The sequence below is a fragment of the Ammospiza caudacuta genome, chromosome 36 (genome assembly GCF_027887145.1).
Source record: "Ammospiza caudacuta isolate bAmmCau1 chromosome 36, bAmmCau1.pri, whole genome shotgun sequence".
Lineage (NCBI taxonomy): Eukaryota > Metazoa > Chordata > Aves > Passeriformes > Passerellidae > Ammospiza > Ammospiza caudacuta.
Genome location: NC_080628.1, coordinates 294,863 through 428,574, shown reverse-complemented (window position 1 = coordinate 428,574; position 133,712 = coordinate 294,863). Strand labels below are relative to the sequence as shown.

Here is a 133,712-nt window from a genome sequence, read left to right as displayed (position 1 = left end):
AATTCTGCAAAAACTCCCCCCCCGAAATGCCCCAAAACCACCGAAAAATTCCCTAAAAAATTCCCCCCAAAAAATCAAAGAAAATGCCCCAAAAACAATTCTCCAAAAAAATCCCCAGAACTCGCAAAAAATCCCCCGAAAAAATTTAAAAAAAAAAAAAAAATCCCAAATAAAATCCCAAAATCCCCCAAAATCAAATCCCAAAAAAATCCCCCCCAAAAATTCCCCCCGGAATTCCCAACAGCCCCCGGAAACTCCCCCAAAAAATCCCCCCAAAAATTCCTAAAAAACACCAAAATCCCCCCAAAAACTCCTCAAAAACACCAAAATCCCCCCAGAAATTCCTAGAAAACACCAAAATACCCCCAAAAATTCCTCAAAAACACCAAAATTCCCCCCAAAAATTGCTCCAAAGAAATAAAAAAAAAAAAAAAAATAAAAATAAAACCCGCAAAAAATTCCTGAAAAAGCCCAAAATTCCTCAAAAGGCCCCCCAAAAAAAAAAAAAATCCCAAAATTCCCCCAAAAAATTCCTCAAAAAAACACCAAAAATAAAAACAAAAAAAAAAAAAATAAAAAACCCCAAAAAATTCCTGAAGAAACCCAAAATTCCTCAAAAGGCCCCCAAAAAATTCCCAAAATTCCCCCCAAAAATTCCTCAAAAAAACCCCAAAAAACCCCCGGAAGCTCCCGGGCATTCCCGGCTTTCTCCGGCCGGTGCCGGTGCCGCTCCCGTTCGTCCCGATCCGCTCCCGTTATCCCGTTCCGCTCCCGCTCCCGTTATCCCGATCCGCTCCCGTTATCCCGATCCGCTCCCGTTATCCCGTTCCGTTCCCGCTCCCGTTCCCCTCGCTCCGTTCCCGTTATCCCGTCCCGCTCCCGTTATCCCGTTCTGTTCCCGCTCCCGTTATCCCGTTCCGTTCCCGCTCCCGTTATCCCGTTCCGTTCCCGCTCCCGTTATCCCGTTCCGTTCCCGCTCCCGTTATCCCGTTCCGTTCCCGCTCCCGTTATCCCGTTCCGTTCCCGCTCCCGTTATCCCGTTCCGTTCCCGCTCCCGTTCCCCTCGCTCCGTTCCCGTTATCCCGTTCTGTTCCCGCTCCCGTTCGTCCCGATCCTCTCCCGTTCCCGTTATCCCGTTCCGCTCCCGCTCCCGTTCATCCCGATCCTCTCCCGCTCCCGTTCCCGTTATCCCGTTCCGCTCCCGCTATCCCCGCTCAATTCCCGGTTTCGCTCCCGCTCCGTTCCCGTTAACTCCGCTCTTTCCTCGTTATCCCCGCTCCGTCCTCGTTCCGTTCCCGTTAACCCCGCTCGGTCCCCGTTCCGTTCCCGTTAACCCCGCTCCATTCCCCTTCCCGGTGCCGCTCCGTCCCCGTTCCGTTCCCGTTAACCCCGCTCGGTCCCCGTTAAGCCCCGGTTCCCTGCCCGGTTCCGCTGCCGGTACTCACGGTGCGGACCTGCCTCCTCAGCAGGTAAAGCACGAAACTCCAGAGTTTAGCGGCGAAGGCCACGAAGGAGCGGAGGCCGAGCAGGCACTGGCTCCGCATCATCCCGGTACCGGCCCCGGTACCGGCGCCGGGCGCGGCTCGGCCCAGCTCCGCCAGCTTCGCCGCGGCCCCGCCGCCGCCGCCGCCGCCTCGCGCGGCCCCTCCCGGTGCGGGAGGCGCTGCCGGGGCCGGGCCCGGGCGGGTTCGGGGGCTCCGGGGCCGGGCCCGGGCGGGTTCGGGGGCTCCGCGCCCTCACCGGGGCTCGGCCGGGGCCGCCGCCAGCGCCGCCATCGCCGCCATCGCCCGGGGGCGCTTCCGGCAGCAGCGCTTCCGGGGCACGCACAAAGGGGCGGGGCTACGCGCGATGGGCGGGGTTAACGCTGTATAAATCTCAATTGAGGAGGCGTGGCTTACACAGAGGGGCGGCGCTTCTGGGAACGAGAGTTAGTTGAAGGGGCGTGGATGCGGGGCGGGGTTATGTAAATCAGCGGCGCGGTCTCGTTGCTATGGCGATTGGTCAGTGATCGACAGCGACTTTATGTAAATGAGAGGCGTGGTTTCCGCCGTTGGGATCGGTGCAGACGGAAATGATTGGCAGGCTGTATGTAAATGAAGGGGCGCGGTTTCAAACGTTAGCATAAAACCGTGCTAAAGTGATTGGCAGCTTATATGTAAATTAGGGGCGTGGTTACCACTGTTGGGATCGTGTTACACGTAAATGATTGGCAGCTTGTATGTAAATGAAGGGGCGTGGTTTCCACCACTAGAATACATTCAGGCTGAAATTACGGCCAGTGTGCATGCAAATGAAGGGGCGTGGTTTCTGCTATCTGAATAAATGCCTGTGGAGGAATTCAGGCTCATTTATGTAAATTAAGGGGCGTGGCTTTTGCTCTTAGGGATAATCCATAAATAAATTATTGAAATAAATTTATATAAATTAAGGGGCATAGTTTTAGGAATTAGGGTAATTACTAAATGACTGAGAAAATGTTATGTAAATTAAGAGGCGTGGCCTGCCAAGGGGCACAGCCAACTTTGCATTTTATGCAAATTTATGTAAAATAAGGGGGGGAACTGTGTGTGGTTAACATCTCACTTATGCAAATTAGTAGGCGTGGTCTCCAAGTAAAAGTGTAGTGCTTATATTTAAATGAGGGGCGTGGTCTCATTTTGAAGCCCCTCCCACCACACAAACCCCTGAAATTTTACCCCAAAAAAATTGGGGATTTTTTTTTCCCAAAATATTGGAATTTTCACCCTTCAAATTGGGATTATTTTCCCCTAAAACTGGGACTTTTTTCATCCTTAACATTGGAATTTTTCACCCAAAATTTGGCATTTTCACCTCTCAAAATCTGGGATTTTCCCCCCTTAAGATTGGGATTTTCACCTCTGAAAACGCAAAAATATTCCCCCTAAAATTTGGGATTTTTCATTCCTAAAATTGGGAAAATTCTTTCCCCAATATTTGGGATTCTCCCCTCTAAAAATGGGAAATTTTCCCCCTAAAGTTTTGGATTTTCACCTCAAAAATTGAGATTTTTTTATCCCCCTAACACCGGGATTTTTCCCCCAAAATTTGGGATTTCGACCCCTAAAACAGGGATTTTTCCCATTAAAATTTGGGATTTTTTTTTCACCCCTAAAAATTGAGATTTTTTTTTTTTTTTCCCCAAATCTTTGGGATTCTTTCCCAAAGCAGCAGGGCAGGGTGGGGGAGGGGCGGCTCCTTTATTGGGCTCCCGTTTTTGGGGATTTTCCCCCCAAATTTGGGGGTCCCGGGGGGGGTCACAGCTCCAGGTCCTCGTCGGGGTCCTCGGGGTCCTCGGGGGGCGCCTCGGGCTCGGCCCTGCGGGGTTTGGGGCGAAAATCAGAGATTTTGGGAAAATTGGGAATTTGGGGGGAAATTTAGGAAATTATTGGGAAATTTTGGGGAAAATTTGGGGAAAATTTGGGAGACTTTGAGGGAAATTTGGGGAATTTATGGGGAAAAGTTTGGGGAAATTTGGGCAGTTTGGGGGGAAAGTTTTTGGAAACGATTTAGGGAAATTTGGGGGAGAATTTTGGGGGGAAATTTGGGGGAAAATATTGGGAATTTGGGAGAAACTGGGGCAGTTTGGAGGGGAAATTTTGGGGGAAGTTTGGAGAGAAATTTTGGGGATTTGGGGAGAAATTTGGGGAATTTTGGGGTTTGGTGACAACTTAGGAGGATTTGGGGGAGAATTTAGGAAGATTTTGGGGTTAAATTTTGAGGGAAAATTTGGGGAATTTTGTGAGAAAAATTTGGGGAAAAATTTGGGGTAAATTTTGGAGAAAAAATTTGGGAAAAGCAGGGCAGTTTTGCAGGGGAATTTTGGGGGAAATTTGACGGGAATTTTCAGGTATTTTGGGAAGAATTTTAGGATTTTTAGTGCATTTTTTGGGGCCTTTTAAGCAAATTTTTTGGGAGTTTTGGGGGAAATCAGGGAGGAGTTTTGGGGGGATTTTGGGAGGAATTTCAGGGGTTTTTTGTGGATTTTTGTGGTGATTTCAGGAGGATTTTGGGAGAAATTTTGGGAAGATTTTGGGGAAAATTTCAGGACATTTTTAGCGGATTTTTGGGGTGATTTTAGGTGGATTTGAGAGGAATTTTAGGAGGATTTTGGGAGGAATTTCAGGGGTTTTTTGGTGGATTTTTGGGGTGATTTTAGGGGGATTTTGGGAGGAATTTTGGGAAGAATTTGAGGGGTTTTTGGTGGATTTTTGGGGTGATTTTAGGGGGATTTTTGGGGCGATTTTAGGGGGATTTGGGGAGGAATTTGAGGGGTTTTTTTGTAGATTTTTTGGGGTGGTTTCAGGAGGATTTGGGGTCCCAGACTCACCTGGGCAGGTAGGGGAGGGTCAGGGCCGCCCTCGCCCCCCGCTCGGCCCCCGACAGCCCCAGGCGAAAGGTCAGGGGGGTCATTTTGGGGCATTTTGGGGCATTTTGGGGCTTTTTGGGGTCCCCCCAATTGGGGGAGGGGCCGGGCGGGGGGGGCCCCCCCAAGGAGCCGTCGGGGAGGAGGGTGAGGGTCTCCTGGGGGGAGGGGAGAGCACGAAATCACCCAGAATCACCCCAAATTCACCCCAATTCAGCTCAAAAACCAACCCAAAATCAACCCTAAAATTCAGCCCAAATTACCCCCAAACCACCCCAAGAATGCCCCAAAAGTCAGCCCAAATCCGCCTCGAATTCACCCCAAAATTCAGCCCAAAATCACCCAGAATTCAACGCAAATCGCTCCAAAATTCACCCCAAAATCACCCCAAAGTTCTTCCCAAACCCATCTCAAATTCACCCCAAAGTCACTCCAAATTCATCAGAAATTAAACCCAAAATTCACCCCAAATTTGCGTCACAATTCTCCCCAAATCCACCCCAAAACCACTCTCAATTCACCCAAAATTAACACCAAAAGTCGTCCCAAAATCCCTCCCAATTCACCCCAAAATCCCTCCAAATTCACCCAAAATTAACACCAAAAGTCACCCCAAAATCCCTCCCAATTCACCCCAAATTCACCCAAAATTAACACCAAAATTAACACCCCAAAATCCCTCCTGATCCATCCAAAATTCACCCCAAAATCACTCCAAATTCAGCTCAACAGTCACCCCAAAATTCTCCCAAAATGCCCCAAATTCTGCCCAAATCCATCTCAAACCCCCAAAATTCACTCCAAACCTTTCCAGGACCCCCCAAAATCCCCCAAAATCCCCCCAGGACCCCCCAAACCCCCCAAAACCCCCCAGGACCCCCCAAAATCCCCCCGGGACCCCCCAAAACCCCCCCAAACCCCCCCAGGACCCCCCAAAATCCCCCCGGGACCCCCCAAAACCCCCCCAGGACCCCCCAAACCCCCCCAGGACCCCCCAAACCCCCCAAAACCCCCCCAGGACCCCCCAAAATCCCCCGGGACCCCCCAAACCCCCCCAGGACCCCCCAAAATCCGCCCAGGACCCCCCAAAACCCCCCCAGGACCCCCCAAACCCCCCAAAACCCCCCCAGGACCCCCCAAACCCCCCATTCCCCCCACCTGGAGGGGTCCCCCCCCTTTTTGGGGGTCCCTGAGCAGCCGCAGCCTCCGGGGGGCTCCGGGGGTCTCGGGGGGCCCCCCCAGGATCAGCTGGGCCCGGGCGAGACCCCCGAGAGCCCCCAAAACCGGGGGGGGGTGCAGGTCCTGGTGCAGCAGCGCCACAATTCGGGGAGGGGGCTCTGGGGACCCCAAAATTGGGGTAAAAGTGCTCAAAATTAGCTTAAAAAAAAAAAAACAAAAATCCCCCCTCAAACAGCCAAAAATCCCCCAAATCCCCCCCCCCAAAAACCCCAAATCCTCCTCAAATCCCCCCAAAAAAATCCCTCAAATCCCCCCCAATTCCTCCCCAAACCCCTCAAAAATCTCCCCAAATTTTCCCAGAATTCCCCTCAAACCCTGCCCAGATTTCCCCCAAATCGCCAAAATTTCCCCCAAATACCCCCCAAAAATTCCCCAAACCCCATCCTTAAAATCCCCCCCAAAATCCCTAAAATCCCCCCAAATCATCCCAAAACCCCCCCAAAAATCCCTCAAACCCCCCCAAAACCCATCCTAAACCCCCAAATTACCCCCAAATCCCCCCAAAATATCCCCTAAAAAACACTGAATCCCCCCCAAATCCCCAAAAACCCCAAACCCACCCCAAATACCCCCAAAAATCGCTCCAAAACCCCCAAAAATGCCGAAAATTTCCCCCAAATTTCCCCCAAATCCCCCCACCCAAAAATCCCCCCCAAAAATCCCCAAACCCCCCCAAAAATCGCTCAAAACCCCCCAAAAATGCCGAAAATTTTCCCCAAATCCCACCAAAATCCCCCCAAAATTGCTCAAAAATCCCCCAAACCCATCCCAAATCCCCAAACACCCCAAACCCACCCCAAATTTCCCCCAAATGCCCCCCCAAAAACCCCAAAATTTTCCCAAAATTCCCCCAAAAATCGCTCAAAAACCCCGAAAATTTTCCCCAAAAATCCCGAAAATTTTCCCAAATTTGCCCGAATTTCCCCCAAACCTCACCCCGCGCCAGCAGCGCCCCCAGCCCCTGGCCGAGGTGGGGGAGGGGCTCCCGGAGCAGGGCCCAGCTCAGCGAGTCCAGAACCCCCCAAATCCCCCCCAAAAACCCCCCAAAAACACTGAATGCCCCCCAAATCCCCCCAATCCCACCCCAAATTTCCCCCAAATCCCCCCAAAATTCCCCCAAAACCCCCCCTCAAAAAATCCCTCAAAAACCCCCAAAACCCATCCCGAATCCCCAAACACCCCAAACTCACCCCAAATTTCCCCCAAATCCCCCCCAAAAATCCCCAAAACCCATCCCGAACCCCCAAATCCCCCCTAAAACCCACCCCAAATTTCCCCCAAAATGCCCCCCCAAAAATCCCTCAAATCCCCCCAAAACCCCCCCAAAAATCGCTCCAAAATCCCCCCAAAATGCCCCAAATTTTCCCGAATTTCCCCGAATTTCCCCCAAACCTCACCCCGCGCCAGCAGCGCCCCCAAGCGGCGGCCGAGGTGGGGGAGGGGCTCCCGGAGCAGGGCCCAGCTCAGCGAGTCCAGAACCCCCCAAATCCCCCCAAAAACCCCCCAAAAACACTGAATGCCCCCCAAACCCACCCCAAACTTCCCCCCAAATCCCCCCCAAACCCCTCAAATCCCTCCAAAGCCACCCCAAATTTCCCCCCAAAATCCATCTCAAATCCCTCAAATCCCCCCAAACCCACCCCAAATTTCCCCCAAATCCCCCCAAAATCCCCCCCAAATTCCCCCAAACCCACTCCAAATCCCCCCAAACCCACCCCAAAAATCGCTCGAAAACCCCCAAAACCCCCCAAATTTTCTCCAAATCCCCCCAAATCCCCCCCAACCCACCCCAAATCCCCCCAAACTCCCCCCAAATCCCTCCAAAATTCCCCAACCCCCCCCCCAAAAATCGCTCAAAAACCCCCAAAAATCGCTCAAAAAACCCCCAAATTTTCCCCCAAACCCCCCCGAATCCCCCCGAATCCCCCCGAATCCCGCTCACCGTTTTGGGGTCCCCCCCGCGCCAGCAGCGCCCCCAAGCGGCGGCCGAGGTGGGGGAGGGGCTCCCGGAGCAGGGCCCAGCTCAGCGAGTCCAGCAGCAGCAGGGAGGGGGAGGGGCAGGGGGAGGGGCCGGGGGTGGGGGAGGGGCCGGGACCCCCCCCCAGGAGCCCCCCCAGGAGCCCCCCCCGCCCCGGGGGGTCCCGGCCCCCCCAGCCCAGGGGGTCCCCGAAAAGGTCCCGGAAGTGCAGCCTGGGAATGGGGGGAATGGGGGAAATTTTGGGGAAATTTGGGGGGAATTTGGGGAAATTTGGGGGAAATTTTGGGGGGGGAAATTTGGGGGGGGAAATTTGGGGGAAATTTTGGGGGGGAATTTGGGGGAAATTTTGGGGGAAATTTTGGGGAAATTTGAGGGGAAATTTGGGGGGGGTTGGGGGGAAACTTTGTGGGTTTTGAGGGAAATTTTGAGGGTGGTTTTGGGGGGTTTTAGGGTGGTTTTTGGGGGGTTTTGTGGGTGGTTTTGGGTGGTTTTAGGCTGGTTTTCGGGTGGTTTTTGGGTGGTTTTGGGGGGTTTTCGGGTGGTTTTTGGGTGGTTTTGGGGGGTTTTTGGGTGGTTCTCGGGTGGTTTTGGGTGGTTTTGGGGTGGTTTTGGGGTGGTTTTGGGTGGTTTTCGGGTGGTTTTTGGGTGGTTTTGGGGGGTTTTTGGGTGCTTTTGGGTGCTTTTGGGGTGTTTTGGGTGGTTTTTGGGGGGTTTTTGGGTGGTTTTGGGTGCTTTTTGGGTGGTTTTGGGTGGTTTTAGGGATGTTTTAGGGTGTTTTTTGGGTGGTTTTGGGGGATTTTTGGGGGTTTTGGGTGGTTTGGGTGGTTTTTGGGTGGTTTTTGCCTGCTCACCGCTCCCTGACGTGGGGGCTCAGCCCCTCCTGGAACTGCTCCCGAGGCACCTCCAGCAGCACCACGAGCACCTGCTCGGCCCTGGGGGGGGTTTGGGGGGCTCGGAGCCCTTCGGGACCCCCAAAAACCCCCCAAAACCACCCCAAAAACACCCAGAAACCCTAAAAATCCCCTAAAACCACCCCCAAAACCACCAAAAACCCTCAGAACCACCCCAACCCCCCCCAGAACACCCAGAAACCCCAAAATCCACCCAAAAACCACCCTGAAAAAACCACAGAAATCACCAAAAAACACTAAAATTCCTCCAAAAACCCCCCAAACCCCCTAAAACCCAAAACACCCACCCCAAAAAACCCTAAAAAACGCCCCAAAACCGCCCTGAAACACAAAACTTCCCCCCCCAAATAAGAACAAACCCAAAAACACCCCAAGAACCCCCAGACCACCCCAAAAATCACCTCAAAATACCTCAAAGCCCCTAAAAAATACCCTAAACCCCTAAAAACCCATTGAAAAAACACCCCCAAAAACACAAAATCACCTCAGAGACCCCAAATCCCCCCAAAACCCTTCCGGGACCCCCCAAATCCTCCCCAAAAAACCCCAAAATTCCCCCCAAATTCCTCCTGACCGGCCCCAACCCCTTCAGAGGCCCCAAAAATACCCAAAAATTCCCCAAATTTCCCCCCAAAACTCCCAAAGCCTCACCTGCTCACGGCCTCGCTGGCGATCGCCCTCAGGAGGCTCCGGCCCTCGGAGTCGGCGCTGTCTGAGGGGGAATGGGGAGACCCCCAGAGTGACCCCCAAATTCCCAAATCCCCCCCAAAATCCCTCCGAAATTCCAAAAAAATCCTCCCAAAAAATCGTAAACAATCCCCCTGAAATTCCAAAAAAAAAATCCCCGAAAATATCCCCAAAAAATCCCCCCAGATTTCCCCTCAGACCACCACAAAATCCCCCTAAAAACCCCTAAAAAAATCCCGAAAATCCCAAACACCTCAAAATCCCAAAAAAAATCCCCTAGAAAATTAAAAAAAAAAAAAATTCCCCCGAAATTCCAAAAATTTCTCCCCAAAATTCCAAATAAAAAAACCCAAAAATATCCCCAAAAAAATCCCCCAAGACCCCTCCAGATTTCCCCTCAGACCACCCCAAAATCCCCAAAAAATCCCCAAAAATCCCCTAAAAAAATCCCAAAAATCCCAACCCCCCCAAAATCCCCCCAAACCCCCCGAGAAAATTTAAATAAATTTATCTCGAAATTCCAAATAAAATCCCTAAGAAATGCCCCCCAGACCTCCCAGATTTCCTCTCAGCGCACCCCAAAACCCCCCAAATATCCCCCAAAAATCCCCCCGGGACCCCCCAAACCCCTTCCAGACCCCCCCATCCCGCACCTCCCTCACCCCCCCAGCCCCTCAGGCCTTCAGAGCCCCCAAAATCCCCAAAAACCCCAAAAAATTCCCCAAAAAGCCCCAAAATGGCCCCAAATCCGCGCTCACCCCTCACGAGCAGCAGCCCGGGCCCCCCGAGCGCCTCCAGCATCGTCGCGCGGCGCCCCCTGATGACGTCACGTACGGACGAGATCGCAGCCATTTTCTCCACTCAACACTTCCGTACGGAAATGGGCGCCGCCATGTTTGGGCCGGCGCTTTCTTGATGACGTAATCAGCGCATAGATGATGTCATCGCACGGCAGAGAGCGCCGCCATGTTGGATACGGGGGAATTTTGGGGTTTTTTGAGTTTTTTTTTTTAATTTAATTTTTTATTTTGGGGTCTCCTCTTGGCTTTTGCCTCAAATCCTCTGGGTTTGAGCAAAAATGTGCGAAAGCGATGGAAAAAAGCGGAAAAAATTGGAAAAATTCCCGGGATTCGTTGCCACCTGGGCGCCGCCATTGCCGCGTGAGGCGATTCCTGGGAATTCCCTGGAATTCCGCATTTTTCGGGAATTTCCCTTTTTTTACCCCTTTTTTCGCCTTTTTCTTGCCTCACCCCGCTCCCTTTCCCCAGAATTTTCCCATTTCAATCCCGCTTATTCAAAATTGCACAAAAATCCTTTTCGGGATTAAAAACTATTTAAATCTCGTTTTTTATCCCCGCTCCAGGTGGGTTTGGGGGCGGAATAATCGGAATAATTCGGGAATTTGGGCAGAAAAACAGAAAATAAACACCTGGGAAAGGTTGGGGGGAATTTGGGGGTCCCTGGGTGAAATCTGGACCCGAAACACCCCAAAAACCCAAGAAATCAAGAAAACGACACAAACCACCCCAAAAAGATTTTGGTTTTATTTCCATCCCGTACAAAATCATCGGCAAATAAAAACCAAATTGGGGAGGGGTCCCAGCACCAGCGAAAGGAGGAAAAATGAAATTGGGGAGGGGGAGAGGGAAGGAACCAAAATCTGGGGGCAAAGGGGGGAAAGACAAAATTTGGGGGAAATTGAAAAAATTGCCAAAAATTTGGGGGGGGAAAGGGGAAAAAGCAGCAAAATTTGGAGGAGAAGATGAAAAAAAAGCCAAAATTTGGGAGAGGAAAAAGAAAATACTTGAAAATTTGGGGGCAAAGGTGAAAAATAGACAAAAATTTGGGGGGACAAAGGGGAAAAATAACCAAAATTTGGAGGAGGAGAAGAAAAATGACCAAAAATTTGGAGGACAAAGGGAAAAAAACCCAAAATTTTTGGGTAAAGTGAGAAAGAAAGCCAAAATTTGGGGGGACAAAGGGAAAAAATAGCTGAAAATTTGGGGGGAAAAATGGGAAATTTGGGGGAGGAAAGGGAAAAAAAATCCCAAATTTTGGGGGTAAAGTGAGAAAAAAAGCCAAAATTTGGGGGACAAACAGGAAAAATAACCAAAATTCAAAATTTTGGGGAGGAGAAGAAAAATGACCAAAATTTGGGGGAGAAAGGGGAAATAGAAGAAAAATTTGGAGGAAAGAGGGGGGGAAAAAGCCAAAATTTGGGGGACGAAGGGAAAAAATAGCCGAAATTTTGGGGGGGAAAAATGGGAAATTTGGGGGAGGAAATGGAAAAAAAAAATCCCAAAATCTTGGGGGGAAGAGAGGGGGAAAACGGCCGAAAATTTGGGGGAAAAGAGGAAAAATAACCAAAATTTGGGGGAGGAGAAGAAAAATGACAAAAAATTTGGGGAAGAAAATAGCTGAAATTTTGGGGGGAAAGGGGAAAAAAATGGGAAATTTGGGGGAGGAAATTGAAAAAAAAAAAAAAAAATCCCAAAATTTGGGGGGGAAAAGGGGAAAACTGCCAAAAATTTGAGGGAAAAGAGGAAAAAAAAAAGGGGAAAAAAATGCAAATTTTGAGGGGAAAACGCCGAAAATTTGGGGGGTGGGAGGTCCCTGAGCGGGGGTCGCGCCCCCAATTGGGTCGGGGGGCTCAGACGTACTCGCGCGCGCCGGGGGGGCCCTTGGGGGGGGTCCTGGCCCGGGGGTAGCCCCGCCCCCCCTTGGCCGCCCCTCCCCCCCCGCGGCCGCAGCACGAGGAGGCCAAGAGGGACCCCCCGAGCAGCGCCAGCGCCGCGCCCGCCCAGGCCACGAACAGCGCCGTGCCGAACTCGTACCTGCAGAGGGAACTCGGGGTCAGAAATGGGGAAAATCCGCAAAAAATTGTCTTTAAATGGCAAAAAACCCGATGGAAATAGCCCAAAGTATCGCAAAATGGCGAAAAAAACTGATAAAATATCCTGAAATTAACCCAGAATATCCCAGAATTAGCACAAAACCCAGGCCACGAACAGCGCCGTGCCGAACTCGCACCTGCAGAGGGAATTCGGGGTCAGAAATGGGGAAAATCCGCAAAAAAATTGTCTTTAAATGGCAAAAAACCCGATGGAAATAGCCCAAAGTATCGCAAAATGGCAAAAAACCCGATGGAAATAGCCCAAAATTAACCCAAATCCGGCCCACGAACAGCGCCGTGCCGAACTCGTACCTGCAGAGGGAACTCGGGGTCAGAAATGGGGAAAAAAGCATCTTTAAATGGCAAAAAACCCGATGGAAATAGCCCAAAGTATCGCAAAATGGCGAAAAAAACTGATAAAATATCCTGAAATTAACCCAGAATATCCCAGAATTAGCACAAAACCCAGGCCACGAACAGCGCCGTGCCGAACTCGCACCTGCAGAGGGAACTCGGGGTCAGAAATGGGCAAAAAATTGTCTTTAAATGGCAAAAAACCCGATGGAAATAGCCCAAAGTATCGCAAAATGGCGAAAAAAACGGATAAAATACCCTGAAATTAACCCAAAATGAACCCAAAATCCAGCCCCGCCCAGGCCACAAACAGCGCCGTGCCGAACTCGTACCTGGAGAGAGAATTTGGGGTTAGAAATGAGGAAAATGGGCAAAAAATTATCTTTAAATGGCAAAAAAAACGATGGAAATAGCCCAAAATTAACCCAAATCCGGCCACGAACAGCGCCGTGCCGAACTCGTACCTGCAGACGGAATTCGGGGTCAGAAATGGGGAAAATGCACAAAAAATTATCTTTACATGGCAAAAAACCCGATGGAAATAGCCCAAAGTATCGCAAAATGGTGAAAAAAACGGATAAAATATCCTGAAATTAACCCAAAATATCCCAGAATTAACCCAAAACCCGGCCCACGAACAGCGCCGTGCCGAACTCGTACCTGAGGGGGGAGAAATGGGTCCGAAATGGGGAAAATCCACAAAAAATTGTCTTTAAATGGCAAAAAACCCGATGGAAATAGCCCAAAGTAGCCCAAAATGGCGAAAAAAACGGATAAAATATCCTGAAATTAACCCAAAATGAACCCAAATCCAGCCCCACCCAGCCACGAACAGCGCCGTGCCGAACTCCTACCTGAGGGGGCAGAAATGGGTCAGAAATGGGAAAAATCCACAAAAAAATATCATTATATAGGAAAAAACCCGATGGAAATAGCCCAATGTATCACAAAATGGCGAAAAAAAGGTGAAAATAACCCAAAATTAACCCAGAATATCCCAGAATTAACCCAAAACCCGGCCCACGAACAGCGCTGAGCCAAACTCGTACCTGAGGGGGAGAGACGGGTCAGAAATGGGGAAAATCCACAAAAAATTATCTTTATGTAGCAAAAAACCCAATCAAAACAGCCCAAAGTAGCCCGAAATGGCAAAAAACCCGATGGAAATTGCCCAAAATGAACCAGAATTAACCCAAAACCCGGCCCCGCCCAGGCCACGAACAGCGCCGTGCCGGACTCGAACCTGGAGAGGGAATTTGGTGAGAAATGTCCGAAATTGCCAAAAATTATCCCAAAAATATCCCCAAATATCCTGGAATAGCGAAAAACCTGATCCAAATATCTCCAAATATCCCAAAATAGCAAAAAACCTGATCAAAACAGCCCAAAGTATCCCCAAAATAACCCAAAATATCCTGGAATTCATCCCCAACATCCCAAGACACCAAAAACCCCCAAAACCCCGAACCTGGCAGATTTCACCCCAAAATCCCTTCTTGAAATCCAAAATCTACCTAAAAAATCCATTAAAAACACCAAAAAAAAAAACCCAAAAAAACCAAAAACCTAAAAATCACCTTAAAATCCACAAAAATTGCCCTAAAATGTGTCAAAATGGGCGCAAATCAGCGCCCCAAAACCCCCGAAAATCCCCAAAATTCCAAAAACCCCAAACCTGGCAGATTTCACCCCAAAATCCCTCCTCAAAATCCAAAACCTACCCAAAAAAATCTGTAAAAATCATCAAAAATCACCTTAAAACCCATGGAAATCACCCTAAAATCCACTGAAACGCCCCCAAATCGGCAGCCCAAAAACCCCTCAGAACCCCAAAAATCCCCAAACCCCCAAAATCCGCGGATTTCACCCCAAATTTTGCTCACTTGAGGTTGATGGGGATGGTGGCGTCGTAGAAGCTGGTGACGATCCTGTGGCCGTACCAGGAGCTGGCCACGAGCGCCAGGAGCCCTGGAAAACCCCAAAATTTGGTGAAACCACCCCAAAAAACCCAAAATCTGCTGAAATCGCCCCAAAATACCCAAAATCCGCTGAAATCGCCTCAAAAAACCCCAAAATCGGCTGAAATTGCCTCAAAAAACCCCAAAATCTGCTGGAATCACCCCCAAAATCCCCAAAATCTGCTGGAATTGCCCCCCAAAAAACCTGAATGGGGAGGGGAACCCCGAAATCCGCTGAAATCGCCCCCAAGAAAACCCCAAAATCTGCTGGAATTGCCCCAAAAAACCGGAATGGGGAGGGGAACCACAAAATCTGCTGAAATCACCCCAAAAAAACCAAAATTCTGCTGGAATCGCCCCCCCAAAAAACCCAAAATCCCAATTAATTGCCCCAAAACCCCAAACGGGCTGGGGAGCCCAAAATCTGCTGCAATCTCCCCAAAAATCCCCAAAATCTGCTGAAATCTCCCCAAAAATCCCCAAAATCTGCTGGAATCACCCCCCAGAATACCCCCCAAAACCGTTTCAGGGGTCCCAAACCAATTTTTGAGGGTCCCTGGGGATTTTCAGGGGTCCCGCACCCATTTTGGGGCTCCCCAAAGCCAATTTTGAGGCTCCCTGACCCATTTTTGAGGGTCCTGCGAGTTCTTAGGTGTCCCCATCCCATTTCCGGGGGTCCCAAACCCGTTTTCGGGGGTCCCAAACCCGTTTTTGGGGGTCCCAAACCCGTTTTCGGGGCTCCCCACCCCATTTTTGGGGGTCCCAAACCCGTTTTCGGGGGTCCCCATCCCATTTTCGGGGGTCCCCATCCCATTTTCGGGGGTCCCCATCCCATTTTCGGGGGTCCCAAACCCGTTTTCGGGGGTCCCCATCCCATTTTCGGGGATCCCCATCCCATTTTCAGGGGTCCCAAACCCATTTTCGGGGGTCCCAAACGCATTTCCGGGGGTCCCCATCCCGTTTCCGGGGGTCCCCATCCCGTTTCCGGGGGTCCCCCTCACCTGCGAGGATGAAGAGGGCGCCCCCCGCCCCGGCCACCGAGCCTTTCTTGCGGGGGTCGCCGCCGCCGCAGCGCGTGCAGCGCATCCCGGCCACGGCCGCGGCCAGCGCCAGCGGGCCCAGGACCACCGAGACCACCATGAGGGCACGCGTGGCCTGCAGGTGGGCTGGGGGGGGGACGGGGGGGTCACTGGGGGGGAAACTGGGGGGTTTTGGGGGGGTTTGGAGGGAATCTGGGGGGTCCTGGAATGAATTGAGGGGGATTTGGGGAGGTTCAGGAGGTCCCGGGGGGGTTTAGAGGGGATTTGAGGGGGTTTGGGAGAGACTTGGGGGGGTCCTGGAGGGGTTTTGGGGTGATTAGGGGAGGTTCAGGGGGTCCCTCGTGGCCTGCAGGGCTGGGGGGGGACAGGGGGGTCACTGAGGGGTCACTGAGGGGTCCTGAGGGGGTTTGGAGGGGATTTGGGGGGTCCTGGAATGAATTGAGGGGGATTTGAGGGGGTTTGGGGAGGTTCAGGGGGTCCCTCATGGCCTGCAGGTGGGTTGGGGGGGGACGGGGGGGTCACTGAGGGGTCATGGGGGGGGGTTTGGGGGGGTTTGGAGGGGATTTGGGGGGATTTCAGGGGGTTTAGGGGGGATTTGAGAGGGTTTTGAGGGGATTTGGGAGGTCCTGGGGGGGATTTGGGGAGGTTCAGGGGGTCCCTCATGGCCTGGAGAGGGGCTGGGGGGACATGGGGGGGTCAGAAAAGGGGTTTGGGGGGTCCTGGGGGGGATTTGGGGGGGGCTGAGTGGGGCTTGAGGGGGATTTGAGGGGGATTTGGGGGGTCCTGGAGTGAATTCATGGGGATTTGGGGGATCCCAGGTGAGCTGCAGGTGGGCTGGGGGGACAGGGGCGTCACTGAGGGGTCCTGGGGGGTGCTTGGGGGGTTTGGGGGGGATTTGGGGGGTCCTGGAGGGAATTGAGGGGGATTTGAGGGGGATTAGGGGGGGATTGGGGGGATTTAGAGGGGATTTGAGCGGGTTTGGGAGAGACTTGGGGGGGTCCTGGAGGGGTTTTGGGGTGATTTGGGGAGGTTCAGGGGGTCCCTCGTGGCCTGCAGGGCTGGGGGGGGGACAGGGGGGTCACTGAGGGGTCCTGAGGGGGTTTGGGGGGGTTTGGAGGGGATTTGGGGGGTCCTGGAGGGAATTGAGGGGGATTTGAGGGGGATTGAGGGGGATTAGAGGAGGTTCAGGGGGTCCCTCACGGCCTGCAGGTGGGCTGGGGGGCACAGGGGGGTCCTGGGCGGGTTTGGGGGGGATTTGGGGAGCTCAAGGGGGAATTTGGGGTCCCAGGTTGGATTTTGGGGGTCCCAGGTTGGATTTTGGGGGTCCCGGGTTGGATTTTGGGGTCCTGGTTTGGATTTTGGGGGTCCCAGGTTGGATTTTGGGGGTCCCGGTTTGGATTTTGGGGTCCCGGGTTGGATTTTGGGGTCCTGGTTTGGATTTTGGGGGTCCTGGTTTGGATTTTGGGGGTCCCAGGTTGGATTTTGGGGGTCCGGGGCGTTGCCGGGCACTCCCCGGGCGCGGCGGGGGTGACACCGGGTGACATCCGGTGGCACCTGGGGACAGTTGCCTGGGTTTGGTGACACTTGGGGACAGTTGGGGACACTCCGGGGCCTTTATGGCCACCAGGGCGACCTTTGGCCCGGCCACGCCCCGAAACCGGGAGGGGACAGGGAGGGGACAGGGAGGGGACAATGACAGGGACAGGGAGGGGACAGGGACACGGGGACAACGAGAGGGACATGGGGACAGGGACAGGGAGGGACAGGAACGGAGATGGGGACGGCGACAGCGACAGGCACAGTGACAGGGACAGGGAGGGGACAGAGACACGGTGGGGACAATGACAGGGACATGGGGACAGGGACAGGGAGGGGACAGAGACAGGGACACAGGGGGGACAATGACAGGGACAGGGAGGGGACACAGACAGGGACAGGCAGGTGACACAGACAGGGACACGGGGACAATGACAGGGACAGGGTGGGGACAGCGACAGGGGTAACAGGGATGGATGGGGACAGTGACAGCGACAGGGAGGGGACAATGACAGGGAGGGACAGAGAAAGGGAGGGGGCAATGACAGCGACAGGGAGGGGACAATGGCAGGGACAGTGACAGTGACACGGTGACCCCTTCCCAATTCCCACCGATGGAGCTGCCCTGAGTTCCCAAACGTCCCCAATGTCCCCGATGTCCCCAAAGCCCTGATCCCATGGGTGTCACTGTCACACCCCCAATGTCCCCAGGGTGTCCCCAGGGTGTCCCCAGGGTGTCCGCAGTGTCACCTGGCTCTTGCACTGCACCTGCCCCGTGCTGGTGCTGACACGTTGTCCCCAATGTCCCCAATGTCCCCAATGTCCCCAATCCCCAGGATGTCCCCAGGATGTCCCCAGTGTCCCCAAACCCCAATAACCCCGATAACCCCGATGTCCCCGATCCCAGTGATGTCCCCAATGTCCCCGGTGTCCCCAATCCCCAGGATGTCCCCAGTGTCCCCAGTGTCCCCAGTGTCCCCAGTGTCCCCAGTGTCCCCAATGTCCCCACTGTCCCCGCTGTCCCCGGTGTCCCCGGTGTCCCCGGTGTCACCTGGCAGGGCCAGCACCGAGTCGTAGCTCTTGCACTGCAGCTGCCCCGTGCTGGTGCTGACGCATTGTCCCCAGTGTCCCCGGTGTCCCCAAACCCCAATAACCCAAATAACCCCAATGTCCCCAATGTCCCCAATGTCCCCAATGTCCCCGGTGTCCCCACTGTCCCCGGTGTCACCTGGCAGGGCCAGCACCGAGTCGTAGCTCTTGCACTGCAGCTGCCCCGTGCTGGTGCTGACGCAGCTCATCCAGAGCCCCTTCATGGTCACCAGGGCCGTGATGATGCTGTCGCCCGCGAACGTCGACACCTCCCACTGCGGCAGCGCCGTGGCCGCCAGCAGCGCCAGCCAGCCCGCGCCGGCCAGGGCCAGCCCGAGAGCCTGCAGGCCCCCGTGCGCCATCGCCGCACCTGCGGCGGGTATTGATCGCTATTGATCGGTTATCGATAGGTATTGGTACTGTACTGATCCCTATTGGTAACCCATTGATGCCCCATGGATCCCAGCCGGCGCCGGCCAGGGCCAGCCCGAGAGCCTGCAGGCCCCCGTGCGCCATCGCCGCACCTGCGGCGGGTATCGATTGGTTATTGATCGGTTATCGATAGGTATCGGTTCACTGTTGGTAAACCATCGATAGCCCATGGACACCCCGTGGGTGCCAGCCCGCGCCGGCCAGGGCCAGCCCGAGAGCCTGCAGGCCCCCGTGCGCCATCGCCGCACCTGCGGCGGGTATTGATCGCTATTGATCGGTTATCGATAGGTATTGGTACTGTACTGATCCCTATTGGTAACCCATTGATGCCCCATGGATCCCAGCCGGCGCCGGCCAGGGCCAGCCCGAGAGCCTGCAGGCCCCCGTGCGCCATCGCCGCACCTGCAGAGCCATTATCGATTACTATTGATCGGTTATCGATAGGTATTAGTTCACTATTGGTACACCATTGGTACCCTATGGACACCCCATGGATCCCAGCTGGCCCCGGCCAGGGCCAGCCCGAGAGCCTGCAGGCCCCCGTGCGCCATCACCGGACCTGCGGCGGGTATCGATTGGTTATTGATCGGTTATTGATCGGCTATCGATTGGTATTGGCACTGCACCGATCCCTATAAATACCCTACAGACACCCCATGGAACCCCATGGAACCCAATAGAAAACCTATAGAGACCCTATGGACACCCAACAGAAAACCTGTGGAACCCCATGGAACCCCATGGAACCCCATGGACCCCCATGGAACCCCATGGAACCCTGCAGAGACCCTATGGAACCCCATGGAACCCTGTGGAACCCCATGGAACCCCATGGAACCCCGTGGAACCCCATGGACCCCCATGGAACCCTACAGAGACCCTATGGAACCCTGCGGAACCCCATGGAACCCCATGGAACCCTATGGAACCCTATGGAACCCCATGGAACCCCATGGAACCCTATGGAACCCCATGGAACCCCATGGAACACTATGGAACCCTATGGAACCCCATGGAACCCCATGGAACCCCATGGAACCCTATGGAACCCCATGGAACCCCATGGAACCCTATGGAACCCCATGGAACCCCATGGAACCCCATGGAACCCTATGGAACCCCATGGAACCCCATGGAACACTATGGAACCCCATGGAACCCCATGGAACACTATGGAACCCTATGGAACCCTGTGGACCCCCATGGAACCCTATGGAACCCCATGGAACCCCATGGAACCCCATGGAACCTGACAGAGATCCCATGGAACCCTACGGAGACCCTATGGAGCACCCACGGAACCCCACGGAACCCTACAGAAAACCTGTGGAACCCCGTGGAACCCCGCGGAACCCCACGGAACCTTCTGGAGACCCCATGGAACCCTACAGAAAACCTGTGGAACCCCGTGGAACCCCATGGAACCCCTATAGAGACCCAATTGAAGCCTGTGGAACCACACAGAACCCCACAGAACCTTCTGGAGACCCCATGGAACCCTATAGAAAACCTATGGAACCCAATGGAACCACACAGAACCCCACGGAACCTTCTGGAGACCCCATGGAACCCTATAGAAAACCTGCGGAACCCCATGGAACCCTATGGAGACCCCATGGAACCCTATAGAACTCTATGGAACCCCACGGAACCTTCTGGAGACCCCACGGAACCCTATAGAAAACCTGTGGAACCCAATGGAACCCTATGGAACCCCACGGAACCTTCTGGAGACCCCATGGAACCCTATAGAAAACCTGTGGAACCCAATGGAACCCTATGGAACCCCACGGAACCTTCTGGAGACCCCATGGAACCCTATAGAAAACCTGCGGAACCCCGTGGAACCCCACGGAACCTTCTGGAGACCCCATGGAACCCTATGGAAAACCTGCGGAACCCTGTGGAACCCCATGGAACCCTATAGAAAACCTATGGAACCCCATGGAACCCTATGGAACCCCACGGAACCTTCTGGAGACCCCATGGAACCCTACGGAACCCTATAGAACTCCACGGAACCCTATAGGACCCTATGGAGCCCCCCAATCAATCCCCACTTTGATCCCTGATCAATCCCCAGTCAATCCCGCCTTGATCCCCAATCAATCACCAACTAATCCCCATCGATTGATCGATCGATCCCCTGTCAATCGCCTATAGGCGCCATATTGATCCGGTATTGATCCCCATTACAGAACCCCAACCAATCCGCGATCAATCCCCCCTCACTCTGCATCGATCAATCACCAATCAATCCCCTCTAGGCCCCCTATTGATCTGGTATCGATCCCCCCTCGATCCCCGATCAATCACCAATCAATCCCCTCTAGGCCCCCTATTGATCTGGTATCGATCCCCCCTCGATCCCCGATCAATCCCCATTGATCGATCCCCGATTAAGCCCCAAAACCCCCCTATTGATCCAGTATCAATCCCCCCCGATCCCCAATCAATCCCCAGTCCATCCCCAATCAATACCAATCAATCCCTGATCAATCCCCCCTTGATCCCTGATCAATTCCCCCTCCAACCCCATCAATTGATCCTCAATCAATCCCCTATAGGCCCCTATTGATCCAGTATCGATCTCCCCTACAGATACCCAACCATTCCCCGATCCACCCCCCTTCAATCCCGGATCAATCCTGGATCAATCCCCCATCAATAGCTCCCTTATCGGCCCCCTATTGATCCAGTATCAATCCCCCCTCGATCCCCAATCAATCCCCATCGATTGATCCCCGATCCACCCCCCAAACCCCCCTATTGACTCGTTATCGATCTCCCCTCGATCCCCCCTCGATGCCCGATCAATCTCCAATCTATCTCCGATCAATTCCCCCCTCAATCCCTGATCAATCCCCAATCAATCCCCATCTACTGATCCCCGATCAACCCCCCAACCCCCCCTATTGATCCGGTATCAATCCCCCCTCAATCCCCCTCAATGCCTGATGAATCTCCAATCAACCCCCCACCAATCCCCCCTCAATCCTCGATCAATCCCCATCAATCAATCAATCAATCAATCCCTGATCAAGCTCCCAAATCCCCCCTATTGATCCAGTATCTATCCCCCTTGATCTCCAATCAATCTCCAATCAATCCCCCCTCAATCCCCGATCAATCCCCGATCGATCCCCATCGATCGATCCCCAATCGACCCCCCAGCCCCCCGTATTGATCCGCTATCGATCCCCCCTCGATCTCCAATCAATCCCCCCTCAATCCCCGATCAATCCCCATCGATCGATCCCCAATCGCCCCCCCAGCCCCCCATATTGATCTGCTATCGATCCCCCCTCGATCTCCAATCAATCCCCGATCAATCCCCGATCGATCCCCCCTCAATCCCCAATCGATCCCCATCTATCGATCCCCAATCGACCCCCCAGCCCCCCCTATTGATCCGCTATCGATCCCCTCTCGATCTCCAATCAATCCCCGATCAATCCCCAATCGACCCCCCAGCCCCCCGTATTGATCCGCTATCGATCCCCTCTCGATCTCCAATCAATCCCCGATCAACCCCCATCTATCGATCCCCAATCGACCCTCCAGCCCCCCCTATTGATCCGCTATCGATCCCCCCTCAATCCCCGATCAATCCCCATCTATCGATCCCCAATCGACCCCCCAGCCCCCCGTATTGATCCGCTATCGATCCCCCCTCAATCCCTGACCAATCCCCGATCAATCCCCATCGATCGATCCCCAATCGCCCCCCCAGCCCCCCGTATTGATCCGCTATCGATCCCCTCTCACCTGCGGGCCTGGCGGCGGCTCCAGGTGGGGTCGGGTCAGGGTGGGGGGGGGCAAAGGTGAGCGCACCTGTTCATAACGGCCGCTGACGTCACCGCTGACGTCACCGCCCCGCCCCCCCGGGTGGCAGTAAATGGGTGGGGGAGGGGCGGGCGGGGGACAAGGGTCAGGGGTGGGGCGGGGACACGCCCGGGGGGGGAGGGGGAAATGCGGGGGGGATTTGGGGGGGATTTAGGGGAATTTAAGGGATTTTGGGGGTAATAGGGGATTTTGGGGATTTCAAGGGGGATTTTGGGCGACCAGAGTGGATTCTGGGGGATTTGGGGGGGGGGATTTTGGAGGTTTTGAGGTGAATTTCAGGGGTTTGGTGGCATTTGAGGGGATTTGTGAGATACTGGGGGGATTTAGGGCGGGTTTGGGGTGAATTTAGAGGATTTTGGGGGGGCAGTTTGTGGCTGTTGGGATGAGATTTGGGGGTTTTAAGGGAATTTTTGGGGTTGAGGGGATGGGCGGTGTCCCCAGGTGGGTTTAAGGGGTGAGGTTGGGGGGGTCCCAGGTGAAGTTTTGGGGTCCCCAGGTGAATTCTGGGGGTCCCAAGGGGATTCCCCCCCCCCCCCCCGCCCATTCGAACCCAAACCCAGACGATGACGTCACCCGATACCGCCTGACCACGCCCCGGACGGTGATGGACAGAATCCCAAGGAGGTGGGCGTGGTCAAGGACAAAACCACGCCCATTGTTCCAGGAAACCCCGCCCACTGACGTCACCGGGGAATGAAACAGAAACCGAAACTTTGGGGGGGAAATTTGGGACCCCCCAAAACCCCACCGGGACCCCCCAAAATCCCCTCAGGACTCCCCAAACCCCCTGGGACCCCAAATTTCCCCCCCAAAACCCCCAAATTTCCCCCTAAACCCCAAAATTCCCCCCCCAAAAACCCCCAAATTTTCTCCAAAGATCCCCAAATTCCTCCCCAAAACCCCCCAAAAGTCCCCCCTAAATCCCCAAAATTTCCCTCCAAAATCCCAATTTTCTTTCCAAAACACTCAAATTTTCCCAGAACCCCAAATTTCCCTCCCAAAACCCCAAAATTTTCCCCAAATTTTCCCCCCCAAATTTACCCTCAATGTGCCCAAAATTCCCTCCCAAATTCCCCAAATTCCTCCCCCAAAACCCCCAAATTTGCTCCAAAAATCCCCAAATTTCCCTCCCAAAACCCCAAATGGCCCCAAAATTCCCCCCAAAACCCCTCCCAGGACCCCCCCAGAGATCCCAAAATCCCCAAAATTCCCCCCAAAAACTCCGAGTCCCCTCGGGGTCCCGAGGCCACCGCGGTGTCCCTTTATTGGGGGCGTTTGCAGGGCCGGGGGTGGCACCTGGGGGGCACCTGGGGGGGCACAGGTGGGCTCAGGTGTGCCCAGGTGAGCCCAGGGTCTCTCAGCACAATAAAATCCCCATAAAATCCCGTTAAAATCCAATTGTTCCCCATTTTGGTGTCCAGGGGCCGTTCCAGGTGTGTCCCACACTGTCCTGGTGATCTCTCCAGGTGTGCCCAGGTGTGCCAAGGTGTGCCCAGGTGTCTCCAGGTGTGTGCCCAGGTGTGCCCAGGTGTGCCCAGAGTCGCTCAGCGCTGTCCCCAAGGTGTCACACCCCAATAAAACCCCATAAAAACCCCATTTCCCCCCATTTTTCTGTCCCGAGATGGCTCCAGCTCAGTCCCACGGTGTCTCCAGGTGTGTGCCCAGCTGTGCCCAGGTGTGCCAGGTGTGCCCAGGTGTGCCCAGAGTCTCTCAGTGCTGTCCCACCCTAACAAAACCCCAATAAATCCCATTCTGCTGTGCTGAGGCCGCTCCAGCTCTGTCCCACGGCGTCTCCGGGTGTGTGCCCAGGTGTGCCCAGGTGTGCCCAGGTGTGCCCAGGTGTGCCCAGAGTCTCTCAGCACTGTCCCCAAGGTGTCACACCCCAGTACAATCCCAATGAAATCCCATTTTTCTGTTCGGAGGCCGCTCCAGCTCAGTCCCACGGCGTCTCCAGGTGTGCCCAGGTGTGCCCAGGTGTGCCCAGGTGTGCCAGGCGCGTCACTGCTCCAGCATGAGCTCGCAGGCGCGCGCCAGCTCGGCCAGGCGGCGCCGGGCGTAGTCCAGGCGGTTGAGGGCCAGCTGGCAGCTCTTGCGCGCCGCGTAGCTCGAGCCCTCGTGGGGCTGCCCCGTGGCCACCTGCGCAGGTGAGACGCACCTGAGGGGCTGGGCCACGCCCGGGGGACCCCAAAACCCCCAAAATCCTACCTGGTGTACCCCAAAATCCCACCTGAAATATCCCAAATTCCCAAAGAAACGTCACGAGAAAACTCACCTGCGCGGGTGAGACTCACCTGCGAGACCGGGGATCACACACAGCCCCAGTCCCACCTGAAATACCCCCAAAATCCCACCTGGGATACCCCAAAAACCCCAAATCCCACCTGGTGTACCCCAAAACCCACAGGAATGTCACTAAAAACTCATCTAGAATGCCCCAAACTCACCTGCGCAGGTGAGAGACACACCTGAGGGGCTGGGGGGGGTGAAGGAACCCCAAAAACCCCAAATTCCACCTGAGACACCCCAAAATCCCACCTGGGATATCCCAAAATCCCAACAGAATGTAATGAAAAACTCACCTGTGCAGGTGAGACTCACCTGAGAGACCGGGATCCACCTGGGGGACCCCAAAGAAAACCCCTAAACCCACCTGGGGCACCCCAAAATCCACCTGAGACCACCCAAAATGGCCCCAAAAGCCACCTGGGACACCCCAAAATCCCAAAGGAATATCACAAAAAACTCACCTGGCCAGGTGAGAGACACCTGAGAGTCTCGGATACACCTGGGACACCCCAAAACCCAAAATCCCCAGAGGAACATCACTAAAAACTCACCTGGCCAGGTGAGAGACACACTGAGCATCCTAGGATACACCTGGGGGACCCCAAAAACCCCAAACCACACCTGGGACACCCCAAAATCCAAAATTTCCAGTGGAACATCACTAAAAACTGACCTGGAATGCCCCAAACTCACCTGGGCAGGTGAGGGATGCACCTGAGAGCTCCAAATACACCTGGGGGACCCAAAACCCCCAAAACCCACCTGGGATCCCCTAAAATCCCCCCCAAAATCCCACCTGGGACGCCCCAAACCCCAGCGGAACATCACTAAACACTCACCTGGGCAGGTGAGAGACACCTGAGAGTCCCAAGCCACACCTGGGATCCCCTAAAACCCCCCCCCCAAAATCCCACCTGGGACACCCCAAAACCAACCTGAGACCACCCAAAATGCCCCCCCGAAACCCACCTGGGAGCCCCCAAATCCCAACTGGGGCACCCCAAACCCCCCCCCCAGGTCCCACCTGCGGCCTCACCTGCGTCAGGTAGCGGATCTGGGCCGAGAGCTCGGCCTCCACCTTGGCCACGGCGGCGCCGAACTGAGCGGCCTGACGGTCCAGGTGTCGCTCCTGCGGCTTCTCCTTGGACAGCTCCAGGATCACCAGCCCTGAAACACACCTGGGTCACACCTGGGCACACCTGGGCACACCTGGGATACACCTGGGCACACCTGGGATACACCTGGGTACATGTGGGAAAACCTAGGAACACCTGGGATACACCTGGGATACACCTGAGATACACCTGGGCACACCCAAACCCCCCCTGACGGTCCAGGTGTCGCTCCTGCGGCTTCTCCTTGGACAGCTCCAGGATCACCAGCCCTGAAACGCACCTGGGTCACACCTGGGCACACCTGGGGGCACCTGAGATACACCTGGGGGCACCTGGGCACACTTGGGATACACCTGGGCACACCTGGGGGCACCTGAGATACACCTGGGCACACCTGTGCACACCTGGGATACACCTGGGTACAGCTGGGGGCACCTGAGATACACCTGGGCACACCTGGGCACACCTGGGATACACCTGGGCACACCTGGGATACACCTGAGATACACCTGAGATACACCTGGGCACACCTGGGCACAGCTCAGATACACCTGGGATACACCTGGGCACACCTGGGCACACCTGGGCACAGCTCAGATACCCCTGGGCACATCTGAGGTGTCTTGGGGCACACCTGGGCACACCTGGGCACACCTGTACCCACTCCCGGTGACCTCTGACCCCATTTCGGGCTCTCCCATTGGTCCCTTGGAGATCACCTGAGCGCTGACCACGCCTCCACTAGACCCTCACCCCACCAAGCCCCGCCCCTTTTATTTCCGCCAATCACCCCGCCCACCATCACCATGGCAACACAAGCCACGCCCACCGCAAACCCGGAAGTGTCTCCTCGCTCCGGCCCAAAACCGCGGGTCCTCGCCCTCCCGCCGCGCCCCACCCCTTCCGCGCAAACCCCGCCCCTTTTCCGGAGGCCCCGCCCACCTGCGCTCTGCAGGGAGGCCCCGATTTCGCGCTCCAGCTCCTCCAGCGCCCGCAGCCGCTCGTTGGCCACCCCGAACCCCGCCATGCCGCCCGCGCCGCTTCCGCCTCCTCCCGCTCCTCTTCCGGTTCCTTTCACCAATGGCAGCGCGGGGTTCCGATCACGTGACAGGAAGCGCCCGCCAGGAGTCGCTCTGGCCGGAACTCAGTGGTGGCGCCGCTGCCTCAGGCGGCCGCTCCGCCTCGTCTCGGTGGTTTTGGGTCCTCCAAGGTTGTCTAGCGTCACAAAACCGCTCGAAATCCGCTCCAAAACCGCCCGGAATCGCCTCAAAATCACTCCCAGCTCCCTCACAAGGGTTTGTCCACCACAAAGCCACCGCGGCGTCCTCGATCCCCCTCAGACTCAGCTCCGGAGGAGGGAGGAGAACGCAATCGCAATAGAGGGGATTTAGGAGGCCTTTCAGTCCATTTTATAGCGCTCCGCTGCAGGCCACGCCCCTCATTTCCTTTTATAGACCTGGCGTCTCAAGGCCACGCCCCTCCTTGTTTTTAATAGAGTTCTTTTATTATGGCCACGCCTCCTCATTGACTTTCACCGAACTCGATTACTAGGCCACACCCCCATTGCTTTTTATGGATGCCTTTTTAGTCAGGCCACGCCCCTCATTATAACTTAACATAGATTCCAACAAGGCCACGCCCCTCACTACCTTATTTAGGCCCTCCTTCCTCCAGGCCACGCCCCTCATTACCTTTTATAGAACTGTGTTCCCCAGGCCGCGCCCCTCATTGGTTTTTAATACACCATTTCAAACAAGGCCCCGCCCCCATTGCATTCTAGGGCCGCTTTCGCAGGCCACGCCCCTCATTGCCTATTATAGACATCCTTCCCTAGGCCACGCCCCTCATTACTTTTTGAAGACCCGCTTTCCTTCAGGCCACGCCCCTCATTACCTTTTATGGACCCTCTTCCCTCCAGGCCACGCCTTTCGTTTCCTTTTTTAGCTCTCGTCCCGAAGCCCCGCCCACTCACCCTCACGCAGGCCCCGCCCCCGTTTTTCCCGCGCTGTGACGTCATCGGAGCGCGCCGGGGAAGAAGCGGCGCAGCAATGGCGGCGGTGGCGGCGCCGCGGGCCCCTCCGGCCGCGCCGCTGCTCGAGGCGCTCTCGGCGCTCTCGGCGCTGCCCCCGCACCGCGGGGCCCTCCCGGGCATCGTGCGGGGCCTCCGCGACAGCGCCGGGACCCAGGTACGGGCCCGGGACGGGAAACCGCCCTCAGCGAGAGAGGGGGGCCCTGAGGGGGAGGCGGGAAACGGGATCGCCTCAGGGCTGGGAGAGTCAAAAAACGGGATTGGGAACCCTAAAAACTCGAATCTGATCCTAAAAAACCGGGACCGGACCCCAAAAACGGGATCGCCTCAGGGAGAGAGAGAGAGGGGCCTTGAAGGGTGGGCGGGAAACGGGATCGCCTCAGGGGCGGGAGGGGCAAAAAACGGGATTGGCAACCCGAAAAACGGGATTTAACCCAAAAACGGGATCGCCTCGGGGGTGGGGAACTTTAAAAAACGGGTCTGACCCTAAAAACGGGATTGGGAACCATAAAAACCGGGATCTGACCCCAAAAACGGGATCGCCTCAGGGAGAGAGAGAGAGAGGGGCCCTGAGGGCGGGCGGGAAACGGGATCGCCTCAGGGGCGGGAGAGCCAACAAGGGGGATTGGAGACCCGAAAAAATCGGATCTGCCCCTAAAAACGTGATCGCCTCACGGGGGGAAGTCTAAACCACGGGATCTGACCCTAAAAACGGGATTGGGAACCATAAACACCGGGATCTGACCCAAAACCGGGATCGCCTCAGGGATGGGGAGCGCCAAAAAATGGGATCGGACCCTAAAAAATGGGATCTAGCCCCCAGAAATGGGATCTGGCCCCAAAAACCGGGACTGGGAACCCCAAAGCGGGATCTGACCCTGCAAAGTAGGATCGCCTTGTGGGGGGGAGAGGCAGGAAACGGGATTGGGAACCCTAAAAACCGGATTTGGCCCCAAAACTGGGGTGTGACCTGAAAAAAATGGATCTGACCCTAAAAATGGGATGGGGAACTATAGAAACCATAAAATCCATAAAATCCGGGATCTGACCCCAAAATCCGGGCTCCCCTCGGGGACTGGGGCCCCTCCCCCATCCCCCCACATGACTCCCGCTCACTCCCACCTGACCTTTGACCCTCCACTGACCCCAGAGTGACCCCTTTGACCCCTGCCCCTCCCCCAGGCCGCTCTCGGGGGTCTCCTCGGTGTCACCAGCGCCCGCCTGGGCTCCATGAAGACGCGGTGAGTGACAGCTGTGTCAGCCAATCACAGCGCGGGCCACGCACCTGCCACCCCCTCATTGGCTGCTGCCATGGGTGGGGTAAAAGCCAATGAAAATGCAGTGTGGGGGTGGGGCCAGCTCGGGAGCCAATGGGAATCGGTCTCTGAGTGACAGCTCAAAAAGCCAATCAGAGCGCAGGGCTCACATCTCCCTCATCCTCATTGGCTGCCACTCTGGGATGGGCGGGGCTGGGTGAGAATTAATGGAAATGCAGTGAGGGGGTGGGGCCAGCTGGGTAGCCAATGGGAATTGTTCTCTGTGCAGGCATTGGTCAGGAGGAGCCAATCAGGGGAGGTTTTAGTCCTGGGGGCGGGGCCAATCAGGAGGAGGGGGTGTGGCCTCTTAGCGCTCTTTGATTGGCCGAATATTGTGGGTAAGGTTTAAGCAGCCAATCAAGTGTTTGCTTTGGTGCATGGCTAATTAGGGTGGGTGGGGCTTGTCTGTGATTGGCTGCTGGGTGTGGCTTCATGCCAACCAATCAGAATCCATGTGAGAGCCGTGCCCTCCTCCAGGGTACCCTTATATGGAAAGTGGGTGGAGCTCGAGCCGCTCTGCAGCCAATCAGAGCTGTGGGTGGAACCATGGTGGGCGTGGCTCTATTCCAGCCAATCAGGCTCCATTTGAGAACCACGCCCTCACCTGGGCTGCCCTTATAAGGGAAAGTAGGTGGAGCTTGGGCCTTTCGGCAGCCAATCGGGTGTGTGGGTGGGGCCAGAGTGGGTGGGGCCTCAGCCTTCACCTGTGGGCCACGCCCCGTCCCGCGCTTTCCTTTTATGGCCAGTGGGTGGGGCTTGCCACTCCCAGCAGCCAATCGGGGCTGTGGGGCGTGGCTGGGCGGGCCGGTGGGCGTGTCCCGGCTCAGCCAATGGCGTCGCAGCTTCGAGGGGCTGTGCCTGCTGTCGCTGTTGGTCAGCGAGAGCCCCAGCGAGGCCTTCCAGCAGCACTGCCTGGGCTGGCTCCGCCTCCTGCAGCACCTGCTCCAGGTGAGCGACGGGACACACCTGGGCACACCTGGGCACACCTCGGATACACCTGGGGTACACCTGGGCACACCTGGGGGGAATGGGCACACCTGGGGACACCTGAGATACACCTGGGCACACCTCGGATACACCTGAGTACACCTGGGCACACCTGGGCACACCTGGGATACACCTGGGCACACCTGGGCACACCTGGATACACCTGGGCACACCTGGGAGGGTCCCACACCCCATTTTTGACCGATTTTCACCATTTTAGGGGGATTTTTTGGGCGATTTTTGGGCCTTTTTTTGGGATTTTTTGGGCTATTCTGACGTTATTTTTCCTGGGGGTATCTCTCTAATTTGGGGAGGGGTCCTGACCGTTCCTGCTGCCCCTCCCAGCCGCAGGACCCCCCTCCCGCAGTGACGCTGGGGGTGTTTTGGGGGGTCCCACACCCCAATTTTGACCAATTTTCACCATTTTTGGACGATTTTTGGGCTATTCCGATGGGATTTTTTGGGCTATTTTTCGGGGACTTTTTGGGCTATTTTTATGGGGTTTTTTCTGGGGGTCTTTCTCTAATTTGGGGAGGGGTCCTGACCGTTCCTGTTGCCCCCCCCCCCCCCCCCCAGTCTCAGGACCCCCCTCAAGATGATTTTGTGGGGTCTCTCACCCCATTTCCGATGGATTTTCACCATTTTTTGGGGGATTTTTTTGGGCTATTTTTATGGGGTTTTTTCTGGGGGTCTCTCTCTAATTTGAGGAGGGGTCCTGACCGTTCCTGCTGCCCCCCCCCCCCCCAGTCTCAGGACCCCCCTCCCACGGTGGCCCTGGGGGTCTCGGTGCTGCGGGAGCTGCTGCGCTTCTCGGCTCAGCTGCCGGAGCTGGCGCGGGACATCGGCACCAACCACATCCCCGGCATCCTCACCTCCCTGCTGGCCCTGCGGCCCGAGGTGCGGGCACGAAATGGGTCTGGGGGCTTCGGGGGGGGTCCTGGGCTGCTGGTTTGGGGGAAAAAACGGGATCGGAATGGGATAAATATGGAGAAAATGGGGCTAAAATTAAAAATAAAGCAGGTTCTAAGGGATTAGAATGGGACTAGAAAGGGTTAAAGTGGGTCTGGGGGCTCGAATTGGGTCTGGGGGCTTCGGGGAGTGTTGGTTTGGGTGGATTTTGGGGGTTTTGGGGTGTTCTGGGGCACCAACCACATCCCCGGCATCCTCACCTCCCTGCTGGCCCTGCAGCCCGAGGTGCGGGCCCGAATTGGGTCTGGGGGCTTCGGGGGGGGTCCTGGGCTGGGGGTTTGGGGGGGTTTGGGGGAAAAAACGTGGTTAGAATGGGATAAATATGGAGAAAATGGGACTAAAATTAAAAATAAAACAGGTTCCAAGGGGTTAAAATGGGACTAGGAAGGGTTAAAATGGGTCTGGGGGCTTGAGTTGGGTCTGGGGGCTTCGGGGAGTGTTGGTTTGGGTGGACTTGGGGGGGGTTTTGGGGGGTTTTGGGGCACCAACCACATCCCCGGCATCCTCACCTCCCTGCTGGCCCTGCGGCCCGAGGTCTGGGGGCGGGGGCTCGAATTGGGTCTGGGGGCTTCGTGGGAGGTCGGTCTGGGAGGGGTAGGGGAGAAGAAATGGGAAAAAACGGGGTTAAAACAGAGAAAATGGGATTTAAATGAGAAAAAACCCCGGGATTTAAGGGGTTAAAATGGGTCTGGGGGCTCCAGATGGGTCTGGGGGCTTCGGGGGGGTCCTGGGGTGCTGGTTTGGGGGAAAAAGGGGGATTAAAATGAAGAAAATGGGACTAAAATAAAAAAAATGGGATTTAAAGGGTTAAGATGGACTAGAAAGGGTTAAAATGGGTCTGGGGGCTCGAATTGGGTCTGGGGTCTTCGGGGGGGTCAGTTTGAGGAGGGGATGGGGGGGGAAATGAGAAAAAATGGGACTAAAATGGAAAAAAAAAAAAGGGATTTAAGGGGTTGAAATGGGACTGGAAAGGGTTAAATGGGTCTGGGGGCTCGAATTGGGTCTGGGGGCTTTGGGAGGTGTCAGTTTGGGGGGGCTGGGAGGGAAAAAATGGGATTAGAATGGAGAAAAACGGGATTGGAATGGAAAACAGGGAGGATCTCAGGGGTTGAAATGGGTCTGGGGGCTCCAGTTGGGTCTGGGGGCTTTGGGGGCTCCGTTTGAGGGGCATCGTTTGGGGAGAACTCTCGGGATTTCCGTGAGTTTTGATAAATCCTTAATTTGGGGAGGGGTCTCGGGGGTCCTGGGGGGTCCCCCCGAATTTGGGGGGGGTCTGGGTGAGTTTGGGGAGGGGTCTCAGGGGGGATTTGGGGAGGGGTCTGGGTGGATTTGGGGAGGGGTCTGGGTAATTTGGGGAGGGGTCTGGGTGAATTTGGGGAGGGGTCTGGGTGAATTTGGGGGGGTCTCGGTGAATTTGGGGAGGGGTCTGGGTGAATTTGGGGAGGGGTCTGGGTGAATTTGGGGAGGGGTCTGGGGGGATTTGGGGAGGGGTCTGGATGGATTTGGGGAGGGGTCTCAGGGGGGATTTGGGGGGGGGTCTGGGTGAATTTGGGGAGGGGTCTCAGGGGGGATTTGGGGGGGGGTCTGGGTGAATTTGGGGAGGGGTCTCACCCGTTCCCCCGGCAGTGCGAGCTCTCCACGCTGGAGGGGATCAAATCCTGCCTGAGCTTCTACCCCGGCGCCTGCGGCTCCATGCGGGTGAGACCCCTCCCCAAATTACCCAACCCCCGAGACCCCTCCCCAAATTACCCAACCCCCGAGACCCCTCCCCAAATTACCCAAACCCCCCGAGACCCCTCCCCAAATTACCCAGACCCCCCTGAGACCCCTCCCCAAATTACCAAATCCCCCAAATCCCTCCTGAGACCCCTCCCCAAATTACCCAAATCCCCCCAAATCCCTCCTGAGACCCCTCCCCAAATTACCCAGACCCCTGAGACCCCTCCCCAAATTACCCAAACCCCCCAAAATCCCCCCCAAGACCCCTCCCCAAATTACCCAACCGCCTGAGACCCCTCCCCAAATTACCCAACCCCCTGAGACCCCTCCCCAAATTACCCAAACCCCCCGAGACCCCCGGGACCCCTCCCCAAATTACCTAAACCCCCCAAAATCTCCCTGAGACCCCTCCCCAAATTCCCCAAACCCCTCTGAGACCCCTCCCCAAATTATCCAAACCCCCCGGGACCCCTCCCCAAATTACCTAAATCCCCCAAAATCTCCCCGAGACCCCTCCCCAAATTACCCAAACCCCCCAAAATCCCCCCTGAGACCCCTCCCCAAATTACCCAAACCCTCCGAGACCCCTCCCCAAATTACCCCCAAGACCCCTCCCCAAATTACCCAAACTCCCTGAGACCCCTCCCCAAATTACCCAGACCCCTGAGACCCCTCCCCAAAATCCCCGAGACCCCCGGGACCCCTCCCCAAATTACCCAAACCCCCCAAAATCCCCCCTGAGACCCCTCCCCAAATTACCCAAATCCTTCTGAGGGGTCCCTGAGGGTGAGACCCCTCCCCAAATTACCCAAATCCCCCCAAAATGACCCCAAATCCCCCCTGAGCCCCCTCCCCAATTTAAGACCAATTTGGGGAGGGGTCTCGGCCCCGGGACCCCCCAAAACCTCCCCAAATTTCCCCTGGGGGGGGTCCCTGAGCCCCCTCCCCAATTCAGGGCCAATTTGGGGAGGGGTCTGGGCCCCGGGACCCCCCCAAAACCTCCCCAAATTCCCCCCCAGGGGAAGCTGGCCGCGCATTTCCTGTCCCGCATCGACAGCGACAGCCCCCGCACGCAGCAGGTGGGACCCCAAAACTGGGGGGGTTTCTGGGGATTTGGGGGATTTTGGGGTTTTTTGGGATTTTTTGGGATTTTTTGGGGTTTTGGGGGATTTTTTGAGGTTTTTTGAGGTTGTTTTGGGGGGAACTTTGATGGTTTTTTGGGGTGGTTTTGGGAGGTTTGGGGGTTTTTGGGGGGATTTGGGGGAATTTTGGGGTTTTTCAGGAGGATTTTGGGGTGGTTTTGGGAGGTTTGGGGGTTTTTGGGGCGACCTTGGGGGGATTTGGGGGAATTTCGGGGTTTTTCAGGAGGATTTTGGGGTGGTTTTGGGGGTTTTTGGGGCGATCTTGGGGGGAATTTTGGGGTTTTTCAGGAGGATTTTGGGGTGGTTTTGGGGTTTTTTTTGGGGTGCTTAAGGGTGGTTTTGGGTTTTTTGGGAGGTTTGGGGGGGTCTTGGGACAGTTTTGGGGTGGCTTTTGGGGGGTTTGGGGCTTTTGAGGAATTTGGGGGTTTTTTTAGGGTGGTTTTGGGTATTTGGGGGGCGTTTTGGGGGAACTTGGGGTGGTTTTGGGTTTTTTTTGGGGTGATTTAGGGGGCATTTTGGAGGAGTTTTTTTGGGGGAATTCGGGGGTTTCGGGGGGATTTTGGGGGGTGGGGGTTGGGGGTTTTGGGCGGTATTTTTGGGGATTTTTTGGGGTAGTTTTGGGATGGCTTAGGGGTTTCTTGGGGGGCTTTTGGTGGTGTTTTGGGGGATTTTAGGGTTTTTTGGCGTGGTTTTGGGGGGTCCTGGCGTGGTTTGGGGAGGGCTTTTGGGGGGATTTTTGGGGTTTTTTGCAGCACTTTTGGGGGATTTTGGCATTTCTGGGGCAGTTCCTGGGGGTTTTTTGGGGTCCTGAATCAGAATTTTGGGGTCCCAGCCCCGTTTTTGGGGTCCCCGACCCCGTTTCTGTTTGTGTTTAGCCCTGGGTCGCGGCTTCTGGGGCACTTTTGGGGCACTTTGGCGTTTCCGGGGCAGTTTCCGGGGTTTTTTAGGTTCCTGAATCCGATTTTGGGGGTTTCAGGGTTATTTGTGGGGTTCCTGACCCCATTTTTGGGGTCCCTAACCCCGTTTTTCCCCATTCCCACCTGGCCCGCGCGTGCTACGCGCTGGGCTGAGGTTTATGGTGGAATTTTGGGGCAGTTTTTGGGTGTTTTGCAGGTTTCTGGGGCAGGTTCTGGGGGTTTTCGAGGGTCCTGAATCAGAATTTTGGGGTCCCGGCCCCTTTTTTAGCATCTCTAACCCCATTTTTCCCCGTTTTTCCCCGTTTTTCCCCGTTTTTCCCCGTTTCCAGCTGGCCTGCGAGTGCTACGCGCTGCTGCCGGCGCTGGGCTGGGGCAGCTCTGGGGCGGTTTTTTGGGCATTTTGCAGGTTTCTGGGGCATTTTCTGGGGGTTTTTTGGGGTCCTGAATCAGATTTTGGGGGTTTGAAGATTATTTTCGGGGTCCCCAACCCCGTTTTTGTTGGTTTGTAGCTGGCCTGCCAGCGCTACGCATCGGACTGGGCGTTCTGGGGCAGTTTTGGGGCAGTTTTGGGGGAGTTTTCAGGTTCCTGGGGCATTTTCTGGGGGTTTTTTGGGGTCCTGAACCAGAACCTGGGGGTTTGAGGGTTATTTTCGGGGTCCCTAACCCCGTTTCCGTTGGTTCCCAGCTGGCCTGCGAGTGCTACGCGCTGCTGCCGGCGCTGGGCCGCGGATTCTCGCAGGGCTTGCGGCACACGGAGTGCTGGCACCAGCAGCTGCAGGGGGTGCTGGCCACGCTGCACGGGCTGCTGGGGGCGCTCTTCGAGGGCTGCGAGACCGGTCAGGGCTTCTGGGGGGATTTGGGGGGGATTTGGGGTCATTTTGGGGGGATTTGGGGTCATTCGGGGGGGATCTGGGGTCATTTGGGGTGGTTTATGTGGGATTTGGGGTGCTGGCCACGCTGCACGGGCTGCTGGGGGCGCTCTTTGGGGGCTGCGAGACCGGTCAGGGGTTCTGGAATGATCTGGGGGGGGATTTGGGGTCATTTGGGGGGATTTGGGGTCATTTTGGGGTGGTTCGTGTGGGATTTTGGGGATGTTTAGGGGGGATTTGGGGTGGTTTGGGGGGTGCTGGCCACGCTTCAGGGGCTGCTGGGGGCGCTCTTTGGGGGCTGCGAGAGCGGTCAGCGGTTCTGGGGGGATTTGGGGGGGATTTGGGGTCGTTTGGGGTGGTTTATGTGAGATTTGGGGTGCCCTGGCCACGCTGCACAGGCTGCTGGGGGCGCTCTTCGAGGGCTGTGAGAGCGGTGAGGGGGCCTGGAAAAAATTGGGGTCATTTTGGGGGGATTTGGGTCATTTTGGGGTGGTTTATGTGGGATTTGGGGTGGTTTAGGGGTCATTTCGGGGGTGCTGGCCACGCTGCACGGGCTGCTGGGGGCGCTCTTTGGGGGCTGCGAGAGCGGTGAGGGGTTCTGGAATGATCTGGGGGGGGATTTGGGGTCATTTGGGGGGGATTTGGGGTCGTTTGGGGTGGTTTATGTGTTGTTTGGGGGGCATTTTGGGTGGGTTAGGGGAGGTTTTTGGGGATTTGGGGAGGTTTCAGGGGGATTTTGGGCCATTTGGGGCAGTTTAGGGGAAGTTTGGGTGATTCAGGGGAGATTTCGGGGGGGTTTTTGGGAGATTTGGGGTGGTTGGGTGGAATTTTGGGGAGGTTTGGGATGGTTTTCGGGTCCTACAGGGCTGCTGAAAGGAAAGGAAAATTTTGGGGTGAATTTTGGGGCCATTTGGGGAGGATTTGGGGGAGATTTAGGATGGTTTTGGGGTGCTATGGGGATATTAAAGGGAGGCAGGGTTTTGGGTTGAATTTTGGGGTTTTTGGGGTCGTTTTGGGGTGGTTTTGGGTTCCTGTAGGGCTGGTAAAGGAAGATAAAGATTTTGGGGTGAATTTTGGGGTCGTTTGAGGAGGTTTTGGGATGGTTTTGGCTTCCTATGGGGCTGTCGAAGGGAGTTGAGGATTTTGGGGTAAATTTTGGGGTGATTTCTGGTGCTTTTGGGATTGGTTTCAGGGTTCCCCAGGGCTGTTGAAGCGGGATGAGGATTTTGGGGTAAGTTTTGGGGTTTTTGGGTTCCAGACCCGCTCCCGTACGAGGGTCCCGGGGTGGAGCTGCTGCTGCCCCCGCCCCAGGACGACGCTGGGGGGATCCTGACCCTGCACTCGAGGTTCTCGGGGCTCTGCCGCGTCCTCAAGCTGCTCCTCAGGTACCAAAATCCCCCAAATTCACCCCAAAATCACCAAAACCCCAAAAAACCTGAAATCCCCATCAAAATCCACCCAAAAACCCCAAAATATCCCCTCGGGGGATCCTGACCCTGCACTCGAGGTTCTCGGGGTTCTGCCTTGTCCTCAAGCTGCTCCTCAGGTACCAAAATCCCCCAAATTCACCCCAAAATCACCAAAAACCACAAAATCCCCTCAAAATCCACCCTGGGACCCCAAATTCTCCCTCACATCCAGCCAGGAGTCCCCAAAACCTCAAAATCTTCCCCAAAACCCACCCTGAGAACCCCAAAATCCATCCTGGGAACCTCCAAACCCCTCCCAGTTCCCTCCCAGTTCATCCCAGTTATCCCAGTCCCCTCCCAGTTCATTCCCAGTCCCTCCCAGTGACCCCAAACCCCCTCCCAGTATAACCCAGTCCCTCCCAGTAACCCCCTCTCCGTTCCCAGTAAGGATGTCGTGGCCCTGGTTCTCTCCCAGTCCGTCCCAGTCCATCCCAGTCCGTCCCAGTCCATCTCTCCCCGTTCCCAGTAAGGATTTCATGGTCCCAGTCCCTCCCAGTTGGTTCCCAGTTCATTCCCAGTTCATTCCCAGTTCATCCCAGTCCCTCCCAGTCCCTCCCAGTTCCGTTTCTCCCCGTTCCCAGTAAGGATTTCGTGGCCCCGGTCACCGTCCCCGTTCAGGACATTTTGGATCTCGTTTGCCGCGCCCTCAACGTCACCACCAAGAACCTGGTGAGTGTCACCCCAAAATAACCCAAAATCACCCCAAAAATCCCTCAAAAATCACCTCAAAATTACCCCAAAATCACCCAAAAATCTCCTCAAAATTACCCCCAAAAAAACCAAAAATCACTCAAAAATCACTTAAAAATTACCCCAAAAATCATTCTAAAACACTTCCTGTCACCCCAAAATAGCCCAAAATCACCTCAAAATCACCCCAAAAATCACCTCAAAATTACTCCAAAAGAACCCCAAAATCAGCCCAAAAATCAGCCCAAAACCACCTCAAAATTAGCCCCCCAAAAACCCAAAATTCATCCCAAAAATCACCTCAAAATTACTCCAAAAAAACCCCAAAAATCACCTCAAAATTACCCCAAAAATCACCCCAAAAAAACCCAAAATCACTCCCAAATTTCCTGAAAATCGCCTCAAAATGACTCCAAAAATCACCCCAAAAATCGATCTGAACACTTCCTGAGTGTCACCCCAAAATACCCCAAAAAAACACTCCCAAAACCACAAAATTGCCCCAAAATCACCCCAAAAACCAGCCCAAACCCCTTCCGACTGCCGCCCCAAAACCACCCCCAAAATCACCCCAAAAATCTTCCCAAAAATCACCCCCAAAACCACAAAATTGCCCCAAAATCACCCCAAAAATCTTCCCAAAACCAAAACCGCCCCAAATCACCCCAAAATGGCTCCAGAACGATCCCAGTTTAAACCGGTTTGTCTCGATTGGAGCTGGTTTATCCCAATTTAAACCGGTTTATTCCGGCTTAAACCAGTTTGCTGTGCTTTATCCCGGTCTGAGCCGGTTCTTACTGGTTTATACTGGTCCGTACTGGTCCCTACTGGTCCATACTGGTTTATACTGGTCCCTACTGGTCCATACTGGTCCCTACTGGTTTATACTGGTCCCTACTGGTCCATACTGGTCCCTACTGGTCCATACTGGTCCGTACTGGTCCATACTGGTTTATACTGGTCCATACTGGTCCATACTGGTCCATACTGGTCCATACTGGTCCGTACTGGTCCATACTGGTCCATACTGGTCCATACTGGTCCATACTGGTCCATACTGGTCCATACTGGTCCATACTGGTCCGTACTGGTCCATACCGGTCCATACTGGTCCATACTGGTCTATACTGGTCCGTACTGGTCCATACTGGTCCATACTGGTCCGTACTGGTCCATACCGGTCCATACTGGTCCATACTGGTCCGCACTGGTTTCAGAGCTGGTTTGGGGAGGGGCCCCTGCGGGGGCTGCTGCTGCCCCAGGTGCACCTGGACGCGCTCGACGTGCTGGGGGCGCTGCTGCTGGCGTGAGTTACTGGTTATGCTGGGTTATACTGGTTTGTACTGGGTTATACTGGGTTATACTGGTTTGTACTGGGTTATACTGGGACAGGGGCTGGGGGCGCTGCTGCTGGCGTGAGTTACTGGTTATGCTGGGTTATACTGGTTTGTACTGGGTTATACTGGGTTATACTGGTTTGTACTGGGTTATACTGGGACAGGGGCTGGGGGCGCTGCTGCTGGCGTGAGTTACTGGTTATGCTGGGTTATACTGGTTTGTACTGGGTTATACTGGGTTATACTGGTTTGTACTGGGTTATACTGGGACAGGGGCTGGGGGCGCTGCTGCTGGCGTGAGTTACTGGTTATGCTGGGTTATACTGGTTTGTACTGGGTTATGCTGGGTTATGGTGGTTATACTGGGTTACACTGGGTTACACTGGGATATACTGGGTTATACTGGGATATACTGGGTTACACTGGGTTATACTGGGTTATACTGGGTTATACTGGGTTATACTGGGTTACACTGGGTTATACTGGGTTATACTGGGTTATACTGGTTATACTGGTTTATACTGGTTATACTGGTTATACTGGTTATACTGGTTTATGCTGGTTTATGGTGGTTATAGTGGTTACACTGGGTTACACTGGGTTACACTGGGTTATACTGGTTATACTGGGTTATACTGGTTATACTGGTTTATACTGGTTACACTGGGTTACACTGGGTTGCACTGGGTTACACTGGGTTACACTGGGTTATACTGGGTTATACTGGTTATACTGGTTATACTGGTTTATACTGGTTACACTGGGTTACACTGGGTTACACTGGGTTACACTGGGTTATACTGGTTATACTGGGTTATACTGGTTATACTGGTTATACTGGTTTATAGTGGTTACACTGGGTTACATTGGGTTGCACTGGGTTATACTGGTTATACTGGGTTATACTGGTTATACTGGTTATACTGGTTACACTGGGTTACACTGGGTTGCACTGGGTTACACTGGGTTATACTGGTTATACTGGGTTATACTGGTTACACTGGGTTGCACTGGGTTATACTGGGTTATACTGGGACAGGGGCTGGGGGCGCTGCTGCTGGTGTGAGTTTGTACTGGTTTATACTGGTTTATACTGGTTATGCTGGGAGGGACTGGGAATGCTCAGAGGGATCCAGGTGGGATTTTGGGGGAATTTTGGGCAATTCTGGGTGGATTTTTTGGGGATTTTGGGTAATTTCAGCTGGGTTTTTTTGGGAATTCTGATGGAATTTTGACGGAATTTTGGGAATTTTGCTCATTTCAGGTGCGGAGCCCGCCTGGTTCGCTGGGGGTCCCTCCTGGGGGGGATTTGGGGGATTTTTGGGGCATTTTTGGGGGACTTTGGGCAATTCCGGGTGTGTTTTTGTGGGGTTTTTGGGGGTTTGGGTCATTCCAGGTGGGTTTTTTGGGGGAATTTCGGTGGAATTTTGTTAACTTTGGTTATTTCAGGTGCGGAGCCCGCCTGGTGCGCTGGGGGTCCCTCCTGGGCCGCCTCTTCCCGCAGGTCCTGAGCTCCTGGAGCGGCCCCCGGGACCCCCCCCCGGGGCAGGAGAGACCCTTCGGGTACGGAAATGGGGCAAAAAAACACAGAAATGGGAAAAAACGCCCAGAAATGGGAAAAAACACCAAAAAATGGGAAAAAAAAAAAAAAAACAGGAAATGGGGGAAAAACAGACAGGAATGGGAAAAAATGCCCAGAAATGGGGGAGAAGCACCAAAAATGGGAAAAAACCTAGAGGAAATGGGGGAAAAACAGACAGGAATGGGAAAAATGCTCAGAAATGGGGAAAAAACAGCCAGGAAATGGGAAAAAATGTCCAGAAATGGGGAAAAATGCCCGGAAATGGGGAAAGAACCAGAAAAATGGGGAAAAATGTCCAGAAATGGGGGAAGAAATGCCCAGAATGGGGGAAAATAACCAAGGAAATGAGGATAGAACCAGAAAAATGGAAAAAAATACCCAGGAAATGAGGGAAAAAATCCTCAAAATGGGAGAAAACAGCCCGGAAATAGGGAAAAAGATTCCCAGGAATGGGGAAAAAACCCCAGGAAATGGGGATAGAAACAAAAAAATGGGGAAAAGAACCCCAAAAATGGGAAAAGGGAACCTGAAAATGGGGAGGGGTTTGGGGGCTTCACCTTGGGGGTGGATTTAGGGGGTCTTGGGGTGGTTTTGGGGTTTTCAGGGTGGGTTGTAGGGGGGTTTTGGGCTCCCTGACCCCGTTTTTGGGGTCACTGAACCCATTTCTGGGATCCCTGACCCCGTTTTTGGGGTCCCCAGGGCCGTGAGGAGCCGCCTGTACCGGGTGCTGGAGCTGTGGGTGCAGGGAGGGTTTGGGGTGGTTTTTGGGGTGGTTTTGGGGGTTTTTGGGGTCCCTGACCCCGTTTTTGGGGTCCCCAGGGCCGTGAGGAGCCGCCTGTACCGGGTGCTGGAGCTGTGGGTGCAGGTGGCCGGGGCGGCCTCGGGGGTCCTGCAGAGCCCCGGGACCCCCAGCGAGGTCCTGCTGGCTCACCTGCTCAGCGACATCAGCCCCCCCAGCGAGGGCACCAAGGTGACTCAGAACCCCCCCTTTGCACCCCAAAATCCCCCTCAGTCGCCCCAAAACTGCTCTTTTTCCTGAAAAATGGTTCCTTTTCGCCCCAAAATCTCATTCTTTCACCTCAAAACAGCTCCTTTCTATCCCAAAACGTCACCTTTCCACCTCATAACTGCCCTTTTTCCCAAAATTTTCCCTTTTTCACCCTAAAATAACCCTTCATCTCCCCAAAACTGTTCCTTGTCACCCCAAAATCTCCTTTTTTCACCTCATATCCACCCTTTCCCATCCCAATCCACCCCCTTTCACCCCAAAACTGCCCTTTTTACCAAAAAAATGCCCTTTTTCACCCCAAAATGCTCCCCTGCCTACTAAAATTTTTCTTGGATCCCCAATTTCCCCATTTGACCCCCCCAATCTCCTCCAAACCCCCCAAAATCTCCCCAAAAATCCCCAACTTTCCCCCGAAATCTCCCCCAAACCCCCAAATTTTCCCCAAAATCCCATCCAAACCCCCAAAATCTCGTCCAAAACTCCCAATTTTCCCCCAAATTCCCCCCCCTGACCCCCCAATTTTTTGGCAGCTGCGGGTGGAGCCCAAGCCCAGCGCCCCCAAAAGGCCCAAACTGGGGGAGGGGCTGGAGGGGCCCCCCCTGCACCGCAAGGGGGAACCCGCGGCCAACAGCGACACCTGCGCCGCTGCCCTGGCAGGTAAAGCCCAGATCACCCCCAAAACACCCAGAAATCACCCCAAAAACGGGCCGGGAACCACGGGAATCAACTCGGCACCCCCAAAAACCCCAAAGTACCCCAAAAACACCCAGAAATCACCCCAAAATCACCCAGAAATCACCCCAAAATCACCCAGAAATCACCCCCAAAACCACCCAGAAATCACCCCCAAACACCCAGAAATCACCCCAAAAACACCCAGAAATCACCCCAAAAACGGGCCGGGAACCACGGGAATCAACTCGGCACCCCCAAAAACCCCAAAGTACTCCAAAAACCCCAAATCACCCCCAAAACACCCAGAAATCACCCCCAAAATCACCCAGAAATCACCTGAACAATCCCAAAAAACGGGCTGGGAATGGCAGGAATCAGCTCAGCATCCCAAAAACCCCAAATCACCCCAAAATTACCCCAAAATTAGGCAGAAATCAGCCCAAAAACGGGCTGGGAACTACAGGAATCAACTCAGCACCCCCAAAAACCCCAAAAGTACCCCAAAATTACCCAAAATCGGCCCCAAATCACCCCAAAACCAGCCTGGAAACCGCGGCAATCAACCCTGCACCCCCAAAAAACCCCAAAGTACCCCAAATTTACCCCAAAATCGGCTGAAATCACCCCAAAAATCAACCCAGGACCCCAAAATTCCCCCCAGAACTCCCAAAATTTGCCCCAAAATCCACCTGGAACCCCAAAATTCCCCCACGGACCCCCCCAAATTCCACCCAAAATTCCCCCTGGGACCCCCAAAATTCCCTCTGGGCGGGGTCAGGAATTGGGGAGGGGTCCCCAAAATTGACCAATCCCCCCCCCGATTTTTGGGGTTCCCCCCCAGCCCTGCGCAGGATCCTCCTCACGGGGGGACCCCTGATCAAGGAGGAGACGCACAGGGTGAGGAATGGGGGGTTTTGGGGGATTTTGGGGGATTTTTGGGGGGATTTGGGGATTTTTGGGAGTCTGGAGGGGATTTTGGGAAGAATTGGGGGGGATTTGGGGGGTCTGGAGGGGATTTTTGGGAGGAATTTGGAGGATTTTGGGGGGGATTTGGGGATTTTTGGGGGGATTTTTGGGATTTTTGGGAGATTTTGGGAGTCTGGAGGGGATTTTGGGAAGAGTTTGGGGGATTTGGGGGGGATTTGGGGAGTCTGGAGGGGATTTTTGGGAGGAATTTGGGGGATTTTGGAGGATTTTTGGTGCATTTGGGGGGATTCTGGGAGGAATTTGGGGATTTTTGGGGATATTGGGAGGATTTTGGGAGATTTTGGGGAGTCTGGAGGGGATTTTGGGGGGGATTTGGGACATTTTGGGCATATTTGAGGGGATTTTGGGGGGATTTTTGGGGGGATTTGGGAGGATTTAATTTTGCACCCCAATTTTCAGTTTCTCAATTCAATGTTTTAATTTCCCACCCCAGTCTTTGATATTTACCCCAAATATTTTAACTTGTCGCCCCAATTTTATGTATTTACCCAATATTTCAATTTCTCACCCCAATTTTTTTTATATTTTCCCCGAAATTTCATGTGTTTCACCCCAATTTTTTATATTTCTCCCCAATATTTTAATTTTCCACCCCAATTTATTTTTGTGCATTTCCCCCCAATTTGTGTGCATTTCCCCCAATATTTCAATTTCCCACCCCAATTTATTTTTGTGCATTTCCCCCCAATTTTTGTGCATTTCCCCCAATATTTTAATTCCTGCCCCGATATTTTAATTCCTCCCCCTGATATTTCAATTTCCCACCCCATTTTTTTACATTTACCCTCAAATTTCTTGTATTTCACCCCAACTTTTGTGCATTTCCCCCCAATATTTTAACTCCTCCCCCCAATATTTCAATTCCTCCCCTGATATTTCAATTTCCCACCCCATTTTTTTTTACATTTACCCCCAAATTTCTTGTATTTCACCCCAACTTTTGTGCGTTTCCTCCCAATTTTTGTGCGTTTCCCCCAATACTTTAATTCCTCCCCTCAACATTTCAACTTCCCACCCCAACATTTCAATCTCCCCCGGTTTTATTGCCGTTTCCCCCAGCATTTCATTAATTAACCTCGTTAACCCCCCCCCGTTTTGCAGCGCCTGCAGGAGCTGGTGGTGCCGCTGGCCCTGCGCCTGCCCCAGCTCTGCCCCCCGGAGCTTTTTGGCCCCTCGGGGTCGCCGTACGGGAGCGCGCGCTGCCGGGGGGGGCTCTACGGGGTCCTGCAGGCGCTGCTGCTGGGGGCCCCCCCCGGGGCCGCGCCCCCCCTGCAGTGCGCGCTGAGGGCCTTCGGGCAGGGCCAGAGGGACCCCGACGTGCAGGTGAGAGCCCGAAATATCCCTGAAATCACCCCAAAAATCCCCATGGAAATAGCCCCAAAATATCCCTGAAATCACCCCAAAAATCCCTGTAAAAATGGCCCCAAAATGGCCCCCCCAAGCCCCCCCTGCAGTGCGCGCTGAGGGCCTTCGGGCAGGGCCAGAGGGACCCCGACGTGCAGGTGAGAGCCAGAAATATCCCTGAAATCACCCCAAAAATCCCTGTAAAAATGGCCCCAAAACACCCTGAAATCACCCCAAAAATCCCTGTAAAAATGGCCCCAAAACACCCTGAAATCACCCCAAAAATCCCCATGGAAATGGCCCCAAAATATCCCTGAAATCACCCCAAAAATCCTGTAACGATAGCCCCAAAATATCCCTGAAATCACCCCAAAAATCCCCATGGAAATGGCCCCAAAATATCCCTGAAATCACCCCAAAAATCCCCATGGAAATAGCCCCAAAATATCCCTGAAATCACCCCAAAAATCCCTGTAAAAATGGCCCCAAAATGGCCCCCCCAAGCCCCCCCTGCAGTGCGCGCTGAGGGCCTTCGGGCAGGGCCAGAGGGACCCCGACGTGCAGGTGAGAGCCCGAAATATCCCTGAAATCACCCCAAAAATCCTGTAAAAATGGCCCCAAAACACCCTGAAATCACCCCAAAAATCCCTGTAAAAATGGCCCCAAAACACCCTGAAATCACCCCAAAAATCCTGTAAAAATGGCCCCAAAACACCCTGAAATCACCCCAAAAATCCCCATGGAAATGGCCCCAAATTATCCCTGAAATCACCCCAAAAATCCCTGTAACAATAGCCCCAAAATATCCCTGAAATCACCCCAAAAATCCTGTAACAATATCCCGAAATTATCCCTGAAATCACCCCAAAAATCCTGTAAAAATAGCTTCAAAATATCCCTGAAATCACCCCAAAAATCCTGTAACAATTGCCCCAAAATGGCCCCAAAATGTCCCTGAAATCACCCCAAAAATATCCATGGAAATAGCCCCAAATTATCCCTGAAATATCCCCAAATTATCCCTGAAATATCCCCTAATTATCCTAAAAACATTCCAAAAATATCCGCAAGTTATCTCTAAAATATCCCTGAATTAGCCCGAAATTATCCCTAAAACACCCTAAAAATATCCCAAAATATCCCCGTTATCTCTAAAATATCCCTAAATTATCCTTAAAATATCTCTAAAATACCGTAAAAATATCCTGAAATTATCCTAAAAAAATCCCCAAATTTTCTCTAAAATTCCCCCAAAATAATCCTAAAAGTATCCCTGAAATAGCCCCAAAAATATCCCAAATTCCCCATTAAAATATCCCAAATTCCCCATTAAAATATCCCCAAATTCCACATTGAAATATCCTGAAATTCCCCATTGAAATATCCCAAATTCCCCATTGAAATATCCCAAATTCCACATTGAAATATCCTGAAATTCCCCATTGAAATATCCCAAATTCCCCATTGAAATATCCCAAATTCCCCATTAAAATATCCCAAATTCCCCATTGAAATATCCCCAAATTCCCCATTGAAATATCCCCAAATTCCCCATTGAAATATCCCAAATTCCCCATTGAAATGGGCCCGAAATAGCCCCAAATTATCCCCCAAAATCCCCAATTTATCCCCACCATGTCTCAAAATTATCAGAAAAATCCTCATTCCAATTTCTCTCTCCCCTCCCCCATTTCTGACCCCACCCCCATTGTGCCCCTCCCCCATTTCTCTGACCCCACCCCCATTGTGCCCCTCCCCCATTTCTCTGACCCCACCCCCATTGTGCCCCTCCCCCATTTCTGACCCCACCCCTATTTTGCCCCTCCCCCATTTCTAACCCCTCCCTATGTTGCCCCTCCCCCATGTCTCTGGCCCCTCCCCCATGTTGCCCCTCCCCCATCTCCCTGGCCCCTCCCCCATCTCCCTGGCCCCTCCCCCATGTTGCCCCTCCCCCATCTCCCTGGCCCCTCCCCCCTGTTGCCCCTCCCCCCGCAGGTCTCCTCCCAGTGCCGCGAGCTCCTCCTCCTGTGCACCGCCCTCTCCCGCCCCCTGCTGCCCCTCCCCCCCTCCCCTCCCCCCTCCGGCCCCTCCCCCCACGCCCCTCCCCCGTTCCGCCCCCCTCCCCCCAACCCCTCCCCCCCCTCCTCCTCCTCCTCCTCCGGCACCGCCGCCCCTCCCCCTCCCCCCGCGGCCAGACCCGAGCCGCCCCCCCCTCACGGCGAGGGGGCGGGGCCTGCGGGCGGGCCGGGGGCGGGGCCGGGGGCGGGGCCCGGGCTGGGGGCGGGGCCGCGGCCGCGCCGCCCGGTGTTCGTGCACTACGAGCGCGAGGAGAGCTCGGACGTGGAGATCTCGCTCGAGAGCGACTCGGACGATTCCGTGGTGATCGTGCCCAAGAAGGGCCCGGAGCCGCGCCCCGACAGGATGGGGGGAGGGGCGGCCGCCCCGCCCCCGCCGCCCCCGCCCCCTCCCCCGCCGCCGCCCCCTCCCCCCACGCCGCCCGCGGCCCCCGAGCCCGCGCGGGGCCGGGACGGGGAGGAGGAGGAGGAGGAGGAGGAGGAGGAAGGGGAGGAGGCGGCGGTGATGGCGGGGGAGGGGGTGATGGGGGCGGGGATGGGGGATGGGGGCGTGATGGGCGATGGGGGAGGGGCGGGCAGCCCCGCGGTGGGGGGGGGAGGGGAAGGCGGAGGGGAGGGGGAGGGGCAGGACGGCGTGGGGGAGGGGCCGGCGGTGATCAACATCAACAGCAGCGAGGAGGAGGAGGAGGAGGAGGAGGAGGATGAAGAGTTTGGGGAGGAAGAGGAGGAGGAGGAGGAGGAGGAGGAGTTCTTTGAGGAGGAAGAGGAGGAGTTTGAAGAGGAAGAGGAGGAGTTTGAGGAGGAGGAGGAGTTCGAGGAGGAAGAGGAGGGGGAGGGGCTGTCCGAGGATGAGGAGGAGGAAGAGGAGGAGGAGGAGGAGGAAGGAGCGGGGGGGGCGGGGCCGGCCGAAGGCGGTGGGGGAGGGGCGCTGCTCCTGATGGAGGTGGAGGAGACCCCGCCCGCCCCTCCCCCACCGCCCCCCGAGGCTCCCCCCGAGCCCCTCCCCCCCGAAATACAGGAGGAGGAAGAGGAGGGGGGGCAGGGGGAGGAAGCACCGGAACCGCCCCTCCCCCCTCACCCCGACCCGCCCCCTCCCCCACCCTCCTCCCCCCCGCCCCTCCCCCCCCACCCCGAGGCTCCCCCCGCCCCTCCCCCCGCCCTCGAGGCCGCCCCCAAATCCCCTCCCCCACCAGCCCCGCCCCCCGCGGGGGGGCCCGGCCCCCAAATCCCCTCCCCCACCCCCGCCCCTCCCCCACCCCTGCAGGAGGAGCCCCCGGAGCCCCCCCGGGACAAGGAGGAGGTAAAGGGGGAGGGGGGGAGGGGATTTGGGGCGAATTTGGGCGTCCTGGGGGGATTTTTAGGAATTTGGGGAAGATTTAGGGGTCCCGATGTGGATTTTTAGGGAATTTTAAAAGAATTTGGGGGTCCAAATAGCGATTTTTGGGAATTTGGGGATAATTAGGGGGTCCTGAGGGGAAAATTTGGGAATCTGGGGTGGATCTGGGGGTCTTGAGGCAGAGTTTAGGGAATTGGGGGGCGTTTTGGGAGTCCTGCGGAGGAATTCGGTGCTCTTGGGGGGAATTTTTTAGGATTTGGGGGTCCTGAATGGGATTTTTGGCAACTTGAGCATAATTCAGGCCTGATTTTGAGGAAGGGTCTCCGTATTTTGTGACACCCCACCACAGGAACAAGACGAAACCACCACCATGCTGGCCGATTTCATCGACTGCCCCCCCGACGACGAGAAAACCCCCGAGACCCCTCTGTGAACCCCCCGAAACCCCCAAATCCGGGGGGATTCCCCCCAATAAACGCCGCCCCCTCCCCAAATTCCCTTTTTGGCCTCCGGGTCCTCCGCGCCGCTGGGGGCGCTGTGCGCCGGGAGCGGTCCGATCGCGCATGCGCGGCGCCTCGTCACAAAGGCGCGCCAACAAGACGCCGCCGCCATCTTGGCTCCGTGAGGGGGGAGCGGCCGCCATGTTGGAGCCGCCGCCATGAAACCGCCGCGGCGGCGCCGCCTGATCCCGGCGCGGTTCGTGCGGCTCCCGCCGAGCCCCGAGCGGCCGCAGCGGGGCCCGTGGGGGCTGAGGGAGAAGCGGGCGCTGCTGGAGGCGCTGCGGGACGAGGCTCGGCGGGGCCTCCCCGAGTCCCGGCTGGTGGCGGCGCTGAGGGAGAGGCTGCCTCGAAGAAGCGAGGAGGAGGTGGGGAGGGAGGGGGGCGGCTTCGGGAGATCCTTGAGGGACCCTCAGAGCGCCTGAGAGGGTCGGGGATTCACGGTCAGGTTCCCTCCGGGAAGCCCTGAAATTGCCACCTCAGAATTGCCAAATTCCTCCCTCTAGGATCCCCAAATTTTCCCTCAGAGACGCCAAATTCCCCCTCACGGACCCCCAGAATTCCCCCTTATGGACCCCCAAATGCCCCCTCAAAAGACCCCAAAATTTCCTCTCAGAGACCCCCAAATTGCGCCCTCAGGGATCCCCAAATTTCCCCCTCAAATTTCCCCCCTCAAATTTCCCCCCAAATTTTCCCTCAGAGACGCCCAAATTCCCTCTCAAAATCCCCCAAATTCCGCGCTCAGAGACCCCCAAATTTCCTCTCAGAAGTTCCTTTAATTCACCTGTCATGGATCCCCAAATTCGCCCTCATGGATCCTCGAATTCCACCTAAAGAGACCCCCAAAATGCCCCCTCAAAAGACCCCAAACTTCCCCTCTCAAACACCCCCAAATTCCCCCTTTAGAGACCCCAAAATTCCCCCTCATAGATACCCAAATTCCACCCTCAGGGACCCCAAAATTCCTCCTTAAAACTCGCTCAAACTCTGCCTTCAGGGACCCCAAAATTTCCCCTCATGGATCTCCAAATTCCCCCTCCAAGACCCCAAAATTCCCTCTCAGAGACCCCCAAATTCTCCTTCAAAACCCCCTCAAATCTCCCCTCAAAATCTCCTCAAGTTCCCCCTCAGAGACCCCAAAAATCCCCTCAGAAATCCCCAAATTCCCTCTCAAAAACCCCTCAAGTTCCCCCCTCAAAGAGACCCCAAAATTCCCCCAAATTCCCCTCAGAGACCCCAAAATCCCACCCAGGACCCTTTTAGAGTAATTTAAGGGGAAATTTTTGGGGTCCTGGGCAGAATTTTTCAGGTTCCCCAAAACTTCGACATCCTTGGGGTGAAATTTTGGCATCCTGGGTTGGATTTTACATCGGAAATTCCCCAAAAAATTCAGGAATTTTGGGGAAATCTCAGGGAAAATCCCCCAAAATTTGGGTCTCGGGGGGGTTCCAACCCCCCCCACCCCCCGCAAAATTTTGGGGAGCCCCAAAAATTCCCGAATTTTCCCCGATTTTGGCAGATCCGGGCGCAGGTGGTGCTGCTGCGGGGCCGGGCGGCGCGGGAGGCGCTGAGCTCCAAATTCCGGAACTTTCTGCAATTCCAGCGCCGGATCCGCGCCCCCATCCAGGTCTGGGGGGGATTCGGGAATTTTGGGGGGTCCCTATCCGAGTTGTGGGGGGATTTCGGGGCTTTTTTGGGAATTCTGCTGGTCCCCATCCAGGTTTTGGGGGGATTTTGGGGGATTTGGGGAATTTTGAGGGGTCCTGAGGTGGAAATTTTCTGGAATTTTGGAGCTGGATCCGCTCCTCCATTGAGGTTCTGGGGAGATTTTGAAAATTTTGGGGAATTTTGGGGGATCCTGAGGGGATTCTGGGGGGTCCTGAGCTCAGAATTTGGGAAATTTTCTGGAATTTTGGAGCCAGAATATTCCCCCCATCCAAGTTTGGGGGGGATTTTGGAGGGTCCTGGGATAATTTTGGGGTGATTTCAGGTGCCCAAAACAACTTTTGGGCTTACCAAATTGATTTTTTGGGTTCTTTAACCAATTCTTGGGGTTCCAGGGTTGATTTTTGGAGTTTCCGCCCCAATTTTGGGGTTCCAGTGCTGATTTTTGGGATTTCCAGGTTTGATTTTGGGGTTCCAGGGATGATTTTGATATCCCCGGGTTGATTTTGGGGTTCCCAACCCCATTTTTTTGTATCCCCCAGTGGATTTTGGGGTTCCACAGCTGATTTTGAGTTCCCAAGCCCATTTTTGGGATCCCATAGTTTATTTGGGGGTTCCAGGGCTGATTTTTAGGGTTCCAGGGTTGAATTTTGGGGTTCCTGGGCTGATTTTTGGGGTTCCAGGGCTGATTTTTGGGGTTTTAACGAATTTTTGGGGTTCCAGGGAGGATTTTGGGGTTTCCAGTGCCAATTTTTGGTGTTTTTAACCCAATTGTTGGTGTCCCCAGGTGTGGCAAGACCTGACCGAGACCCTCGTGGGGGGACCCCTGGAGAGCCCCCCCAGCGCCGCCTTCTCCCAGGTGAGGGGTCCTGGGGGGGATCCCCCAAATCCTTCCCCCCAAATTCAGGGTGAAACCCCCAAAAAACCCAAAAAAACCCCAAAAATCCCCAAAATGCCCCTCAGGTGCTGACGCTGGCGGCCACGGAGCCCCTGACCCTGGAGCACTCCCGACCCCCCCAGAATTTGGGAACCCCCCAAAATTCGGGGACCCCCCCGGAGGTGGAGACCCCCCAAAATTCGGGGTCCCCCCAAAACCCGGGGGGGTGGGAGGTGAATTTTGGGAGGATTTACGAATTCCTGGCTCGGATCAGCGCGGGGGGGGAGGCGCCCCCACTGCCCCCCACAGGTGAGGGGGGACCCCAAAATCTGGGGAGGGAAAAATCCCCAAAATTGGGGGAGAAATCCCGAAAAATTTGGGGGGAAAACTCAAAAATTTTGGGGAGCAAAACCCAAACATTTGGGAGGGAAAATGAAAATTTGGGGGGGAAAACCTTAAAAATTTTGGGGGGGGAAACCCCAAAAATTACAGAGGAAAAATTAAAGTTCGGGAGGGAATTCCTAAAAATTTGGGAGGGAAATCCCAAAAATTTGTTGGGGAGGGCTGGGAAATTTTGGGGAGAGGAAAAGGGGATGGGAATTGTTGGGGGGGGTCCCTAAAAATTGGGGGGGAAATCCCAAAACCCAAAAACTTTGAGGGGGAAACCCAAAATTTGGGGGGCAGAAATGCCAAAAATTTCGGGGAGGCCCCAAAATAATGGGGAGGGGGGAGAAGTGGGGCAGGGGCAAAATTTGGGGGTCCCAGTCCCATTTTAGGGTATCCCAGTTCAAACTGGGCCGATCCCAGTCCCAAACTGGGGGGTCCTGACCCTGTATTTCCCCCCCCCCCGGAATCCGCGGTGGTTCTGTCCTTACTGGGAGCGCTGCCGGCAGAACTGGGAGATCCCACTCCCATTTTAGGGGTTCCCAGTCCCAAATTTGGGGTTCCCAGTCCCATTTTGGGGGTTCCCAGTGTAATTTTGGGGGTCCCAGTCCCATTTTAGGGGTTCCCAGTTTAGTTTTGGGGTTCCCATTCCCATTTTTGGGATTCCCAGTCCCATTTTAGGGGTTTCCAGTCCCAAATTTGGGGTTCCCAGTCCCATTTTAGGGGTTCCCAGTGTAATTTTGGGGTTCCCAGTCCCATTTTAGGGGTTTCCAGTCCCAAATTTGGGGTTCCCAGTGTAATTTTGGGATTCCCAGTCCCATTTTAGGGGTTTCCAGTCCCAAATTTGGGGTTCCCAGTCCCATTTTAGGGGTTCCCAGTGTAATTTTGGGGGTCCCAGTCCCATCTTAGGGGTTCCCAGTTTAGTTTTGGGGTTCCCATTCCCATTTTAGGGGACCCAGTCCCAAACTGGGGGGGTCCTGACCCCGTTTTCTCCCCCCCACAGAGTCCGCGGTGGTTCTGTCCTTACTGGGAGCGCTGCCGGCCGAACTGGGAGCGCTGGGGGCGCTGGGGGGGCTCCAGCGGCACCTGCGGGGGCTCTGGGGGTCCCTGAGCGCCCCCCAAACCCCGGGGGGGCCCCCCCAGAGCCCCGAGCCCGCCCAGTGCCCCCCCCTGAACCCCTTGCTGGTGCCACTGGGGTTACTGGGACGGGCGGCCTGAGGGGGGGAGGGGCGAAATTCCGAATTTGGGGGGGCCCAAAATTCCGGGGGGGTCCCAAAATTCCTCAGGGAGAGACCCCAAATTCCCGAATTTTGGGTGGAATCCCAAATTCCCTGAGGGAGGTCCCAAATTCCCTCGGAATTCACAATTTTTTGGGGGGGATCCCAAATTTTGGGACGATCCCAAATCCCCTCTGCTCTTTCCCAGGGGTTTTTGGAGATGGGGAGAAAAATAAAAGTTTGGATTTTGCCAAAGTTGGAGCAAATTCGGGACTCGTTTGTGGGGGTGACTGGGAGGGAACTGGGAGAAACTGGGAGGGAACTGGGATGGACTGGGAATGAACTGAGAGGGAACTGGGGCAAACTGGGAGGGACTGGGAGGGACTGGTCCATACTGGGATGCTCAGATCCAGACTCTGAAGTGTCTGACCTGGTTTGAACTGGTTTGTGCTTATCCCCACTGGTCCATACCGGTCCATACTGGTTTTCACTGGTCCATACTGGTCCATACTGGTTTATACCGGTCCATACTGCTCCATACTGGTTTTCACTGGTCCATAGTGGTTTATACTGGTCCATACTGGTCCATTCCGGTCCATACTGGTTTATACCGGTCCATACTGGTCCATACTGGTTTTCACTGGTCCATAGTGGTTTATACCGGTCCATACTGGTCCATACTGGTTTATACCGGTCCATACTGGTCCATACTGGTTTTCACTGGTTTTCACCGGTTCCCCGTTCCGCGCGGGGTGGGGGAGGGGCGCCGGGACGTGCGTGGGAACTCGCGCTGTGGGCGGGGCCTCGCCCACGCCCCTCCCACGCCCCTCCCCCGCCCGTCCCCGCGCCTGCGCTTTGCGCCCCCGCGCCTGCGCAGAGCCCGAGCCCCGCCCCCTCCCACGCCCGCCCCCGCCCTCCCCCCCCGCGCCCCTCCCCCGCCCCGGCTTTTCCCACGCCCCTCCCCCCACGGCGGGACCGCGGCGGCCGCGCGCCCCCCGCCCCTCCCCCACCGCGGCCGACGGGACCCCCGGAGCGGAACCGGAACCGGAACCGAGACCGGAACCGGGACCGAACCGGGACCGCCCCTCCCCCGCCCCGGGCCGGACGCGACCCCTCCCCCCCCGATCCCGATCACCCCTCCCCCCGCCCCCCCCCGCGCGCGCCGATCGGGACCCCCCCCCCCCCAGCGGACCCCTCCCCCACCCGCGCGCGGACCCCTCCCCCACCCGCGGGGCCGAGTTCGGGGAGGGGGGGAGGGGGCGCCCCTCCCCCACCGCAGGAACCGCGCGGGGCGCGACCCCTCCCCCACCCCCATCGCCCCTCCCCCACCTCACCCGGCTGCGGCGCGAGTCACGTGATCCGCGAGCGACCCCTCCCCAAATTGCCCCAAAATTCCCCAAATTCCTCAAGCCCCGCCCACAAAGCGCCTGGGACCACCCCCCAAAATTCCCCGGATTTTCCCAAAATTTTTCCTCGAATTTTCCCAAAACTTCCCCCAAATTTTCCTGAAATTTCCCCAAATTCCCCCAAAACTTCCCAAAATTTTCCTCAATTTTTCCTCAAATTTTCCTCAGACTTTCCTCAAGTTCCCCCAAAACGTTCCCTGAATTTCCCCAAAATCTCCAATTCCCCCCCAAATCCCCAAATCTGCTTTAAAGCGATTGAAATTCTGCCCAAAATTCGATTTTTAAACCTCAAAACTCCCCCCACAACCCCATTTTTAAAACTCTCCCCAAAAATCCTTACATCTCCCTAAACCGCCCCAAAACTCCTCCAAATTCCCCCAAAATTTCTCCTCAAACCGACTCAAAACTTATTTTCCAGAAAACTTTTTTTAAACTCCCTTAAAAACCCCAAAACCTCCCCAGAAAACCCCCCAAAAAATACCTCAAACCCCACTGAAACATCCCAAACGTCTCCAAAAACCCCCGAACAACCCCAAAAAACCAGACACCCTCAAAAACCCCAAAAAACTCCTCAAAAACCCCCAAAACTCCCCCCCCAAAAGTCGGAAACAGCCCCCAAAAAAATCCTAAATACCCCAAAAAACACCAAAATCTTCTAAAAACCCCAAAGGTCCCCAAAACGCCCCAAATCTCCACCAAAATAACCCGGAAAAATCCCCAAAATCCCCAAAACCCCCAAAAACCCTACAACCCCCCCCAAAAACCCAAAAACCCCTAAAACCCCTCCCAAACCCCCAACCTCCCGTCAAAACATCCCAAATTATCTCCAAACCCCAAATTACCCCAAACCCTCTCCTAAACCAACCCCAAAACCCCCAAATTTTCCCAAAAACCCTCTCAAAAAACCTCCAAAAACCCCAAAAGTCCCCAAACCCCCTCCCCCAAAAACCTCCAAAACTCCCTGAAAAAATCCCAAAAAATCCCTAAACCCCCCAAAACCCCAAATTTCCCCCAAAACCTAAAAAAAAAAAAAAAATCCCCTCCTCAAAGCCGCACCCAAAAAAATCCCCAAAAGAACCCAAAAAACCGGCAAAAAAATCCCGTGAAAATCCCGAAAAAAAATCCCTAAAACTCCCCCAAAACTTCACCCAAAAAATCCCAAAAAATCCCAAAAAAATCCCAAAAAAATCCCTAAAACTCCCCCAAAACTTCACCCAAAAAATCCCAAAAAATCCCCCAAAAATCCCAAAAATATCCCTAAAACTCCCCCAAAACTTCACCCAAAAAATCCCAAAAAATCTCAAAAAATCCCAAAAAAATCCCCAAAAAAATCTCTAAAACTCCCCCAAAACTTCACCCAAAAAATCCCAAAAATCCCCAAAAAATCCCAAAACATCCCCAAAGAAATCCCTTAACCCCCCAAACCCCTAAAAACCCCAAACCGCCCCCAAAACGCCCCAAATCCTCCTCAATTCCCCCCCTCAAAATCCCCCCGAAACCCCGAAAAAACCCCAAAACTCGCCCCAAACTCCCCTCCAAAAATCCCCAAAAATCCCCCAAAAATCCCTTAAGCCCCCCGAGCCCCGATTTGCCCGGATTTGCCCGGATTGGCCCCGATTGGCCCGGATTGGCCCGGATTTGCCCGGATTTGCCCCGATTTGCCCCGATTGGCCCGGATTTGCCCGGATTGGCCCGGATTTGCCCCGATTGGCCCGGATTTGCCCGGATTGGCCCGGATTTGCCCCGATTGGCCCGGATTGGCCCAGATTTGCCCGGATTTGCCCGGATTGGCCCGGATTTGCCCCGATTTGCCCGGATTGGCCCGGATTTGCCCCGATTTGCCCCGATTGGCCCGGATTTGCCCCGATTGGCCCGGATTTGCCCCGATTTGCCCCGATTGGCCCGGATTTGCCCCGATTTGCCCGGATTGGCCCGGATTTGCCCCGATTTGCCCGGATTTGCCCCGATTGGCCCGGATTTGCCCCGATTGGCCCGGATTTGCCCCGATTTGCCCCGATTTGCCCCGATTGGCCCCGATTTGCCCCGATTTGCCCCAGGCCCCATGGCGGCCCTGGCCAGCTCGCTGATCCGCCAGCGCCGGGGCGGGAAGGACGCGCCCCCCCCGCGCGCCCCCGGCCCCGCGCGCGCCCCCGGCGCCCCCCGCCCCCCCTCGCTGTGCCAGCAGCAGCTGCGCGGGCTCGTGGCCAAGGTCCGCGGCTGCGGGAGGCGGCGCAGACCCCGCGAGAAGCCCCCCGGTAACGGGGAGGGCCCGGGGGGGCCGCGCAGTTTGGGGGAATTTTGGGGATTTTTTTGGGAGTTTTGGGGGAATTTTTGGGGAATTTTTGGGGATTTTTTGGGGAATTTTGGGGGATTTTTTGGGGAATTTTGGGGGATTTTTTGGGGAATTTTTGGGGAATTTTTGGGGATTTTTTGGGAATTTTTGGGTGATTTTTGGGGGAATTTTTGGGTGATTTTTTTGAGAATTTTTGGGGATTTTTTTGGGGATTTTTTGGGGGATTTTTGGGGGATTTTTTGGGGAATTTTGGGGGATTTTTAGGGGAATTTTTGGGGATCTTTTGGGGATTTTTGGGTGATTTTTTGGGGGGATTTTTGGGGATTTTTGGGGGAATTTTGGGGGAATTTTTAAGGGATTTTTGGGTTATTTTTTGGGGATTTTGGGGGATTTTTTTGGGAATTTTTGGGTGATTTTTAGGGGATTTTTTGGAGATTTTTTGGGGAATTTTGGGGAATTTTTGGGGATTTTTTGGGTGATTTTTGGGGGAATTTTGGGTGATTTTTTGGGGATTTTTTGGGGGATTTTTTGGGGGTATTTTTGGGTCATTTTTTGGTGATTTTTGAGGGGTTTCGGGGGGCTCGTGGCCAAGGTCCTGGGGTGTGGGAGGCAGCGGAGACCCCGGGAAAAGCCCCCGGGTAATTGGGGAGGGGGCTTCGAAAATATTTGAGGACGTTTGGGGTCATTTGGGGAATTTTTTTGGATTTTTTGAGAGATTGTAAAGTGATCTTTTTGGGTGTGGGTTTTTTTTTTTTTTTTTTGGTGATTTTTAAGTGATTCTGGGGGGATTTTGGGGAGGGGTCTTTGAAAAAAAATTTGGGTCATTTAGAGGGGTTTCTGGGTATTTTTGGGGCAGATATTTTGGGGTTTGGGACAATTTTCAGGATTTTCAGCGTGGTTAATTAGGCGTTTCTGTGATTTATTGGGGGATTTATATCCTGATTTTGGGCTGATTTCAGGCTGATTTGAGGCTGACTTTGAGGCTGATTTTGGGCTGATTTTAGGCTGATTTTGTGCTGATTTTGGGGTGATTTTTGGGCTGGTTTTCTGTGGGGTTTTTTTTGTGGTTTTTGGGGCGGTTTTTGGGGTAATTTCGTGCCTATTTGGGGGTGATTTTGCAGAACCGCAGCTCCGCGGGGCCATCGCGCGGCTCCGGGGCGGCCACGGGCACTTCCTGCACATGGGCCCGGACGGGCGGCTGGACGGCACCTGCGAGGAGGCGGGGCCTGGCAGTGAGTGGGCGGGGCCTTGCACTTAGGGGGCGGGGCCTGGCGAAGGGGGCGGGGCCTGGCAAAGGGGCGGGCCCGGACGGGCGGCTGGACGGCACCTGCGAGGAGGCGGGGCCTGGCAGTGAGTGGGCGGGGCTTTGCCCAGGGGGCGGGGCCTGGCAATGAGGGGGCAGGGCTGCCAGTGAATGGGTGGGGCCTCAAAGGGAGGGGGCGGGGTCTGGCTGTGAGTGGTTTTTTACTGTTTTTTGCTGTTTTTCCCCCATTTCCAGCCCTGTTTAACCTGATCCCGGTCAGGCTCCGCGTTGTCACCATTGGGGGTCACTGGGATGAACTGGGATGAACTGGGATGAACTGGGATGAACTGGTTACTGGTTTACACTGGTCCATACTGGTTAATATTGGTTTATAGTGGTTTTTAACTGGTTTTTACTGTTTTTGGCTGTTTTTCCCCCCTTTCCAGCGCTGTTTAACCTGATCCCGGTCGGGCTCCGCGTCGTCGCCATCCAGGGCACGCGCGCCGGGCGTTACGTGGCCATGAACGGGGCCGGCGTCGTCTACACCTCCGTGAGTGACCCAAAACACCCCAAATACACCCCCAAAAAAACCCCTGAAACCCAAAAAACCAAAACACACCCCAAAATCACCCAAAATCCACACCAAAACCAGCAAAATCCACCCCAAAATCACCAAAATCCAGCCAAAAATACGCCTATAAATCTCAAAGTCCCCAAAAATCCACCTGAAGAAACACCAAAAAACCATCCCAAAATCTATTCTGGGATCCTCCAAAACCCCCCAGGTGTGCCCAGGTGTATCCGAGGTGTATCCCAGATTTATCCAGGTGTATCCCAGGTGTGCCCAGGTAACTCCAGCTGTACCCAGGTGTGCCCCAGGTGACTCTCAGGTGTGTTCCAGGTGCACTTCACCCCCGAGTGCCGTTTCGAGGGGTGCCCTGGGTGTATCCAGGTTTATGTAGGTGCCCCCAGGTGTATCCCAGGTGTATCCCAGCTACAGCCAGGTAACTCCAGGTGTATCTCAGGTGACTCTCAGGTGTGTTCCAGGTGCACTTTACCCCCGAGTGCCGTTTCAACGAGTGCCCTGGGTGTCCCTAGGGGTATCCAGGTGTGCTCAGGTGTATCTCAGGTAACTCCAGGTGTATCTCAGGTAACTCTCAGGTGCTCCCAGGTAACCCCAGGTGTGTTCCAGGTGCACTTCACCCCCGAGTGCTGTTTCAAGGAGTGCCCTGGGTGTATCCCAGGTGTATCCAGGTTTATGTAGATGTATCTCAGGTGCGCCCAGGTGCGCTCAGGTGTATCCCAGGTGCTCCCAGGTAACCCCAGGTGTGTTCCAGGTGCACTTCACCCCCGAGTGCTGTTTCAAGGAGTGCCCTGGATGCCCCCAGGTGTATCCAGGTGCGCTCAGGTGTATCCCAGGTGTGCCCAGGTGCTCCCAGGTAACCCCAGGTGTGTTCCAGGTGCACTTCACGCCCGAGTGCCGCTTCAAGGAGTGCGTGTTCGAGAACTACCACGTGCTCTACGCCTCGGCGCTGTACCGGCAGCGCCGCTCGGGCCGCGCCTGGTACCTGGGGCTGGACCGGCACGGGCGGCCCATGGCCGGGCCCAGGGTCAGGAAGGACAAGGCGGCCGCGCATTTCCTGCCGCAGCTGCTCGAGGGTGAGCCAAACGCCCCAAATTCCCTGATTTGCACCCAAAAGTTGGGGTTCGGAACGCAAACATTGGGGTTAGAAACACAAAAATTGGGATTTATAACCCAAAATCGCCCCTGGGAGCGACCCCGTGGTCAGCAGGGACAAGGCAGCCACAAATTTCCTGCCCCAGCTGCTCGAGGGTGAGCGAAATAGCCAAAAATCCCAGATTTTAACCCAAAAAATTGGATATTTTAACCAAAAATTGGGGTTTCAAACTGAAAAACATGGGATTTGGAAGACAAAAATTGGGATTTGTAACCCAAAATTCGCCCTGGGAGCGACCCCATGGTCAGCAAGGACACGGCAGCCGCGCATTTCCTGCCCCAGTGAGCGAAAATGTCCAAATTTGGGGGTTTTGACCCAAAGAATGGGGTTTGAAGCACGAAAAATGAGAATTTGGAATGCAAAGTGAGGTGTTTTGAACACAAAAAATGGGGTTTGGAACCTAAAAAGTGGGATTTAGACCCCAGTATTTGGGGATGGAACTCGGGGGATTTGGGGGGAATTGGAGTGAAATTTGTGTGAAATTTGAGTGAAATTTGGGCAATGTTTTGGGTGAAATTTGGGTGAAATTTAAGTGACATTTAAATGAGATATTTGTGAAATTTGGGTGAAATTTGTGCAAAATTTCTGTGGAATTCGAGTGAATTTTTTGTTCAATTTGTGTGCAATTTGTGTGCAATTTTAATGAAATTTGAGTGAAATTTGTGCAGAATTTGGGGGAATTTTTGTGAAATTTTGGGGGCCTGGGGTCTCCCTCCCGCCCCTGTTGGGGGAGGGGTCAGGGTGACCCCGGGTGACCCGGGGTGACCCCTGGTGACCCCTGTGTGACCCCTGTGTGACCCCAGTGGCGCTGTACCGGGAGCCGTCCCTGCACGAGGTCGAGGAGCCCCCGGGGACCCCGCCCCCACCGGAGACCCCGCCCCCTCCGCCCGGGACCCCGCCCCCTCCGCCCGGTGACCTCTGACCTCTGGGAGCCGTGACCTCGGCGACCTCTGTGACCTCTGACCTCGGAGCCCGAACGGACGCCTGCACTGAGACCCCCGGGGGGGCGAAAATGGCAAAAAAGCCCCAAAAATCTGCAAAGGAAATCCCGAAAATTCACTGAGAAAACGTCAAAAATCCGTGGGAAAAATGAAAAAATCCCTATGGAAAAATCACAAAAATTGGCGAAGGAAACGCCAAAAATCCACGGAAAAAATGAAAAAAATCCGCTGGAAAAAAAGCCAGGAATCCAAGAAGAAAATCACAAAAATCTCTGAAAAAAACGAACAATTCCTCTGGAAAAAATCACAAAAATCCACGAGGAAAACCCTAAAATTCTCTGGGAGAAAAAAAAGAAAAAAATCTCTCTGGAAAAGGACCAAAAATCCAAGAAGAAAATCCCAAAAATCCATTGAAAAAACCACCAAAAATCCACGGGAAAAAAAAAAACCAAAAATCTCTCTTGAAAAATCCCAAAAATCCACGAAAAAGATCCCGAATATTCCCCCTGAGTAACTCAAAATATTCCTCCCAAAAAACCCCAAAATCCCCGAAAAAAAAACCCCAAAAAATTCCCCAAAACATCCCCAAAAATGCCCCCCAAACCCCTGCACTGAGACCCCATGGGGGACCCCCAAAATCCCGCAAAAATCCCCAAAATTTTCCCAAAATTCCCAAAATTTTCCCCAAATTTCCCCATCCCAAATTTCCCCCCCCGGCCACGTGGGGACCCGAGCCCCCCCACAAGCCACGCCCCATTTTCCTGGCCACGCCCCTCGCTCGAGGCCACGCCCCTTTTCTACGACCCCACACTGTGCAAGCCCCGCCCCTCAGAGCAATAAAGCCCCGCCCCCCTCGGCGAGGCCACGCCCCCTCCCCTGTGCATGACTGACACCTCGCGCGCGGCCTGGCCCCGCCCCCTCAATAAAAACCAGTTTGTACCAGTTCGGACCGGTCTGGCGCTGGGGGAGGGGCAGTTTGGGCATTTTGGGGAGAAATTCGGGGATTTTGGTTGGGGTTTTGTGGGGTTTTTTTTGGGGTTAAATTCTGGGTCAATTTGGGGCAGTTTTGGGGGTTTTGGGCCAATTTTGGGTCTGGGGGTAAATTTGTGGGGTGGGGGTGGAATTTTGGGGGTCTTGGGGCAGATTTTGGGTCAGTTCCGGGGCAATTTGGGTCCAATTTTGGGGAAAATTTTGAGGGTTTTGGCTTTGATTTTGGCTTCGATTTTGGGTCAATTTTGGAGTTCTAAATTCAAGTTTGGGGGTGCCGAGTTCAATTTTTGGGGTTTGGGGTCAATTTTGGGGGTCCCGAGGTCAAATTTGGGGGGGTTTGGGTCAATTTTGGGTCAGATCGTGTCCTTTTTGGGGTGGGGGGAGGGGCCGGGGTCACTCCGGGGTCAGTTCCGGGGGTGGGGGAGGGGAAATTCCGCCCCTCCCCCACATCCGGAGCAGGTGCGGCCGCCCCTCCCCCACTCCGGCCATGGCCGCGGCGCCGCTCGGAGCCCCCCGAGCCTTCCTCACCCTCACCATCCTCATCCTCATCCTCACCCTCCTGCCGGAGCCCGGTACCGCCCTGGGACCCGAAACCCCCGAATTCACCCCAAAACCCCCTGGGACTCTTCCCCAAAACCTCCAAATTGACCCCAAAACCCCCCAAAATCCCTCCCGAAATCTCCCGAATTCACCCCAAAACCCCCTGGGACCCTTCCCCCAAAGATTCTTCCCCAAACCCCTCCAAATTGGCCCCAAAACCCCCCAAAATCCCTCCCGAAATCCCCCGAATTCACCCCAAAACCCCCTGGGACCCTTCCCCCAAAAAAGCCCCAGAAATTCCCCCAGAAGACTTCGAAATTCCCCTCCGGGACCCCCAAAATTCCCAGAATTGACCCCAAAATGCCCCCAAATCCCTCCCAAAATTCCCCGAATTCACCCCAAAACTTCCTTGGGACCCCTTCCCTAAAATCTCCCAAAGTTTCCCCCAAAATTCCCCCCGGGACCCCCCAAATTGCCCCTGAAGTGCCCCCGAAATGCCCGGAATTCACCCCAAAACTTCCTCGGGACATCTCCCTTCCAAACCCCCTCCCGGGAGCCCCAAAATGCCCCGAATTCGCCCCAAAAGCTCCCCTGGGACCCCTCCCCAAAGCCCCCAAATCCCCAAATTCTTCCCCGGATTTGCATTTTGATTTTTAATTGAGTTTTATTTCATCGATGAATTCCTTGAATTGATTCTCTGTCCTGGGCTGGGGATTTTGGGGTGGATTTTATTCTTTAGTTTTAGTTTTATTTATTATTAATTAATTAGTAATTAATGGTTAATTAATTAATTCCAGGCCATGGTTCCCTGTCTCAGACCCTCCGGCCGGGCGCTCCCGGGGGAATAATTTAAATTTAAATTGAATTGAATTGAATTTATATTCAATTGAATTGAATTTATTGATGTATTATTAGCTAATTAATGATTAATTAATTAATTCCAGCCCATGGCTCCCTGTCCAAGTCCCTGCTGGGCTGGGGTCTGCCCAGGGGAGGAAATTTTAATTTTAATTTTTAATTTAATTTAATTTAAATTTATTTTATTTTATTTTGATTAATGATTAATTAGTAATTAATTAATTACCCCCTGTCCCAGTTGCTGCTGGGCCGGTACCGGGCCGGGGTCCGGCCGGGCGCTCCTGGGGGGGAATTTTCATTTTCCATTTAATTTCATTGTATTTATTTTATTGATTCATCACTTTATTAATTATTAATTAATTAATTACCGCTCATTAGGCGATGCCTCGCTGTCGCGGTCGCTGCTGGGCCGGTACCGGGCCGGGGTCCGGCCGGGCGCCCCCGGGGGGGGAAATTTCCATTTCTATTTAATGTAATTGTATGTATTTTATAGATTAATGAGTTGTATGAATTAATTATTAATTAATTACCGCTCATTAGGCGATGCCTCGCTGTCGCGGTCGCTGCTGGGCCGGTACCGGGCCGGGGTCCGGCCGGGCGCCCCCGGGGGGGGCCCCGTGTTGGTCACCGTGGGGCTGGAGCTGGCGCAGCTCGTGGGGCTGGTACGGGGAAACGGGGAGTTCGGGCAAATTCCGGCAATTTCGGGACTTTGGGGAGATTTGGGATTTTTTTTTTTTTAATTTTTTGGGGGTTTTTTTGGATTTTTTTTGGAAATTTTTTGGCTTTTTTTTGGATATTTTTTTGGATTTTTTAAAATTGTTTTTTTGGATTTTTTTTCTTTGGATTTTCAGGGATTTTCGGGGCGTTTTAAAGGGATTTCAGTGGGGTTTTGGGGCATTTTGGGGAGATTTTTGGAGGGATTTTTGGAGGGATTTTGGGGGGATTTGGGGGTTTTTTTGGGGGGCAGATTTTGGGGATTTTTGGGACATTTTAGGGGCGATTTTGGGAGGGTTCTGGAGCATTTTGGGGGGGTTTGGGGATTTCAAAGGGGTTTTAAAGGGATTTTGGGGCATTTTTGGGGGGATTTGGGGAATTTGGGGGAACCCCAAAAAAACCCAAAAAAACCCCAAAATTCCAATTTCTTTCCCGCAGGACGAGAAGAACGAGGAGATGACGACGAAAGTTTACCTGAACCTGGTGGGGTTTGGGGCAAATTCGGGGCAATTTGGGGAAATTCGGGGCAGTTTGGGGCAGTTCGGTGAATCCTGGGGAGGATTTGGGGCATTTTCAGGAATTTTGGGGGATTTGGTGGAATTTGGGTTTTTTGGGGTGGATTTTGGGGAATTTAGGGGTGGATTTTGTTCTTTTTGGGGCAGATTTTTTGGAATTAGGAGGTTTTGGTATGAATTTTCAGGAATTTGTGGGTTTTGGGGAAGATTTTGTGGAATTTGGGGTGGATTTTAGGGAATAAGAGGGTTTTTTGGTGTGGATTTTGTGGCTTTTGGGTTTTTTGTGTGAATTTTCAGGAATCTGGGGTTCATGGCGTGAATTTTGTGGAATTTGGTTTTTTTAGGGAGGATTTTGTGAAATTTTGGTGCTTTTGGGATGGATTTTGGGGTTTTTGGGGTTATTTTTGGGGTGGATTTTGTGAAATTTTGTGTGAATTTTAAGGAATTTGGGGGTTTTGTGGGGTCAGAGTCTCTGGATTTTGGGGTTATTTTGGGGTGGAATTTGTTTTTTTTGGGTTTTTTTTTTTTTTTTTTTTTTTTTTTTTTTTTTTTTTGCTGTGAGTTTCCAGGAATTCTCTATTTTTATAGTATTTATTTATTTTAATTTTGTTTTGTTCGATTCCCCCCAGAGCTGGCGCGACCCCCGGCTCTCGTGGGACCCCCGGGATCACGGGGGGGCGGCGGCGCTGCGGCTGCCGGCCGACAACATCTGGCTGCCAGATGTGGGGCTGGACAACAAGTGAGGGCAAATCAGGGAATTTGGGGAAATTTTGGGAATTTATGGGGATTTTTTTGTGATTTTTGGGGGATTTTTGGGGGATTTTTTAGTGATTTTTTAGTGATTTTTGGGGTATTTAGGGGCACATCTGGCTGCCAGATGTGGGGCAGGACACCAAGCGAGGGCATTTGGGGTGGTTTTGGGGTGGTTTTTGGGTTTTTTGGGGCAGTTTTTTGGGGGATCTTGGGGCGGTTTTTTGGGGATTTTTTGGGGTATTTTGAGGTGATTTTTTTGGGTATTTTTTGGGGGGATTTTGGGGTGTTTATTTCAGATTTTGTCCCCCCCAGCAATGACGGTGAATTCGGGGTGTCCCTGGGGGTTTTGGGGGTGTTTGATTTGGTTTATTTTGGGTTTTTTGGGGTGGGTTTTTTTGGGGATTTTGGGGTGGATGTTTTTTGATTTTTTGGGGTATTTTTTTAGGGATTTTTGGGGGGATTTTGGGTATTTTTGGGGTATTTTCAGGGTGTTTATTTCAGATTTTCTCCCCCCCCAAGCAATGACGGTGAATTCGGGGTGTCCCTGGGGGTTTTAGGGGGGGTTTGATTTGGTTTATTTGGGGTTTTTTTTGGGGCGGTTTTTTGGGGATTTTGGGGTGGATGTTTCTTGATTTTTTGGGGTATTTTTTTAGGGATTTTTGGGGGTGTTTTTTTGGGATTTTGGGTATTTTTGGGATATTTTTGGGGTGTTTATTTCAGATTTTCTCCCCCCCAGCAATGACGGTGAATTCGGGGTGTCCCTGGGGGTTTTGGGGGTGTTTGATTTGGTTTATTTGGGGTTTTTTGGGGCGGTTTTTTGGGGGTATTTTTGGGATTTTTTAAGGAATTTTTTGGGGGGATTTAGGGTGTTTTTGGGGTATTTTTGGGGTGTTAATTGAGGGTTTTGTCCCCCCAAGCCACGACGGTGAATTCGGGGTGTCCCTGGGGGTTTTGGGGGTGTTTGATTTGGTTTATTTGGGGTTTTTTGGGGTGGTTTTTTGGGGATATTTTTGGGATTTTTTGGGGTGGTTTTTTGGGTATTTTTTTCGGGGGGATTTTGGGTATTTTTGGGGTGTTTTTGGGGTGTTTATTTCAGATTTTCTCCCCCCCAGCAATGACGGTGAGTTCGGGGTGTCCCTGGGGGTCCGGGCCATCGTCAGCCCCGACGGCGCCGTCAGCTGGAGACCCCCGGCGCTGTTCCGCAGCCGCTGCCCCATCCGGGTCAGGGACCGACGGGGAAAATTCCGGGGATTTTGGGGGGAAATCCGGGGGATTTTGGGGGAAATTTGAGTGACTTTTGGGCTCGGTTTTGTGCTGAATTCCCGAGATTTTTTGGGCTGTTTTTTGGGTTGTATTTGGGTGTTTTTTGGGCTGTATTTTGGGGTGAATTTTGTGCTAATTTTTGGTGATTTTGGCCCGTATTTTGGATTGAATTTGGGTGATTTTTGGGTGATTTTTATACTGATTTTTGGTGTGAATTCTGGTGATTTGTGGGCTGTATTTTGTGTTGAATTTGAGTGATTTTTGGGCTGATTTTTGGGGTGAATTTTGTGCTGAATTTGGGTGATTTGCAGGCTGTATTTTGGGTTGAATTTGGGTGATTTTTGGGTGATTTTGGAACTGATTTTTGGGGTGAATTCTGGTGATTTTTGTGGTGAATTTTGGGTTGAGTTTGTGTGATTTTGACCTGTATTTTGTGCTGAATTTGGGTGATTTTCAGGCTGTATTTCGGGTTAAATTTGGGTTATTTTTGGGTGATTTTTGTACTGGTTTTTGGGGTGAATTCTGGTGATTTGTGGGCTGTATTTTGTGTTGAATTTGAGTGATTTTTGGGCTGATTTTTGGGGTGAATTTTGTGCTGAATTTGGGTGATTTGCAGGCTGTATTTTGGGTTGAATTTGGGTGATTTTTGGGTGATTTTGGAACTGATTTTTGGGGTGAATTCTGGTGATTTTTGTGGTGAATTTTGGGTTGAGTTTGTGTGATTTTGACCTGTATTTTGTGCTGAATTTGGGTGATTTTCAGGCTGCATTTCGGGTTGAATTTGGGTTATTTTTGGGTGATTTTTGTACTGATTTTTGGTGTGAATTCTGGTGATTTGTGGGCTGTATTTTGTGTTGAATTTGAGTGATTTTTGGGCTGATTTTTGGGGTGAATTTTGTGCTGAATTTGGGTGATTTGCAGGCTGCATTTCGGGTTGAATTTGGGTGATTTTTGTACTGATTTTTGGGGTGAATTCTGGTGATTTTTGGGGTGCATTTTGGGTTGAGTTTGTGTGATTTTGGCCCGCAGGTGTCGCATTTCCCGTTCGATTGGCAGAACTGCTCCCTCAATTTCCGCTCGGGCTCCTACGGCCCCGCGGAGCTGCGGCTGCGGCCGGGGGGGCCGGGGGGGCCCTGGGGGGCGCAGGTGGCGCTGCCCCCCGACTTCCAGGGTGAGCTCTGGGGGATGCATGGCTTTGGGGGATTTTGGGGGATTTTGGGGATTTTGGGGATTTTTTGGGGATTTTTTTTTTAATTTTTTTGGGATTTTTAAAAAATTTTTTTGGATTTTATTTGGGATTTTGGGGGGATTTTTTAAAGGGATTTTTGAGGGGTTTCGTGGCCCTTGGGGGGCGCAGGTGACTGACTTCCAGGGTGAGCTTTGGGGGGAAATACCGGGATTTGGGGATTCTGGGGCATTTGGGGATTTTTTGGGAATTTTTTGGGGATTTTAAAGGAGTTTTTAGGTATTTTTTAGGAATTTTTAAATTTTTTTTTTATTTTATTTGGGATTATGGGGAGATTTTAAAAATATTTTAATTTATTTTTAGAGTGATTTTTTTGGAGATTTTTAGGGACTTTTTTGGGATGTTTTGGGATCTTTTTGGAGAATTGTTTGGGATTCATTTTGGTTTTTTTGGGGGGGGTGGGTATTTTTTTCTTTTTCTTTTTTTTTATTTTTAGGAATTTTTAAAGGATTTTGGGGGACGTTTTTCAGGATTTTTTTTTCAACTTTTGGGGTTTTTAAAAAATTTTTTTAGTGATTTTTGGGGGCTTTTGGGATTCCCAGGTGTATTCTGGGGGCTCCCAGGTGTATTTTGAATGGGAACTTTTGTGGTTTTTTGGGGGATTTTTTGGTATTTTTGGGGTCCCCAGGTATAATATTTCGGGTGTCTCACCTGTCCCCCCCAGAGAACGGCCAGTGGACCCTCGTTCACCGCTCGGGGGTACCTGGGGCTCACCTGGGGCTCACCTGGTGTATTTTGGGGGTTCTCAGGTGTATTTCGAGTGGGATTTTGGGGGTTTTTGGGTTTTTTTGGGTGGATTTTTCGGGGTTCTCAGGTAACTCACCTGTCCCCCCCAGAGAACGGCCAGTGGACCCTCGTTCACCGCTCGGGGGGTACCTGGGGCCCCCCGGGCTCACCTGTGGGCGTCTCCTTCCACCTGGTGCTGCAGCGGAAGCCGCTCTTCTACCTGGCCACGGTGCTGGTGCCGTGCGTGCTGATCACGCTGCTGGCCGTGGGCGTGTTCCACCTGCCCCCCGACGCAGGTAAACACACCTGGGCACACCTGAGATACACCTGGGTGCAGTTGGATACACCTGGGTGCACTTAGATACACCTGGGATACACCTGAGATACACCTGGGTGCAGTTGGATACACCTGGGCACTCCTGGGCACTCCTGGGCACACCTGGGGGCACCTGGGTACACCTGTCCAGGTGACCTCACCCGTGTCTCACCTGTCCCATTACCTCTCTCACACCTGTCTCACCTGTCCCTCACCTGTCCAGGTGTTCTCACCTGTGTCTGTTACCTGCCCAGGTGTTCTCATCTGTCCCATTACCTGTCTCACCTGTGTCTCACCTGTCGCACACCTGTCCAGGTGAGAAGATGTCTCTCTCCCTGTTCGCGCTGCTGACCCTGACCGTGTTCCTGCTCCTATTGGCCGACAAGGTCCCGGCCACGTCGCTGCAGGTGCCCCTGATTGGCCGATACCTGACGGGGACGCTGGTGCTGCTCACCTTGGTGGTGGCGCTGAGCGTGGGCGTGCTCAACCTGCACCACCGCTCCCCTGGCACGCACGGCATGCCCACCTGGGCACGGCAGGTGAGGAACCCAAAAATGCAAAAAATCCGGGGAAAAAGCTCCAAAAAATGGGAAAAATCCGGCCCAAAACGGCCCAAAACGGCCCAAAACTCACCTGGGCACAGCTCAACCTGCACCACCGCTCCCCTGGCACGCACGGCATGCCCACCTGGGCACGGCAGGTACGGGCACACCTGGAGGAACCAAAAACCACAAAATATCTGGGGAAAAAACACCAAAAAATGGGCAAAAATGGCCAAAAAACCCCCAAAAAATAATAAAAAAAAAATCCCAAAAAAGTCCCCCCAAAAATCCTAAAATAATTCTTTAAAATCTCCAAAAAATAATATAAAAAAATCCCTAAAAATTCCCCCAAAAATCCCCCAAAAATTGCCAAAAAATCCCTCAAATAAAAAAAAAATCCCAAAACATTTTGGGGTTTCTCAGGTGAAATTTTGGGGTTTTTCAGGAGAAATTTGGAGTTTTTCAGGTGAATTTGGGACATTTTGGGGTTTTTAATGTAAGTTTTGTTTTCTCACCTCTCCCCTCCCCCCCCAGGTGGGAATTTGGGGTTTTTCAGGTGAATTTCTGGATAATTTTGGGTATTTCAGGTAAATTTTCTCACCTGTCCCCTCCCCCCCCAGGTGTTCCTGCAGCGCCTCCCGCCCCTCCTCGGCCTCCGCCCCTCCCCCGCCCCCTGCCCCGCCCCCTTCGGCCCCTCCCCCGTTCTGGCCCCGCCCCCTCGCGCCTCTGACGCCTATTTCCTGCGCCGCCCCTCCCCCCCCGGCCCCGCCCCCAAACCGGCGGAATTCGCCCCAAAACCGGAATTTGCCCTGAAATTCGCGGAATTCGCCCCAAAGTTGGCGCCGGAGCTGCGCGAGGCCGCGGCCGCCGCTGCCGCCATCGCGGGGAGCCTGAGGGAGAGAGAGCGCAGGAGACAGGTGAGAACACCTGGGACAGGTGAGGGCACACCTGGGATACACCTGGGATACACCTGGGATACACCTGGGATACACCTGAGATACACCTGGGATACACCTGGGATACACCTGGGATACACCTGGGATACACCTGGGATACACCTGAGATACACCTGGGATACACCTGGGATACACCTGGGCACACCTGGGGGCACCTGGGGGCACCTGGGACAGGTGAGGGCACACCTGGGATACACCTGGGTACAGGTGAGATACACGTGGGATACACCTGAGATACACCTGGGTACAGGTGAGAACACCTGGGTACAGGTGAGGGCACACCTGGGATACACCTGAGATACACCTGGGATACACCTGGGATACACCTGGGTACACCTGGGTGCAGGTGAGAACACCTGGGATACACCTGAGATACACCTGGGCACACCTGGGGGCACCTGGGATACACCTGGGCACAGGTGAGGGCACACCTGGGTGCCCAAAACACACCTGGGCACACCTGGACACACCTGGACACTCCTGGGCACACCTGGATGCACCTGGGCACACCTGGGCACACCTGCAGGGGAACTGGGGACAGTTCCCCCCATTTTTTCCCCATTTTTTGCCCGATTTTCTCTATTTTTTTTTTGTTTTTTCATGTTTTTTTCCCAATTTGTGGTGTTTTTGCCCCGTTGCAGGCGCAGGACGAGTGGCGGACGCTGGCCATGGCCGTGGACAGGCTCTGTCTGTGGGCGCTGCTGGTGCTCACCGGGGGCTGCGCGCTGGGCACGGGGCTGGACGCGGCGCTGCACCGGCCCCCGGACACGCCCTTCCCGTGACCCAAATCCGCCAAAATAGCCCCAAAAATATCCTCAAAATAGCCCCAAAATATCCTGAAAATATCCTGAAAATATCCTGAAAATATCCCTAAAATATTCCCAAAAATATCCCCAAAATATTCCCAAGAATACTTATTAAAATATCCTTAAAATATCCCAAAAAAATACCCAAAATACCCCTAAAATATTCCCCAAAAATATCCTGAAAATATCTCTAAAATTACCCCAAAAATATCCCAGAAACATCACCCACAAAAATACCCAAAATATCCCAGAAATAACCCCCAAAATATCCCAAAATTACCCCAGAAAAAATTCCCCAAACAGCCCCAAAAATACCCCAAAAATAGCCCCAAATATCCTGCAAACATACCAAAGTAATAAAAAAAAAAAATCCCCACATTATCCCCCAACAATATCCGGAAATATTCTCCAAAATATCCCAAAAATATCCCCCATAAATTCCCCCAAAATATCTCAGAAATAGCCCCCAAAAATGCCCCCAAAAGCCCCAAATTTTCCCCGAAATAACACCCAAACTTCCCCAAAATCTTTTTGGGATCCCTCACAAAAATCCCAAATAAATCCTGAACCCCAGAATGGTCGCGGGGTTTTTGGGGGGATAAATCCCGTGAGCCTCAGCGCGTTTGGGGGTATAAATCCCGTGAGGCTTTGCGCCGGGAAGGGGGAATAAATCCCGTGAGCCTTTGCGCCGGGAAGGGGGGATAAATCCCGTGAGCCTTTGCGCCGTGAATGGGGGATAAATCCCGTGAGCCTTTGCGCCGGGAAGGGGGAATAAATCCCGTGAGGCTTTGCGCGGGAAGGGGGGATAAATCCCGTGAGCCTTTGCGCGGGAAGGGGGGATAAATCCCGTCAGGCTTTGCGCAAAAAATGGCGGATAAATCCCGTGAGCCTCTGCGTCGGTAAGGGGGGATAAATCCCGTCAGGCTTTGCGCGGGAAAGGGGGAATAAATCCCGTCAGGCTTTGCGCAAAAAGGGGGATAAATCCCGTCAGGCTTTGCGCCGGGAGGGGGGATAAATCCCGTGAGGCTTTGCGCGGGAAGGGGGGATAAATCCCGTCAGACTTTGCGACGGAAAGGGGGAATAAATCCCGTGAGCCTTTGCGCAAAAAGGGGGAATAAATCCCGTGAGCCTTTGCGCCCAGAGGGGGGATAAATCCCGTCAGGCCTTGCGCAAAAAGGCGGATAAATCCCGTCAGGCGCTGCGCCGGGAAGGGGGGATAAATCCCGTCAGGCTTTGCGCCGGGAGGGGGGATAAATCCCGTCAGGCTTTGCGCCGAGAAGGGGGGATAAATCCCGTCAGGCTTTGCGCTAAAAGGGGGAATAAATCCCGCCAGGCTTTGCGCCGGGAGGGGGGATAAATCCCGTGAGGCTTTGCGCAAAAAATGGCGGATAAATCCCGTGAGCCTTTGCGTCGGGAAAGGGGGATAAATCCCGTCAGGCTTTGCGCTAAAAGGGGGAATAAATCCCGTCAGGCTTTGCGCAAAAATGGCGGATAAATCCCGTCAGGCGCTGCGCCCTGGGGGGATAAATCCCGTCAGGCTTTGCGATGGAAAGGGGGGATAAATCCCGTGAGGCTTTGCGCAAAAAATGGCGGATAAATCCCGTGAGCCTTTGCGCCGAGAAGGGGGGATAAATCCCGTCAGGCTTTGCGACGGAAAGGGGGAATAAATCCCGTGAGGCTTTGCGCGGGAAGGGGGGATAAATCCCGTGAGCCTTTGCGCGGGAAGGGGGGATAAATCCCGTCAGGCTTTGCGCCGCGAAGGGGGGATAAATCCCGTCAGGCTTTGCGCCGGGAGGGGGGATAAATCCCGTCAGGCTTTGCGCCCGGAGGGGGGATAAATCCCGTCAGGCGCTGCGCCGGGAGGGGGGATAAATCCCGTCAGGCTTTGCGCAAAAAAAGGGGGGATAAATCCCGTCAGGCTTTGCGCCGAGAAGGGGGGATAAATCCCGTCAGGCTTTGCGCTAAAAGGGGGAATAAATCCCGTGAGCCTTTGCGCAAAAATGGCGGATAAATCCCGTGGGCCTTTGCGCCGGGAGGGGGGATAAATCCCGTCAGGCTTTGCGCCGGAAGGGGGGATAAATCCCGTCAGGCTTTGCGCCGGGAAGGGGGGATAAATCCCGTCAGGCTTTGCGCCGAGAAGGGGGGATAAATCCCGTCAGGCTTTGCGCCGGGAAGGGGGGATAAATCCCGTCAGGCTTTGCGCAAAAAGGGGGATAAATCCCGTCAGGCTTTGCGCTAAAAGGGGGACTAAATCCCGTCAGGCTTTGCGCAAAAAAAGGGGGGATAAATCCCGTCAGGCTTTGCGCCGGGAGGGGGGATAAATCCCGTCAGGCTTTGCGCCGAGAAGGGGGGATAAATCCCGTAAGGCTTTGCGCTAAAAGGGGGAATAAATCCCGCCAGGCTTTGCGCCGGGAGGGGGGATAAATCCCGTGAGGCTTTGCGCAAAAAATGGCGGATAAATCCCGTGAGCCTTTGCGCCGAGAAGGGGGGATAAATCCCGTCAGGCTTTGCGACGGAAAGGGGGAATAAATCCCGTGAGCCTTTGCGCAAAAAAGGGGGAATAAATCCCGTGAGCCTTTGCGCGGGAAGGGGGGATAAATCCCGTCAGGCTTTGCGCCGCGAAGGGGGGATAAATCCCGTCAGGCTTTGCGCCGGGAAGGGGGGATAAATCCCGTCAGGCTTTGCGCCGGGAGGGGGGATAAATCCCGTCAGGCTTTGCGCAAAAAAAGGGGGGATAAATCCCGTCAGGCTTTGCGCCGAGAAGGGGGGATAAATCCCGTCAGGCTTTGCGCTAAAAGGGGGAATAAATCCCGTGAGCCTTTGCGCAAAAATGGCGGATAAATCCCGTGGGCCTTTGCGCCGGGAGGGGGGATAAATCCCGTCAGGCTTTGCGCCGGGAGGGGGGATAAATCCCGTCAGGCTTTGCGCCGGGAGGGGGGATAAATCCCGTCAGGCTTTGCGCCGAGAAGGGGGGATAAATCCCGTCAGGCTTTGCGCAAAAAGGGGGATAAATCCCGTCAGGCTTTGCGCTAAAAGGGGGACTAAATCCCGTCAGGCTTTGCGCAAAAAAAGGGGGGATAAATCCCGTCAGGCTTTGCGCCGGGAGGGGGGATAAATCCCGTCAGGCTTTGCGCAAAAAATGGCGGATAAATCCCGTGAGCCTTTGCGTCGGAAAGGGGGGATAAATCCCGTCAGGCTTTGCGCTAAAAGGGGGGATAAATCCCGTCAGGCTTTGCGCCGGGAAGGGGGGATAAATCCCGTCATGCTTTGCGCCGGAAAGGGGGAATAAATCCCGTCAGGCTTTGCGCCGGGAATGGGGGGATAAATCCCGTCAGGCTTTGCGCCTGGAGGGGGGATAAATCCCGTCAGGCATTGCGCAAAAAATGGCGGATAAATCCCGTGAGCCTTTGCGTAGGGAGGGGGGATAAATCCCGTCAGGCTTTGCGCCGGGAGGGGGGATAAATCCCGTCAGGCTTTGCGCCGAGAAGGGGGGATAAATCCCGTCAGGCTTTGCGCTAAAAGGGGGAATAAATCCCGCCAGGCTTTGCGCTGGGATGGGGGATAAATCCCGTCAGGCTTTGCGACGGAAAGGGGGAATAAATCCCGTGAGCCTTTGCGCAAAAAGGGGGAATAAATCCCGTGAGCCTTTGCGCGGGAAGGGGGGATAAATCCCGTCAGGCTTTGCGCGGGGAGGGGGGATAAATCCCGTCAGGCTTTGCGCCGGGAGGGGGGATAAATCCCGTCAGGCTTTGCGCAAAAAAAGGGGGGATAAATCCCGTCAGGCTTTGCGCCGCGAATGGGGGATAAATCCCGTCAGGCTTTGCGCCGGAAAGGGGGATAAATCCCGTCAGGCTTTGCGCCGGAAAGGGGGATAAATCCCGTCAGGCTTTGCGCAAAAAGAGGGGGAATAAATCCCGTGAGCCTTTGCGCCCAGAGGGGGGATAAATCCCGTCAGGCTTTGCGCAAAAAAAGGGGGGATAAATCCCGTGAGCCTTTGCGTCGGGAAGGGGGGATAAATCCCGTCAGGCTTTGCGCTAAAAGGGGGAATAAATCCCGTCAGGCTTTGCGCAAAAATGGCGGATAAATCCCGTCAGGCGCTGCGCCCTGGGGAGATAAATCCCGTCAGGCTTTGCGATGGAAAGGGGGGATAAATCCCGTGAGGCTTTGCGCAAAAAAATGGCGGATAAATCCCGTGAGCCTTTGCGCCGAGAAGGGGGGATAAATCCCGTCAGGCTTTGCGACGGAAAGGGGGAATAAATCCCGTGAGGCTTTGCGCGGGAAGGGGGGATAAATCCCGTGAGCCTTTGCGCGGGAAGGGGGGATAAATCCCGTCAGGCTTTGCGCCGCGAAGGGGGGATAAATCCCGTCAGGCTTTGCGCCGGGAGGGGGGATAAATCCCGTCAGGCTTTGCGCCCGGAGGGGGGATAAATCCCGTCAGGCGCTGCGCCGGGAAGGGGGGATAAATCCCGTCAGGCTTTGCGCCGGGAGGGGGGATAAATCCCGTCAGGCTTTGCGCCCGGAGGGGGGAAAAATCCCGTCAGGCGCTGCGCCGGGAGGGGGGATAAATCCCGTCAGGCTTTGCGCAAAAAAAGGGGGGATAAATCCCGTCAGGCTTTGCGCAAAAAAAGGGGGGATAAATCCCGTCAGGCTTTGCGCTAAAAGGGGGATAAATCCCGTCAGGCTTTGCGCTAAAAGGGGGAATAAATCCCGTGAGCCTTTGCGCAAAAATGGCGGATAAATCCCGTGGGCCTTTGCGCCGGGAGGGGGGATAAATCCCGTCAGGCTTTGCGCCGGAAGGGGGGATAAATCCCGTCAGGCTTTGCGCCGGGAGGGGGGATAAATCCCGTGAGGCTTTGCGCAAAAAATGGCGGATAAATCCCGTGAGCCTTTGCGCCGAGAAGGGGGGATAAATCCCGTCAGGCTTTGCGACGGAAAGGGGGAATAAATCCCGTGAGCCTTTGCGCGGGAAGGGGGGATAAATCCCGTCAGGCTTTGCGCCGCGAAGGGGGGATAAATCCCGTCAGGCTTTGCGCCGGGAGGGGGGATAAATCCCGTCAGGCTTTGCGCAAAAAAAGGGGGGATAAATCCCGTCAGGCTTTGCGCCGGGATGGGGGATATATCCCGTCAGGCTTTGCGCAAAAAAAGGGGGGATAAATCCCGTCAGGCTTTGCGCCGAGAAGGGGGGATAAATCCCGTCAGGCTTTGCGCTAAAAGGGGGAATAAATCCCGTGAGCCTTTGCGCAAAAATGGCGGATAAATCCCGTGGGCCTTTGCGCCGGGAGGGGGGATAAATCCCGTCAGGCTTTGCGCCGGGAGGGGGGATAAATCCCGTCAGGCTTTGCGCCGAGAAGGGGGGATAAATCCCGTCAGGCTTTGCGCCGGGAAGGGGGGATAAATCCCGTCAGGCTTTGCGCAAAAAGGGGGATAAATCCCGTCAGGCTTTGCGCTAAAAGGGGGACTAAATCCCGTCAGGCTTTGCGCAAAAAAAGGGGGGATAAATCCCGTCAGGCTTTGCGCCGGGAGGGGGGATAAATCCCGTCAGGCTTTGCGCCGAGAAGGGGGGATAAATCCCGTAAGGCTTTGCGCTAAAAGGGGGAATAAATCCCGCCAGGCTTTGCGCCGGGAGGGGGGATAAATCCCGTGAGGCTTTGCGCAAAAAATGGCGGATAAATCCCGTGAGCCTTTGCGCCGAGAAGGGGGGATAAATCCCGTCAGGCTTTGCGACGGAAAGGGGGAATAAATCCCGTGAGCCTTTGCGCAAAAAAGGGGGAATAAATCCCGTGAGCCTTTGCGCGGGAAGGGGGGATAAATCCCGTCAGGCTTTGCGCCGGGAGGGGGGATAAATCCCGTCAGGCTTTGCGCCGGGAAGGGGGGATAAATCCCGTCAGGCTTTGCGCCGGGAGGGGGGATAAATCCCGTCAGGCTTTGCGCAAAAAAAGGGGGGATAAATCCCGTCAGGCTTTGCGCCGAGAAGGGGGGATAAATCCCGTCAGGCTTTGCGCAAAAAGGGGGATAAATCCCGTCAGGCTTTGCGCTAAAAGGGGGACTAAATCCCGTCAGGCTTTGCGCAAAAAAAGGGGGGATAAATCCCGTCAGGCTTTGCGCCGGGAGGGGGGATAAATCCCGTCAGGCTTTGCGCAAAAAATGGCGGATAAATCCCGTGAGCCTTTGCGTCGGAAAGGGGGGATAAATCCCGTCAGGCTTTGCGCCGGGAAGGGGGGATAAATCCCGTCATGCTTTGCGCCGGAAAGGGGGAATAAATCCCGTCAGGCTTTGCGCCGGGAATGGGGGGATAAATCCCGTCAGGCTTTGCGCCTGGAGGGGGGATAAATCCCGTCAGGCTTTGCGCAAAAAATGGCGGATAAATCCCGTGAGCCTTTGCGCGGGAAGGGGGGATAAATCCCGTCAGGCTTTGCGCCGGGAGGGGGGATAAATCCCGTCAGGCTTTGCGCAAAAAAAGGGGGGATAAATCCCGTCAGGCTTTGCGCCGCGAATGGGGGATAAATCCCGTGAGCCTTTGCGCGGGAAGGGGGGATAAATCCCGTCAGGCTTTGCGCCGGAAAGGGGGATAAATCCCGTCAGGCTTTGCGCAAAAAGAGGGGGAATAAATCCCGTGAGCCTTTGCGCCCAGAGGGGGGATAAATCCCGTCAGGCTTTGCGCAAAAAATGGCGGATAAATCCCGTGAGCCTTTGCGTCGGGAAGGGGGGATAAATCCCGTCAGGCTTTGCGCTAAAAGGGGGAATAAATCCCGTCAGGCTTTGCGCAAAAATGGCGGATAAATCCCGTCAGGCTTTGCGCCGGGAGGGGGGATAAATCCCGTGAGGCTTTGCGCCGGAAGGGGGGATAAATCCCGTCAGGCTTTGCGCTAATAGGGGGAATAAATCCCGTGAGGCTTTGCGCAAAAAAAGGGGGGATAAATCCCGTCAGGCTTTGCGCAAAAAATGGCGGATAAATCCCGTGAGCCTTTGCGTCGGGAAGGGGGGATAAATCCCGTCAGGCTTTGCGACGGAAAGGGGGATAAATCCCGTCAGGCTTTGCGCAAAAAGGGGAATAAATCCCGTCAGGCTTTGCGCCGAGAAGGGGGATAAATCCCGTGAGGCTTTGCGCCGGGAGGGGGGAATAAATCCCGTCAGGCTTCGCGCCGCGAAGGGGGGATAAATCCCGTCAGGCTTTGCGCGGGGAGGGGGGATAAATCCCGTCAGGCTTTGCGCCCGGAGGGGGGATAAATCCCGTCAGGCGCTGCGCCGGGAAGGGGGGATAAATCCCGTCAGGCTTTGCGCAAAAAAAGGGGGGATAAATCCCGTCAGGCTTTGCGCCGAGAAGGGGGGATAAATCCCGTCAGGCTTTGCGCCGGGAGGGGGGATAAATCCCGTCAGGGGCTGCGCCGGGAAGAGGGGATAAATCCCGTCAGGCTTTGCGCAAAAAAAGGGGGGATAAATCCCGTCAGGCTTTGCGCCGAGAAGGGGGGATAAATCCCGTCAGGCTTTGCGCTAAAAGGGGGATAAATCCCGCCAGGCTTTGCGCCCGGAGGGGGGATATATCCCGTCAGGCTTTGCGCCGGGAGGGGGGATAAATCCCGTCAGGCTTTGCGCTAAAAGGGGGAATAAATCCCGTGAGCCTTTGCGCAAAATGGCGGATAAATCCCGTGGGCCTTTGCGCCGGGAGGGGGGATAAATCCCGTCAGGCTTTGCGCCGGGAGGGGGGATAAATCCCGTCAGGCTTTGCGCAAAAAAAGGGGGGATAAATCCCGTCAGGCTTTGCGCCGAGTAGGGGGGATAAATCCCGTCAGGCTTTGCGCCGGGAAGGGGGGATAAATCCCGTCATGCTTTGCGCTAAAAGGGGGATAAATCCCGTCAGGCTTTGCGCTAAAAGGGGGACTAAATCCCGTCAGGCTTTGCGCAAAAAAAGGGGGGATAAATTCCGTCAGGCTTTGCGCCGGGAGGGGGGATAAATCCCGTCAGGCTTTGCGCTAAAAGGGGGAATAAATCCCGTCAGGCTTTGCGCCGGGAAAAGGGGATAAATCCCGTCATGCTTTGCGCGGGAAGGGGGGATAAATCCCGTCAGGCTTTGCGCCGGGAGGGGGGATAAATCCCGTCAGGCTTTGCGCCGGGAAGGGGGGATAAATCCCGTCAGGCTTTGCGCCGGGAGGGGGGATAAATCCCGTCAGGCTTTGCGCAAAAAAAGGGGGGATAAATCCCGTCAGGCTTTGCGCCGAGAAGGGGGGATAAATCCCGTCAGGCTTTGCGCTAAAAGGGGGAATAAATCCCGTGAGCCTTTGCGCAAAAATGGCGGATAAATCCCGTGGGCCTTTGCGCCGGGAGGGGGGATAAATCCCGTCAGGCTTTGCGCCGGGAGGGGGGATAAATCCCGTCAGGCTTTGCGCCGGGAGGGGGGATAAAGCCCGTCAGGCTTTGCGCCGGGAAGGGGGGATAAATCCCGTCAGGCTTTGCGCCGGGAGGGGGGATAAATCCCGTCAGGCTTTGCGATGGAAAGGGGGGATAAATCCCGTCAGGCTTTGCGCCGGGAGGGGGGATAAATCCCGTCAGGCTTTGCGCAAAAAATGGCGGATAAATCCCGTGAGCCTTTGCGTCGGAAAGGGGGGATAAATCCCGTCAGGCTTTGCGCTAAAAGGGGGGATAAATCCCGTCAGGCTTTGCGCCGGGAAGGGGGGATAAATCCCGTCATGCTTTGCGCCGGAAAGGGGGAATAAATCCCGTCAGGCTTTGCGCCGGGAATGGGGGGATAAATCCCGTCAGGCTTTGCGCCTGGAGGGGGGATAAATCCCGTCAGGCTTTGCGCAAAAAATGGCGGATAAATCCCGTGAGCCTTTGCGTAGGGAGGGGGGATAAATCCCGTCAGGCTTTGCGCTAAAAGGGGGAATAAATCCCGTCAGGCTTTGCGCAAAAAATGGCGGATAAATCCCGTGAGGCTTTGCGCGGGAAGGGGGGATAAATCCCGTCAGGCTTTGCGCCGGGAGGGGGGATAAATCCCGTCAGGCTTTGCGCAAAAAGGGGGATAAATCCCGTCAGGCTTTGCGCTAAAAGGGGGACTAAATCCCGTCAGGCTTTGCGCAAAAAAAGGGGGGATAAATCCCGTCAGGCTTTGCGCCGGGAGGGGGGATAAATCCCGTCAGGCTTTGCGCCGAGAAGGGGGGATAAATCCCGTCAGGCTTTGCGCTAAAAGGGGGAATAAATCCCGCCAGGCTTTGCGCCGGGATGGGGGATATATCCCGTCAGGCTTTGCGACGGAAAGGGGGAATAAATCCCGTGAGCCTTTGCGCAAAAAGGGGGAATAAATCCCGTGAGCCTTTGCGCAAAAAGGGGGGATAAATCCCGTCAGGCTTTGCGCGGGGAGGGGGGATAAATCCCGTCAGGCTTTGCGCCGGGAGGGGGGATAAATCCCGTCAGGCTTTGCGCAAAAATAGGGGGGATAAATCCCGTCAGGCTTTGCGCCGCGAATGGGGGATAAATCCCGTGAGCCTTTGCGCGGGAAGGGGGGATAAATCCCGTCAGGCTTTGCGCCGGAAAGGGGGATAAATCCCGTCAGGCTTTGCGCAAAAAGAGGGGGAATAAATCCCGTGAGCCTTTGCGCCCAGAGGGGGGATAAATCCCGTCAGGCTTTGCGCCGGGAGGGGGGAATAAATCCCGTCAGGCTTCGCGCCGCGAAGGGGGGATAAATCCCGTCAGGCTTTGCGCGGGGAGGGGGGATAAATCCCGTCAGGCTTTGCGCGGGAAGGGGGGATAAATCCCGTCAGGCTTTGCGCGGGGAGGGGGGATAAATCCCGTCAGGCTTTGCGCCCGGAGGGGGGATAAATCCCGTCAGGCGCTGCGCCGGGAAGGGGGGATAAATCCCGTCAGGCTTTGCGCAAAAAAAGGGGGGATAAATCCCGTCAGGCTTTGCGCCGAGAAGGGGGGATAAATCCCGTCAGGCTTTGCGCGGGAAGGGGGGATAAATCCCGCCAGGCTTTGCGCTAAAAGGGGGAAATAATCCCGTGAGCCTTTGCGCAAAATGGCGGATAAATCCCGTGGGCCTTTGCGCCGGGAGGGGGGATAAATCCCGTCAGGCTTTGCGCCGGGAGGGGGGATAAATCCCGTCAGGCTTTGCGCAAAAAAAGGGGGGATAAATCCCGTCAGGCTTTGCGCCGAGTAGGGGGGATAAATCCCGTCAGGCTTTGCGCCGGGAAGGGGGGATAAATCCCGTCATGCTTTGCGCTAAAAGGGGGATAAATCCCGTCAGGCTTTGCGCTAAAAGGGGGATAAATCCCGTCAGGCTTTGCGCCGGGAGGGGGGATAAATCCCGTGAGGCTTTGCGCCGGAAGGGGGGATAAATCCCGTCAGGCTTTGCGCTAATAGGGGGAATAAATCCCGTGAGGCTTTGCGCAAAAAAAGGGGGGATAAATCCCGTCAGGCTTTGCGCAAAAAATGGCGGATAAATCCCGTGAGCCTTTGCGTCGGAAAGGGGGGATAAATCCCGTCAGGCTTTGCGCTAAAAGGGGGGATAAATCCCGTCAGGCTTTGCGCCGGGAAGGGGGGATAAATCCCGTCATGCTTTGCGCCGGAAAGGGGGAATAAATCCCGTCAGGCTTTGCGCCGGGAATGGGGGGATAAATCCCGTCAGGCTTTGCGCCGGGAGGGGGGATAAATCCCGTGAGGCTTTGCGCAAAAAATGGCGGATAAATCCCGTGAGCCTTTGCGTAGGGAGGGGGGATAAATCCCGTCAGGCTTTGCGCTAAAAGGGGGAATAAATCCCGTCAGGCTTTGCGCCGGGAAAAAGGGATAAATCCCGTCTAGCTTTGCGCGGGAAGGGGGGATAAATCCCGTCAGGCTTTGCGCAAAATGGCGGATAAGTCCCGTGGGCCTTTGCGCCGGGAGGGGGGATAAATCCCGTCAGGCTTTCCGCTAAGAGGGGGAATAAATCCCGTCAGGCTTTGCGCCGCGAATGGGGGATAAATCCCGTGAGCCTTTGCGCGGGAAGGGGGGATAAATCCCGTCAGGCTTTGCGCTAAAAGGGGGAATAAATCCCGTCAGGCTTTGCGCCGGAAAAGGGGATAAATCCAATCAGGCTTTGCGCAAAAAGAGGGGGAATAAATCCCGTGAGCCTTTGCGCCCAGAGGGGGGATAAATCCCGTCAGGCTTTGCGCAAAAAATGGCGGATAAATCCCGTGTGCCTTTGCGTCGGGAAGGGGGGATAAATCCCGTCAGGCTTTGCGCTAAAAGGGGGAATAAATCCCGTCAGGCTTTGCGCAAAAATGGCGGATAAATCCCGTCAGGCTTTGCGCCGGGAGGGGGGATAAATCCCGTGAGGCTTTGCGCCGGAAGGGGGGATAAATCCCGTCAGGCTTTGCGCTAATAGGGGGAATAAATCCCGTGAGGCTTTGCGCAAAAAAAGGGGGGATAAATCCCGTCAGGCTTTGCGCAAAAAATGGCGGATAAATCCCGTGAGCCTTTGCGTCAGGAAGGGGGGATAAATCCCGTCAGGCTTTGCGACGGAAAGGGGGATAAATCCCGTCAGGCTTTGCGCAAAAAGGGGAATAAATCCCGTCAGGCTTTGCGCCGCGAAGGGGGATAAATCCCGTGAGGCTTTGCGCCGGGAGAGGGGAATAAATCCCGTCAGGCTTCGCGCCGCGAAGGGGGGATAAATCCCGTCAGGCTTTGCGCGGGGAGGGGGGATAAATCCCGTCAGGCTTTGCGCCCGGAAGGGGGGATAAATCCCGTCAGGCTTTGCGCCGGGAGGGGGGATAAATCCCGTCAGGCTTTGCGCCCGGAGGGGGGATAAATCCCGTCAGGCGCTGCGCCGGGAAGGGGGGATAAATCCCGTCAGGCTTTGCGCCGGGAGGGGGGATAAATCCCGTCAGGCTTTGCGCCGGGAGGGGGGATAAATCCCGTCAGGCGCTGCGCCGGGAATGGGGGATAAATCCCGTCAGGCTTTGCGCAAAAAATGGGGGGATAAATCCCGTCAGGCTTTGCGCCGAGAAGGGGGGATAAATCCCGTCAGGCTTTGCGCTAAAAGGGGGATAAATCCCGTCAGGCTTTGCGCCCGGAGGGGGGATATATCCCGTCAGGCTTTGCGCCGGGAGGGGGGATAAATCCCGTCAGGCTTTGCGCTAAAAGGGGGAATAAATCCCGTGGGCCTTTGCGCCGGGAGGGGGGATAAATCCCGTCAGGCTTTGCGCCGGGAGGGGGGATAAATCCCGTCAGGCTTTGCGCAAAAAAAGGGGGGATAAATCCCGTCAGGCTTTGCGCCGAGAAGGGGGGATAAATCCCGTCAGGCTTTGCGCCGGGAAGGGGGGATAAATCCCGCGCTTCAAAAGTAAATTAATCCCGGAATTTCCCACGCCGTAAAGCGTAGACTAACGCAGGAATTTCCCTCTCGAGTAATCACGGGCAAACCTCAAAGTTTTGGGCGCTTTATTTCGGTAAAAATCAAAAAATTGTAGGCGCTAAAAATGGATCCCAAGATGCTTCGCGGCCTCGCTGTCTCCATGGCGATCGCGCAGGCGCAGTGCGTGAAGACCGTAAAAGGCGGGGGCGTGGCTTAAGGAGGCGCGTGTCCAAAATGGAACATGGCGATTGGTCGGAGGAGGCTCCGCGTCTCAGCGCTCCCCGGTGACGTCATTGCCCAGCGCCGGCGGGGAGCGACGCCGGCCCGGGGTGAGCGCGGAGCCCTAAAATCCCAAAAAATCCCCAAAATGCCCCAAAAATGCCCGAAAATGGCCCAAATATGTCCCACGGGAGACGGGAGGGGGGGTGGGCGTGGGGGGGGTTTACGGGGGGAGAAGAGGGGAGGGAGAAAGGGGGAAGGGGGGAATTGGGGATTTGGGGGAATTTTGGGAGGAATTTGGGGAAATTTTGCGGGGTTCAGGGAAACTAGAGGGGGTTTTGGATTTCATTTAGGATTTGGGGGGGATTTTGGTGTGTTTTTGAGAATCCTTCTGGAATTCTGGGGGGGATTTGGCGGGATTTTGGGAATTTTGAGAGAAGTTTGGAGTTTTATTGGGAGCTTTTGGTGGAAATTTTGGGATTTGGGCAAATTTTGGGGGAATATTGGGAGTTTTTGGAGTTTTCTCTAGGACTTAGGGGGAATATTGGTGGAATTTTTAATTTTTTTTTTAATTTTGAGGTTTTTTTGAGAATTTGGGGGAATTTTTGGGAAAGTTCTGGGGATTAAGGGTTCATATTGCGAATTTTGGGGGAATTTTTCTAGTTTCGGGTTTTTTCTGGGCAACTTTGTGTTTTTATTGAGGAATTATTGGGAATTTTGGCGGGATTTTGAGGGATTTTGGGTTAATTTTGGAGAATTTTGGTTCCTTTTCAAAATATTTGGGAGTATTTGTAGTTTTATTGAAAACATTTTTAAGTTTTGGGGGAAAATTTGGGGGAGTTCTTGCAATTTTGGATTTTTATTGAAAATTTGGGGGCAATTTTTTTTTAATTTTGGGGTTTTCTTGGAGGCAATTTTTTGGAATCGGAGGGAATTTTGAGGGGAATTATTGAGGATTTCTTGGGAATCTTGGGTGAATTTGTGCCGATGTTATTCCGTTTCTTTGGTAAATTAATTCCATTTTGTCTCTCCCGTCCCCCTCTCTGTGTTGGCCCCTCCCCCTTTCTCTCGCCCCTCCCCCTCTCTGTGTTGGCCCCGCCCCCTTTCTCTCGCCCCTCCCCCTCTGTTGGCCCCGCCCCTTTCCCAGCCCATGAAGGAAGCCCCGCCCCGCCCTCACTCCGCGGGGGGAGGCCCCGCCCCTCGCCCCTCCCCCCCTCCCTCCCCCCCCGCCGCTTTCCCGCGCTCCCGCTGGGAGGGGGCGGGGCCCGGGCAGGCCGCGGGGGCGGGGCCGGTCGCTCAGGGCCGTTTCCGGTTCCGGTGCCGCAGGGCCGCCCCCCGGCGCCGTTTCCGGGCGCTGCGGCTGCTGCGGCTGCTCCTGGCGCGGGGCGGGCTCTGGGCGGGGCCTAAGCGCGGGGGGCGGGGCCTGAGGAAAGCCCCGCCCACGCCCCGCGGGAGCAGGCTCCACCCCCAGCCCGCCCCTCCCCCTCCCGATGGCTTCGAGCCCCTCCCCCCGCAGCAGCGGCCGGAAATGGGGGCGGGGTCGCCGCCCCTCCCCCCCCTGCCCCCCGCGGGGCTGCCCCTCCCCCACCCCGACAGCGCGGGGGGAGGGGACGGGGAAGGTGAGCAGAGGGGGAGGGGCCTACAGGGGGGAGGGGCTTAAAGGAGGGAAGGGTTTGGAGGGGGGAGGGGTGGTGGGGAGGGGCTTAAAGTGGGGGAGGGGCTCCAGATTGGGGAGGGGTTCAGAGGGGGCGGGGCAAAGAGTGAAGGAGGAGCTTGGGGTGGGGGAGGGGCAAAAATGGGGGTGGGGCTTGAAGTAGGGGAGGGGCTTGATGGAGGGAGGGGCTTAATGGAGGGAGGGGCTTCAGTTCCTTCCGGATTCCCAAATTTGGACGGGGGAGGGGTTGAGAATTTTAAGGGAGGAGACAAAAAGGGAGGGGGAGGGGTCAAAAATAGAGGGAGGAGTTTGACTGAAAGTGGGCGTGGCTTAAGCCGCTGCTGGTGGAAGATGAGGGGATTTTGGGGTGAAAATTCTCAATTTTGGGTCTCTCACGCCCCCCCCCGTTCTGTTCCAGGCCCCCTCCTGAACGGGCTGGGGGGGGGAGGGGCGGGGGCGGGGCCTCTCCCGGGCTGCCCCTCCCCCCCCTGCGCCCCTCCCCCCGCCCAGGGCCCCATCCTGATCAGCAACGTCACCGGAGGGGGCGGGGCCGAGCTGGGGACACGCCCACTCCTGGCCGGGCAATGCCACGCCCCTTCTGCCTCATCGGCCACGCCTCCTCCGGCGAGAGCTCCGCCCCCTCAACAGCCCAGCCCCCCCCTGCGGGAGGAGCACGTGACCTGCGTGCAGAGTGAGTGACGTCATCGTGATGTCATCAGGGGCGGGGCTTTGTGTCATTGGGGGCGGGGTTGGAGGTGTGGGGTGGTGACATCAAATTGGGCCTGCTGACGTCATCAAGAATGGGGGATTTGGGGTGATGACGTCATCAGGAATGGGGAGTGTGAGGCGATGACGTCATCGGGAACGGGAGATTGGGGTGATGACGTCATCGGGAACTGAAACGTTGGGGGGAATTTTGGTAATTTCAGCTCCAATTCATCCAATTTATGGGTGGGGTTTTGTGGATTTCAGGCAGAATTTTGCAGGAATTTTGAGGCAAATTTTGGAGATTCTGGTGGAATTCCCCGGGATTTTGGGCGGAATTCTGTAAATTTTGGATTTTGGGTCTCGATGGCGCCGCCAGGGAGCATTTTGAGTGGAATTTTTCAGATTTTAGCCAGAATTTCTCAGATTTTTGTTGGAATTTCCCAGGTTTGGGGTGGAATTTTCCTGATTTTCTTCAGAATCTTCCAGATTTTGCGTGGAGCTTCGCTGATTTCGGGCAGAATTTCACGGGAATTTCGCCGATTTCATTCAGAATTCCCTCGATTTCACGTGAAATTTGTGGAATTTGGGTGAGTTTTGTATTTTCTGCCACTTGCAGGCATCCTGGACGAGTTCCTGCAGGCGTACGGGAGCCTGATCCCGGTCAGCGCCGACGAGGTGGTGGAGAAGCTCGAGGACATTTTCCAGCAGGAGTTCAGCACCCCCCAGAGGTGCCCGCGGCACTTTTGGGGCACTTCGGGGCCTTTTGCAATTTTGGGAGTTTTTCCAGATTTTTTGGGGAATTTTTTGGGAATTTTGGGGGATTTTAAAAATTGTTTTAGGGATTTTTTGGGGATTTTTTTTTTTTTTTTTAGGGATTTTTATTCTGATTTTTTTGGGGGGGGTTTTGGAGGGACTTTGGGAGGTTTTTGGGTCCTTGAGGGATTTTGGGAGTTTTTTGAATTTTTTGGGGATTTTTTGGAGATTTTTGGCAGGGATTTTTAAGGGGATTTTTTGGGGGCAATTGTTTGGGTATTTTGGGGGGTGGGTTTTGGAGATTGAGGGGGGGGTTTTTTTGGAGGATATTTGGGAGAATTTGAGGGGATTTCAGGGTTTTTCGGAGATTTTTTGAAGGAATTTTTTTATACTTTTATGGAACTTTTGGCGGATTCCTTTGGGGTATTTTTAAGAGGATATTTGGGGATTTTCTGGGGAGACTTTTTGAAAGTTTTTGAGGGAATTTTTCAGAGGATATTTTGGGGATTATTTCTCTGAAATTTCGGGTATTTTGTGGAGATTTCTGGAGTTTTTTGCGGGGTTTTTAGGGTGATTTTTTTGTTGAATTTTTGGATATTTTGAGGGACTTTTTTAACGGGGTTTTTGGGTGGGGTATCAGAAAATTTTAGGAGTTTTTTTTTTAATTTTTTGTGGTTTATTTTTGAGTGTTTTGCTTCAGGAGGGGCTCAGCGCAGCAGCCTTTGCAGTCCCACCAGCGCTGCTCCCAGGGGTTTTGGGGGGATTTTGGGGGGGGATATTTTGATTTTCGGTGTGATTTCTTTTTCAGGGATTTTTGGGATTTGTGTGGGGATTTTTTTGTGGGCTCTCTGGGGATTTTTTTGGGTGTGTTTGGGATATTTCAGCAGTGATTTTTGTCTAATTTGGCTCGTCAGGAGGGGCTCGGTGCAGCAGCTGCTGCAGTCGTACCAGCGGCTGCCCGGGAACGCGCTGCTGCGCGGGTTCCGCGTCAGCTACAAGCGCCACGTGCTCACCATGGACGACCTGCAGACGCTCTACGGCCCCAACTGGCTCAACGACCAGGTCTGGGACAGCAGCGGCCTCTCCGGGAAAATCCGGGAATTTGGGCGAATTTTGGGGGTTTTTGGGGATTTTTTGGGGATTTTTTGGGTGGTTTTTTTGGGGTTTTTTGATGTTTTTTGGGGATTTTTTGGGTGTTTTTTTGGGTTTTGTTGGTGTTTTTTGGGGATATTTTGGGTGTTTTTTAGGGGATTTTTTTTTTGGTGAATTTTTGGGGGTATTTTAAAAAATTTTTTGGGAATTTTGGTAGGGTTTCTGGGAATTTTTAGGGAAGTTTTGGGGAATTTTAAAAAAGTTTTTTGGGTTTTTTTTTGGGATCTTTAAAAAATTTTGGGGGAATTTCTTTCGAATTTTTTGGGGAATTTTGGGGAATCTTTTAGCATTTTTAAAGTTTTTTAAAAAAAATTTTTGGAGAATTTTTTTTGGTTTTTAAATATACTCTTGGAGAGTTTTTGGGAACGTTTTGGCGCTTTTGCAGATTTTGTGGGGAGTTTTAGGGAATTTTTCCGTGGATTTTTGGGGGAAGTTTTTTGGATTTTTTGGGGGATTTTTCAGGTGATTTTTGGGGATTTTTTGGGTGAAATTTTGGCATTTTTGGACCTTCCAATTTCGGTTTCCCCACCCCCAGGTCATGAACATGTACGGGGACCTCGTCATGGACGCCGTGCCCGACAAGGTGAGGGGGGCGTGGCCTCAGGTGGGCGTGTCCCAGGCGTCGTGGGCGTGTCCCGGCTAAGCCCCGCCCCCTCGGCAGGTGCATTTCTTCAACTCCTTCTTCTACGACAAACTGCGCACGCGCGGCTACGAGGGCGTGCAGCGCTGGACCAAGAACGTGAGGGCGGGGCCTAACGCGGGGGGCGGGGCCAGGTGTACTCGTTAATACCTGTGGGTGGGGCTATGGAGGCAGCGCTGGACCAAGAACATGAGGGCGGGGCCTAGCACGGGGGGCGGGGCTTGTGTGGGCGTGTCCGCGTGTGGGCGTGGCCAGGTGTACTCATTAATGTCTGTGGGTGGGGCTATGGAGGCAGCGCTGGGCCAAGAACGTGAGGGTGGGGCCTAGCACAGGGGGCGGGGCTTATGTGGGCATGTCCGTGTGTGGGCGTGGCCAGGTGTGGTCATTGATATCTGTGGGTGGGGCTGTAGAGGCGGCGCTGGGCCAAGAACGTGAGGGTGGGGCTACAGGGGTGGGCGGGCCTTAGAGGGGTGGGCGGGGCTAGGGGAGGGTGTGGCCAGGTATGGTAATGAATAATTGTGGGTGTGGCCTGTTGTGGGTGTGGGTTTAGAAACAGGGCTGGACCAAGAATGTGAGGGGCGGAGCCTAATTGAATGGGCGGGGTTTGGAGAGGTGGGCGTGGCACAGCCACAGCCCCGCCCCTGGCAGGCGTAGCCACACCCAGATCCCATTTAAGCTCCTCCCATTTCCTTAATTAAACCCCTCCCCTGCCCAAACCCCTCCTATTTCCGCCGGGACTTTTCTGTGGGTGGGCGTGTCCGTCGGCGGGCGTGTCCCACGCGTGGCCCCGCCCCCTGCAGGTGGACATTTTCGGCAAGGAGCTGCTGCTGATCCCCATCCACCTGGAGGTGCACTGGTCGCTGGTGGCCGTGGACGTGGCGCGCAGAACCATCACCTACTTCGACTCGCAGCGCACGCTCAACCGCCGCTGCCCCAAGGTGGGCGGGGCCCGGAGCAGGGGGCGGGGCCTCCCAGAGACAGGGCGGGGTCACACAGTGACATTAGAGTGGGTGGGGTTTGGTTTTATTCCCGCTTGTTGGGGGGTTTTGGGAAAAAATGGTGTTGTTTGTGGAATGGAAAGGGTTAAAAAGGGGAAACCGCTCTGAAAAGTGGGTGTGGTCATTGGGAAAAGGGGGCGTGGCCACATTAGAGTGGGTGGGGTTTAATTTTAGCCACACCTATTGTAGGTTTTTAGTGAAAGTTTGATTTATTTTAGAATGAAAAGAGTTAAAAATCAGACTTGTCTTTAGATGTGGGCGTGGCTTGCTGACATTGGAGGCGTGCCTTCACAATTTAGTGGGCGTGGCTTCCCACTTTTGAGGTGGTTTCTTCCCATTTTGAGGGCGTGGTTTAAGTGCTGATAGGCAGTGGGTGTGGTCTGTGTGACCACGCCCTATTTGGCCCCTCCCTCTGGCTGACCACGCCCTCTTTGGCCCCGCCCCCAGCACATCTGCCGCTACCTGCAGGCCGAGGCCGACAAGAAGGAGCGGCCGGACTTCAGGGAGGGCTGGAGGGGAGCCTTCAAAATGGTGAGCAGGGAGCCCCCAAACCCCACAAATTCACCCCAAAAATCCCCTCCTGATGTGCCCCAAAATCCCTCCAAAAATATCCCCAAAATTCCCAAAATTATCCCAGAGATTCACGAAAATGTCCCCCAAAATCCGCCCTGAACGGGGCCAGAATCCCCTCCTGATGTGCCCCAAAATCCCCCAAATTCACCCCAAAAATCCGCCCAAAACGGGGCCAAAATCCCCTCCTGATGTGCCCCAAAATCCCTCCAAAAATATCCCCAAAATTCCCAAAATTATCCCAGAGATTCATGAAAATGTCCCCCAAAATCCGCCCTGAACGGGTGCCAGAATCTCCTCCTGATGTGCCCCAAAACCCTCAGAATAAAATCTGAAAAATTCCCAAAATAATCCCAAAGATTCACAAAAATTTCTCCCAAAATCCGCCCTGAGTGGGGCCAAAATCCCCTCCTGATGTGCCCCAAAACCCTCGAAATAAAAACAAAAAATAATCCCAAAAGTTCACAAAAACGTTTCCATAAACCTGCCCTGAGATGGGCCAAAATTTGGATTTTTGGTGCTTAGAAGTTCTAAAAGAAAAGCCCCAAAACCCCAAAATCTCTCAAAAAATCCCCAAAAACCTCCTTTAAGAAATCCTTAGAAACTCTCAAAAATCACTCAAAAAATCCCAAAAAACTCCTGAAAAATCCCCCAAAACGCCCCCAGAAATCCCCAAAAAATCTCTCCAAAAATCCTCAAAAGCCCTGGAAAAGCCCCAAACCCAGATTGGTTTTTCCCCAGAACGTCGCCCGGCAGAACAACGACAGCGACTGCGGCGCCTTCGTGCTGCAGGTGGGAGTTTGGGATTTTTGGGGAAATTTGGGACTTTTTGGGTGAATTTTGGGGTTTTTCTGGCGGATATTCTGGGAATGTTTTGGTGGAGTTGTGGGGGAAATTTGGGTAAATTTGGGGGGATTTTGGAGGGACATTTTGGGATTTTTGGGGGATTTTTTTGGGGTGTTTGGGGGGGAAGATTTTCTGGAAATTTGGGGGATTTTGTAGTGGAATTTCTGTTTGCTTGGGGAGGATTTTGGGGATTTTGAGGGGGGGGATTTTTGCAGGAAATTTGGGTTTTTGGGGGGAATTTCTCAGGTGAATTTTGGGGTTTTTCTGGGGGAAATTTTTGGAATTTGGGGGAAGATTTTTGGGTGGAATTTGAGGGTTTTGGGGTTTTTTTTGTTTGTTTGTTTTTTGGGGGAATTTTGGGATTTTTTGGGGGAATTTTTGGGAGGAATTTTTGCGGGAATTCTGGGATTTTTGGGGTATTTTTGGGTGCATTTTTAGTGGCTGGTTTTGGGGGGAAATTCTGGGATTTTTTAGGGAGAATTTCCAGGGGATATCAAAAAGTTTGGGGGGAATTTTTTTAAAATAAATTGTCCCTAAAATAAATTTAATTTTTATTTAATTTCTCATCCCAAACCCCCTCCTTTCCCCCCCTATTTTTCCCTCCTTTTCCCCCCACCCTTTCTCTGTGTGTTTTTTCCCCGAAATGTGAATTTTTTTTCCCCAAAATGTGAATTTTTTCCCCGTTTTTCCCCCAGTACTGCAAGTTCCTGGCGCTGGGGCGCCCGTTCAGCTTCACGCAGCAGGACATGCCGCACCTGCGCCGCCTCATGTACAAGGAGCTCTGCCACTGCCAGCTCGCCCTCTGAAACCCCAAAAAATCCGATTTTGGGGCACCCCGGAGCCTCAGAAACGGGAAAAGTTAAAAAAATCCCGAAGAAAATCAGAAAATCCTGTGAAAATCGGCCAAAATATCGCAAAAATGGGAATTTTTTGGGGGGTAGAAATGGGAGGAAAAATGGAAGAAAAATGGGATTTTTTTGGAGTTCCCCGAACCTAAAAATCAAAAAATCCCAAATAAAATGTAAAACAAACCTCAAAAAAATCTGAAAATCGTGTGGAAAATGGGCTCGGAATGGAGGAAAAATGGAAGAAATTGGGATTTTTGGGGGGGGGTAAAATGGGTGGATTTTGGGGGTCTTGGGGGCTCCAAATGCCAAAAAATTCCAAAAATACAAAAAAAATTCCCGAAAAACTCAAAAAATATTCATGAAATAAATCTCCAAAAAAAAGCATTTAAAAATCCCCAACCTGCCCCGAAAAAACTCCTGAAAAAATTTCCCAAAATTAAAATTTAAAAAATCCCAAAAAAAGCCCCAAAAATTCGGGGAAAATCCTCCGAAGTTCACCCAAAAAATAAAAAATTTTTGGTGGCAAAAAAAGGAATTTGGAGTCGTTTTTGGGGGAGTTTCAGGAGAATTTGAAGGGGTTCGGACCATTTTGGGGCCAGTTTGGGGGCATTTGGGGCATTTTAAGGTCATTTGGCAGGATTTTGGGCCATTCGAGGCCCTTTTTGGGTCATTTTTAGGGAATTTTTTCTTTTTTGGGACATTTTGGAGAGATTTGGGCTCATTTTGGGGTAATTTTTGTACCATTTTAGGGCCATTTTTGTGCCACTTTTGGGTCATTTTTAGGCAATTTCTCCCAACCCGCGCCCGTCCCGGGGGGGTCGCGCCCACTCCGCGCGGGGGGGGAGGGGCGGCTTCCCCCTCCTCTCCCCCCACTTTTCCCCCCTTCGTCACTTCCGGTTCGCGGCCCCTTTAAGAGCTCCTCCCCACCCCAGGAAATTTTGGGGTCTCCCGTGACGGGGGCGGGGAGGGGGGCACACAAACCCCCCCTCCCCTCCCTCCACATGGTTCGGTCCAGCCGCGCCTCCTCCGCCATTGAATGAATCAACCCCTCAGGAGGGGGCGTGGCTTCGACCCTCTCAACCAATCCCCGCGCGGCTCTGAGCTCCAAACCAATCAGCGCGCGGCGCGGGCGGGACTCGGGGCGGATCAAACCAATGGCGGCGCGGGAGGGAGGCGCGGCCCGGGCCTTTTTAAGGCGGCGCCGGGCGGGGGAGGCCCGAGCACAGCGCGGAGATGTCGGCGAGTCACGACAGTCGGTGCGGTACCGGGGGGGAGGGTGAGGGGCGCCGGTACCGTGGGGGGAGCGGGAGGAGGGGGGGAAATCGAGGCCCTATCGCGGGGGTGGGGGATCGGCGATTTCGCGCTGCCGCCGCGATTTTCTGAGGGGAGCTTTGGGTCCTTTTCCCTTTTGTGCCTCAGTTTTGTTCTCTCCTCCCTTTCCCGCGTGGTTTTTGGGGAAATTTTCGGATTTTTGCCGTTTTTTCTGGGTTTTTACCGGGTTTTTTCAGGTTTTTTTCTTCCTAACCACCCCTCCCCCGCCCACGTGGTCGGCCCGGCGCGCGCCTCCATTGTCCCGGCGAGCGCGATGACGTCACGCGCGACGCGCTGTTGGATTGGTCGGTTCGCGAAGCTTTGCAGCCGGAAGTGGGCGGAGCTTTGCCCTGTGGCGACTTCCGGTGGCGCCGCGTGGTCGGAGAGCGGGCGGGGCCGGGAGCGTCCTCCGGTCACGTGGGGATCGAACCGCGGGAATTTCGCGATTCGGCGACGGTGACGTCACGGTGCCGAAGTGGTGACGTCACAGCGATGGTTTTTTCGGCAGATCTCGCGAGAGCGGCCCTGAGGGGATGGAGCCGGACGGGGTCATCGAGGTCAGGAACCGGGACGGATTGGGAGGGAATAAATTAAACGTTCAGGGGTTAAATTAAACTGGGAGGGGTTAAATTAAACTGGGAGGAAGTGGGATTAACTGATAAGAGTTAAAAATATACTGGGAGGGCTTAAAGTTGAACTGGGAGGGAGCTGGGCCTGACTGGGAGGGACTGGGCCATACTGGGAGGGTACTGGGAAGGTTTTCAATGGAACTGGAATGGACTGAGGTAAACTGGGAGAGGTCAGAGCCAAACTGGGATGAACTGGGAGGGCTCCAAACCAAACTGCATCACACTGGGCTGCTCCAGTACCGGTTTATACTGGTTTTTACTGGTTTGTGGGGATCCTTACTGGTTTCTGTTGGTTTGTGGGGGTCAGCACCAGTTTGTACTGGTTTCTGGGGGCATCTGTACTGGTTTAGGTGGGATCAGTGTTGGGTTTTGGGGGTCTTTACTGGTTCCTGGGGGTCTTTACTGGTTTCTATGGGTCTGTACTGGTGCGTACCGATTCAAACCCACCCTTACTGGTTTATACTGGTTTGGAGAGGGGTCTGCACTGGTTTGGGAGGGTCAGTAGTGGTTTTTGTGGGGTCGGTACTGGTTTGTACCAGTCCTCACTGGTTTGGAGAGGGGTCTGCACTGGTTTAGGGGGCTCAGTAGTGGTTTTTCTGGGGTTTGTACCAGTCCTTACTGGTTTATTCTGGTTTGGAGAGGGGTCTGCACTGCTTTAGGGGGTCAGTAGTGGTTTTTCTGGGGTTTGTACCAGTCCTCACTGGTTTCTGTGGGTCAGTGGGGATCCGTGCCTGTCTGTGCCCACCCTTACTGGTCCGTACTGGTTCTTACTGGCGCAGAGCAACTGGCACGAGGTCGTGGACAGCTTCGACGAGATGAACCTGTCGGAGGCGCTGCTGCGCGGGATCTACGCCTACGGCTTCGAGAAACCCTCGGCCATCCAGCAGAGAGCCATCCTGCCCTGCATCAAAGGTGAGACCGGTACAGACCAGTATAGACCAGTATGGACTGGTGCAGACTAGTACAAACCAGTATAGACCGGTATAGAATGGTGCAAACCAGTATAGACTAGTATAAACCAGTATAGACCAGTACAAACCAATATAGACCAGTATAGACTGGTACAGACTAGTACAAACCAGTATAGACTGGTATAGACCGGTACAAACCAGTATAGACTAGTATAAACCAGTATAGACCAGTACAAACCAGTATAGACTAGTCTAGACCAGTACAAACCAGTATAGACCAGTATAAACCGGTATAGACCAGTACAAACCAGTATAGACCAGTAAAGACCAGTACAGACCGGTATAGACCAGTACAGACCAGTATGGTCTTGTCGCCTCCGGTATGGCCCAGTACATCCCAGTAACTCCAGTCCAGCCACGGCTTCAAGAAACGTTTGTTGATGCTGCCCTGGTTAAAGGTGAGAGTTCACCTGTGCAGGTGTGCGGGGCCTGTCCCAGTCCATCCCAGTACAGACCAGTACAGAGCTCAGCGGTACATGGCTGTGCTCAGCTGTGTGTGCACTCGCACACCTGTGCTCACCCGTGACTCACCTGTGCACCTGTATGTGTCTGTATGTACCTGTGTGTGCACTCACACACCTGTGCACGCCCGTGTGTGCATTCACACACCTGTAACTCGCCTGTACACCTGTATGTGTCTGTATGTACCTGTGTGTGCACTCACACACCTGTGCACGCCCGTGTGTGCATTCACACACCTGTAACTCGCCTATACGCGCCTATGCACACCTGTCTGTGTGTTCACACACCTGTGCTCACCTGTACACCTGTATGTATCTGTATGTACCTGTGTGTGCACTCACACACCTGTAACTCACCTGACCATGTGTTTACACACCTGCACGCCTGTAACTGACGTGTACTAACTCACCTGTGCACACCTGTCTATGCTCACATGTATGTACCTGTACATACATTCACTCACCTGTAACTCACCTGTTTGTGCATTTGCACACCTGTAACTCAGCTGAGCTCACCTGTACCTTGCTGTGCTCACCTTTGTGTGCATTCGCACACCTGTGCTCACCTGTACTTACCTGTACCCACCTGTAACTCACCTGCACATATGTGCCACACCTCTACACACCCGTGACTCACCTTTACCTACTGGTCTCGCCTGTGCACACCTGCTGTTCCAGTTGATGATGTCGTTGCCGAGGTGCAATATGGGCACAGGTAAAACTGCCACCTGTGCACACCTGTAGTGGCACACCTGTAGTGACACACCTGTACTGGCACACCTGTCAGTCACCTGTATTTACCTGTCTCCCTAGGCTATGACGTCATCGCGCGGGCGCAGGTAAAGCGGCCCCACGCGTGCACACCTGTATTTATTCACTCACCTGTTGTCACCTGTCGTTGCAGGCTATGACGTCATCGCGCAGGCGCAGTCGGGCACAGGTAAAGCGGCCCCACGCGTGCACACCTGTATTTATTCACTCACCTGTTGTCACCTGTCGTTGCAGGCTATGACGTCATCGCGCAGGCGCAGTCGGGCACAGGTAAGACGGCCACGTTCGCCATCTCCATCCTGCAGCAGGTGGAGCTGGAGCTGAAGGCGACGCAGGCGCTGGTGCTGGCACCCACCCGCGAGCTGGCTCAGCAGGTGAGCACCAGTATAAACCAGTATAAACCAGTAGGGACCAGTACGGACCAGTATGGACCGGTATGGAATGTTATACAGGGATATAACCCACTGTGACCAGTATAACCAGTACAAACCAGTATAACTCGTGTTAAACTGGTCCAAACCTCACTCCAAGTCAGTTTAAACTGGTCAGGACCAGTCCAAACCAGTATAAACCAGTGTAAATGTGTATAGATCAGTTAAAACCAGTATAACCCAGTATATCCCAGTATAGACCAGTACAAACCAGTATAATTTATCCCAAACTGGTCCATACCAGTCCAAACCACACCCAAGTCAGTCCGAACCGGTCCAAACCGGTATAACCCAGTATAAATGTGTATAAATCAGTTAAATCCAGTATAACCCAGTATATCCCAGTACAAACCAGTACAGCTTATTCCAAACTGGTCCAAACCAGCCCAATTCCCGCTCCAAATCAGTCCAAACCGGTCCAAACCAGTATAACCCAGTATAAATGTGCATAAATCAGTTCAGTGCAGCCCAGTCCAAACCAGTATAACCCAGTATAAATGTGCATAAATCAGATAAATCCAGTGCAGCCCAGTCCAAACCAGTATAACCCAGTGTAAATGTGCATAAAGTAGTTCAATGCGGTCCAGCCCAGTACAAACCAGTATAACCCAGTATAAACGTGCATAAATCAGTTCAGTGCAGCCCAGTATAACCCAGTATAACCCAGTATAAACGTGCATAAATCAGTTCAGTGCAGCCCAGTCCAAACCAGTAAACCCAGTGTAAACGTGTATAAATCAGTTAAATGCAGTGCAGCCCAGTATAACCCAGTATAACCCAGTATAAATCAGTTCAATGTGGTCCAGCCCAGTACAAACCAGTATAACCCAGTATAAATGTGCATAAATCAGTTCAGTGCAGCCCAGTACAAACCAGTATAACCCAGTGTAAACGTGTATAAATCAGTTCAGTGCGGCCCAGTACAGCCCAATATAACCCAGTATAAACCGGTTCAATCCAGTCCGTCCCAGTTTGCCCGGTTTAACCCCTCGCTGCCTGGGCAGGGCGCGGCCCCGTGGCCGCGGTCCCGAATCCGGCGGGGGCAGAGCCAGAGCTCCCTCCCAGTTCATCCCAGTCCGGCCCAGTGCCCAAACTGGTTCATGCCTGGGGGACACGCCCTCACCGCGGCGGTGACGTCATCGTCGGGGGGTGACGTCATCGCCGGGGCAGGGCGGGGGGCGGGGCCGGGAAAGGGGAAATAATTTGAAATAATTGGAAATAATTTGAAATAATTTGAAGTAATTTGAAATAATTTGAAATAATTTGAATTTGGGGGGATTTCTTTCGGATTTTTTTGGGGGGGGGGGGGTTTAGGTTTTTGTTGTGTTGTTTTTTTTTTTTTTTTTTTTTTTTAGGGGGATTTTTTGAGGGGATTTCAGGAAAATTTGGTGATTTTTGGAGGTTTTTTTCTCGGGGAAATGTTTGGGGTTTTTCAGCTTTTTTTTTTTTTTTTTTTTTTTTGGAGGTTTTAATGGGAGTTTTGGGGATTTTGGTTTTGGGGTTTTTTTTGGGGGGGGATGTGGGAGAGGTTTGAAAGTTTTTTAATGGGGTTTTTGGCGATGTTTTTGGTTATTTTTGAGGACGGGGTTCGGGGCATTGTTTTGGGGTTCTCTTAGGAGGTTTTGGGGGTTTTTGAGGGAGGTTTTGGGTTTTTAATGGGATTTTGGTGAGGTTTTAATGGGATTTTTTAGGGGTTTTTTGGGTTGCTGGCCTCACTGATGATGTCATTGATGACGTCACAGACCCAGAAGGTGGTGATGGCGCTCGGGGACTCCATGGGCGCCTCAGAAATAACATTTTATTGTGATTTTGGGCGTTTTTAACGGGATTTTGATGTTTTTAGCGATATTTCAGTGGGGTGTTTTGGGTTGCTGGCCTCACTGATGATGTCGTTGATGACGTCACAGATCCAGAAGGTGGTGATGGCGCTCGGGGACTACATGGGCGCCTCGTGCCACGCCTGCATCGGCGGCACCAACGTGCGGGCCGAGGTGCAGAAGCTGCAGCTGGAGGCGCCGCACGTGGTGGTGGGCACGCCGGGACGCGTCTTCGACATGCTCAACCGCCGGTACCTCTGTAAGGGAGCCCGAAATCGGGGAAATTCACCCCAAAAACGGAACCCCCGACCCCGAAAACCCCAGAAACGGCGCCTGGGGGGGGGAAATCGGGCAAGAAATGGGGAAAAAACGGCCAAAAAGGGGAAAAATTCAATTTACAATGGGGCCTGGGGGCTGTCGAGTTTTTTGGGCTTTCCCATTTTTTGGGGTGGGGAATTCGGAATTTTGGGATTTTGGTGAATTTTGGGATTTTGTGTCCCCCCCCCGTGACGAGCTGCCCCTGGATGGGCCCCAGGGTTGGGGTTTTTCAATCAAAATCTCAATTTTTGGTCGTTTTTCGCTGTTTTTTCGCCGTTTTTTCCGGGGGTTTTTGGGCTTTCCCGTTTTTGGGGGTGGGGAATTTTGGGGTTTTGGTGAATTTGGTGGGTTTTGGTGCCCCCCCGTGATGAGCTGCGTGTCACCTGACCCCGGGCTGGGCCCCGGCCCCGCGTCCTGCCCGGCCCCGGCCCCGGCCCCGGGGGCTGATCAGCGCCACGGCTGAGGGGGGCACCCAAAAACCCCAGAATCCACCCCAAAACCCCAAAATTAAACCCAAAAAACCTGCTTGTAACCTCAATAATGCCGACATTACCCCAAAACCCACCAAAATTTACCCCAGAGACTCCAAGACTTCCAAAATGCACAAATTTTCGCAAAATTAATAAAACCCTCAAGATTACAGGTTTTAGCCCTAAAACCCCCCAAATTTCCTCTCAAAATTCCCCCCAAAACCTGTCCTAGAAACCTTTAAAAAATCTCCAAAGCTTCTTCTAAAATACTTTTTTTTTTTCCTTTCTAAAGTGCCAAAAAAAGCCCAAACCCCTCTAAAAAAACCCCAAATCTAAAAAACCCCAAATCCTCCCCAGGATTTCTCAAAATGTTCCCAAAATTTCCCAAATCTTGGGGTTTTAGCCCCAAAATTTTCCCAAAATCCCACCCAGAATCCTCCAAAAAAAAATCCAGAAATGCCCACAAAGTTCCCATTTTCTGCTCTCTGAAAGCCCCAAAACCTCCCCCAAAAAACCCTAATGTTTAAAAATCCCGAATTTTCCCGAAATCTCCTTTTTCAGCCCCGAAATTCATCAAGATGTTCGTTCTGGACGAGGCTGACGAGATGCTGAGCCGCGGCTTCAAGGACCAGATCTACGACATCTTCCAGAAGCTGAGCGGGAACACGCAGGTGGGGGGACCCCAAATCGCCCAGAGTCACCCCAAAACCCGGCCAAAATCGGCCCAAAATTGGGGGAATTCACCCCAAAACCCATCCCTGACGTTTGGAACGATCTGGGGAAAAAAACCCGGCCAAAATCTGCCCAAAATTGGGGGAATTCACCCCAGAACCCACCCCCGACGTCTGGAGCCACCTGGGGCAAAAAACCCGGCCAAAATCGGCCCAAAATTGGGGGAATTCACCCCAAAACCCATCCCTGACGTCTGCCACGATCCGGGGCACAAAACCCGGCCAAAATCGGCCCAAGATTGGGGGAATTCACCCCAAAACCCATCCCTGACGTCTGCCACGATCCGGGGCAAAAAACCTGGCCCAAAATTGGGGGAATTCACCCCAAAACCCACCCCCGACGTCTGCAACGATCTGGGGCAAAAAACCCGGCCCAAACCGGCCCAAAATCCCCAAAATTGGGGGAATTCACCCCAAAACCCAAGCGGTGCCGGCGCAGCGCCCCCTGGCGGCCTCGGTGGGTAAGGGCGGATTTGGGGTTTTATTTTGAATTTTTTGGGGAAAATTTGGGGGTTTTTGGGGTTTGGGGAGGAGTTAAAAAATCCTAAGAACTTCAGAAAAAAAATGGGGGTTTTTTGGGGGGATTTTGGGGTAATTATGGGATTGTTTTTGGAAAGGATTTTGTGGATTTTTCCACAAGTTTTGGGAATTTTGGGAGGGGTTGGGCATAGTTGGAAAATCCTAAAAACAATTGGGTTGAATTTGGGATATTTTAGGGAAGTTTGTGGGGGTTTTTATGGGGGAATTTGAGGGGGATTTTTGAGAACTTTTTTGGAAATTTTTGGGGCAATTTTGGGGAACTTATTTAAAAACATTTACGGAGAATTTTGGGGTCCATCAAATTTTCCTAGTGAATTTTTTTGGGGGGCTTTTCGGACTTTCAGGGTTTTTGAGGTCCTGGATAAATTTTTGTGTTCTGCTTTTGATTTTTTGGGGAATTTTGGGATTTTCAGGGGGTTCGGGAGGGATTTTTGCGTCTTGGGTCCATTTTTGAGAACCTTTCTCTATTTTTTAGGCTCTGATCCCATTTTTATGGGGTTTTGGGGTCCATTTCCCGATTTTCAGCGTCCTGACTCTGATTTTGGGGTCCCTGCCCCATTTTTGGGTCCCTTTTTCCATTTCTGATTGTCCTAATGCCATTTTTGGGCTATTTTCCCCATTTTTTGGGCTCTTTTCTCCATTTTTTTTTATTTTTCCTATTTTTTGGTTTTCTAACCCCATTTTGGCCTCCCCAGGTGGTTCTGCTGTTGCCCACCATGCCCCTGGACGTGCTGGAGGTCACCAAGACATTAATGAAATTTTGGGCTCTTTTCCCCATTTTTGGGGCTATTTTCCCCATTTTTGGGGCTATTTTCCCCATTTTTTGGCCTATTTCTCCCTTTTTATTTTTCCCATTTTTTGGGTTTCTCACGCCGTTGTTGGCCCCGCAGGTGGTTCTGCTGTCGGCCACGATGCCGCTGGACGTGCTGGAGGTCACCAAGAAGTTCATGCGGGACCCGATCCGGATCCTGGTGAAGAAGGAGGAGCTGACGCTGGAGGGGATCCGCCAGTTCTACATCAACGTCGAGAGGGAGGTCGGAATTGGGGCCACTTCCGGCGATTTTGGGCTTTGCTGGGATTTTGGGGGAATTCTCTGGGAATTTTGGGGATTTTTTGGGGAATTTTGGGGGTTTTTTTTGGGGGGATTTTTGGGCTTTTGAGGGGATTTTTTTTTTTTTTTTATTTTATTTTTGGGGAATTTGGGGAGATTTTTTGGGATTCTGGGGGTTAGAAGTGGATTTTGATTAGGGTTTTGGGGACTTTTTGGGATATTCTGGGGTAGTTTTGGGTGATTTTGGGTAATTTTCAGTGCGTGGTTTGTGGATTTGTGGTTGGGCCCATTTTTGGGTCCATTTTCGGGGTGATTTTGGGTAATTTTGGATGATTTCCGTGCATGGTTTCAGGATTTGTGGTTGGGCCCATTTTTGGGTGATTTTGGGTAATTTTGGGTCCATTTTTGTGCTTGGTTTTGGGATTTGTGGGGGGTCTCATTTGGGGTTATTTTGGGTCCATTTTTGGGGTGATTTTGGGTGCATTTCTGTGCACGGTTTTGGGATTTGTGGTTGGGCCCGTTTTGGGTCCATTTTAGGGTTTTTTTGGGCCCCTTTGGGGTGATTTTTGGGTCCATTTTTAAGTCCTTTTTAAATTATTTTGGGTCAATTTATGTGCACAGTTTTGGGATTTGTGGTTGGGTCCATTTTGGGTGATTCTGGGTCTGTTTGGGTGATTTTGGGTCCATTTTGGGTCCGTTTTGGGGTGATTTTGGGTCCATTTTGGGTCCATTTTTGGGGTGATTCTGGGTCCGTTTTGGGTGATTTTGGGTGATTTCCGTGCACGGTTCTGGGATTTGTGGTGCGGCCCCTCCCCCGTGGCCCCCCCGCAGTGCCCCCGTGCCAGAGCAGCCCCTCCCCCCCCGGACCATGGGCCGCCCCTCCCCCACCGTGGGGACGGCCCCTGAGCGGGGGGGACAGACCCCGGCGTTTTGGGGGAAATTCCGGGAGGTTTGGGTCGGTTTGGGAGGTTTGGGAGCTTTGGTTCAGTTTTGGGTTGTTTTGGGTCCATTTTGGGGAGCTTTGGGTCATTTTTGTGGTCACTCAGTGGTCACTCAGGGTCACTCAGGGTCACTCAGTGGTCACTCAGAGTCACTTGTGGTCACTCAGTGTCACTCAGTGTCACTCAGGGTCACTCAGGGTCACTCAGGGTCACTCAGAGTCACTCAGTGTCACTCAGGGTCACTCAGTGGTCACTCAGGGTCACTCACGGTCACTCAGTGGTCACTCCGGGTCACTCAGGGTCACTCAGTGTCACTCCGGGTCACTCATGGTCACTCAGGGTCACTAGTGGTCACTCAGTGGTCACTCATGGTCACTCAGGGTCACTCATTGCTGTTGCCAGGAGTGGAAGCTGGACACGCTGTGTGACCTGTACGAGACGCTGACCATCACCCAGGCCGTCATCTTCATCAACACCCGGCGCAAGGTGGACTGGCTGACCGAGAAGATGCACGCCAGGGACTTCACCGTGTCCGCCATGGTCAGTGGGGTCAGCTGGGGTCACTCGTGGTCAGTGTGGTCACTCGTGGTCAGTGGGGTCACTCGTGGTCAGTTATGGTCACTCATGGCCAGTGATGGGGTCACTCATGGTCAGTGGTCAGTGGCTGATGGAGAAGATGCACGCCAGGGACTTCACCGTGTCCGCCATGGTCAGTGGGGTCAGCTGGGGTCAGTGATGGTCATTCAATGGTCACTCATGGTCAGTTATGGGGTCACTCACGGTCAGTGGTCACTGGCTGACCGAGAAGATGCACGCCAGGGACTTCACCGTGTCCGCCATGGTCAGTGGGGTCACTCAGTGGTCACTCGTGGTCAGTGTGGTCACTCGTGGTCACTCGTGGTCACTCTGGGCTCAATGACGCTCAGTGCTCACTGCCAAATTTTTGAGGTTCTAAAGGTCAAAATTTTTTTAAGGAAAATCAGGATTTTATGGGTGGGGGAGGGGCTTAAGGGTTGTGGGCGTGGCTTAGGACGTGGGCGTGGCCTGTGGTGACCCCGCCCCCTTTCCCAGCACGGGGACATGGACCAGAAGGAGCGTGACGTCATCATGAGGGAGTTCCGGTCGGGCTCCAGCCGCGTGCTGATAACGACAGACCTGCTGGTCAGTGGCCCCTCCCCCGCCCCTCCCCTGGCCCCGCCCCCAGCCCGTTTTTAACCCTTTCCCCGCCGTGCAGGCCCGCGGCATCGACGTGCAGCAGGTGTCGCTGGTGATCAACTACGACCTGCCCACCAACCGCGAGAACTACATCCACAGGTGGGGGCGGGGCTGAGCGGGGGAGGGGCTTAGCGGGGCGGGGCAGGGGCGGGGGGTGGGGGAGGGGCGAAAAAACCCCAAAGGTTTGGGGGTATCAAATTCTTTTGGTCAAATTTCACCCCTGAAATCCCCAGGTTTTCACCAGAAACCTTCATTTTTAACCAGATGTTTTGAAGGTTTTTCCACGAATGTTTTTGCCCAAAATTGAGATTTTTGCCCCGTTCCAGGATCGGCCGCGGGGGCCGCTTCGGCCGCAAGGGCGTGGCCATCAACATGGTGACCGAGGAGGACAAACGGACGCTGAGGGACATCGAGACCTTCTACAACACGGCCATCGAGGAGATGCCGCTCAACGTGGCCGACCTCATCTGAATGCGGGCCCCGCCCACACGCAAAGCTCCTCCCCCTTTTCCCCTTTTTTTTCCTCTTTTCCCTCTTTTTTCTCTCATTTTTTCTAAAATTTTCTTCCATTTTCCATACTAGTTTTTTTCCGTTTTTTTTTCTGGGTTTTTTGCCTTTTTTTTTTTTTTTTTTCCTTCATTTTTTTCTAATTTTTTCCAGTTTTTTCTGCTTTTTTTGTCTAAGTTTTTCCCACTTTTTTTTTCAGATTTTTTTTTTAGAATTATTTCCGTTATTTTCTGGAATTTTGTTTTACATTTTTTGCTGATGATTTTTCCCAGATTTTTTCTGAACTTTTTCAGTATTTTTGAGATTTCTCTGAGATTTTTCCCTGATTTTTTTCCCATTTTTCCCCACTTTTTAAAGGTCATTTTTATGGATTTTTTAAAAATGGTGCTTTCCCTTCTTCCCCTCCCCCACTCACCTTTATTCTCTCAATTTTCTGGATTTTAAAAAAGAATTTTTCCACTTTTTTAGGGTCATTTCTACCGATTTTGGGGCTGCTTTTAACCCTACCCTTTCCCCCACAATTCCCCCAAAATTTCCCTTTTTCACCCCAATTTTTTGGGACTTTTAGGGCTGATTTTCCTTCCCCTCCTTTTCCCAGTTTCCCTACTTTTAATCCCGTTTTTTTTTTCATGAATTTCCGCAAATTTGGGGGTTTTTAAATCTCTTTTTTTTCCCATTTTTAGGTCAATTTTAGGGTTTTTTCCCAAAAATCGTCACTTTTTTAGGGGTCCCCAAACCCACATCTGCCCCACCTCATTTTTTTTCCTATTTTTTTAGGTCAAAAAGTCACTTTTTCAGGATTTGGGGGAAAATCCCAAACCCATTCTTTTCTCCTTTTCCCATATTTGGGTTTTTTTGGGATTTTTTTTTTTTTTTAGAATTTTTTTTAGAATTTTTTAAATTTGTTGATATTTTTATGTTTATTTTTAATTTTTCGGGTTTTTTTTTTTTTTATAAACGTCACTTTTTGGGGGTTTCCCACCCTGCCCTTCACCCCTCCCCCACCCCCCTTTTGTAACGTTTATTTATTCAAGTAAAAGCGATTTTGGGACAAAAGTTTATTTAAATTTATTTAAAATTCCAGTGGGGAAAGCGAGGAGTTAAGGGGAGGGGAAAATTTTGCTTTTGGAGCCCCAATTTGGGTCCAAAATTGGGTAAAAAATTCCCCCCAAAATCTACCTGAGTGCCCCAAAATTCAGGCTGACCCTCCCCAAATTCGACTCCTTGATCCCCTGGGACCCCAAATTTGGGTATGGGACGCTCTGAGTGCTCCCAAATTCCACCTGAGAGCCCCAAAAATCAACTGCAGACCCTTGAGAGTCCTTGGATTCATTGACTGGACTCTGAGACCCCCAAAAATCCACATCGGGACCCCCAAAATCCCATCTGAGACCCCAAGCTCCCCCCAGATTGAGCTCCTGGGAGCCCAGAGTTTGCTCCTGGACCATCCGAGACCCAAAAAATTCGACTTGTGACCCCCAAAATCCATCCGAGATCCCCAAATTCGGCTTCTGGGCTCTCTTTAAACCCCAAAAGTCCACATCGGGACCCCCGAATCCACCCCAAAATCCATCTGAGATCCCCAAATAGCCCCCAAAATCCATCTCAGACGCCCAGAATCGACTCCTTGAGTCCCCGGGATCCCCAGATTCGGGTGCGAACCCCCGAAACTCGGGCTCCTCACCCCTCGAGCGCCGCCGCCACGGCCGCCCGGAGCCTCCTGCCCTCCTCGGTGTCCGCGGAGGGGCTCGGGGGGCCGGAACGGGGGCAGCAGTCGGGGCAGGAATCGGGGCAGAGCTCTCCGCAGTCGGGGCGGCTCTCGCTGCAGTCGGGGGGCAGGGGGTCGCGGCGCAGCTGGCACAGGTTGTGCAGCAGCACGCAGCTCAGCACCAGCGAGCGCGCGAACCGCGGCTCGGCGTCGTTGCGGTGCCCGAGGCAGCGCCAGCGGCCCCGCAGCCTCCGCAGCGCCGCGCGCGCCCAGCGCCGCGCCTGCGCCGCGCCCGCGTTAAAGCGCTCCGCCCCCAGCGACAGCCCCGCCCCCCGGCCAGAGAGCTCCGCCCCCAGCGAGAGCCCCGCCCCCCGGGTAGAGAGCTCCGCTCCCCCGTTCGAGCGCTCCGCCCCCAGGGCTGGCCCCGCCCCCCGGGTAGCGAGCTCCGCTCCCCCGTTCGAGCGCTCCGCCCCCAGCTCTGGCTCCGCCCCCCGGTCAGAGAGCTCCGCCCCCAGGGCTGGCCCCGCCCCCCGGCTCAGCCCCTCCCCCCGGCGGAAGGGGCGGAGCAGCCAGGGCAGCAGCGGGTCCCCGGCGGAGCCCAGGAAATACGGGGGGATGCGGCTCCGCTCAGGGGAGACGCCGCCGATTTTGGGGGGAAACCCTGGATTTCCGTCACCGTTTCCCGAAGTTTCATCAGTATTCCCAGAATTTCCACCGATATCCACCAAATTTCCATCGGTATTTCCGGATTTCCCTGAATTTCCATGGATATTCCCAGAATTTCCATCAATATTTCCCGAATTTATAGCGAAATTACCCGAATTTCTATCAACATTCCCCAAATTATCATCAATATTTCCAGGATTCCCCAATTTTCCATCAGTATTTCCCAATTTTTCAGCAAAATTCCTATAATTTCCATCGGAACTCCTGTAGAAACCCGTGGGTTTGCCCCCCAAATTCCCGAATTTCCACCCGGCTTTTCCGCTTTTCCTACGGGAACCCCTGAAATTCCCATTTTCCCCCTCAGGACTTCCATTGGAATCCTCACTCTTCCCCCCTAAATTGTCTCCCCCGGAACCGCCACAATTCCCGCATTTCTCCCTTAAATTCCCATTTTTCCCCTCAGAACTCCCAGAATTCCCGTTTCCGCCACCGAAATTCCCCTCAGAGTTCCAATTTTCTCCCCCTAAACTCGCGTTTCTGCCCTCAAAATCCCCGTTGTTGTCATTTTCTCCCCCGTTCTCCCCCCGTAAATCACGGGGTTTTTTCCCACTTTTTTCCCCATTTCCCCCCCCGTTTTCTCGCCCATTTCCCCCGTTTTTCCCCCCATCTCCCGCCCCGTGTCTGTGCCCGTTTCCGCGGTGTCCGCGCCGGTTCCCGGCGCCGCGCGGCCGCTGCATGCTCCGGTAGAGCGCCGAGCGCCGCAGCCCCGCCCCGGCGCGCGGGAACTCCACGTTCCAGAGGCAGCCGCGCGCGTCCACCGTGGCCTGCAGCGTCAGCGCCGCCCCCCCGCGCCGCCCGTCGCGACAGCAGCAACGGCTATCGCGACAGCAGCCGCCACGGGAACCGCCCCTAGCGCGGCTATCGCAGCGGGAACCGCCCCTATCGCGACAGCAGCCGCCACGGGAACCGCCCCTAGCGCGGCTATCGCCGCCCCGATCGCGACAGGAGCCGGCGGGGGCGCGGACCGGGACCCGCAGCCGCGCCAGGACCCCGGCCAGGCCGGGCAGGGGGAAAAAAGGAAAATTTGGGGGAAATTCCGGGGCATTTGGGATATTCGGGGGATTCGGGGATCGGGAAAAATTCGGGATTTCGGGGAGATTTTCCTGGAAATTGTTTTGGAGGTTTTGGAACTCGGAAAAGACCTTTTGGAAGTTTTCGGGGAGATCTTTTGGGGGGTTTTGGAAATCCGGGAATTCAGAGGAATTTGGGAACTGGGAGAGGGAGGGATCCGAGGGGATTTGGGGATTTTCTGACGAAATTTGGGAATTTGCGGAGTTTCCCAATAAAATTTGGGAATCTCCAGAGTTTTTCCCCAAAGTTTCTGCATTTCCCAACGTATTTTGGGAATTCCCAGATGCTCCTGCAGAAACCTGGGAATTTTCCCATAAATCGTCTGAATTCCTGCACTTTTTGGCCGGAATTCCCAAATTTTCTACAGGAATTTGAGGAGTTTCTGGTGAATTTGGGGGATTTTCATCATTTCCAGGTTGGAATTTTCCCATTTTTTGGGATTTTTGGGCGTTTCCCGCTGGGATTTTTCTCCTCCTGCTGCTCCTCCCGGGAATTCCCAACAGATTTTGGAATTTTGGGTCAGAATCTGTCAGATTTTGGGGTTTGGGTTCCAAAAGTCCTGATTTAGGGCTGGAGTCCATCAATATTTGGAATTCCAGGCTGGAATCTGCTGGATGTGGGGATTCTGTCCTGGAATCTGCTGGAATTTGAATTTTCAACCCCAAAAAGTCAGATTTTGGTTCAGAATCCGCTGAGATTTGGGATTTGGGGACAGAATCCGTCGATGGTTGGAACTTCAGGGTGGAGTCCACTGGATTTTGAAATTTCAACCCCAAAAGCTTCGATTTTGGGTCGGAATCTGTCGGGATTTGGGATTTTGGGCTGGAATCCGCTGGATTTTGGTATTTTGTCCTGGAATCCATTGGGATTTGGAATTTCAACCCCAAAAGTTCTGATTTTGGGTCTGAATCTGTCGATACTTGGAATTCCGGGCTGGAATCCGCTGAGATTTGTGAATTTGTCCTGGAATCCGCTGGGATTTGACATTTCAGCCCCAAAAGTTCAGATTTTTGGTCAGAATCCGTCGATATTTGTGAATTAGTCCTGGAGTCATCCGGATTTTGAAATTTTGACCCTAAAAGCTTCGATTTTGGGTCAGAATCTGTCGGGATTTGTGGGTTTATCCTGGAATCCATTGCGATTTGGATTTTCGACCCCAAACCCTTCAATTTTGGGTCAGAACCCTTCAATATTTGTGATTTCATCCCGGACCCCTCCGGATTTCGGGATTTGCCCCCAAGCCCTTCCCCGCTCGCCCACCGGCCCCAATCCCCCCCCAGGCTCCTGCGGGGGTCCCTGGGCAGGTGCAGCTTCATCCCCGGCGCCCCCTCGCCCTCCTCATCCTCGCCCTCCTCATCCTCGCCCTCCTCCTCCTCACCCTCCTCCTCCTCGGGCGGGCCCAGCGCGGCCACCAGGGCCCCGCAGACGTCGCGCAGGATTTTGCAGACGGAGCTGCGGGACACGCCGAACGCGGCCTCCAGCGCCCGGTACTCGGTGGCGGCGCCGAGGCGCCACAGCGTCAGCGCCAGCCGCACCTCGGCGGGCACCGCGCGCCTCATGGCCGTGTCGCGACGGCCGATGGCCGCGCCCAGTCGCGACAGCAGCGCGTCGAAGGTGTCGGGCGGCACGCGGAAGCGCTCGCTCCACTCGCGGCCGCACAGCGACTTGTCGCGGACCGTGGCCCAGAAGGCGGAGCTGCGGGCGCGGCTCCAGAGGCGGCCGCGGCGGCGCCGCCACGGCGGGGCCTGAGCGGAGAAAGGGCGGGGGGGGAAGAGGGCGAGGCGCAGCGCGGAGAGGCGGCGGCGGCGGAGGAGGCGGAGGCGGTGCAGGACGAGGCGGCGGCGGCGGCGGCGGCGGCGGCGGAGGAGGAGCAGGAGCAGGAGGGAGACGGAAGCGGCGGCGGCCGCCACGGGCGGCGCCATCTTGGGCGGTTGTGAGGGGAAGAAGAAGGGCGGAGTGCGCGTGCGCAGGGGGGGCTGTGTTCCCCGCATTGCGCATGCGCAACAAGAAGGAGGAGACGTACAGCATGGCGGCGTCTTTGCCGTGTTCTGCGCTTGCGCAGTACTACCAGAAACGTAAGGAAGCGTTGCCGCGGAGGGCGGGGTCGACACGTGTGCCGCGCATGCGCAGAGGGAAAAAAGAAAAAAAGTGGATTTTGGGTGTGCCGGACTACAAAAATTTTGGGGGTTTGACCGGAAAAATCTCGTTCGGGAAGAGTTTAACCCCTCAGAATCCATCCAACACCCCAAAAATTCCGGCTGAACTCGCCCAAAGGGCGTCTTAAGGCGCTAAAATCGGGTCCCTTTAAAATCTCTCTATTTCTTTCAAATTCGGGGACTGGAACCGTCTGGAATCCACCAAATCTGAAACATTCAAGACCCCACAAATGGTGGATCAGGACCTAAATCTGAGGCTTTAAAGAAGAACTTGTGGGGGACTTTGGGGGTCTCAGAGCGCTTCGGACCCAAATTTAGGTGAATTTGGGGGATTTCTGTGAGACTCGGGATATTTAAATCTTTAATCGCATTAATAAAGAATTGGCCAATCACAGCTCGCCGCGCCTGTGGGGGGCGGAGCTTTACACCCACTCAGCCAATCGCTTGCGCAATAAACCGCTGACAAATCGCAGCTTAGCACAGCTGTTGATTGGCAGGGCACTTTTAGTTCCTAACTAATCCGATTACAGGTCGGGTTTAGAGGGGCGGGATTTTATTGCGCTTCAGCCAATCACGACATCCGAGGGGCGTTTCTCGCCGATTCCCCCTCAGCGCGGGAGCCGCCATGGAGCCGCTCCGGCCTTGGCTGGTCCCGTTCCTGCTGCCCGAGCACTGCTTCGATCGATTCTTCCTCCACTTCCAGCTCCTCGACGGTGCCGGAGGGGCCGCGGGGAGCGGTTTTGGGGCTTTTCGGGCGGTTTCGAGCGGGATTTTGATGCTCCTTTAAGGGCTGTGGGGGCGGCCGCCATTTTGGTTACGGGCGGGTTTTGTGAGGGGCGCCGCCATCTTGGTTTTGGGCGCGGAGAAAAGCGCCGCCATCTTTGATTTGGCTGTGAGGCGATGCCGCCGCCATCTTGGTTTTGGGTGAAGGGATCCAAATTTTGAGGAATTTTAAAGAATTTTGAGGAATTTTTGGGAATTTTGGGGTCACGTCACCTCACCTTTGTCCTTTCTCCGCAGTTCTGTGCTTGAAAATCCTCCTGAGCAAAGTTCTGGGCTACGGGATCGTGGCGGGATCCGTCCTGGGTGAGATTTCGGGGGGATCTGCGGGGAATTTGGAGGGTCCAGGGAGGTCCCGCAGTGGGGGCATTTTTGGCTATTTTAAAGTGGATTTTTCACACTTCGGGCTGGATTTTGGGGATTTTTAAATTTAACCCTATATTTCCCCCGCAGTGAAGGTGCCGCAGCTGCTGAAGGTTTGGGGGTCCCGCAGTGGGGGGGGCCTCAGCCTCCCCTCGGTGCTGCTGGAGCTGCTGGCCCTGGGGGGCTCCGTGGGCTACGGCTGTGCCAGGGGCTTCCCCTTCAGGTCGGGGGGGGGAAATTTGGGGATTTTGGGGATTTTTTGGGGATTTTTGGGGAGTTTGGGAGGGATTTGGGGCGGATTTGAGGGGGTTTGGACAGATTTTGGGGGGCTTCTGGGACACTTGGGGGAGGTTAAATGGGGGTTTGGGGTGGATTTTTGGGATTTGGGGTGATTCAGCAGAATCTGGAGGGGATTTGGGGAAGTTTTGGGGGGATTTAAGGAAGTTTTGGGTATCTGGGAGTGATTGTGGGGGTTTGGGGAAGTTTGGGGGGGTTTAAAGTGGGGTTTGGTGTGGATTTTGGGCATTTCAGGGGCTTTGGGGAGGATTTTGGGGTGGTTTAGGGGGATTTGGGGTTCTGGGAGGGATTTTGGGGGGATTCAGGAGGATTTTGGGGGGATTTCAGGTGTATTTGGGGGGGTCTGGGAAGGTCTGGAATGGGATTTGAGGGAGTTTTGGGGGGTCCTGGAGGGATTTTGGGGTTTTTGGAGTAGATTGGTGAAATTTTGGGGAAGTTTTGGGGCGTTTTGGGTCCATTTTGGGCCATTTACCTGTTATTTCTCACGGGATTTTCCCCATTTTTCCCCTCCTGGGGGGGGTTTTGGGACCCCCCACCCCAATTTTTGGGGGGCCCCGACCCCTCCCTGACCCCCCAAAATCCCAACAGCGCCTGGGGGGAGTCGCTCTTCCTCCTCCTGCAGACCCTCACCCTCCTCTTCCTCATCCTGCACTTTGGGGGCCGCACGGGCCGAGGTTGGTGCAGAGTTTTGGGTGAAATTCTGGGATTTTTGGGGGGTTTTGGGGATCCTTCACCCCCTTTGTGCCCCCTCCCCCCAGGGCTGGCGCTCGTGGCCGTTTTTGGGGCGTTTTTGGGGATTTTGGTGTCACCTCTGACCCCGCTGAGCTTCGTCACCGCCCTGCAGGCCCTGAACCTGCCCATCATCATCCTCAGCAGGGTGAGGGGCTTTGGGGGGGATTTGGGGGATTTTGGGGGGTCCTGGGGGATTTTGGGGGTCTTGGAGGGGTTTGGGGAGGATTTTGAGGGTCCTGAGGGGATTTTTTGGGGGAATTTGGGGGATCCTGAAGAATTTTGGGAGAAACTTGGGGGATTTTGGGGGGTCCTGGGGAGGATTTAGGGGAGAATTTGGGATTTTTTTTGCCCAAACCCCACCAAATTCCCCTGAGATTTCTGGATTATTTTGGATCAATTTGTTGCTTTTTTCTCATTTTTTGGAAACTTTCGACTTTTGGGGCTTCCAAATTTTTGGGAACCCCCAGAAATGCCCCAAAATTTCTTTCTCCCCCCCCCCAGCTGATCCAGATCGTCACCAACGCCCGGCAGGGCCACACGGGACAGCTCTCGGGGGTCTCCACGGGGCTCCTGTTTGGGGGGGCCCTGGCCCGGATCTTCACCTCCCTCACGGTGAGACCCCTCCCCAAAAACCACCCCAAAACCCCCAGACACACCCCAAAAAATCCCGGATCCAAAAATCCACCCAGAACCCCCCAAACCCCCAAATTCCTACCAAAAAAAAAAAAAACCAAACAAATTTTTACTCAAATTCACCCCAATTGACCTCCCTCACGGTGAGACCCCTCCCCAAAAACACCCCAAATCCCAAAAATCCTCCCCAAAAAATCCTGCATCCTAAACCTCCGCAAAACCCCCAGATTCTTACTCAAAATTATCCCAAATTCACCTCAAATTCACTCAGGATCCCCCAAATTCGGCTCCCTCATGATGAGACCCCTCCCCAGAAAACCCCAAATCCCAAAAAAATCTCCCCAAAAAATCCCAGCTCTTATAATCCACCCAGAACACCCCAAAAACCCCAAATTTTTATTCAGATTTCCCCTAAATTCACCCCAGATTCACTCAGGACCCCCCAAATTTGTCCCTGTCATGGTGAGACCCCTCCCCACAAAACCCCAAATCCCAAAAAAAACCCCCCCAAAACAATCCTGGATCCTAAACCCCCCCCAGAACCCCCAAACCCTTCCAGGACCCCCCCAAATCCCCCTAAATTTCCCCCAAAATTTCTCCAAGAACCTCCCCAAAAATCGAAATCTTTTAAATCCCACTTTAAAATTCCCCAAAATTTCCCTCAAATTCCTCCTAAACTGTAATTTAGACCCACCAATTTCCCCTAAATCCCCAAAAATTCCCCTGGGACCCCAAAATTCCCCCTAAAATCCCCAAATTCAACCCCAAAAAACTTAAAATTCTCCCCAAAATCTTAAAATTCCTTCTAAAATCCTTTTAAAACTCCCAAACTGCTCCCAAAATCCCCCAAATCCTTCACCAGGACCCCCCAAAATTTCTTCCAAAGCCCCAAAATCCCCCAAGTTTTCCCCTTACCCCCCCATATTTTCCCCCAAATCCCCCAAATTTCCCCCAAATTTCCCTGCAGGAAACCGGGGATCTCCTCTTGGCCTCGACCTTCGCGGCCTCGGCCACCTGCAACGGGGTCCTGCTGGCCCAGGTGCTGCTCCTGGGGGGCTCCCGGGACCCCCACCCCAAAAAGGAATGACCCCAAAATCCCCTGCGCCCCAAAAAACCCCAAAATCGCCCCAAAAATCCCCTCAAAAATTGAGAATTTTTTGGGGTTTAAAAAGGGGATTTTTGGGTTAGGGAATCCCAAAATCTCACCTGGAATCGCAGCAAGATTTGATGGGACCCCCAAAAATCTTCCTGAGACCACCCCAGAAATTCACCTGGGACCCCAAAATCATTCGGGGAGCATAAAATCAACCCAAAAAACCCCCAAATCACCCCAAATTCGGGATTTTTGGGATGAAAAGAGGATTTTGGGGTGGTTCCTTTGCTCTGGGACCCTGAAATCTCAGCTGGGAGGATCCCAAATTTTTATGGGACCCCCAAAAATCTTCCCAGGGTCCCCCAAACCCTCAGGGACCCCAAAATTCCCTCTCGGGACCCCCCAAAAACCCCTCGGACCAAGGAGGGGGAGGGGCATGGAAATGGGCGTGGCCAGCGCGTCCCTCCCTTCCTCCTCCCTCTCAAATAAATTTGGGGTCCCCCCATTCCAGGGGGGTCTCCCCTCCCCTTTTTTTTGCTCGTTAATGAATTAATTACAGCCGGTAATTAACGGTAATTAGGGCGGGGGGAGGGGGGTGCTGATGGGGTGGGAAAACCCCGCCCTCCATTCATAAATGCTGTCTTCTATTCATAAACCCCGCCCTCCATTCATAAATTCCACCCGCCATTCACAAACCGCGTTGGCCACACCCCCATCGACCGCTTTCGCTTCTGATTGGCTGCCGGTCCCCTGACGGGTTCCCACGCATCCTTTGGACCCCAAAACCCCCCAAAATCTCCCCAAATTCCAACTCCGGGGGTTCCCCGGCCTCCGTGACGCCTCCAGCACCCCCCAAATCCCACCGTGGACTCCCCCAAATTCCCCTGAGCCCCCAAACTCCCCATTTAACCCCACAACCACCTCTTCCAACCCCGAAAACTCCCTTAAAAATCCCCCCAAAATTTTCACTCCCCAAAATTTGCAGCCCCCCCCGCCCCCAATCCCGGAGCTCCGGCGTCTCCATCGCTTTATTCCCACAATTCCATAATTTCTATGCAAAATACTCTCATCTCCCCTCCCCCCCCCAACCCCTCCATATTTTTTTTCCCACGTCGAGGGAGGGGGAGAGGGGGGAGGGGCCCAGGGGGACTCCAAAACCCCTCCCCAAACCCCTTCCCCCCCCCCCCCCCCCCCCAAAATGTTCGAGGCCGGGAGGGGCCGATTCGGGGGCCCCCCGGGGCGTTACAAATATAGAGCTTAAATATGTACAAAAAAATGACAAGAGTCCAAATTTGGGGCGGTGGGGGGGGGGGGGGGGGAAGGGGGGGGGTGGGGCGTTTTTCCCCCCTCCCCAAAATCCACCGGAGAGGATCTCCCCCAAAAAAACCAAAAAACAATTAAAATAAAAACAGCCAACCCCTCCCCCAAGGCTTTGGGAACTCCCAGCAGGTCCTGGTGGGGTTTTTTTGTCGTTTTGTTTTTTTGGGGGGGGTTTCCTGTGGATTTTGGGGGGGGGGATTTTTTTTGGGGGGGTTCCCCCCCCCCGGCCCTAAAGCCGCTCGCGGGCGGGGACCCAGATGAAAGGTCCTGAGAGGTCCTCGATGACTCGTTTGACTTTGTGGTAAATCTCCTCGAAGCTGTCGCCTTCCACCATGGCTGGGCAGAGAGAGAGAGAGAGAAAAAACTGGGATTTGGGGGGGGTTTGGGGGGTTTGGGGGGGTTTGGGGAGGGTAGGGATCTTTGGAGTGGAAAAAAGCAGGGATTTTAGGGGAATTTGGGGTATTTTGGCAAGGTTTAGAGGGGTTTGGGCTGTTGGAAATCCTTGCAGATTAGTAAAAAGGGGATTTTGGGGGAATTTTGGGGAATTTTGGGGAGGTTGGGGCTGAATAGGGAGCCTTGCAGGTAAAAGAAAAGGGGAATTTGGGGGTTTTTGGTAATTTTGAAGGGGTTGGGTGAATCTGGGGGGTCTTTGAGGGGGGTTTTGGGTGCGCCCAGGTGTGCCCAGGTGTGTTTCTCACCTGAGAAGCACTCGGTGAACTCCTGCTCCAGTTTGGTGGCTCTGTCGAACGCTTTCCGCGCCTGCTCCTCGCTCACGCGCTTGGAGATCTCCCTGAGGGGGCGGGGCCTCGTTGGGACACGCCCACCTCACCTGGCCACGCCCACACCTCTGTGAGACACGCCCCCCGCCTGGCCACACCCACAAACTCCCACAGACACTCCCACAGCACAGCTTCATTCATAAGAGGCCACGCCCATTCATAGAACCACACCCACCTCTCACCTGTAAATTAGGAAACCCCACCCATTATGCAAATCGGCCTCAATCTCATCATGGATGGCCACGCCCCCTCCTGCCTCAGTTTCCCCCTTTCTGTGCTCAAACCACGCCCCTAAAACCCCTCAAATTCCACCCAGAATGGCTGCCCAGGTGCCCCCAGGTGTGCCCAGGTGACTCACAGCACGTTCTGCAGCGATTTGGGCCGGATGAAGATGGCGATCGGGTGCAGCTGCGCCGCCTGGAGCCGCCGCACGGCGTTGGCCGACACGTCCAGGATGCAGTGCTTGCCCTGCAGGGGACAGGTGTGACCAGGTGAGGCACAGGTGTGACCAGGTGTGACCCAAACCACACCCAGGTGTGACCAGGTGAGGCACAGGTACACCCAGACACGTCCAGGATGCAGTGCTTGCCCTGCAGGGGACAGGTGTGACACAGGTGTGACCAGGTGTGACCCAAACCACACCCAGGTGTGACCAGGTGAGGCACAGGTACACCCAGACACGTCCAGGATGCAGTGCTTGCCCTGCAGGGGACAGGTGTGACCAGGTGTGACACAGGTGTGACCAGGTGTGACCCAAACCACACCCAGGTGTGACCAGGTGATGCACAGGTGTGACCAGGTGTGACCAGGTGAGGCACAGGTGTGACCCAGCTACACCCAGACACCCCCAGCATGCAGTGCTTGCCCTGCAGGGGACACAGGTGTGTCACAGGTGCCCTCAGCTGTATCTCAGGTGTACCCAGGTGTGTATTTACCTGTTCAGCCACTTCTCGCAGGGATTGCACGCTGGTCCCGTACAGGTGGCTGTGGTACTGCCCTGCCCCAGCTGCACCCAGGTGTGCCCAGGTGTATCCCAGGTGTATCCCAGGTGTGCCCAGGTGTATCTCAGGTGTGCCCAGGTGTATCCCAGGTGTATCCCAGGTGTGCCCAGGTGTATCCCAGGTGTATCTCACCTGCTCAGCCACCTCTCTCACGGACTGCACGCTGGTCCCGTACAGGTGGCTGTTGTACTGCCCCGCCTCGATGAACTTGTGCCCCTGGATGTCTTTCTCCATGCGCTCCCGCGAGGCCACGAAGTGATAATCGCGGCCGTCGACCTCGTACTCGCGCTTGGGCCGCGTCGTGTCTGCAGGTGCGACAGGTGGGACAGGTGAGACACACCTGGGACACACCTGGGACAGGTAACGGGGGTTAAATGTGGGGTAAATGTGGGGTAAATGGGGGATAAATGGGGCCCAGGTGTGACAGTCGCGGCCGTCGACCTCGTACTCGCGCTTGGGCCGCGTCGTGTCTGCAGGTGCGACAGGTAACACACCTGAGACAGGTGAGACACACCTGGAATGGGGAATCAATGGGGCCCAGGTGCCCCCAGCTGTGCCCAGGTGCCCCCAGGTGTATCTCAGGTGTGTTTTGGGTGCCCCCAGGTGTATCTCAGGTGCCCCCAGGTGTGCCCAGGTGCCCCCAAGAGTGTCCAGGTGTGTTCCTGATGCCCCCAGGTGTGCCCAGGTGTATCTCAGGCGCCCCCAGGTGTGCCCAGGTGCCCCCAAGAGTGTCCAGGTGTGTTCCTGATGCCCCCAGGTGTGCCCAGGTGCGCCCAGGTGCCCCCAGGTGACTCACGGGGCACGCAGGAGCCGAATTTCTCGGGGAACTCGCTCAGGAGGTCGTCGTTGACGCGATCCTTGGTGGGGCCCAGGATGATGATCGGCCGCGCGTAGTGAACTGGGGAGCGCAAAAAACCCAAAATTGCCCAAAATTGCCCAAAATTGCCAAAATTCCAGGGGTCCTGAACCTCCCCAGAAAGAAAGGAGATCCCGAAATTGGGGGGTTTCAGCCCAAAATTCACCTTCCATCTGCGTCACCGTCTCGTAGCTCAGCACGGCGTCCTCGCGGCCTGCGGGCAATTCGGGATTTTGGGGATTTGGGGATTTCTGGGGGTGATTTTGGAGATTTTTGGGATTTTGAGGGATTTCGGGGAAAATTTGGGAGATTTTGGGGGAATTATGGGATTTTTAGGGGGGGGTTCTGGGTATTTTTTGGGATTTTTGGGGGGAATTTTGGGGGATTTTGGGGAAGATTTTGGGGGGAATTTTGGGAGTTTTTTGTAGGATTCTTTCGGGTATTTGGGGAGTTTTGGGAGGGATTTTGGGGAGGATTTGGGATTTTTTTAATGGTATTTGGGATTTTGGGGGGGAAATTTTGGGGTTTTTTTGGGGGGAATTTGGGTGATTTTTTGGGGGGATTTTGGGAATTTTTGGGGGGAATTTTGGGATTTTCAGGCCCCACCTTGAGCCCCCGGACCCCGATCTTTGGCCTTGAGCCGCGTCCACTCCCGGCGCTCCACCCTGCAACCAGTAAGGACCAGTTTGCACCAGTAAGGACCAGCTGGGACCAGTTTGCACCAGTCCCGTCCCAGTGGCCACCAGTAAAGCTCCAGTTCCTTCCCAGTGGCTCCCAGTTAATCCCAGTTAAACCAGTAAAGCTCCAGTGCCCTCCCAGTCCAAACCAGTACAAACCAGTCCAAACCAGTGCCCCACTGGAACACCCCAGTGTTGGCTCCCAGTACAAACCAGTACAAACCAGTGACCCCCAGTGCCATTAAACCCCATTGGAACCGCTCCGAATCCACTCCCAGTACAAACCAGTACAAACCAGTGACTCCAGGTCTGTTCCGGTGGCTCCCAGTGCTCCTAAACTCCATCCCAGTCCATCCCAGTCCCTCCCAGTACCACTGAACCCCATTGGAACTCCCTGACGTTGGATCCCAGTGCCCCCAAACTCGCTCCCAGTATAAACCAGTACAAACCAGTGACTCCCAGTACAAACCAGTGGCTCCAGGGTGATTCCAGTGACTCCCAGTGCTCCCAAACCTCCTCCCAGTGCCCTCCCAGTGCCCTCCCAGTGCCAGTGAACCCCACTGAACCCCATCGGAACCGCTCCAAATCCACTCCCAGTACAAACCAGTACAAACCAGTGACTCCCAGTACAAACCAGTGGCTCCAGGGCTATTCCAGTGACTCCCAGTCACCTCCCAGTGCCCTCCCAGTGCCATTGAACCCCACTGGAACCGCTCCAAATCCACTCCCAGTATAAACCAGTGACTCCCAGTGCCATTGAACCCCATCGGAACCGCTCCAAATCCACTCCCAGTGACTCCCAGTGACTCCCAGTACAAACCAGTATGAACCAGCGTCTCACCGGCGCTTGCTGGGCACGAAGCCGATGTCGGGGGGCTGCTGGGGGGGCAGCACCAGCCGGGCCTGCCACCACTCCTCGTCGGAGGCGTCCAGGACGTGCAGAACGTCCCCGAAACGGAAACTCAGCGCCTGGCTCAGGAACCCCACGTCCTTGGCCTTGTCGTAGTCAAAGAGGGCCCTGGGGGGGCAATGGCACCTGTGTCACCTGTGTCACCTGTGTCACCTGTGTCACCTCCCCGGGGTCACCCTCAGTGTCCCCCAGCTCATCCCAGTTCGTCCCAGTATGAACCAGTATAAACCAGTACAGCCCAATGCTCTCAATGTCCCCATTCCATCCATTCCCCCCTCACGTCCTTGGCCTTGTCGTAGTCAAAGAGGGCCCTGGGGGGGCATTGTCACCTGTGTCACCTGTGTCACCTCCCCGGGGTCACCCCCAGTGTCCCCCAGTTCATCCCAGTATGAACCAGTTCAGCCCAGTCCATCCCAGTGCTCCCGGTGTCCTTTACTGTCCCCATTCCCCCCTCACGTCCTTGGCCTTGTCGTAGTCAAAGAGGGCCCTGGGGGGGCATTGTCACCTTTGTCACCTGTGTCACCTTTGTCACCTTTGTCACCTCCCCGGGGTCACCCCCAGTGTCCCCCAGCTCATCCCAGTTTGTCCCAGTATGAACCAGTTCATCCCAGTTCAGTGCTCACAGTGTCCCCATTCTCCCACCATTTCCTTGGCCTTCTCATACCCTGGTGCCATTGTCACCTTTGTCACCTTTGTCACCTGTGCCACCTGTGCTACCTGTGCCACCTGTGCCACCTCCCCGGGGTCACCCCCAGTGTCCCCCAGTTCATCCCAGTTTGTCCCAGTATGAACCAGTGCAGCCCACTGAGAGCCAGAGCCGAGAGATCCCAAATATCCCAAAAAAACCCTGAAAATACCAAAAATGTCCAAAAACCCCCAAAATCCCCTCGATGTCCCCAAGGTCCCAAATCTGAAAAATCTCTCAAAAAACCTCTCAAAAAAAAAAAATCCTACAAAAATTGCAAAAAATTTGCCAAAAAAAAAATCACAAAAATTCACAAAAAATTTGCAAAAAAGCCAAAAAACCCCAAACAGCCCCAAATGCCTCAAGTATCCCCAAGGTCCCAAATCTGAAAAATCCCCCAAAAAACCTCTCCAAAAAATCACCACAAAAACCCTAAAAAAAAAATGCAAAAAATTTGCAAAAAAAAAATCACAAAAATTCCCCAAAAATTCAGAAAAATTCCCTAAAAAATCCAAAAAACCCCAAATCCCTCAAATGTCCCCAAGATCCCAAATCTGAAAAACACCTCAAAAAATTGCCAAAAAGTCACAAAAAAAATCATAAAAAATCACAAAAAATCACAAAAGAATAAAAAAAATTAAAAAAAAAAAATCCCAAAAAAATCCCAAAAAAATCCCAAAAAACCCGAAATGTCCCCAGGTGTCCCCAGGTGTCCCCAGGTGTCCCCAGGTGTCCCCAGGTGTCCCCACCGCACGTAGAAGCCGCGTTTGGGGTCGCTGCGCAGGGAGGCGCTGCCGGAGCCGAGGCTGCTGCTCAGGAGCTGCTCCCGCAGGTCGTGGATCTTGGCCTCGAAGCGCCCGTACTCTGGAATTTGGGGGGGATTTTGGGGTGAATTCCGGGGCTTTTGGGAAAATTGGGAATTTTGGGATCATTGGGGGATTCAGGACATTGAGAGGGTTTGGGATTTTTGGGGATATTTTGGGGTATTTGGGGGATCTTGGCCTCGAAGCGCCCGTACTCTGGAATTTGGGGGGGATTTTGGGGTGAATTCCAGGGGTTTTGGGAAAATTGGGAATTTTGGGGTGGTTGGGGTCAAGGAGGGGTTTGGGGGATTTGAGAAAATTGGGATTTTTTGGGATATTTTTGGGCTTTTGGGGGGATCTTGGCCTCAAAGCGCCCGTACTCTGAAATGGGGGCGGATTTTGGGGTGAATTCCGGGGGTTTTGGGAAAATTGGGAATTTGGGGATCATTGGGGGATTCAGGACATTGAGGGGGTTTGGGAATTTTGGGGTATTTGGGGGATCTTGGCCTCGAAGCTCCCGTGCTGTGAAACAATGGGGGTTTTGGGGTGAATTCCGGGGGTTTTGGGAAAATTGGGAATTTTGGGCTGGTTGGGATCATTGGGGGATTCAGGACATTGAGGGGGTTTTGGTGACCCTTGGGGACATTTGGGGACACTGGGGACAGGGCTGTCACCTTCGGGCCGGTACTGGGGCACGATTGTCACCGGGGACACCCTTGGGGACATTTGGGGACATTTGGGGACATCAGTGTCACCTTCGGGCCGGTACTGGGCCACGATTGTCACCGACTGCCCGGCGTTCTTGAGCGCCAGCGCCGCCTGCTCGTGGGTGGCACCGCGCAGATCGACCCCGTTCACCTGCGGGGACATTGGGGACATCGAGGGACGCGGTGGTGGCACTCGGGGACAGGGTTGGGGCAGGGAAATGGGCGAAAATGGGAAATTTGGGGGAAAATTGGGGGAAAAATGGGGCCAAATCAGGGGGGAAATGGGGAAAAAGGACATTTAGGGACAGCTGGGGACAATCTGGGCACCTCGAGGGCACCTTCTCATAGTGAGGATGATGACGGTGGAGACCAAAAACCCAAAAAAACCCCAAAAAATGCCCAAACCGCCCCATTCCACCTCCAACCCAGGTGTCCCCAGGTGCCACCAAGGGGTTGTGACACCCTGGGGACACCCTGGGGGTGGCCTGGGACCCCTTCCCGTGGCGAGGATGATGATGGTGGCGACCAAAAACCCCAAAAAACTCCACACAAACCCCAAAAAAACGCCCAAACCGCCCCGTTCCGCCGCCACCCCCGACGTCCCCGGGTGCCACCGGGCGTCCCCAAGGTGTCCCCAGGGCCACCCACCGAGAGGATCTGGTCGCCCTTGCGCAGCTCCCCGCTGAGGTCGGCCGGGCCGCCGGCGAGGATGAAGGAGATGAAGATCCCCTCGCCGTCCTCGCCGCCCACGATGTTGAAGCCCAGCCCGGTGGAGCCGCGCGGGATCACGATGCGCCGCGGGTCCCTGGGGACGGCAGCGGGGACATTTGGGGACGTCGGGGACACTTGGGGACACTGGGGATAAAGGGGGGACTGGGGACACTCGGGGCTGGGGACATCGGGGGACATCTTGCATGACGTCCTCCAGGCTGATGTTCACCTTGGGGAGCCCCTGGGTGGGGTGGGACCAGTTTGGGGTCACTGGGGACACTCCAGGGACATTGGTGGCACCTGGGGACACTCCAGAGCCCTTGGGGACATCGGTGACACACTGGGGTGTCCCAGGTGTGTCGTCGGGCAGCAGCTCCTTGGGGCCGGGCGAGAAGGACACTGGGGACACCCCTGAGTGAGCCCCGGGGACCCTGAGTGACCCTTGGGGACATGGGTGACACCTTGGGGACATTTGGGGACAGCCCTGGGGACGTCGGTGACACCTTGGGGACATTTGGGGACACACCTGGGGACGTCGTCGTCGGGCAGCAGCTCCTTGGGGCCGGGCGAGAAGCGCCGCGGGGACGTCGGGGTCAGCGCCGGGGGGAACTCGGGGCCCAGGAAGCTCTGGGGGGGCAGCTCCGAGTCCAGGTGGGCCGAGTAGGCTGGGGACAGGTGGGGACATCAGGGGACAGGTGGGGACACTGGGGACATTGGGGACATTGGGGGGTATCACATGAAAACAGGACATTTGTGACGTTGGGGACATTGGGGACAGTGGGGACAGCAAGGACGGGGAGCTCTGGGGGGGCAGCTCCGAGTCCAGGTGCGCCGAGTAGGCTGGGGACAGGTGGGGACAGGTGGGGACAGTTGGGGACATCAGAGGACATCAGAGGAATGCAGGACGTTTGTGACATTGGGGGCACTTGGGGACATCAGGGACACAGCCAGGTATCACAGGAAAAGACGACATTTGTGACATTAGGGACATTTGGGGACACTGATGAAAATTAAGGACATTTGGGCATAAAGGGACACAAAGGGACATTTGGGGACAAGGGACAAGGACAGGGACACAAGGACAGGGGGGTCCCACCACCGATGTCCCTCCCCAGTGTCCCCAAATCCCCCCAATGTCCCCAATCCCTCCAAACCCTCCCAATGTCCCCAATGTCCCCAATGTCCCAAACACCCCCTGATGTCTCCAATGTCCTCAATGTCCCCAAATGTCCCCAGTGTTCCCAAACATCACCAATGTCCCCAAATCCCTGATGTTCCCAATTTCCCAGATGTCCCCAGTGTCCCCAAATTTCCCAAGCTCTTCCCAATGTCCCCAGTGTCCCCAGTGTCCCCAATGTCCCCACGTGTCACTCACAGCCGGTGACATCGGGGGGCCCGTAGGTGTCCCCGAGGCCGGGCACGGTGGCCTTGGCCACCCGCAGGTACACCACGTCGTAGGTGTTCTTGAGCGCCGCCACCGCGTCCTCGTGCATGACGTCCTCCAGGCTGACGTTGTTCACCTTGGGGACATTGGGGACACTGTTGGGGACACTGGGGACATTGGTGGGACTGGGGACATGGGGGACATTGGGGGGGTTGGGGACATTGGGGGGGTTGGGGACATCAGGTCCAGGGGATCGGGGGACACACGGACACAGGGAGGGGACATGGGGACAGCAGCGCCACCGCCCCACCCCGGCCACCCCCACAATGTCCCCAACACCCCCAAATCCCCCCAACGTCCCCAAAACCCCCTCAATGTCCCCAATGCCCCACAATTGCCCCAATGTCCCCAGATGTCCCCAATGTCCCCAGTCCTCCTTTAATCTGTGATGTCCCCAATCCCCCCGGTGTCCCCAACTCCCACCAATGTCCCCTGATGTCCCCAATGTCCCCCAACCCCCCCGGTGTCCCCAACCTCCCCAACGTCCCCAGCACCCCCCGATCCCCCCCGGTGTCCCCGGTGTCCCCAACTCACGGCCAGGATCTTGTCCCCGACCTGCAGCCGCCCGTCCTTGTGCGCCGCCCCCCCCTCGATGACCTTGGTGACGTAGATGCTGTTGTCCCCCGGGATGTGCTGGTTGCCCACGCCCCCCGCGATGCTGAACCCCAGACCTGCCCGGGGGACACCGGTGTCACCTCCCCCCCACTGTCCCCCCCCGCCGGTGGCACCTCTGTCACCGCTGTCGTCGCCCCCGTTTTGTTGTTGTCACCTCTCCCATTGTCGTCACCTTTGTCACCTCCACATTGTCACACCCCCCCCCGGTGTCACCCCGGTCACCACTGCCACCACTGTCACTGGTGTCACCTCTGTCACCGTTCTCGTCACCGCTGTCATCCCTGTTTTGTTGCTGTTGTCACCTCCCCTTTGTCACCTCTACCACTGTCACTTTTCATTGTCACCTCCCAATTGTCACCCCCTGATTGTCACCTCCCCCCCACTGTCACCGTTATTGTCACCGTTGTCACCCCCATTTTGTTGTTGTTGTCGTGTCCCCCACTTCAACCCCTCCATTGCCACCTCCCATTGCCACCTGTGCCACCTCCCATTGCCACCTGTGTCACCTCCCATTGCCACCTGTGTCCCCCCCTGTGTCCCCTCCCCCGTTGTCCCCTTGGGAGGTCCCCAAATGCCCCCAAATGTCCCCAAATTTGGGGCTCCTGGGGGGAATTTTGGGCGATTTTTGGCCCCTCAGGAGAATTTTGGGCTGAATTTGGGAGATTTTGGGGACCTGGGGTGGTTTTAGGGGAATTTTGGGGTGGATTTTGGGGAATTTGGGAGACTCTGGGGTGGATTTTGGGGATCCCAGGTCGATTTTGGGGGTCCTGGCATGGAATTTGGGGTGGATTTCGGGGATTTCAGCAATTTGGGGTGGATTTCAGAGATTTTGGCATAGAATTTGGAGATTTTGGGGTGGATTTTGGGGTGGATTTTGGGGTGGATTTTGGGGATTTTGGGCTGGATTTTGGGGGGGATTTCAGAGATTTTGGGCTGGATTTCAGAGATTTTGGGGTGGATTTTGGGGTAGGTGTCACGGATTTTGGGGTGGATTTTTGGGCTGGATTTCAGGGATTTTTGGGGTGGATTTTGGGGTAGGTGTCACGGACTTTGGGGTGGATTTTTGGGCTGGATTTTGGGGTAGATGTCACAGACTTTGGGGTGGATTTTTGGGGTGGATTTCAGGGATTTTTGGGGTGGATTTTGGGGTAGGTGTCACGGACTTTGGGGTGGATTTTTGGGCTGGATTTTGAGGCAGATTTGAGGGATTACAGAGGGGTTTCAGGTTTTTGGGATTTTGGGGTGAATTTGGGGTTTTTTTTGGGGTACCTTTGGGCCCTTTGATGAGCTTGACCTCCACCACCCTCTCGGCCGGGACCTTCCTCCTCATCACGTAGAGCCGCACCACGGCGCCGGCCTCCTTGAGCGCCTCCACGGCCGCCGAGTGCGGCACCTCCCGCACGTCGGCCTCGTTCACGAACAGGATGCTGTCGTTCACCCTGGTTTGGGGGAAAAACAGGGGCTTTTGGGAAAAAAACCCGGATTTTTGGGGTTGTCTGGGCGGTTTTGAGCTGTTTTGGGGCAGTTCTAAGGGAGATTCTGGGGCAGTTTTGGGGGCACCTCCCGCACGCCGGCCTCGTTCACAAACAGGATGCTGTCATTGACCCTGGGTCGAGGCAAAATCCGCGGGTTTTGGGAAAAAATCACGGATTTTTGGGAAAAAATCTGAGATTTTTGGGGATTTTTTGGGGATTTTGGGGGATTTCAGGGTGGTTTTGGGTCACTTTGGGGGGGTTTTGGGGCCGTTTTGGGGGCACCTCCCAAAGCTCAGCCCCGTTCACAAACGGGATGCTGTCATTGACCCTGGGTTGGGGCGAAATCAGGGATTTTTGAGAAAAATTTTGGGCATTTCAGGAAGTTTCAGGGCGGTTTGGGGCCTTTTTGGGTGAATTTGGGGGGAATTTGGGGTGATTTTGGTGTAATTTTGGTTCATTTCTCACCTGAGCCGCCCATCCGGTGTGGTGGCGCCCCCGGGGATGATTTTGGGGTGGATTTGGGGGGTTTTTGGGGTTTTTGAGGATCCTGAACCCAATTTTGGGGTAATTTTGGGGTGATTTCTCACCTGAGCTGCCCATCCCAGGATGGTTTTTAGGGAGTTTTAGGTGGATTTTGGGGTTTTTGTTGGTGGATTTTGGAGGTTCTGGGGTGGATTTTGGGGTTTTTGGGGGTCCTGAACCCAATTTTGGGGTAATTTTGGGAGATTTTGGGGTCATTTCTCACCTGAGCCTCCCGTCCTGGGCAGCGGCGCCCCCGGGGATGATTTTGGTGATGAAGATCCCGGGGTCGTCCCCGACGTGGGGGTTGTCGGTGCCCCCCGCGATGCTGAACCCCAAGCCCGAGTTCCCCTGCGGGGTTTTGGGGTCCTGTTAGAGCCAAAACACCCCGAGAATCCCCCAAAACCCACCCCCAAAACCCCCAGAGCAGCCAGACCCTAAAAAACGCAAAAAATCCCTAAAAAAACCAACCAAAACATGGAAATTTTGGGTTTTTTTTTTTTTGGGGGGGTCCCAGATGGATTTTGGGGTCCTGTAAAACCTGAAATACCCCAAAAAACCCCAAAATCCGCCCCCAAAAGCCCCAGAACAGCCAGACCTTTAAAAACCCCAAAAACCTCGAAAATCCCATAAAAATTCCTAAAAAAACAACCAAAAAAAAAAAGAGAATTTTGGGGTTTTTTGGGGGTCCCAGGTGGATTTTGGGGCTGATTCGGGAATTTCTGAGGGTCCCGTGTGGATTTTTAGGATTCCCAGTGGATTTTGGGAACTCCCAAAGAATTTTGGGCATTTCCAGGAGGAGTTTTCAAGGATTTCTGGGCTCATTTTGGTGAATTTTGGGGGTTCCCAGTTGGATTTTTGGGCCGATTTTGGGGGATTTTGGGGCTCCCAATTCCGAGTTTGGGGTTCCCAGGTGGATGTGGGGCAGATTTTGGGGAGATTTTTGGGGATTTTGGGGCTCTCACCCTCTCCAGAGTGATCTCCTCGTATTCCATCTCCCCCTCGGTGCCGTTCACCTGCCAACAAAAAAATCAGAATTTTGGGGATTTTGGGGGGAAATTTGGGGGTTTTGGGGGGGAATTTGAGCTGGAATTTGAGGGAATTTTGGGGGGATCTGGGGAGGAATTTTGGGGAATTTTGGGGGGGAATTTTGCAGGAATTCGGGGGAATTTTGGAGGAATTTCTGAGGGGTTCTGGGTGGATTTGGGGATGGACTTTGGGAGGATTTTGAGGGAATTTTGGGATGAATTTGGATGAAATTTAGGGAGGAATTTGGGATGGATTTGGGGGAATTTTGGGATGGGTTTGGGGGGGATTTTGGGGTGGTCTGGAGGGGATTGGGATGGAATTTTTTGGGGGGAATTTGGGGAGATTTTAATGGAATTTTTGGGGGAGTCTGGGCCCATTTCAGAGGGAATTCTGGGGGTGATTCCAGAGGGTTCTGGGGTGGATTTTGGGGAGATTTTGGGGATTTTTGGGGCTCACATAGGCCGGGGCCTCCAGGGTGTCGGTGTTGACGATGACGGGGGGAGAGTTGGCCTGGGGGGAGGAGGGGAGGTCAGAGACCCCCAAACCCCCCCGGAATATCCCCAAATTCCCCAAAGAATTCCCAGAAAATTCCCAAAAATATTCCCCCAAAATTCCCCAAAATATTCCCCAAAATAATTCCTCCAAATATTCCCCAAAAAATCCCCCCAAAAAATTCCCCAAGCCACCCCCAACCACTCCAAGAAAAACTCAAATTCCCCCCAAAATTCCCCCCAAAATTTCCGATTTCCCCTCAAAAATCCCTCCAAGTTCCCAAATTTAGCCCCGAGCCCCCCAATACTCCCAGATTTTCCACAAATTTCCCCCCAAATTCCCAAATTTTCCCCCAGCTCCTCCCCAAAACCCAAAAATGGCCCCAAATTCCCCTCCCCCACCCCAAACCCCGTCCCGACTCTTGTGACGTCATCGGTGACATCATCAGTGACGTCACTCCCACCTGTGGCGTCATTCGCCTCGCTGCCGATGTTATGGCAAGGGCAGTGACGTCATCGGAAAGCCCATGACGTCATCGTTGCTTCCAGTGATGTCACTACTGCCCTCCCTGGGGGTGTGGCCTCCCAAAAGGGGCGGGGCCAACTCCAAAGGGGCGTGGCCTCACTAAATTGGCAACTGTGGCCCATACATGGGCGTGGCCTCTAAGGGGGTGTGGCTTGTCCATAAATGGGCAGTGCTTGTCCAAAGGGGGCGTGGCCACCCCAACATTGCGGTGCCATGTCCATATTTGGGCATTGGGGGCTGTGAAGGGGGCGTGGCTTTTAAAAATGGGCGTGGCCTGACCATATTTGGCTGTTACCTGACCAAAAGGAGGCGTGGCCTTGTCTATATTTGGACATTACCTGTCCTGAAGGGGTGTGGCCTCTAAAAGGGGTGTGGCTTCTCCATATATGGTGATGGTGCATCCGAAAAATGGGCGTGGCCTCTCGGGTGGGCGGGGCCTTACCTGGCTGGGCAGGTGGGCGGGGCTCTGCTCCAGGGGGGGGCTGTCCTCATCTTGGTACCGGTATTTCTGTAACGCATGCAAATTTATGCAGATGAGCGCCCACAAACATGCAAATTTATGTAAATTCGGTGTGTTTATGCACATTAAGGTGGTTCGACGGCTCCGCCCAGTTAATCCCAGTTAATCCCAGTTTGGGGATTGGGAAGGATTAAAGTGGGGGGAAACTGGGTCAGGACTGGGGGGGTCCCAGTGCTCCCAGTATGGAATGGGGGGGGTCCCAGTATGGAACTGGGGGTGGTCCCAGTGCTCCCAGTATGGAATGGGGGGGTCTGGGGGGGTCCCAGTGCTCCCAGTATGGAACTGGGGGGTCCCAGTGCTCCCGGTGCCCACAGAACCTCTCCCAGTCCCTCCCAGTCCCTCCCAGTATCCCCCAGTCCATCCCACCTTGCAGCCGAAGGCGGGCGAGAGGCTCCGGTCCCTCCAGTGCCCCCTCCCAGTGCTCCCAGTGCCCCCAAATCCCCTCCCAGTGCCCTCCAGTCCATCCCAGTCCCCCCAAATCCCATCCCAGCCTATCCCAGCATCCGCCAGTCCCTCCCAGTGCCCCTTCCCAGTGCTCCCAGTCCATCCCAGTGCCCCCAAATCCCCTCCCAGTGCCCCCCAGTCCGTCCCAGTCCATCCCAGTGCCCCCAAATCCCCTCCCAGTGCCTCCCAGTCCATCCCAGTCCCCCCCAAATCCCCTCCCAGTATCCCCCAGTCCATCCCAGTTCCCCCCAGTGCCCCCAAATCCCCTCCCAGTGCCCCCAAATCCCCTCCCAGTGCCCCCCAGTCCCTCCCAGTCCATCCCAGTGCCGCCAGATCCCCTCCCAGTGCCCCCCAGTCCATCCCAGTATCATCCCAGTCCCTCCCAGCACCCCCATTCCTTCTCTCAGTGCCCCCAAATCCCCTCCCAGTGCCTCCCAGTCCATCCCAGTCCCCCCCAAATCCCCTCCCAGTGCCCCCAAATCCCCTCCCAGTATCCCCCAGTCCATCCCAGTTCCCCCCAGTGCCCCCAAATCCCCTCCCAGTGCCCCCAGTCCGTCCCAGTGCCCCCAGTCCGTCCCAGTGCCCCCAGTCCGTCCCACCTTGCAGCCGAAGGCCAGCGAGAGGCTCCGGTCCCTCCAGACCAGGCGGCACTGGCAGAGCAGCGGCGAGAAGCACCCGGGACCCCCCCCCCGGGACCCCCCCGCGCACCCCGGGACCCCCCCCGGGCACCCCCGGGGCACCGGGACCCCCCCCGGGCACCCCCCGGTTACCGGGACCCCCCCCGGGACCCCCGCGGCCAACGGGGCCGGGGCCGTTCCCGCCATCGGGACCCCCCCGGGACCCCCCCCAGGGCACCGGGACCCCCCCCCCCCACCCTGATCCGGGATTCCCCTCCCCCACCCCCGGAGGCTCCTCCGGGATTAACGGGGATTAACGGGGAGGGGATAAAGGGGAGGGGGAGGGGCTTGGGGGGTGTAAAGGGGGGGCCGAGACCCCTCCGGAACCCCCAGACCCCCCCCGTGACCCCCAAAATTCCACCGATAGCACCGGGATCATAGAGGAGACCTCCGAGGGGGACAGAGAGACCCCCAAACCACAGAGACGGGGACAGAGAGACCCCCGGGACCTCCAGGGTCATAGAGAGGGGGACAGAGAGACCCCCAAACCATCGAGAGGGGAACAGAGAGACCCCCAGGGTCATAGAGAGACCCCCGAGGGGGACAGAGGGACCCCCGGGACCTCCAGGGTCATACAGTGGGGGACAGAGAGACCCCTGAGACCCCCAAAACCATCGAGAGGAGCACCAGCACCCCCAAACGACCTCCAGGACCCCTGAAAGAGAATCGGGAGGGGCCCAGAGAGACCCCAAAACAACCGAGAGCGGGACAGAGAGACCCCAAATATCACAAAGAAAGACCCAAAGAGACCCCCAGGGTCATAGAGAGACCCCCGGGAGGGACAGAGAGACCCCAAAACCATCGGGAGGGGGACAGAGAGACCCCCAGGACCACCGAGAGCAGCACCAGGGCCTCCAAACCACCCCCAGGACCCCCCTCAAAACCCCTGAGAGGACCCTCAGGAGCCCCCAAAACCACAGCCAGGAGCCCCGGGCAACCCAAAGCGGCTCCCCAAAAGTCAGAGTCCCTCAGGACCCTCAGGAGGGGCCTCGGGACCCCCAAAACCACCGAGGAAAGGCCCAAAATGGCCCACAGGACCCCCTCAGGTCCACCAAGAGGGGCCTCGGGACCCCCAAAACCACCGAGGAAAGTCCCAAAACGGCTCCTTAGGACCCCCAAATGGGGCCTCGGGACCCCCAAAAAGGCCCCCAGGACCCCGTAACCCCACCCTCACCCCGTACCTGTCCTTGCCTGACCCCTCCGAGCCCCCGTCCCCGCCCTTTGGGAAGCCCCGCCCCTTTCCCCTCACGCAAACCCCGCCCCCTCGCCGTCTCCACGGCAACGCGCGCCACCCCGCGGTCACGTGGGAGGAGGGTGAGTGGGCGGGGCCTCCGCTTTTGGTGCGGCGTTACCGTGGCAACGAGCGCGGGAAGGCGTTGCCGGGGCAACGGGGGAGGAGGGGGCGTGGCCTGGTTGCCGCGGGAACCAGGAAAGGGGGCGGGGCTTGGTTGCCGTGGCAACGGCGTGGGAATGGCGGGAGGGGGAATTTGGGGCGATTTTGGGGCAAATTTGGGGGAAATTTGAGGCGATTTTGGGCAAATTTGGGAATTCCTGAGGGGAAGTCGGGGCTGCAAGGAGGAATGGGGGTGGGGGGTGGAATTTTGAGGGATCTCAGGCAGATTTTGGTAGGAATTTTGGAGATTTTGGGGCCGAATTTGGAGAGTTCCGGCAGCTCTGGGGAGGGCCGGGCCGATCCTGAGGGGATTTGGGGGAGTTCAGGGGAAATTTGGGGTTTTCACGGGACTTTTGGGGTTTGAGGTGAATTTCTGGAGATTCGGGTGAATTTTTGGGAAGTTCAGGTGAATTTTGGGGGGATTCAGACAAATTTTGGGGGTTTAAGGTGAGATTTGGGGGAATTCAGGTGAGATCTGGGGTTTTCAGGTGGATTTTTGGAGTTTACAGTGAATTTTTGGGAAGTTCAGGTGAATTTTGAGGGAATTCAGGTGAATTTTTGGGGGGTTAAGGTGAATTTTGGGGAGTTTAAATTGAATTTTGGGGTTTACAGGGGAATTTTGGGGGAATTTGGGGCTTTCAGGGATTTAAGGTGAATTTTGGGAGGTTCAGGTAAATTTTGCGGAAATTCAGGGAGATTTTGGAAAATTCAGGTGGATTTGGGGGCGTCTGAGCCGATTTTGGGGGATTTGGGGTGAATTTTGGGGGGTGAGGTGAATTTTTTGGAATTCAGGCAGCTTTGGGGGGATTTGGGTCAATTTTGTGATTTTAGGACCAATTTTGGGGATTTCAGGACCAAATTATGGGAATTTGGGATCAGCTTTGTGGATTTGGGGCAGTTTGGGTCCAATTTCGGGAGTTTGGCTCCAATTTTGGGATTTTATATCCGATTTTTGGGATTTTAGGGTAAATTTGGGGGTTCCAAGGCCAATTTAGGGCATTTGGGGTCGATTTCAGGGGGTTTGGGTCAATTTGGGGGTTCCAGGGCTGATTTGGAGGAATTTGGGCTCAATGTGAGGGATCAGGGCCGAGTTTGGGCGACTTTGGGGCTCTCTGGGCTCATTTTGGGCCAATTTCAGGAGATTTTGGGCCATTCCAGGCTCCTTTGGGGCCGATTTTGGGGCATTTTGAGGCTTTGAGAGCCGATTTTGGAGATTTGGGGTTTTTAGAGCTGAATTTGGGGTTTTAGGGTCGATCTCGAGGGATTTGGGGGAATTCAGGGCTGATTTGGGGGATTCAAGGCTGATTTTAGGAGTTTTAGGTTTGTAGGGCCAATTTTGGGGTTTTAGGGCCAATTTTTGGGTTTTAGGGCCATTTTGGGGGTTTTAGGTTTGTAGGGCAATTTTTGGGGTTTTTAGGGCCAATTTTGGGGGCTGGGGGGTTTTAGCTCCATTTTGGGGATTTTGAGGCCGATTTGGGGGTTTAAGGTCGGATTGGGGGGTTTGGGGATTTTTAGGGCAGATTTTGGGCCTTTCGGGACGATTTGGGGGATTTTGCAGTTTTAGGGTCGGGTTTGGGACATTTGGGGGTTTTAGGGTCGGTTTTGGGGAATTCAGGGGCAATTTGTGGGTGTTTAGGGCTGATTTTGTGGGGGTTTGGGGGCCGATTCTGGAGAATTTGGGGATTTTTCGGGTGGATTTTGGGGTTTTAGGGTCGGTTTTGCGGGATTTGGGGGTTTTAGGGTCGGTTTTGGGTCCAATTTTGGGGAATTTGGGGCTTTTAGCTCCAATTTGGGGGATTTTTAGGTTGGATTCTGGGTTTAGGGACGGATTTAGGAGATTTTGGGCCAATTTTAGGGGATTTGGGGGTATTTATGGCCAGTTTTAGGGGATTTGTTGGTTTTAGGGTCATTTTGGGGGGTTTTAGGTCCGGTTTTGGGGGTGTTTGGGACAATTTATGGGAATTTAGGGCTGATTTTGGGGAATTTGGGGTTTTTAGGGCCGGATTTGGGGATTTAAGGGGAGATTTGGGGGTTTTAGGGTTGGATTTGGGGCATTTTAGGGCTTTCAGGGCAGATTTTGGGGTTTGATGGCCAGTTTTCTGGAATTTGAGGGTTCTAGGGTGGATTTTAGGGAATTTGGGGGTTTTAGGGTCGGGTTTGGGGAGATTTTAGGGTTTTTTGGGGCGGATTTTTGGGGGTTTCATGCCGGATTTGGGGGGATTTTGGGGTTTCGGTGCCGATTTTGGGGGTTTGAGGGTTTTTCGGGGCGGATTTTTGGGGGTTCCATGCAGGATCCGGGACCCCCCCCCCCCTCCCCCGCCCCCACGTGCGCTGTCCCCTCCCCCGCGCGTTGCCATGGAAACGCCGCGGCCGCCACGTGGTGACACCCCCGAGATTTGGGGGGACACCGCCCCTCCCCCACCCCAAAAAAAACCCAAAATCCCCCCTGGGACCCCCCCACCCCCAAATCCACAGCGAGGCCTCGGAGGGGTCGGGACCCCCAAAATCCCCCCAAAAATCTGCCCCAAAACCCCCTCGGGACCCCCCAAAATGCCCCAAATCCCCCCCAAAAATCTCTCCCGGATCCCCCCAAGGTGCCCCCAGGACCCCCCAAAATCCCCTCAGGACCCCCCAAAATCCACCGGAACCTCCCCAAATCTCTTCGGACCCCCCCAAAATCCCCCAGGACCCTCCCCCATCACCTGCAACACCCCCGGACCCCCCAAAATCCCCCCCAGGACCCCCCAAAATGCCCCAAATCCCCCCAGACGCCCCCGAATCCCCTCCAGACTCCCCCACAATCTCTACGGACCCCCCAAATCCCCCCCAAATCCCCCCCAAAATCCCCCAAATTCTCCCCAAATCCCCTCCGGACCCCCCCCAAATCCCCTTGGAGCCCCCAAATCCCCCCCAGGACCCCCAAAATCCTCCCCAAAATCCCCCCCAGGATCCCCTAAATGCCCCCCAAAACCCCCTCGGAGCCCCCCAAAAATCCCCTTTCCCCCCCCCC

The 133,712-nt window shown here is 54.3% G+C and overlaps 12 protein-coding genes across 15 annotated transcripts in view; 7 read left to right on the top strand and 5 right to left on the bottom strand.

Annotated features, from left to right (window-relative positions):
- The window catches only part of CTDNEP1 (CTD nuclear envelope phosphatase 1), an 11,823-nt gene extending 10,077 nt beyond the window's left edge, over positions 1-1,746 (bottom strand). The window contains exon 1 of the mRNA XM_058823000.1: positions 1,446-1,746. Within this exon, the coding sequence (XP_058678983.1) occupies positions 1,446-1,547 (102 nt within the window). The 5' untranslated portion in view covers positions 1,548-1,746. The remainder of the gene's footprint in view (positions 1-1,445) is intronic.
- Positions 1,747-2,632: 886 nt separating this feature from the next.
- ELP5 (elongator acetyltransferase complex subunit 5) lies at positions 2,633-10,051 on the bottom strand. The gene is made up of 7 exons (XM_058822924.1): positions 9,958-10,051; positions 9,164-9,224; positions 8,453-8,533; positions 7,566-7,813; positions 5,543-5,721; positions 4,349-4,542; positions 2,633-3,336 (listed from the first exon to the last, which is right to left on the bottom strand). The coding sequence occupies exons 1-7, from the start codon at positions 10,049-10,051 to the stop codon at positions 3,276-3,278; spliced, it is 918 nt and encodes a 305-aa protein (XP_058678907.1). The 3' UTR covers positions 2,633-3,275.
- Positions 10,052-11,849: 1,798 nt separating this feature from the next.
- Positions 11,850-18,431, bottom strand: CLDN7 (claudin 7). The gene is made up of 4 exons (XM_058822923.1): positions 18,209-18,431; positions 15,406-15,570; positions 14,330-14,414; positions 11,850-12,033 (listed from the first exon to the last, which is right to left on the bottom strand). Exons 1-4 carry the CDS (start codon positions 18,429-18,431, stop codon positions 11,850-11,852), a joined length of 657 nt encoding a protein of 218 aa, XP_058678906.1.
- A 5,765-nt stretch (positions 18,432-24,196) lies between these two features.
- Positions 24,197-27,221, bottom strand: MED11 (mediator complex subunit 11). 2 transcript variants are annotated; one of them, XM_058822989.1, is made up of 3 exons: positions 26,691-27,221; positions 25,670-25,800; positions 24,197-24,483 (listed from the first exon to the last, which is right to left on the bottom strand). In XM_058822989.1, exons 1-3 carry the CDS (start codon positions 26,773-26,775, stop codon positions 24,346-24,348), a joined length of 354 nt encoding a protein of 117 aa, XP_058678972.1. In that variant the 5' UTR covers positions 26,776-27,221; the 3' UTR covers positions 24,197-24,345. The 2 variants fall into 2 exon arrangements, with proteins under 2 accessions (XP_058678972.1, XP_058678973.1); XM_058822990.1 differs by having other exon boundaries at positions 24,197-24,468.
- Positions 27,222-27,780: 559 nt separating this feature from the next.
- On the top strand, positions 27,781-48,633 carry PELP1 (proline, glutamate and leucine rich protein 1). Its single transcript, XM_058822922.1, has 20 exons — positions 27,781-27,934; positions 28,960-29,018; positions 29,936-30,041; positions 30,828-30,977; positions 32,676-32,747; positions 33,788-33,847; positions 35,513-35,663; positions 36,955-37,081; positions 37,747-37,834; positions 39,073-39,161; positions 40,642-40,755; positions 41,594-41,744; positions 42,314-42,440; positions 43,300-43,355; positions 44,547-44,768; positions 46,785-46,860; positions 46,985-47,007; positions 47,301-47,516; positions 48,129-48,164; positions 48,550-48,633. The coding sequence occupies exons 1-20, from the start codon at positions 27,797-27,799 to the stop codon at positions 48,631-48,633; spliced, it is 2,145 nt and encodes a 714-aa protein (XP_058678905.1). The 5' UTR covers positions 27,781-27,796.
- Positions 48,600-53,077, top strand: SNAPC2 (small nuclear RNA activating complex polypeptide 2). 2 transcript variants are annotated; one of them, XM_058822965.1, is made up of 5 exons: positions 48,610-49,065; positions 50,217-50,324; positions 51,150-51,221; positions 51,326-51,548; positions 52,627-53,073. In XM_058822965.1, the coding sequence occupies exons 1-5, from the start codon at positions 48,859-48,861 to the stop codon at positions 52,839-52,841; spliced, it is 825 nt and encodes a 274-aa protein (XP_058678948.1). In that variant the 5' UTR covers positions 48,610-48,858; the 3' UTR covers positions 52,842-53,073. The 2 variants fall into 2 exon arrangements, with proteins under 2 accessions (XP_058678949.1, XP_058678948.1); XM_058822966.1 differs by lacking the exon at positions 50,217-50,324 and having other exon boundaries at positions 48,600-49,065; positions 52,627-53,077.
- Positions 53,078-56,279: 3,202 nt separating this feature from the next.
- LOC131570601 (fibroblast growth factor 11-like) lies at positions 56,280-60,968 on the top strand. 2 transcript variants are annotated; one of them, XM_058822974.1, is made up of 5 exons: positions 56,280-56,501; positions 57,661-57,771; positions 58,229-58,332; positions 59,243-59,441; positions 60,325-60,968. In XM_058822974.1, the coding sequence occupies exons 1-5, from the start codon at positions 56,309-56,311 to the stop codon at positions 60,441-60,443; spliced, it is 726 nt and encodes a 241-aa protein (XP_058678957.1). In that variant the 5' UTR covers positions 56,280-56,308; the 3' UTR covers positions 60,444-60,968. The 2 variants fall into 2 exon arrangements, with proteins under 2 accessions (XP_058678957.1, XP_058678956.1); XM_058822973.1 differs by lacking the exon at positions 60,325-60,968 and having other exon boundaries at positions 59,243-59,926.
- Positions 60,969-61,838: 870 nt separating this feature from the next.
- CHRNB1 (cholinergic receptor nicotinic beta 1 subunit) lies at positions 61,839-71,248 on the top strand. Its single transcript, XM_058822981.1, has 11 exons — positions 61,839-62,024; positions 63,391-63,512; positions 64,003-64,047; positions 64,709-64,818; positions 65,945-66,053; positions 67,125-67,266; positions 68,178-68,363; positions 68,699-68,922; positions 69,460-69,512; positions 69,762-69,842; positions 70,523-71,248. The coding sequence occupies exons 1-10, from the start codon at positions 61,940-61,942 to the stop codon at positions 69,817-69,819; spliced, it is 1,134 nt and encodes a 377-aa protein (XP_058678964.1). The 5' UTR covers positions 61,839-61,939; the 3' UTR covers positions 69,820-69,842; positions 70,523-71,248.
- An 11,921-nt stretch (positions 71,249-83,169) lies between these two features.
- On the top strand, positions 83,170-91,585 carry SENP3 (SUMO specific peptidase 3). The gene is made up of 12 exons (XM_058822921.1): positions 83,170-83,202; positions 83,285-83,338; positions 84,376-84,847; positions 85,301-85,573; positions 86,207-86,318; positions 87,258-87,405; positions 88,031-88,078; positions 88,157-88,234; positions 88,936-89,073; positions 89,581-89,664; positions 90,445-90,495; positions 91,245-91,585. The coding sequence occupies exons 1-12, from the start codon at positions 83,170-83,172 to the stop codon at positions 91,353-91,355; spliced, it is 1,602 nt and encodes a 533-aa protein (XP_058678904.1). The 3' UTR covers positions 91,356-91,585.
- A 1,045-nt stretch (positions 91,586-92,630) lies between these two features.
- EIF4A1 (eukaryotic translation initiation factor 4A1) lies at positions 92,631-103,660 on the top strand. Its single transcript, XM_058822959.1, has 11 exons — positions 92,631-92,653; positions 93,217-93,265; positions 94,117-94,249; positions 95,775-95,914; positions 97,879-98,047; positions 99,138-99,247; positions 100,738-100,881; positions 102,242-102,379; positions 102,911-103,000; positions 103,074-103,153; positions 103,381-103,660. Exons 1-11 carry the CDS (start codon positions 92,631-92,633, stop codon positions 103,523-103,525), a joined length of 1,221 nt encoding a protein of 406 aa, XP_058678942.1. The 3' UTR covers positions 103,526-103,660.
- A 6,187-nt stretch (positions 103,661-109,847) lies between these two features.
- On the top strand, positions 109,848-113,650 carry MPDU1 (mannose-P-dolichol utilization defect 1). Its single transcript, XM_058822980.1, has 7 exons — positions 109,848-109,935; positions 110,243-110,308; positions 110,456-110,588; positions 111,251-111,336; positions 111,421-111,539; positions 111,896-112,006; positions 112,995-113,650. The coding sequence occupies exons 1-7, from the start codon at positions 109,848-109,850 to the stop codon at positions 113,112-113,114; spliced, it is 723 nt and encodes a 240-aa protein (XP_058678963.1). The 3' UTR covers positions 113,115-113,650.
- Positions 113,651-114,535: 885 nt separating this feature from the next.
- DLG4 (discs large MAGUK scaffold protein 4) lies at positions 114,536-128,173 on the bottom strand. The gene is made up of 19 exons (XM_058823028.1): positions 128,111-128,173; positions 127,108-127,161; positions 126,588-126,638; positions 125,849-125,973; positions 124,898-125,067; positions 123,548-123,684; positions 122,945-123,089; positions 122,096-122,234; positions 121,507-121,663; positions 120,907-121,009; positions 120,098-120,212; positions 118,595-118,771; positions 117,683-117,741; positions 117,243-117,290; positions 117,017-117,118; positions 116,353-116,525; positions 115,578-115,687; positions 115,139-115,230; positions 114,536-114,776 (listed from the first exon to the last, which is right to left on the bottom strand). The coding sequence occupies exons 3-19, from the start codon at positions 126,615-126,617 to the stop codon at positions 114,670-114,672; spliced, it is 1,989 nt and encodes a 662-aa protein (XP_058679011.1). The 5' UTR covers positions 126,618-126,638; positions 127,108-127,161; positions 128,111-128,173; the 3' UTR covers positions 114,536-114,669.
- Between the last annotated feature and the right edge of the window lie 5,539 nt (positions 128,174-133,712).

What these genes read in the sequence shown, in the direction of transcription:
- ELP5 (XM_058822924.1), bottom strand. Translation starts at nt 10,051, where the DNA reads ATGGCTGCGATCTCGTCCGTACGTGACGTCATCAGGGGGCGCCGCGCG. An exon ending in GCCAGCGAGGCCGTGAGCAG is followed by an intron (nt 8,534 to 9,163) that starts GTGAGGCTTTGG and finishes AACCCCCCCCAG; the next exon opens with GGCCGAGCAGGTGCTCGTGG. An exon ending in ACCCTCCCCTACCTGCCCAG is followed by an intron (nt 3,337 to 4,348) that starts GTGAGTCTGGGA and finishes CAAACCCCGCAG; the next exon opens with GGCCGAGCCCGAGGCGCCCC.
- CLDN7 (XM_058822923.1), bottom strand. Translation starts at nt 18,431, where the DNA reads ATGGCGCACGGGGGCCTGCAGGCTCTCGGGCTGGCCCTGGCCGGCGCG. An exon ending in CTCGGTGCTGGCCCTGCCAG is followed by an intron (nt 15,571 to 18,208) that starts GTGACACCGGGG and finishes TCCCCCCCCCAG; the next exon opens with CCCACCTGCAGGCCACGCGT. An exon ending in ACCATCCCCATCAACCTCAA is followed by an intron (nt 12,034 to 14,329) that starts GTGAGCAAAATT and finishes TTCCCTCTGCAG; the next exon opens with GTACGAGTTCGGCACGGCGC.
- MED11 (XM_058822989.1), bottom strand. Translation starts at nt 26,775, where the DNA reads ATGGCGGGGTTCGGGGTGGCCAACGAGCGGCTGCGGGCGCTGGAGGAG. An exon ending in GGCCTCCCTGCAGAGCGCAG is followed by an intron (nt 25,801 to 26,690) that starts GTGGGCGGGGCC and finishes GGTGTGTTTCAG; the next exon opens with GGCTGGTGATCCTGGAGCTG. An exon ending in AGATCCGCTACCTGACGCAG is followed by an intron (nt 24,484 to 25,669) that starts GTGAGGCCGCAG and finishes TCACCTGCGCAG; the next exon opens with GTGGCCACGGGGCAGCCCCA.
- PELP1 (XM_058822922.1), top strand. Translation starts at nt 27,797, where the DNA reads ATGGCGGCGGTGGCGGCGCCGCGGGCCCCTCCGGCCGCGCCGCTGCTC. An exon ending in CTTCGAGGGCTGCGAGACCG is followed by an intron (nt 35,664 to 36,954) that starts GTCAGGGCTTCT and finishes TTTGGGTTCCAG; the next exon opens with ACCCGCTCCCGTACGAGGGT. An exon ending in AGAGGGACCCCGACGTGCAG is followed by an intron (nt 44,769 to 46,784) that starts GTGAGAGCCCGA and finishes CTCCCCCCGCAG; the next exon opens with GTCTCCTCCCAGTGCCGCGA.
- SNAPC2 (XM_058822965.1), top strand. Translation starts at nt 48,859, where the DNA reads ATGAAACCGCCGCGGCGGCGCCGCCTGATCCCGGCGCGGTTCGTGCGG. An exon ending in CTCGAAGAAGCGAGGAGGAG is followed by an intron (nt 49,066 to 50,216) that starts GTGGGGAGGGAG and finishes CGATTTTGGCAG; the next exon opens with ATCCGGGCGCAGGTGGTGCT. An exon ending in GCCCCCACTGCCCCCCACAG is followed by an intron (nt 51,549 to 52,626) that starts GTGAGGGGGGAC and finishes TCCCCCCCACAG; the next exon opens with AGTCCGCGGTGGTTCTGTCC.
- LOC131570601 (XM_058822973.1), top strand. Translation starts at nt 56,309, where the DNA reads ATGGCGGCCCTGGCCAGCTCGCTGATCCGCCAGCGCCGGGGCGGGAAG. An exon ending in ACCCCGCGAGAAGCCCCCCG is followed by an intron (nt 56,502 to 57,660) that starts GTAACGGGGAGG and finishes GTGATTTTGCAG; the next exon opens with AACCGCAGCTCCGCGGGGCC. An exon ending in CCGGCGTCGTCTACACCTCC is followed by an intron (nt 58,333 to 59,242) that starts GTGAGTGACCCA and finishes GGTGTGTTCCAG; the next exon opens with GTGCACTTCACGCCCGAGTG.
- CHRNB1 (XM_058822981.1), top strand. Translation starts at nt 61,940, where the DNA reads ATGGCCGCGGCGCCGCTCGGAGCCCCCCGAGCCTTCCTCACCCTCACC. An exon ending in CACCCTCCTGCCGGAGCCCG is followed by an intron (nt 62,025 to 63,390) that starts GTACCGCCCTGG and finishes ACCGCTCATTAG; the next exon opens with GCGATGCCTCGCTGTCGCGG. An exon ending in CCACCTGCCCCCCGACGCAG is followed by an intron (nt 68,364 to 68,698) that starts GTAAACACACCT and finishes ACACCTGTCCAG; the next exon opens with GTGAGAAGATGTCTCTCTCC.
- SENP3 (XM_058822921.1), top strand. Translation starts at nt 83,170, where the DNA reads ATGGCGATCGCGCAGGCGCAGTGCGTGAAGACC. An exon ending in GGGGGGAGGGGACGGGGAAG is followed by an intron (nt 84,848 to 85,300) that starts GTGAGCAGAGGG and finishes GTTCTGTTCCAG; the next exon opens with GCCCCCTCCTGAACGGGCTG. An exon ending in CCAACTGGCTCAACGACCAG is followed by an intron (nt 87,406 to 88,030) that starts GTCTGGGACAGC and finishes CCCCACCCCCAG; the next exon opens with GTCATGAACATGTACGGGGA.
- EIF4A1 (XM_058822959.1), top strand. Translation starts at nt 92,631, where the DNA reads ATGTCGGCGAGTCACGACAGTCG. An exon ending in AGCTGAGCGGGAACACGCAG is followed by an intron (nt 99,248 to 100,737) that starts GTGGGGGGACCC and finishes TTGGCCCCGCAG; the next exon opens with GTGGTTCTGCTGTCGGCCAC. An exon ending in TGATAACGACAGACCTGCTG is followed by an intron (nt 103,001 to 103,073) that starts GTCAGTGGCCCC and finishes CCCGCCGTGCAG; the next exon opens with GCCCGCGGCATCGACGTGCA.
- MPDU1 (XM_058822980.1), top strand. Translation starts at nt 109,848, where the DNA reads ATGGAGCCGCTCCGGCCTTGGCTGGTCCCGTTCCTGCTGCCCGAGCAC. An exon ending in GCCAGGGGCTTCCCCTTCAG is followed by an intron (nt 110,589 to 111,250) that starts GTCGGGGGGGGG and finishes AAATCCCAACAG; the next exon opens with CGCCTGGGGGGAGTCGCTCT. An exon ending in CCATCATCATCCTCAGCAGG is followed by an intron (nt 111,540 to 111,895) that starts GTGAGGGGCTTT and finishes CCCCCCCCCCAG; the next exon opens with CTGATCCAGATCGTCACCAA.
- DLG4 (XM_058823028.1), bottom strand. Translation starts at nt 126,617, where the DNA reads ATGGAATACGAGGAGATCACTCTGGAGAGG. An exon ending in TCGGGGACAAGATCCTGGCC is followed by an intron (nt 123,090 to 123,547) that starts GTGAGTTGGGGA and finishes AATGTCCCCAAG; the next exon opens with GTGAACAACGTCAGCCTGGA. An exon ending in AAATCGCTGCAGAACGTGCT is followed by an intron (nt 115,231 to 115,577) that starts GTGAGTCACCTG and finishes CCGCCCCCTCAG; the next exon opens with GGAGATCTCCAAGCGCGTGA.